This window comes from Cannabis sativa, chromosome 8 (assembly GCF_029168945.1).
Source record: "Cannabis sativa cultivar Pink pepper isolate KNU-18-1 chromosome 8, ASM2916894v1, whole genome shotgun sequence".
In the NCBI taxonomy this organism is placed as follows: Eukaryota; Viridiplantae; Streptophyta; class Magnoliopsida; order Rosales; family Cannabaceae; genus Cannabis; species Cannabis sativa.
This window is the reverse complement of record NC_083608.1, coordinates 31,182,223-31,326,401: the sequence shown is the minus strand read 5'-3', so window position 1 is coordinate 31,326,401 and position 144,179 is coordinate 31,182,223. Positions and strand designations below refer to the sequence as shown.

Sequence of the window (144,179 nt, the reverse complement as noted above, 5' to 3'; positions counted from 1 at the left end):
ACAACGATACCCAACTCACAATTTAGAACTTGCTGCGGTAGTGTTTGCTTTGAAGACTTGGCGGCATTATCTCTACAGAGAGAAATGCGAGATTTATACCGACCATAAGAGCCTCAAATACTTCTTTACCCAGAAAGATTTGAATATGAGATAGAGTCGTTCATTGGAGTCGGTTAAGGATTATGACTGTGAAATCCTTTACCATCCCGTGAAGGCCAATGTGGTGGCTGATGCCCTGAGCAGGAAGGCTCCTGGGCAGGTGACTAATATGGTTAAGATTTCACCTCAGTTAGCAGATGATATGGTCAGATCAGGCATTGAGTTTGTTGTAGCCAAACTTCATAATTTGACATTGCAATCTGATTTGTTGGAACAAATTAAAGTTGCTCAATTAATTGATCCAGAATTAGTGAAGATCCGAGAGAGGTTTTAGCTAGTCAAGCTAAAGATTTTACGGTGTCAGATAATAGAATGATGTTGTATAAGACCAGGGTTTGTGTTCCAAGTAGTGCAGAACTTAGAAGTGAGATTCTCAAGGAAGCTCATACCACTCCATATTCACTGCATCTTGGCACTACCAAGATGTATCAAGATCTTAAACCCTACTATTGGTTGTGCAAGATGAAGAAAGATGTGGTGAAATTTGTATCCCGGTGCTTAACTTGTCAACAGATCAATGCTGAGCATCAGAGACTGGCACGATTATTGCAACCACTGGCACTTCCTGAGTGGAAGTGGGAGGATGTAAATATGGACTTTGTGGTTGGGTTACCTAGAAACACGGGAATGTACGATTCAATTTGGGTTGTGGTAGACCGATTCACAAGGTCTGCACATTTTCTACCGGTAGAAACAATCTTTATAGTGGATTAGTATGCAGATTTATACGTGAAAGAGATAGTGAGGTTACATGGCGCTCCAAAGTCCATTATATCAGATAGAGATTTGAAGTTTACTTCGAAATTCTGGCAGAGTCTTCAACGGGCTATGGGTACCAAACTGAAATTCAGTACAACTTTCCATCCTTAGACTGATGGACAATCCGAAAGAACAATTTAGATACTGGAAGACATGTTGCGAGCCTGTGTGATGGATTTCGAAGGCTCCTGGAGCATGTACCTACCACTGATAGAATTTTCGTACAATAACAGCTACCAGAGTACTATAGGGATGGCTCCTTATGAGTTGTTGTATGGCAGGAAGTGCAGATCTCTTATTCATTGGGATAAAACGAGAGAAAAGAAATACCTAGGTCTGGAATTAGTGCAACAGACTAATGAAGCCATAGAGAAGATCAAGGCCAGAATGCTTGCCTCTCAGAGTAGGAAAATGAGTTATGCAGATCCCAAGCACAGAAATGTAGAATTTCGGGTAGGAGATCATGTGTTCCTACGGGTATCTCAGATGAAGGGGATTAGACGATTAAAAAAAAGGGCAAGTTATGCCCTAGGTTTACAGGGCTTTTCGAGATTCTTGAGGAGGAGGAGCACAAAGGGGACATTGAGGTCCAAGAGATAGAGGAGCAGGACGACATCCGCCCTAATAGCCCTTCCGAAGCTAAGGAAGAAGAGTGATCAGACCTCCAAATCTTGGAGGGTACAATGAGGCCGGGTAGCCAATATCCGCGGATGGTGACGTCTTGGTTGAGGGGGAAGACTATGTCACCAAGGAGTTTACTGAAGTGGTCCCCCACAGGAGGCAAAGTGCTTTAGGGGCCAGATGGGTGTGCCCTCCGTCCAAAATAAGCGAGGGGCGCATGAGGGGCCTAGATAAAGTTGGGTACCTGGGCGGACTTGAGTGTTACATCCCTTCTTCGAATCACCGGGCAACTAACCCAAAGAAAGGGTTCTGTGCTTTGTTGGGTGCCCACACTAAGCAAGGGGCGATGCTGCCTTTGCACCCGTACTTTAAGAGGGTTGTTGCTTATTTTTGCCTTTGTCTTACCCGGTTCACTCCCAAGGCATTAAGTACTTGTTTGCCCTGTCCGTCCTTTACGCCATTCAAGGATGGGGTGTGCCGTCCCCACACAAGGTCAACTGGCTTTTTGACTTGAAGTCTACCCCTAAGCAGAGCAGGTCGGGGTTCTTCTACTTCTCTCAGCCGGACTGCAAGTGGCTGACGGACACCGTGGACAAGGATGTTAGCAAGATCGGGGGTTTTGTTGACGAGTACTACTTCATGGAGGGCATGGATACCACCTATACTCGGTTTCAACAGATCCCAGTGTACTGCCATCCACCCTTCACATTGGCACTTAGGGACAGGGCTTAGAAGATTCTCCAACTGTCGGATGTTGCTCAAAATATCACTTTGTTGACCTTGGAGGACAACTTTGTGAAGTACAAGCTTTATCCGGCAGATTTTGTACCCCAGCATATGAAGGGGGGGAAGAAGTCCAGGGATGGCCGGGCTGAGGGAGCTGAGCAAGAGAAGGAGCTCATTCAACTTAAGCGTGAGGCTAAGTTGAAGGGTGATGCTGGAGCCAAGCAGTATGCTCAGGAATATTCTGAGCAGGAGAAGGAGGCTCAAGAATATTCAAAGCAGGAAAGGTCGGTCAAGAAGAAGAAAACCCTCCCGACCGATCAGAGGCTCATAGAATATACTATTCGGATCAGGGAGCTTAGTGTACCTGCTCGACCATCAACCCCTATAGAGGGAAAGGGGAAAGCCATTTTGGAGGAGCAGGAAGACTCTTCGGATGATGACGTCCCATTTGTGCTTGTTCGGGCAGATGCTCCTGCCAGCGTGTAGAGTACTTCATCTTACATTTATTTTTCTTGATTTTCATGCCTTCGTATATTTTATACCTTCTTCTGACTGTATTGTTTTTATTTCCTGCAGAATTATCTCAGAAGATGATTGAGGCCTTGAAGAATAGAGTAGGGGGAAGCTCGGGCTTATCCCCTCCGACCAAGAAGTCCAAAGGCAGTGAGACTCCGTCCAAAGAGAAAGCACCAACTGAAGAGGTCATTGATCTTTCTGAGGAACAAACTACTGTGGACCCTCCTGCCTTGAAAGTCACTAAGTCCAAAAGTTCATGAGGGAGTTCAGATGGACGTGAGCAAGCGAAGGCTGGATCCGAGTTGGTTAGAAGTGGATCTGAATAAATTAAGGCTCCCGCTCCACCTTTGGTACTGTGCACGGAGACCAAGAGAGGCAGAGACATGCTCAACCATTATGTGGGCCGGTCGATCCCAGAGGTGAACAAACAACTGACTGGTGCGGACAATGATTTATCCTTGGAGTTGGTCTGGGGAGGAGTCATGAAGGAGCTTTCGTGGGTAAGTCCTTTCTCATTTCCTTTCATTCTTCTTTAACTAGTTCAAATTTTAATGTCTTTTTCCATACAGACTGGTTTGAAGATGGCCTACGCCTATTCTTGAGCTAAGTCGGCTGTTGTCAAGAATCTTGCCACTTCTAACACACTGTAAAGGGATGCGGACTTGGACAAAAAGGAGGCTGAAGATGCGCGGACTCAACTTGAGAATGTGCAAGCAAAACTGGGAGAAGTCAACAAGAAACTTCTAGCTGCTGAGACTAAAGTTGTCGAGCTAACCAGGGACTTGCAGGAGATGTCGTCAACCGAGCAGCTCGAGGCAAACAATGCTTCTTTGTCTCGGGATATTGCTAGTCTTAGGACGAAAGAGAGGGTCTTTGAACTCTTCTTCGTAGGTTGGAGGATGAGAAGAAGGCTAAGGAGGAGGAACTTGAGGGTAAGGTTAAGAACCAGAAGTCCGAGGTGGTGAGGCTCGGGGAAAAGGTGAATGCCTTAGAGACAGCTGGTCTCGAGATTTTTTATGATTTTTGGAAGGCCAATCCCAATGCGAACTTTGAATATCTTGGCGCTTCCAAAGACATGTTTCTTGACTACTGCGCTACCCAGGCGGCCTACAGGAATCCCAAGGCGACCACTTCCACCTTTCTTACCGATCACAGTGTTGAGGCTCCTTCCGCCTAGAATGATGATCCTCCGATCCCCTCAGACCAAGTTGAGCCGTACAAAGAGCCTTGGACTCCTGCTGTTTAATTGCCTTATTTTTACTATTTTTTTTAATGTTTGTTCGGCCAGTAGGCCTTTTTTTGAGACAAAGTGACCGACCAAGCAGTCTTTAAACTTGGAATATATTTTTCATTTTTTGAACAGCCGGCTGACCGGACAACCTTTAATCCTGGGTTTGAATGCTTTTGTTATTCTTAATGAATTTCATCCCTTGTTCATAATCATTGTGCAATTGTGTTTTTTTTTTGTTTTTGTTTTTTACCAAATGCTTTGTATAGGTATAGGTGCCCCCATGTGACTGAGCAGACTTTTGACTCTTGGTCACTTGTTTTTCACAAGTATGCTTTTTTTTTTCTGTTCGGGGTTTTGAGTACGACCAGACCTTTTGTATGCACTGGATTGTAAATTTTTAACATGCTAATGAACTTGACTCAATTTGAATTTAAATAAACATCTTTATTCATTTATTGGTCAAAAATATGTCTGTTACCGTAGTAACTTACATTGAAGTTATTATGTTCATCTAATCCAATCTTTAGCTTAGCACAAACAAAACAAATTGCAGAAAATAAAAATTGTACTTTCATAAGTGGTCATCCGACCTGAGTACTTGATAATTTTATCCGAACCTTTGGGCGTGGTCTGCCTAGAAAGCCATTCACTTAAGAGTAAATGTTCTTATGTTTCGTACTTGATATGGTCATCCGACCTGGTACTTTAACTGGTAGTATTTTCTTAAGTGTTCCCCGTTCCAATACCTTGGTACTAGAATGAGTTGCATTTTTTCATCATACTTACCCAGTTTGTATGCTCCTGATTCTAGAACTTCGACCACTTGATATGGCCCTTCCCAATTTGGTCTGAGCACACCTGCCATACTGTCTTTGGTGTTTTGAAATACTCTTCTTAGGACAATATCTCCCACAAATAATTTCCGTGCTCTCTCTTATTTGTTAAAATACCGAGCTACCTTTTGCTGATGGGCTATCAATTTCAAGTTTGCTGCGGTTCGTTTTTCTTCAACTTCATCAAGCGATTCTGCGAGGAGTGCGTGATTGGCCTCCTGGTTATATGTTAGTCTTCTGTGGGACGACAGTTTGAGTTCTATGGGTAGCATAGCTTCATATCCATATGTCATGGCAAATGGAGTCAGTCTGGTCGCTGTTTTCTCGGTTTTGCGATATGACCATAAAACTTCAGGAAGTTCCTCCGGCCAGTTTCCTTTAGCATCCTCAAGTTTCTTCTTTAGGGTGTCGTTGAGTGTCTTGTTGACTGCTTCAACTTGACCATTTGCTTGGGGATGTGCCATTCCTGAGAAACTTTTTTATGATCCCATGGTTCGTACAGAAATCAGTGAAGGATTGACTGTCAAATTGTTTGCAATGTCCGAGACTATCTTGTATGGTAATCTGAACTGACAAATTATGTTCTTTACAATGAAGTCTTGCACTTTTTTGGACGTGATGGTTGCTAGTGGCTCGGCTTCGGCCCACTTGGTAAAATAATCGACTGTAACCACTACGTACTGCACTCTGCCTTTTCCCTTGGGTAACTGTCTGATCAGGTCAATTCCCTAAATGGTGAAGGGCCAAGGACTTTTTTGAGTTAGTTCGTTGGGCGGTGCACGAGGTATCTTTGAAAATCTCTGGCATTTGTCACATTTCTTAACGTAGGCATTGGAGTCTTCAATCATGGTTTGCCAGAAATAACCTTGCCTTCGAATTTTCTTGGATAAACTCTGCCCAGCTGCATGGTTTCCGTAGAATCCATCATGTACCTCTGAGAAAAGTTGTGGAGCTTCTTCTTGTGTAACACACCACGGTAGCGACATGGAGAATCCTCTTCTATACATAACTTCCTCTACAATGATATATCGTGCAACCTTTCTCCTCATTTTCCGAGTTTCGTTTCTATTATCTGGGAGTTCCCCAGTGTTGAGGTAGGCTGCTATTGGTGTCATCCAGTTTGGGGATGTATCAATCATTTCAACCTCTTCCGTGCCGGTGATACTAAGTTTTTCAAGAAATCGGATGGGTATTAGATTTGCTTTATCATTTATGTTGCTGCTCGCAAGTCGGGCTAGTCCATCAGCAGTTGTGTTTTCTTTCCTTGGAATTTTCTTTTGAGCATAGCTTTTGAAATGTGCAAGCAGATCATGTATTTTGCTTAGGCATGCTATCATCTTCTCCCCCCGAGCCTTGTACTCCCCAAATACATGATTTACCACTAACTGTGAGTCACTACAGATCTCAATATGTTCGGCTTGTAATTCCCGAGCAAGTTTTAGGCTGGTGATAAGGGCTTCATATTCAACTTCATTATTGGATGCCTTAAACCTGAATTTGACTACGCCGTGCTGGTGCTGCCCCCTCGGTGTGACAAGGGCGATTCCTGCGTCGGACAGTTGATCCATAGCCGACCCATCTACATGTAGCTTCCAGGTTGGCTTATCTTTACTATTGCTCGGCTAAGGTACTTGTACTGGCTCTGGGTTACTTTTTGAAATGCTCTATTCTTTACCTGTACATTCAACCATAAAATTTGATAAGGCCTGACCTTTAATTGCTGTTCGGGGCTGAAAGATAATTTCATACTGGCCCAACTCCACTGCCCATTTGAGCAACCGTCCAGAGGCGTCCGGTTTTTGCAATACTTGACGTAATGGTTGGTCAGTGTATACCCGAACAGGATGAGCCTAAAAGTAGGGCCTTAGCTTTCTTGTTGCTAGGATTAGGCAATAGGTGAGCTTTTCTATCAATGGGTACCGACCTTCAGCTTCAATGAGTCTTTTCCTGATATAGTAGACTAGATGTTGGACATTGTTCTCTTCCCTGATCAGTATAACACTTACAGCATGTTCCGTGACAGCCAAGTATATTCCTAACTCTTCTCTGTTCAGAGGTTTTGAGAGTACGGGAGGTTTCACGAGTTGCATTTTTAGCTCTTGAAAGGCTTTTTCGCATTCCTCCGACCACTCAAATTGGTTATTTCCTCGCAGGATGTTGAAGAACGAAACACTCTTCTCTGTTGACTTTGAAACAAATCTACTGAGTGCGGTAATCCAACCAGTCAAACTTTGAACTTTCTTGGTTTTTATTGGCGACTTCATATCCAGGAGGGCTTGAATTTTCTCTGGATTGGCTTCAATTCCTCAGGCATTGACGATAAGGCCTAGAAACTTACCCAAGCTGACTCTAAAGGAGCACTTTAGAGGATTGAGTTTCATGTTGTATTTCCTAAGGACTTTGAAGTATTTGTCCAGGTCATCTATATGACCCCAACCTTCCTGGATTTGACGAGCATGTCATCCACGTACACTTCCATGTTTCGTCCGATCTGGTCCTTGAACATTTTATTTACCAATCTTTGGTATGTAGCTCTGGCATTCTTGAGACCAAATGGCATGACTTTATAACAGTATAGACCCATATCTATTTGGAAACTTGTATGTTCTTGGTCTGGTGGATGCATCTTGATTTGATTGTACCCCGAATAGGCGTCCATGAAGCTTAAAATCTTGTGCCCTGCTGTTGCATCCACAAGTTGATCTATCCTCGGAAGTGGAGAGTAGTCTTTGGGGCACGCCTTATTGAGGTCAGTGAAGTCAATACATACTCACTATTTTTTGTTCGGCTTGGGCACTAGTACGGGATTAGCAACCCAGGCCAGGTAGAAAGCTTCAATTATGAAATTGTTGTTGCACAACTTTTCTACCTCTTCTTTTAGTGCTAGGGCTCGTTCCTTATCCAACAATCTTGTTTTTTGTTGAACAAGCCAGAAATTAGGATCAATATTCAGGGTGTGTGAAATTACAGAAGGATCGATTCCGACCATGTCCTCATGTGACCATGCAAAAATGTCTAGGTTTGCTCTTAGAAATTTTATCAATGCTGATTTTACTTTGAGTAGCAAACCTTTTCCAATTTTGAACTGCTCGGGGTATTGAGGTCACATGAGGTCAGTGAATTCAATACATACTCATTTTTCATGGGAGCGGGTTTCTTGTACGGAGCTACTGACTGAGTAGCCATGTAGATGGTCTCTAAATCATCAGTCAAGATAGAGAAAGTAGTAAATTTAGAAGGATTTTCTCTAGGGGCTTGTTCGGCTTTGCCAGCGAACTTTTCCTTTTTCCCATTGCCTTGCCTATTGTTGTTGTTAGACCTTTTACTTCCCGAGTTTGAATTGCTTGGGAACTGGGGTGTTGAACGGATGTTCCAGCAGAGGGAACTTGTGACTGACCTGGCTTAAGCTCGACTTCTGCTCGCTGAATGGCCTCTTCAAGCTTGATGAAACCATCTGCGCGATCGAGGAAGTCACTCATAGAATCTACTAGTCCATCTCTCTTGATGTCCTTCCAAAGCTCTCCAAGAACTTTGATGCCCCCAGTATTGCGGTTAATTTCCCTTCTTCGGTTAACCGTGCAACTTTCATCGTCTCTGTCATGAATCTGCTGATATAAGCTCGGGGAGGGTCCCCTGGCCTTCGCTTCACTTCGACCAGGTCCTCTAAATGCAATGGTATTTGGCAAGAAGAAGAAAATTGTGCATGGAATTCCGAGGAGAAAGCCTTCCAAGAGTTGAACGTTCCTGGCGTCAACTTGAAGTACCATTGTTGGGCGGCTTCTGAAAGAGTGGCAGGAAAAACTCTGCAACAAACATCTCCTCGTACTCCTTGTAGGTCCATTTGCATTTCAAAATATTTGAGATGTGATAAGGGATCTTCTTTCCCAGTATACATCTTCTAGGTCGGCATCTTGAACTTGTGGGGTAACTCTAGAACATTGATCTCTGGAGTAAAAGGGGATCCACGTGCTCGGTCTAACTCGAGATCGTTGTTCTTCTAACCCACCATACCTTGGAACATGTTTTTTAGTTCATCCAACTGTGCCTGCACGGATGGATGAACTTGTTCGACCTCTTGGTCGACCAGGGTCACATCTGGATCTTTTTGAGCTGTATTTTGAGCACGAGTCCTAGGCTGAGTGGCTGGTGAGACATACTGTTTGCCTAACCACTGTTCCCAGTCTATTAAATACAGATCCATTAGGTTGTCTCAATGACTGGTTGGTTTGGCCGAGCACTTGGCCAGAACCGTTAGTCTGGGCGGAGTTATTAGGTATAACCCCTCCTGACGAATTACTAGATGAGGTGTGACCACCTACCGCTTGGCCCACAGGCAGAACCTGTGACCGGGGATTTGGCGGCTGACCGTTCAGAGTTTGGGAAGCGTTCCCAGCTGGATCTTCGTCTGACTCACCCAGCGGGATGCTGGTCGCAGGTTGCTGATTAGTAACTTCGTAGGCTCTTCGTATCAGTACAGTGGCCTGTCTTGTTCGGTCGTCGATGGCTGCTTGTTGAGTCCTCAACGTTTCCACCTCTTTATCCCTCCATTCAGCGAACAGACGCCTTTGCTCTTCAAACGCAAGGTTCACTGCAGCACGTAGCTCTTCCTGATCATGATGCAAAGTATTAGTATAGCCTTGCATGAGTCCAAGAGCATCACGGAGGTTCTGGATCTTTGTGTTGTCTCCAACGGTTGTTCGAACATTTATTGCTGGCGGAACCCCAGTACTGGGAATACCCAGATTGGCTGCTGAACTGGTATTTCAAGTCTCTTCCACACCAGGTGCGATTCCATTCAAAGGAGACGTCACACCATGACCCACGGTTGGTGGTTGCATGACGGGTTGTTCAGGATTTGTGACTGGTGGGACCCTTGCATTTCCTGGATTCTACTGTGCGGGATCCATTGCCAGTGGATCTACCTGATCGACCATGCCTCTACGAGTTTGTACCACCATCGTGTTTATGATTAAATTTGAAGTAAAGAGAAAATTTATGATCCTTGCTCTCAATGAAAGCACCAAAATATTGACCTTGCTTTTAGCCAACGACAATGAGTCTTAATTGTAAGCGATAAGTGATATAATTTAGATATAATATGAAAAGATAAATAAAGAACACAGAGTTTTTAAAGAGGTTCGGCCCCGAGCAGTTTGGTAATAGCCTACTCCCGTCGATTTGTATTGACTTAAAAACAAAGAATACTGTGATTCTTCTCTTAAAGCTCTTACAATGATAACTCTGAGTATGCTCTCTTGGATAATTCTTTCGACCCCTTTTCTAATGAGAATGGATCACTTTTTATAGGGCTATGTGCTTGAGGGAAGGTTTCCCTTTTGTTCACAATGTCTATAATTGTTAAGATTACATATTACATATATAGAGTACACTGATTGAGGGATTTGGACAGCTTGCCATATCTCTATGATACGATCCCAGATTTATAGGGATCGCTCTTGTGCTTTACGATATAAATGCTGAAATTGCTAAGTGTTAATATGCTGTTCGAATTGTCCACTGCTCGGTCGGGAGGACCTCCTCCGTACAGGTATACACGATGCTTGGCTCGGAACATCTCCTTCAGGCAGATATGGGGAATCACTTCCATGTGTCACCAGCATGTGATGCCACATCAGAGTGCAAAAATTGGCATAACAGTCTTTTTGACCATTTAGTTATTTGTCTTCTTGTGAGATTAATTTAAGTTTAGATCTGATTTTAGATGAGTAATTAAAATAGAATAATATTTGTTTTATTTCATTTTATCTTAAAAGAAAGAAAAATTAAGAATTCACTCTCTCTCTCTCTCTCTCTCTCTCTTTCTCTCTCTCTCTCTCTCTCTCTCTCTCTCTCTCTCTCTCTCTCCAAATTCTCTCTCTTTCTCGAGCTCCTTAGAACCACCTAGGGTTTGAGATTTTCCAACCTCATTTCAGATATTTCTAGCAAGTCATTAGTGTATTCAAACTCAAGGTAATATTCTATCTCAACTCTTGTTGATTTCCTTAAGTTTCAAGTTAGGTTTTGTATGATTTTCTATGAGTTAGGTTTTATAGTTTTTCATGCTGTTTGAGATTATATTCTGAGGTTAAAATTATGTTATTTGAGCTGAATTGAAGTTAGTTTGTGGCTTAATTTGGTTGTTAGACAAAGTTTGAGTTTTAGAACTCAAACTTTAGTCTTTAATGGTGATTTTAGTTTCAGTGGTTATTACTTGATTTTATTGCTTGGACTACTTCTTTTTGGTATAATTAGCAGGTCTGGAAGTTTGTGTGATGTTTGGGGTTGAATTGAGTTGTTTGGGAAGTTTTTAGTGTTTCCTGCACTAAACCGATCGACCGGTTCAGGGGGACCTGTAGGAACTGGTCGACCGGTTGGTCCCCAAGAAACCCCACAGAACCAGAGTTCTAGTTGGGGAACCGGTCTACTGGTTGGGGCAATTTAGGAAACCCTAGTTTTTCCTATTTTTGCAATATTTAGGTTATTGCCATGTTATTCATCGATAGGGAAACTTTTAGTTTCAAGTTTAAGTCCTCAATAAGCAGGGCCGGTCCTAGACAATTTGGGGCCTCAGGCGAAAGAAAATTATGGGGCCCTTTAATCACAAAATAAAGTAGAATAAAAATGAGCAAAATAATTTACTTGTTCAAAAGTACTATGTAAACATGATTCGTCTTGCTTTTTGTGATGCAAATGTACTAATTAAACTTGTATAATCAAGTTTTCCAGCTATATCTTTTTCAATAGATAACATAGCCAAACCACTCAATCTTTCTTGGGACATCGTTGACCGTAGATAAGATTTGATCAGCTTCAATTTTGAAAAGCTTCTTTCTGCGTGAGCAACCGTGACAGGAGTATTGTTAGCATAATCCTATAAGCAATCCAAGCATTCGGGTAACTACCATTAACTTCTTTTATATAATTCAACACATCAATCGCCTTTTTTGTTCCTTTTGGCAAGTTATGTCGTAGCATTTGTAACTCTTGATATAGATCATCTTTATTAAGATCTGAAATCTCGCCATGGCTCATTAAATTGGTAAGATTATCACAAAATCTCTTCAAACTATCTCCATTTGTAGACTTCAATTTCTCCAAGTTAAGCAAAAGTCCAAAATTTTCTTCAAACCTCTCAAATTGTTCAAACCTAATTTTAGAAGAAAATATATTATTATCAATATATATACACTATACATATAATAAATCATTTCATATTTGTATTTATTTAGTCATACCTGGATTCAAATGAAGAAATAGCTTGATCAACTATGTAGAGAAAATAGTTGATTTTGAAAGAATCCACAGGTGATTGTACAACTGCATTGCTAGTACTCTCATCAAATTGTTTCTTTCTGTGACATGTTCGTTTTTCAATGAACACAGGTTCAATTTTCATTTCACTTGCTATCTTTGTAGCTGCAACCATAGTCTCTTCAAACCCAGTTTCTCTATATTTTTGTAGAAACGAAAGGAGAGTTTTTAACTGTCTAATAGCTACATCAATTTGCATATCTTCACTTTGAAGAACGATGCTAACCTTATTCACAGCAGACAGTAGATCATACCAAATGACCAAGTTTAGCAAAAATTCAAAATTTTGAATATTATATGTTGCTAAAGTCTCAGCATCATTTTTTGTTTTGGCATCTTCATTACTATTTGCCAAGTAGAGTAAAGCAGTTATTATTTGAGGAGCTTGAAACCTTACCGCTTTAACACTTTCAACACGACTCTCCCAACGCGTCTCTGACAATGGCTTAACAGTGAGACCTGACACAAGATCTGTAAAAACTTTCCATCTTTTTGTAGAAGCTGAAAACAATGAGTATATACGTTGTAGCACACCAAAGAAAGACACAGCCTTGGAGCAACAATTAGCCATATCAGAAAGTACAAGATTTAGAGAATGACAAGCACAAGGAGTGTAAAATGCTCTAGGATTTAGTTCAAGTAATCTGCTTTGTACACCTTTATTTTTTCCTTTCATGTTAGATCCATTATCATAACCTTGTCCTCTTATATTATCAACATCAAGATCAAGAGTATGTAATGCATGTAGAAGTTCATTAAGTAGCCCAAGTCCTGATGTGTCATTTACCTTAATGAATTCTATAAAATATTCATCAACAAATATTGGACTATCTGAAACATTCACACATCTTAATACAAGAGACATTTGCTCCTCATTACTGGCATCTGGGGTACAATCAAGTAGCACAGAGAAATATTTAGCTTCTTTAACTTTACCAATGATTGATTTTTTCACTTCACATGCCAACAACTGTATTATTTCATTCTGAATTTTATGACTCAAATAATGATAATGAGTTTCATGTGCCATAATACGACGCACATGTTCTTGCATAGTTGAATCAAATTCAGCAAACAATTCTATCATTTGTAAAAAAATCCCATTGCTATCATCATATAGCTTTTCACTACTTCCTCGAAATGCTAAATTATTTTTTCCAAGTCTTCTCACAATAGCAATTATTCTCTCTAATACACGTTTCCAATGCTCCCTTTCTTGGTTGATTTGTTCTTGTAAACCTTTATCAATTGTTTGATTCAGCTTTAACCGTTTCTCCAACTCTACCCAAGTAGCAATAGACATAATGTGATGCTTATTTTTCTCATGACTTCTAAGCCTTTCAGAAATATTATGCCAATCATTTATACCTTCATCAGCAAAATGACCCACATGATGTTTTGTTGAAAACAACTTACAACAAAAACAAAATACTTTGTTTTGAGAAACTGAATATACTAACCACTTTCTATCTTGTTTCTCCCTATTTGGCAAATCTCTAGTGTAATGTGTTGAAGAAAAACTTCTACCAAAAGCATCCTTAATATATGTGACATCATTGACTCTTTTTGGACCTCTTTCAACTAAAAAATCAATCATATTATGATCAATTTTATTCCAATTTCCCAGATTATCTATGTCAAGAGGAAAACTATTCTTATCATCTAAACATTTCTCATTCACATTCTCATTCTCATTCTCATTAACATTTTGACTTTCTTCTTCTTTGTCATTTACCACTTGATCTTTAACTTCATTCACATTATTTTCACAATCAAGTTCATCCTCAATTGCATTAGTAATAGATGTCTCTACTTTATTGTTACCAAAATACTTGTTGAGGGAACCAACCTGTTTTTTGAGTAAAACTTTCTTCTTTGATTTCTCTTTCCTCTTTAGAGCTCCAGATTTGTATTTTCTTTTAGTAGTCATTACCTGTAACATTTTAAAAAAATATATGACTTAATAAATAAAAAAATATTGTAACTGAATGAATAAATTTATGCACAATTAAAAGAATTATGATTATGCAAATCATATTAATCATATAAATTTAGAAAAGATAAAAAATAATTTTAAAAAATAATTTTTAAATCAAGATACCAAATACATTAAATGGTATCATTCAAACCATTCACTGTGAAAGAAAAGAGGATTCAACCCCAACCATTTATATAATATAAAATATATAAATAAATATAATTTTTTTTCTACTGTGGTGTGGTGTGATTGAATAAACAAAATAAATATTAATTTTCAGTCACATACATTATTATATTAATATATATAATATATATTACGTATATATTTGCCCCAAAAAAAATTCTAATACTAATTAACTAAGTCTAAATGCTTCTTAAACTAATAAGTTGTAAACTATATATATAAATAATATAATAATATTAATAATATATAATATACTAATAATCAATCATTCAATAAGTTATATACTATCTAAAAAAATACACACAAAAAAGTATAAATTTTAACATACCTTAATGTATTTGAATACAAACTTTTTTTCTGGATTAGATTTTCTAAGTTCTCTTTAATCTTTATTTCTTGATTGGGGAAAAAAAAAACAAGAGAAGAGGAAAAGTCATCTGGTTTCGTCGCAGGCTGTAGTTGTGATTGGTCTTTCTTTTTCTTTACTTCTTTTCTTTTAGTACAAGAGAAAGAGGAGACTATAACTATTTTGTTTTTTTACTTTTTTTTTTTTTGTCTTTCATATGGGCCAGCCCATCAGCCCATTTTTATTTTCTTAGTTGTACACAATTATATTCCCATAATTGTTACTTTGTTAGTAGACCAATCAAATATATACAAAATTGAGCCCAAACAACCAACACTTAAACTAGATATTGGGGCCCTGAGCTTTGGGGACCCTAGGCCTGGGCCTACTCTGCCTTAGCCCAGGGCGGGGCCTGTCAATAAGTGATTTAGCGTGTCCCTTATCTATTTTACAAATTATGTGATTTAGGGCCTGTAATTCGTCGAGCAACTGTTCCACTCAGGTTGGCTGGCACACCTGAATTCAGAAACAAGATAAGATTAGTATAATGATATGCATATGTGTTTACATGTTTAACATACATATTTATTACGCCTGTTAGATTATATCGATAGCGGTATCAATATACGTAGAGTTATATTAGATACTAATAGTTGTATGTTTGGCTTAGATATTAATCGACGCTATCACATTAGTATGGCTAGAGTATGACTAGCGTACTGAGTATAGGCTGATATTATGGTTGATAGTATTGTCGTACGAACTTTCTAGACTCGGTACCGTGTCGAACACGGGGATAGGGTTATGGTTGGGTGTATGGGCGCCTGACTATAATCTGGGTTATTGCTATGTTATTGATTATGCTTTTCTTACCGAGTCTGTCGACTCACAAATATTGTTTGCATGTGTAGGTAAGGGCAAAGCTAAGGTTGAGCAGCCGTGAGAGCGAGCAGATAAGGATTGTACATGTCGGGGCGGTTAGGCTTGTAGCGTACAGTCTTTCGGACAGCTGGGCATATTTTGTATAGTCGCTGGGCGACAAACTTTTGTATTATGCACTGTAAAACTTTTGTAAATATTTTGTAATGGGATCCTGTTTTTATATAAGTAACTTATCTTGGTATTTATAATTAGTTAAATAAAGTTTTAATTATTCACGATTTTCAATAAAGTCGTTGATTAGCAACGAGCTGCACAATTAAATTAAAAATTACGTTAACACGCCTAAACTAGTAGGGTGTTACACAACCCTAGCAAGAACCAGAGGAAACCAGTCCAATCTTACCAGTTTTTTAAGATTTTAGCAAGGAATTGAGGTAGCTCAAGCCAAAGTAAGCCCTAGAAACCTCTAATCCTTGAGTTTTTAAGCTTTTAGTTGGGTAACATCATGCAATTTCTTATTTGAGGTGCTGTTAGAGTTGGGTTAGGTTTTAGTTTGATTTTTGGTTCATGTTTAAGTTGAATTAGATTAGTTTTTGCTGGTTGTGTTGGTTTGAAGAGTGGTTGAGCAAGTTTGAGTTTAAAAACTCAAACTTGGCTCAATAATGGCACTTTGAGTTTTTGTGTGTTTTTCTTGCTGTTGTTGCTTGGAAACTATTCTTGGATGACATTGTAGGTATTCTAGAAAGTTTGGTAGAGTTTAGGTTTGATTTGAAACGGATATGAAGTTTTTAGGGTTTACTGCAGGGAATCGGTTAACCGGTTCTGCTAGAGCTATAGAACCGGTTAACCGTTTCTCCAGGTAGGACCCTAGAAACTAGTTATCTATTTGAGGAATCTGGTTTACCGGTTTGGGCAGTTTTTAGAGCCTTAGTTTTGATGTTTCCTCAATATTTAGGGTATTGTCATGCTATTTATCGATAGAAAAAATTTTAGTTTTGAGTTTAATTAGGTCACCGGAAAGGGTTTTAGCAAGTTATTTACCCATTTATGTGATTGTGACATAGAGCATCCATTCAACGCGTAATTTTTCATTCACGTCGATCGACACACTAAAATTTAGAAACGAGGTAAGACTAGCATAGGATATATTTATATATGAACATGTGTATGTGTTATGTATGCATGCTGATTATGTGATTTGTATGCTACCAACACTAGTACGGTAGCGGTACTAAGTGCATTAGTACAGTGTATGATGTTCAAAGGGTACAATACGGTGTTACCAATACTAGTACAGTTAAGTACATAGTGCATGTGGTATAACACTCAATAGTACTCAGGGTACGGTTTAAACCCTACTAATACTAGTACAATAGCGGTACGTAGTGCATGTGGTACAGTGGTTGTACCTTAGTTAAGAACGTTCTTAATCATCTAATAAGTCTTGTGGATAGGTGTATAGGAGCCTAAATACAAGTCGGTAATATATTACTTTTGTGTGTAGGTAAAGGGAAGGCTAAAACTGAACATTAGTGAATCCAGAGCTCGGGAATGATTGTACATGTCAAGATAGTGTGACCTGGAGAGTTCAGTCTCGGGACGACTTAGGCTTCATTTTGTAGGCGCTCTGCGATATGTCTGTAAAAGTTATTTTGAATATCGATGTAATTTTTTTTTTTAAAAAAAGGATCCCGATTTTGTGTATGAATATATATATATATATATATTTGTTAAAGTCTAAAGTTAAATTAAAATTTAAAATTATCACTATTTTCAAGAAAATTCGTTGATTATAACAAAGGTGTGCATTGTAATTAGAAACTATAACATTCCTAATCATTAGGGAGTTACACATATATTTTAGTTCTATTAACAGATTCTTATATTTTTGTAGAATCCAAGATTTTGATAACTTAAAAGATTTATTAGGCTCTATCAATGCATTTATAATTGGAGAACATGTTGAAAAACTACTTGGGTACACGACAAAACACTTGATGGACATAGACTTTTTGGTATATATTAAAAAAAAATTGAGAAATATTTTATATGTGAAATATTTGTTTATATAATAATAATAATATACTAGGGCCATGATAAGAAACTATTCATGCATATATGTACAATATTATTTTTATCTTGGTTTAACTTCGAATATGGCTCAAGCAACATCTCCACAACCAAATGAAATTGGGAATATAGAAAATAGATTAGCAAAAGACTATATCTACCCTCTCATAAAATCACGGACTCACGCATGGTAAGGCACAAAAAGTTTTTTTTCCAACCACAAACAAGCTTGCAAATGCTGCTACTAAGCATATTAACGATCTTTATGTAATTTAAAAAATATTGCCAAAAAGCTACTATTGAAGAAGATGATGAGAAGCTAAACGATCCAATCAATGGTGAACTTGACAAAAAATGAATAGATTTACTTATTACCTTTATATATGTATATATAAAAATATAATATTAAGATGATAATGGTAGACATTACTCTTTTGATTGTAGTATGACACAATTTTCGTATCAAAATTTAAATAATTTAAATTTTAATGACTACTATATTTTTTGTTTAGAAGACTTTTATAGTCTACCATTAAGTCTATCTTATTGAAAAATTAACCTTCAAATTAAAATAATACTAAAAAGTCCAAAATGATATGGAAGTTGCACGTCCAAAAACTAGTTATTGAAAAAAGGCCATGATATAATAATAATAATAATATCAAAATTTTTAAATCTTGAATGGTAATAAAATAATTATTAGAATTAAATCAATTGGTAAGAAAATTAACAAACTTGATCCCATATTCAATCAATCCTTACTAGGTCTTCCACCACAAACTTGTTCCACGTAGATATTGCCAGCTAAGATTGGTTGCTTGTGAAAAAACAAATGCTTGAATGTGCATGCAGATCTAGTCCTCCCTTTCCTTTTGCCTAAATATATGTACTTTTAAGCCTTGTGACCAGTTCCACTTATCAAACAGACTCTTTAATTTAACTCCTAAATATAGTAAATAACCCTTTTTCAAAATCCACAACTCCATAGTACTAAAAGCTTATAACTATTCTCAAATCCCATCTCTAATCCCATAATCCCACCAAAACACATAAAGGAGCTCAAGAGAAAGATCTCATTGATCTATTTCAACAAAAAGATAATAATCTTTTTTTTTTCTCTATCTCTCTCTATACATATATTTTCTACCCTAAAAACAATGGCAGTCTCAAGAGGAACCCTTATGTTTTGCTGCCTTGGAACGCTTTTGGTTATCTTGTTGTTCTTCATCTCGACCGCAGAGGCCGGTGATCAACACAAAATTCATGCTGTGAGGCACGGAGGGGGTGATGGCAAGGGTGGAGGATGTAAGGGAGGCTTTGAGCCTGAGAATGGTAATCAATGCCATGATGATGATGATCAAGATGATGATGACATGGATGACGATGTTGACGACACTTACAAGATTGTGAACAATGTTAAGGTTTCGTTGTCGTCCTCAGGTAAACTGAGCACAACCACAGTGAGCGTTGGCAGTGCAAGCACCTTAGAGGACGACGATGACTCCGCTGATTCGGATGACCAGGCTAGCAAACCTGGTCTCCTTGTATTGGGACATTAATTAAGATTAAGATTTAATATGTGGCTTCATGATCATATAGTATTGCGTGCGCCTTATTCTACGATTTGGGGTTATGTTAATTGATTTGTTATGGTTTGGATCGATGATCTACATCAATTTGTTTCATACATGATTTCATGTTGTCGTTTAATTAATTTTTATCTTCTTAATGTTGGATTCTTATTCTTAATCAGATAAGTAAGAGATCAGTGTTAGATATTTCTAGCTCTCATATGTCTTCTACCTAATTATTAGTAACCAACTTCCCAGATTCAGTGTTACAAATTATAATGAGATTTAATATGTATGTAAGCATGCATGCATTCATGGTTGATTAATATTAATAAGTTCCCAATATAAGAAGATTAATATATAAATTGGGTTCTCATATATATATATATAAATATATATATATTTTAGTTTTTATTTTAAGAAGGGGTTTTTATATCTTTAATATATTTGATGAGCTTTACGAGATAAATTGATTTTGAGTATAATAAAGAATAAGAATTATTAAGTGGTCGTTTTGTTTCTTGGAGTGAGGTGCTCACCTGAGGTCTACAGTCCATTGTTAATAATCTTAAAACACCTTGGGAATGTTTCCTAATAACTATGATTTTTTGTGGAGCAAGATAGAACTCAATTATTCAACGTGTGCATTGGCTGAAGAATCTAAAATGGGAGGGAAAGGGGTAGTTGAATGAATTATTCAACGTGAGTTTTGTTGGATCAATTATTATTATTATTTCATATTTAAGTAAATAATTTAAGGGAATTTTTTTAAAGATTTTTTTTTTCCCTTTACGATCCATATTCTTCATCAAGTATATATTGACTTTCAACTAGTTTATTATAATGGAGTGAACTCTATTTATTTATTTATTTTTTTTTTGAAATATAGTGAACTCTATTTATACTAATAGAATATTAAATAAATGAAATAAAGGAAAATACAATAGTATATTTAGGAGAATTATTATGTATACAATATTTTTTATTTATTTTTTCATTAAGAAGAAGAATTTCAACTAGTTTATTATAATGGAGTGAATTCCATTTATACTAATAGGAAATTAAATAAATGAAATAAAAGAAAATACAATAGTATATTTAGGAAATTGCCATGTATACGACATTTTTAATTTTTTTTTTTTTACTTTTATGCAATTTTTTATAAATATTTTTTTATTTTATAAAAGGTGTTTACATTTTAAGGTTATGATATTTTTATTTCGAGATTATGCTGTTTTTATTTTATAAAAATTGCTTCCATTTCGAAGTTATGTTGTTTTCATTTCGAGATTATGTTGTTTATATTTTTATAAATGAATAAAAAATTAATTACAAAAGTATAAAATATAAAAAGTCAAGTATAAAAATATACAAGTATTTGTACAATTTATTTTATAATTTCATAGTTACATTAAAGTTGTTATACTTTTAAGTTGAATTCCTAAATCAATTAATAATTAATTAATAACAGTTTATGAAAGTTATTATAATTAAAGAGAAAAGTATGAGGTTCTAATTCATTCATATTTAAAGAGTTAAAGTGAAAAAAAAAAAAACCGTTAAACAAATTAGCAGAGAATTTATATGATTATATTGTATTATGTTTTTAACCATATATCTAATTTTTATTTAAAGTCTTAAAATCAAATAAATTAATAAATAATTTATATTTTTTTGCAAAATTAATAAATAATTTATATAATTATATTATATATGTTTTCAGTTATATTGTTTTATGAATATGTAAAGTCGTTTTTTTCTTTAAATTGGTTGATTTAATTTCAAATTGAAAGCTTTAACAATTGAATGATAAGAAGCACCAATGTATTTTTTTTTAAAAAAAATATGATTATCACGTAAAAATATAAAAATATTAAGAGAATTTTTTACAAATAATACGCTTGAAATTAAACTAATCCCAAAATTCTTTTATTTTTTTAATTTTCCTACGTTTCAAAAGTAATATTAATTTGGTTACTTTTGATGTTGATAATAAATCAATAAGTAGCTTTTTCATAAAAAAAGTATCACTTCTATATTATATAATTTGATATACATTTTGGTTACTATTAAAACTTATATGTATACGCTTCAATAATCGATTAATTATTTATATAATATTAATTCATTTGAGTAACTTTCAAATTTATTTTTAAAAATGATAAATTGTCATTCAATAACCTATCATTTTAGTAAATTGTATTTTAAAAATATATATATCATAAATGTTTAAGTCACCAATATATTATAAATGTAATTTAATATATGCATTTTTATTAGTTAAATAAAGAATGAAGTTACAAATAACTTTTAAATCATTATAAATACAATATATTTTTGAGAAAATTACATCTACACACTAACTTATGATCTAATTTACAGAAATGTCGTTAGTCATTACACTTTAAAAAATATAAGATAATTTTAAAAATATATAACTATAAACGTAAATTAAAGTATTGAGTTTCACTTTCAAGTTATTATAACACACACGAGAGTAAATTTCTTCTCTCTCTTAATTCATCTCAGCTTAAAGATTTTTTGTTGGTCTTTAGTTCTTGTTGTATAAAGTGTATCCATTATTTTTATTTATTTTTTTCTTTTTCTTCTACAGTTTTAAAAAAAATAATTTTGACTACACCGGTATTTGAGATGAGTTACACCATTATATTCTACTTTTTAATGTGATCATTTTAAAATGTAAGAAGCATAGATTTTTTTTGCTATTTTTGAAATCAAAGAAACCATTTAATTACTAATAATACCAATTATATTTGTTACCTTAGTTCTTACAACAAAAATTAAAGTTACCAAAATATATCTTAAAAAATATTAAGATACATAACGTCACTTTAAAATAACTATAACTTAGATGACTATAAATTTAGTTAAAATATTATGTGAGTTTTTTTTTTTTTTTTTACTTTATTGTAACTTATTAGTTTCTTAAATAATTTTGAAAGAAAAATAATAATATCTGCAACTATAGAAAATCAAATTACAAATCGAATCTATTCTTATCAAATAAATCTCCATTAATAGAAAAAATACTTCATTCACAAATAGCACAAGATCAAATAAGAATCCAAATTAGAGACAAAATTATTGCTAAATGAAGTAACAACTCAAAATAAAAATCACAAACCAAAACCATTCTCACAAAAAAAATTACATCAATGAAAAAAAAAGCTTCATAATTTCACAACAATGTGGAAGATCGATCAAGAATTCAATATTGAAATTATTTATCAAACTATTGACAATATATACAAATTAGAGACAAAATCATAACTAGATACATGAATAGCTAGCTCAATCGAAACTTAAAAAAAATTGACCCAAAAATTAGTGTGTTCGTTAATGGAGGTCATATCCTCAAGCCACAATTAGTTGGGCATGTAATAAAAATAAATTTTGTAAACTTAAGAAGAAACTACACACCAATGAAATACAAAACAATTAGTTTACACATAATTCAAATATACATATAAAAAAAATTTATACACATGAAATGAAAAAATGTGACATTTCATAAATAAGTTACTAATTAGTTACCTTTCATATATCTCATATATATATATGATGTTATTATAATATTGTAAACTAAATGTATTTTAAAATACATTAATATACAAACTGATTAGTATACGAAACGAAAATAATAATTAATAAATTTTTTAAAATAATAAAATTTTGTTAATATAACTTTAATAATTTGCAAACATAACTTTTTATTGTTACTTGATATTAGTTTTCAAGATACTATAAACATACTGTTAAAGTAATTGATTAGTTGATAATAGCATGCTTTAAAATTTCAATACTTTTTGTTGCCTATGGTCAATTAACATTTTTTAAAGCTGATATGTTTACAATTATTAATGGTGTTTATAATTTTCTTTTTATTTTCAAATTAAATATTGAATATATTCATCATATTGGTTTACAAAATTGATATACAAAAGAAACATAGATCATACAAAATAATTGATACAGAAAACATACTATTAGTTATGCTAATAAATCTATTAGTTTATTTTTGCATATTAAAACAAATTTTATTTTTCTTTTGTATATTGGAACAACAATTTATTTTATTTCATATAGCCTATAATTATATATGTTAATAAACCTACTAGTTATCGTTTGTTGGGAGAACAACATTTTATTTTTTTCAATACAGAGTAAACTATAATCAAACATAATGATATACGCCTAGAAACCCATTAGTCTATTTTTCGTGTATATTGGAACAACAATTCATATTTTGTTTCAAACACAATGTCTTCTTATAAAATAACAAACTAATTAGTTTATTTTTTTCAGTTGAGACATCAAATCTAGTTGTATACAAAGTACATAACTGTAACATGTCTTATATAGTAAACCTGGATAACCTTATATGCACTTGTCAAATATTTGAATATGATAAAATTATTCCTTGCTCATAAGTTTATTTGGCATATATGCCTATACTCATATATGCTAAATTAACTTATTAATTAGTTTATTTTGACATATTAAAATATATTTTCATTCTTTGTTTACATATTAGCCTTTTCGTATAGCCTATCATCGTATATGCTAATAAATCTATTAGTTTATTTTAGCTTATTGAAATAAATTTTTATTTTTCTTTTTGTATATTGGAATAATAATTCAGTTCATTTCATATAGTCTACCATTATATATGTCAATAAATTTAGTAGATTCTATTTGTTAGAACAACATTTTATTTTTTTTTCAATACATAGTAAACTATAATCAAACATACGCCAATAAACTTGTTAGTCTATTTTTCATATATTGTAAAAACAATTTATTTTTTATTTCAAACACAATGTGTGCCTATACAATAACAAACTAATTAGTCTATGATTGATATCATGAGTAATCTAATGGTTTTTTATATTCTAGAAATAGCAAAAAAAAAAAAAAAATCACATTTTGAAATGTTCATTAATAATATATTTTTTAAGCTAAAGCGAGTAATGATGTGTTTATAACAAAATTATAGTTATGAAAAATATATTTTATGTAACATTAAGGTATCATATTGTAACTTTAAAATAATTAATTTATAACTTAAATGTCTATAAATTTAGTTAAAATGTTATGTGAATTTTTTTTTTTTACTTGTAATTTATTAGTTTTTTTTAAATAGTTTTTGAAATATGTAAAAAAAAAAATAACGTAGTTACTAATGATACCAATAAAGATTGATATGGAAAAACAAGGAATTTGCTACCACTGCTACTCTCTAGGAGTTCTTCCTACTCGTAGGAATTGCAAGATTGCTTGAGCGCAAGTCTTGATTGGAGTTTACAGTAAATTGCTAGACACTGTCTTCTTCTTTTTTCATCACTTTCTGTTGATTCATGGCGGACAACAGTTTGAGCCATTTATTCGAGGATGCTGTTCAGGTTTCTACCACTGCTCTAACATGCAGATTGGACCCTGGCGAAGTGGATAATTAGGAGCCCCAAGGAAAAGTTTTACTGGGGAAGCTTATTTGCAAAGGAAAGCTTAGCCGCAATGTTATTGCAAGCACTCCGAAGAGAGCTTGGGCATCCTTTAAGGGATGGAGTTGGCGTGAGGACAACGAGGGAATCATTCACTTCTCTTCTGCGACTAAAGAGGATGCTTGGAATGTGCTACAATGACGCCCTTGGTTAATCTGTGGTGTGCTTCTTGTTATAATGTCGTGGCCTTCATGGTTTGCCCCTTCCGAAATAAAGTTTGACAAATTGCCTGTATGGGTAAGGTTGAGTGGAATCCCCCCTTTCTATTGGAATAAAACGAACTTAGAGGAGCTCGCTATAAAAGTCTCCCCAAACTATAAACTACCACGGTATATTGACTTTGAGAGAGGCTCATTCGGTATGGGAACGGTCCGCTTCAGGGCTACCGTGGACGTTGATAATGTTGGGTTTTATGCCCTAAATAAAACTCATTTCATATAATCAGATTTACTTATTAATAAAGATCAGAAATAACATTTTATGTTGCATGGTTCACATGATTTATTTCATGATTATATGTGTATATAATGTATGAATTCTTTTTAAGTCCAGAACATATGAGTTTGTTAAAGATTATAGTGTTGTCAGCATAGTGGAATATAATCTTTATTATATGTTCAAAAGTAGATTCCTTGATTTGTCAGAACACTGGATTTAGACTGACATGGTATAATCAGCGATAGGTATTCTTACACCTTGGAAAAGTGTTATGTCCTTTCCAGGACATTGGCAAAGTTTACCAGTATCGGATGCATGGAGTATGCATTGGAATGGACCGATATTGAACTTTGATTAGATATGTTGAAATTTACCGTAATATCTATTCAATTCAATATCAACTTGTTAGGATATTTTTAGTATTTAATTTAGGTTAATTTTAGCACATTTTTCGATTTAATTTAAATTATGGTTGGAGCATTTTTACGCTTTTATCTTTTAGTTTTGCAGATTTAAAAATAGATGAAGAGTTAGAAAATATCAGAAGAAAAAGGATAAAATATCGAATGAAAATATCCAGGTGGAAAATATCAGAATCAAATTCGGATAAAGATAGAAACAAGTGGAAGTTGGGTGCAGAGATCAACACGGGCCGCGGCATGGTATTAGCATGCCACGGCCCGCCTACTTGAAAGAAGACCACGTAAGCAAACTAAAGGCCACACGGGCCGCGGCATGGACTTAGCATGCCGCGGCCCGCCTCTTTGTCAACAGAGAGAAATATCTGGAAAAGCTGGCGCGAGATTTTCCCAGATATTTCAAATCCGAATTGAATTTAAACAGTGCGGTTTTCCACCTTTTGAGGGACCTGAATACCTATATAAAGAGCAGTAGAGAGTGAATTTAAGCAAGCAATCTCAGAGAGAAAAAGTGAGAGTTCAGATACAGAATAAGGAGATCAGCTGCAATATTGAAGACATACTGCTCAGGATTTTTCAGCATTCATCTTTCCTTCTCTTCAGTATTTTTTCATCTCTTTTCTATCAGTTAATATGTGTATTTGTGCTTCATTGAACATGAGTAACTAAACACTTTAAGTAGGGTTAGATGGATATTGTTTAACATTGTTTTATGGTTTTAATATGATTTATTTTCCCCCTAATTTCTATGTATTTTATTCTATTTGTGCTTAATTACTTTTAATTGTCTGGCCACCAATTAACTGTTTATGATTTTGATGCGAGATCTGAGAAGTGAGTGTCAAATATGCTATAGTAGAATAGAACTGAATTTCGATATAGGACGAGAGTACCTATATGGTTTAGATAGCTTATAGGGTTTCTGTGTTTAATGCCTGTTGCATGTTAAATTTATCACGAGAGTAGAAAGTTTACATGTAATTGAGGTTTATATATCTGAGAAGACTATAAATTACCTTAGTAAACCTGCTATTGCATAGGAATTAATATTAGGAAAATAATCATATTAGACCATATTCAATAGAAACAATTGAAATCGACACCCTAGTTTATTAACTATTAATTTTCTCGAATCGTTGCTTCCAACTCTTTTTCTTATACTTCATTGTTTTTTTTCTTTTCCTATCTTTTATTTAATCAAATAGAAGTAAAAGTTTAATTTCAACGTACTTAACTACACTCCCTGTGGGATCGACCTCACTCCTAGTGAGTATACTACTTGAAACGATACGTACACTTGCGTGTGCAAAATATCGCAACATAACTGTTGATCCTAGATCACATGATCGAAATCCTGATATGGTTAGGCTCAATTTCAAGAGTGTTATTCGTGTTCTTTGATTTGTTAGTTAAGCCTAGTTTTGTATCAGGGTGATACGTACATTTTGGGAACACGGTAATGCAATTGAGTGGGAGCGCTAACATAAATATGGAATCTATAGCTTCTATTTGGCAAATAGAAGTAAATGATGATTTCCTTCGAGCTTAACCAAACGAAGATAAATGGTGGAGATCTCATTTCACTTAGGTGAAATATCATTTATACAGGGTTAAGTGTTTTAAGGATAAAATACATTGTAGGGTGTTACGGTAATTTAATCCTGTACAGTGTAAATCATCTATATAGAGGATCATTGATCACATTAGGGTTATAACAATGGATAACTAATGATGTGTCTATATCGTGGAACATATAGAGCGTTTCTATATGACTGAGAGTGCAATTCCAAGTTCTAAGTGTGGATTCAATGAGGAATTAATAAGTTAGGGAATTTACTTGGTAAATTCGGTTCGACTTATTGGAAGCTCGGTTATATAGACCCATGGTCCCCATACTAGTTGAGGCCATACTGCTTGTAAGACTCAGTTAATTGATTTTAATTAATCAATTATAATTCTAAAAGTTAGACTATGTCTACTTTATGAATTCTCACAGTTTAAGGATGAAATCGTAAATAAAAGGGTTTCTAGGTTTAATTATTAATTAAGAGACTTTGTATGTCTAATTAATAATTATTTTAAATGACAATATTATTTAATAATCTATTTTAGTTATTAAATAATTAGTTTTGGCATTTAAATGATTAGAATTGGAAAAATGGCATTTTTGGAGAAATTGAAATAAAATTGAGGAAACTGCAAAATCCAAGTGAGGCCCATATTCCCTCTATGGCCGAGCACTCCCTTTGTGTTTCCCAATTATTATTTTTATTTTTTAATTGTCATGTAATTGCTAATCAAAGCCTAGCTATAATAGGAAAGTGGTGAATCACACTAAATAAGGCAGTTAATCAATTACACAGTAAAAGAGGAAACTGTTTTATTTGGAAAGTTGTGCTCTCCCTTCTCCCTATATAAAGCAACCTTTGTGTCTCTTCTCTTGCATGCTATCAGCCACGAAATTAAGAGAGAAAAAGAGAGAAAAATTCGAAATCCTTGTGAGATGTGTAGTGCCCACACACATCAAGTGGTATCTCAATCATAGTATGGAAGACTATGGAAATTCTACATCAAAGAAGGAGAAAAGAAGATCCAGGTTCAGATCTTGGTGATGCTCTGCTACAGAAAGGAATCAAGGGCTAGAGATCTGAACGGAAGGAGTCATATTATTCCGCTGCACCCACTGTAAGGTTTTCTAACTTTATATGTGTTTATTTTCATTGCTTTAGAATTCATATTAGGTTGTTAATCCAACATACTTGTTAGTAAATCTAGATCCTGGTAAAATAATTTCCAATAGATAAACCCCTATTTTCTGGTTTTTTCCTGAAAAGAGAAGCCATCAAAGATCTTTGGCTCCAATACAAGTATGAAAAGCTTCCAAAGCTCTGCCTAAAATGCGGGATAATGTCACATGAACAGAAATACTGTTTTAAGCCACCAACAATCACCAAAGACCCCAAAGGAAACTTCTTTCCCTTGTTTGGGAGTTGGATGAAACATGAAGAGTCAGCCAGATGGCCGTTCTCCCCGGACCTACCGAAGTGGTTCCAAGATTGGATCATCCAAAAGAGGCTTTCGGTGGACCCAAAGTTCAAAGATCAATGGAAGATGGCTAATTCCCTGCGAATAGCTGATTCTTGGGAGGCTAGAGAAACACGGAGACAGCTTGCCGGCAAAAGGCGAATGGTAGAACAGGTGGTGGAGGAGATGCCTGAGACGGAGGAAGTGAGAGTTTGTCGTTCCCAATGGTCACGCTCCCCGGTGTCGGAGATGTTTGCCCGTTTGAGGATACTTCTAACCTAGTGGTTCCAAAACGTCCTGATGTAATGCCCCCTTTGGATGTATTAACAAACAAAAATGATAGTGACAATACCCAAAGCATGCTGGCGCTTACCAATGATGCTCAATCGGGAGGGACAATACCTACCACCGTACTGGGTAGTCCTTCACGCATGAAGACCTCTGAAGATGATTCTACCAAGTCGATCGTGCATAACCATTTTGAGATTGATGGGGACTATTCAAAGGAGTCAAATGAGTTGGGCCGGCCTCATTCCTTAAAAGGCCGAGGGTCTTATTCTCCGTTGCTGGGTAGCCAGGCCCAAGTGATACCTTGGCCATCTAATGATCTGTGGTCCATGCGTTCAAAGTCTTTCGGGCCTGGGAACTATTGACAAATTTATGAGGGAGCCATCTATCTTTAACCGTATACTGGGGATTGAAGATTGTAGATCCTTGGAATATGATTTTGGGCCAAAGAAAAGAAAGGTCTTGGATGGTATAGTTATTGAACCAAAAAATGATGCTTTTCCTGAATCAACTCTTAGTTCTGAGGATTCGGGCCAAACATCTCGAGCGGTTGTGGACATTAACAATACAAGCCTCCCCCAGCTTCAAGAGATGAATGCCAATTCTCTCCTGGTCTTTCGTGCGATACTACCCCATGGCAGAAGAGAGGGGGACCGGTTACTCGAGATCAAGGCAAGGCTTGTAGCAACTCTAATCCTCAAGAGCAGAAACCTGCACTCAAATGCAGGGGAAGGCCACCAAAGGATGTTCAAAGCCATGGCCCTAAGATCTTCTCTCTAAAACGACAAGCAAGGAACACAGTTAAAAAGAGACAAGAATCAATCCGATCGAATTGGGAGAAGAATGCATTTGATTTAAAGATTGATCTAAACAATCATTTCGTGGTAGTTGATTACATCCCAAAGCCAAGTTCTTCGTGCGTTATTGAGGAGGTGAAGGAATCGAATCCGGAGAATGTTACTTCTTCAAGTCAGGTTTTTCAGTTTGGGGCTGTGGAGTCTTGCCCAAAAAAGACTCCCAATTCCAAATGAAAGCCATAGCTTGGAACTGTCGCGGTCTCGAGAATGCAGCGACAGTTCGACAACTAAAGGATTTAATCAGGAAGTCGAATCCCGAAGTAATAGTTCTCTCGGAAGTAAGGTTATCAAAAGATAAGTTCTCTGGTTTGATGAAAAAAATTCATTTTCATGGTATTTGCTATGTTCCTCCAGTAGGATCTGCTGGGGGGCTTGCTTTGTGTTGGAAGCTAGGTGTGGATTGTAACATTCAACGGGCGGACAAGTTTCAAATTCAGGCTTGTATCTCTTCGGACCCTCCTGATAAGCCTTGGATTCTCATGGGAGTGTATGGACCACCGGTATATGCAAAAAAAGTAAGGCTTTTGGAAAGAGATTAGTGAGTTTGTCTGCAACTGCACTCTGCCTGTTCTGCTAATAGGGGATCTAAATGGAACACTATTAGACAGTGATTGTTTGAATTACTCAAGGGCGAGTAATATCAGTCGGTACTCTTTTGACTTTCGAAGAGCTGTGCAAAGATCGGGTCTAATTGATCTTGGCTTTAATGGGGTAAAATTAACTTGGTTCAAGAAGGGATCAAGCTCTTCATCAAGTCCCAGCCTCAAGAGAGCCAGACTAGACAGGGAGCTTGCGTCGGTAGATAAGAGATTGGCTTGGCCTAATGCAATTGTTAGTCATCTCACGGCTGCATCATCAGATCATAATCCAATTATTCTTGATACTTGTGGGGGACGGCACTGCTCAAAGCCTCAATTCAAATATGAACTATTGTGGGAAAGGGACCCCAGAGTTTTCTGGGTTGTGAAAAAGGCGTGGATGACTCAAAGCCATAGGGACCCAATGTTTAATATGTACCGGAAAATTAAAGCCACTAAAGAGCATTTGCACAAATGGAACAAAATTCATTTCCGTAAACTGGCCACTCAAATCTCTGAAGCCCGTGCGAGGCTCGAAGACATCGAAGGCAGTCAGTCAATGGATGAGGTTTCTCATGATGAGGCTAGATTGGCTCTGAATGAGGCATTGGCGAGAGAAGAGATTTTTTGGCGACAGAAATCAAGAGTTGCGTGGCTTAAGGAGGGGGACCGTGCTACGAAATTCTTTATGGCTAGTACTGTTACTAGAAGAAGGCGCAATTATATTCAATCTATTAAGGATGAAGAAGGTAATCACTATGAAGAAATGAAGGATATCACTAAGGCTTTAATTGACAAGTTCAGCAACATTTTTTCTAAAGTCAACTACCGGGGCAGTATAACGGACTTCAATTGGCATTACGATATGTTAAGCTTGCCTCAGTCAGAGGAACTTTATCTCACCCCAACCATAGAAGAGGTCCTTCGTGCCCTTATGTCTATGGGTAGGGACAAGGCCCCAGGGCCAGATGGAATTCCGGCTGCATTCTTTAGATCCCATTGGGATACCATTAGAGATGACTTAATGGGTATGATTCACCCTTTCTTCACCACGGCAAAGCTACCAGCGTTTATTAATGATACGAACATCGTTCTCATCCCCAAAAAAGAGAATCCAATGTTAGTGAATGACTACCGCCCGATAGCTCTATGCAACGTTGTGTATAAGTGTATCTCCAAGATCTTGGCGCTCAGACTTCGACCCATCCTGCCAAACTTAATTTCTCCTGCACAGACTGCGTTCATTAAAGGGAGATCCATTGCTAAAAATACGACAATGGCTAAGGAAATAGTTCACTTTATGGCAAAGAAAAGAGGGTCTAGAGGATTCATGCTGATTAAACTCGATATGGAAAAGGCATATGATAAGATGGATTGGGACTTCGTGTGCGAGGCGCTGCTTTTTCATGGATTCAAAGAACCTCTTATTGGGTGGATCAAAAGCTGCATGTGTATCAAGAAATTGAATCTAATTATAAATGGAGTCAAACAAGGTTCTGTCACCCCGTCGTGTGGCCTTAGACAAGGGGACCCCCTGTCCCCCGCTCTTTTTATTCTGGCGGCAGATCTTTTATCACGTTTAATTATGGATTTCAATGCTACGGGCTTGATCAAGGGAATAAAAGTATCAAGATCGGCCCCTCCTGTTACGCATCTTATGTTTGCAGACGACGTAATGCTTTTTGGCCAAGCCTCGGTCAAAGAGGCGGATGCTTTCCTCCAGTGCCTGCAAATTTATTGTGATTGGTCTGGACAAGCTGTGAATTTCCAGAAATCTACAATCTCTTTCTCGAAAGGTGTCCCCAACAATCGGGCCAACCTCATTGCTAGTAAACAAGGCATGAAAAGGATGCCTGCTGACACTGTGTATTTGGGTTTGCCGCTTCTGCGGTCCAAGAAAAGAACCCGTGATTTTCGATTTCTGGTCAAGAAGGTTCAAACTCGAGTTGAAGGATGGAAAGCGAGATTACTCTCGAAGGCTGGAAGAGCATGCTTGGTTCAGTCGATTGGTAATTCTCTTTCAATTTATGCGGCTGCAGCTGAGGTGATCCCCTCCACCATTGCTACTTCTATTGACCGATGCCTGAGAAACTTTGGTGGGGCGATCATGATTTGAAGAGAACTATACACACTATTGATTGGAGTTCTCTCTACAAGTCCAAATACCATGGGGGCTTAGGGTTTAGGCAAACAAAAGATATCAATAAGGCCTTCTTGCTAAACTGGGGATGGAAATTGATTATGGATCCATCGAGTCTTTGGTGCATGACTATGAAGGAGAAGTATTTAAAAGAAAGTAGCTTTTGGGATGTTCAATTCAAGACAACAGACTCTAGACTGTGGAAGGCGATTGTGAAGGCTAGACCTCTGCTCAGTGAGGGAATGTGTCGTCGGATAGGGGATGGGAGGTCTACCTCCATTTGGTTTGATTCCTGGGTTCCGATAGGAAACCATCAGCCTAGTCTGAAGTTGAATGTTACTCAGGGAGCGAATCTGGTAAGGTACTTCATTAATGATGATCAGACATGGCATGTAGCCAGGATCCGCCCTTGGTTTGATTCGACGGATGCAATTAACATCCTCAACATTGGGCTGCCGGCGACGAAGCAGGAAGACTCGTGGCAATGGCTAGGAGAGAAAAGAGGTTTATTCTCTATTAAATCGGCCTATCATCTCATCATAAAGCATAGGTGCGCTAATGTTCCAAATTGGCATTGGAAATTTATTTAGAATTGTCCCATCCATGCGCGATTGAAACTGCTATGGTGGCAAATAATGAACAACTCTCTCCCAACCCGTGAGAGGCTTGGTATGGTGTTCAACATACCCTGCACTTTGTGTCCCCTCTGTGATGAGGAAATGGAATCTTCTTTCCATGTGCTATGGCAATGCAATTTCGCTAAAGCTGTTTGGTTTGAAAGCTTATGGGAATCAGGACAAACTTGAGCCAGTGTGGAAATTGGAGTGAATGGCTGGATTGGTTCAAGGACAAAAAGTAATAGGCCTGGCGCTCTAAGCTTCGAAGATTTCATTACTGGGCTTTGTGCATTTTTGAGAGTATATGGAAAGTGCGGAATGATGTCTGTCATGGCGCGCACCAAGTTCAAAACTCTGAGGCAATTCGGGCAGTTCGTGTGCGATACAAAGATCATCACTCATGCAATCAGCTCCATAGTGTGAAGTCTGCAATTGACCTTACCCCACCTTTGGGATGGATGACGTGTTGTACTGATGTTTCCATCGATATAAACCTCTCGGTAGGGGCTGCTGTCTTCCGGGATGATAGAAATCGAATCTGTGGTGTGTTTGCTGCTTGTTTTACGGCTACTGAGTTGGCTCTGGCTGAGGCTCATACCCTGGCAATGGCAGGCCACTATGCTGTGCAAAACCAGTTTATGAGGGTTGGTTTTCTCTGTGATAATGCAGTGGTGGTGTCCAATTTCTTGGAAACTTACCCTCAAAATTTGCATCTCAACCTGGCGGGAACTGCTTCCAAGTTCAGATCTTCTACGCTCCATCTGCAAAGTTTTTAGCTGTCAAAGATCGGCAGAGAGCAGAACTTTATGGCTCATAATGCTGCAAAATGGGTGAGGATAAATGATGTGGTGGGAGAAATTGCCATTTCTTTAATGCCTAGCTCCTGAAGTGTTCGTGGATCAGAATGAATGGTTCCCGGATCCAAGCTAATACTCCTTTCACTTTCGGGCCCTGAAGTGTTCTATGGCGACTGCTACTTTATGTTTTTGCTTTGCTTATTTACTTTGTAGTTTCCTAAACAATTTGTGTTTTTTCTGTTAGAGATGGTCTCGTTAGTTTCTTATTTCAGATGTTGTATTATGCCGTTGACTCTGGCTTTGTTGCTCCTGTTGTTTTTTTTTTTCAATGAAATGGTGCTTTGCACCTCACTTTCACCAAAAGAAATAAAGATTGATATGGGAGAACGTGAGCTAATTTGTCAAGTTTAATTTCTTTTTTTATTTAGTTGATAAAAATGGTTTAGACATGAGGCATCTTTAATTTATTGTTTTAGTTATTTACACTGAGGTGTCACGTTAATTGTTTCAATTATTTTAAATAACATTATTATTGTAATTAATTTATAAATAATGTATATTATTGAAAAATTCCCAATTATTTTCCACTTTTTTTTTTTAAAAAAAAAAAAATCACTTTACATAGTATTAATTTTGTATCTACAATTGAGTGTCATTATATATGGTTTGTGTTTATAATATACATATTAGAGGAGGAGCTTGAGGTTATGTATAGGTTTGTGCTATGCAGAATCAATTGTGGACATCAAAGCGCAAAATTGGAACAATGTCGATTATGATTAATGATATTATACAGAGTCGATAAACTTATTAATGATGTTAATATAAATATATATTTAGAAATAATTGATATAACATATCGACTTTAATTTTTTTGAGTTTTAAAAAATATATATAATAATATTGGTAATTAATTTTTTCCTTTAAAATTACTTTAAATATCTTTATTTATTTTTTCCTTTAACTTATTGCATATTAGTTAACTCATAATGACCGAAATATAAGACAGTAACATAATGCTTTTCTTCTATAGTAGTTAACTCATTATTTGATTTATTTTATGGTGAGGGAAAACCTAGCTATTGACAATGATATGACAACTACAAGTGAGATGCGTTGATAATATCAGTTTTCAATGTAATACTGGCAACTACAAGTGAGATATAGTGATGACAACAACCTTGAATATAATGGCAGCAAAAAATAGACACGATGATAATGATTTTGAAATAATATGATGAGTTTTCTATAGATTTATTAATTATTTTTTTAGACCTCCATTTTATATGAAGATTCTTCAATTTTATTTATTTTTTAATTATGACCTTTGAAAATATCTCTTTTTTTACTTTTATTTTAAGATAAGAAATTGTATAATATTTTTTCTATAATTTTAATTTATTTTTCTAAGTAAAAAAAATATTAGAATAATTATTCTTATTATTAAAAGAAATTATATTAAAAATACTAAAATTTGAAACTTTATATATTATTATAATTTAATGATCATTAAATAAAATACAACTGCACGCGAAGCGCGGTTTGTTTTCTAGTAATAATAATAAGGGATAATTGCGGCAAAAGTCCCCAAAAACTTAGAGTTGATGCAGATTAATCCCCAACCTCAAAAATTGGCGGTAATAGTCCCCAAGGTCGTAATTTCTGTAAGTCCGTTGGTCCCTTTTCTAACAGATCCGTTAAACTCAAATAAAATGCCACATGTTGACAAATTATTGGTCCAAATTATATTTTTCATTTAAAATTTTAAAAAATAAAATAAATTATTTAAAAATTAAAATAATTTAAACAATTTAATATTTTTTATAGAAAATATTAAAAGAATAAATAGAAACTTTAATATTTTATTTTATTTTCTTTACTTTTATTTTTTCTCTCTTTATGTTCAACTCTTTCTTTCTCATTGATCTTCTTCTTCAACAGCAACAAGCATGGCCATGGAAGCCATACTCAACCGACCACCACGAGGAACTCCTACCCCAAAAACCCACCACCAGGAACTCCCACTCCAAAGCCAACACCATTCCCACCCCGACCCTTTTTCTTCTCTCCCCCTTCGTCTCTTCCTTCTAGTTACCTCCATAACCACCATGGTCAGAAATTGATCAATAACCAGGAGCTTCGATGAGAGGGCTTGAACGATGGAGCTTCGTGGATGTTTTGTCTCCTTTGCCCATTGATGCGTTTTGTGTTTTTATTGATTTGTTGTTTTTCTGGGTTTTATTTCAGGTTAGAGGAAGAAGAAAACCTAGAATCTAAGAACCCTAATCCTAACTGTGACTAAGAGAAGAAGAAGAGAATTTAAAACCCATTAGAACCCTAGCCTTGTTTTCAGAAACAGGAGGAAGAAGAAAATAGAAAAACCCATAGAATCCTAACCCTAGTTTTTGGTGCAGCTGTTAGAAGAGAAGAAGTATTTTTGGGAAATTTTGAATTTCTATGGCTGCCGTATATTAAAGAAAGGGTTAATTGATATCTTGCCTTTTATATTAGAGTTTGATGTTGTGTAGGGTTTGTATAGTCTTTTTGGGCCTCCTTCTCTCAATGATGGGTGATGAATATTTTCCTTATTTTTTCTTAGCTAACAGGTCCAACAATACCATAAACTCTATGGTATTGTGATTTTTGTTAGCTACCAGATCTGCTGGTTGGTATGTAGAATTTTTTTAATTTTTGTTAGCTTGTGTCGTGAATGAAGAAGATGAACTAAAGGGGTAGACGGTGCACTGGGTTTTGAGCTCGACGAGGGTCAGAGTTGGTGCTGGGTTTTGGGTTGGCTGGTTAGGGTGGTTTCTGGGCATTTACAAGAAGAAGAAGATAAAAGAAAAAAAGAAAAAAAAAATTGTTTAGTTTTTTTTTTTTAATTATTTTAAATTAAAAATATAATTGTTTCAAAAAAAAAATTAAAATATAATTTGGATCAATAAAAAATTGACACGTGGCATTTTATTTGAGTTTAACGGATCTGTTAGAAAAGGGACCAACGGACTTACAGAAAATGCGACCTTGGGGACTATTACTGCCAATTTTTGAGGTTGGGGACTTATCTGCATCAACTCTAAGTTTTTGGGGACTTTTGCCGCAATTATCCCTAATAATAATAAGAAGGTGTGGTATGGTATTATATATATCGTATTCTTTTATAAGAAAATAATTAATTTATGTTAGATATTTTTATAAAAAAATTCTTAAAATAATAGTAAAATATTAATTTGTAGATTTATATTTTAATAAAATATTAAAAATAAGAAAATTAAGAATAAAAAAAAAATACTTATAGATAAATTTTAAAGTATCATGTTTTTTTTCTCAAAAAAAATATCATGTTTTTTTTTTATTGATTTAACGTTTAATGAGGTGTCAACGAAGTGTCATCATAATCAATAACAGGAGAAGATGAATTCTCAAATGGGCAATTAATATCCTCCATGGGTTTGCTTTTGGAAAAAAAAAAAAAAATCTACAAAGTAACATCAATCATGTGTGATAATAAATTCATATTGATCACGTAATAAGTTGCTATCAAATTTAATGCCAACTTACAGCGTGATTTAACAAGTCTGATTGAGGAGTTTTAACTTTTTCTCTTCTTTGTTTTTGTGTTGATAGGAAGTGTTTGCGAATGTAATTACAGATATTTATTAAAAATTATTTTTTTAAATATCTAAATTCTATATTTAATTATACTATTAGTAATATAATAAAAAAATACTTCCAACTATCAATAGTATTTTTTAACAATTTTCTTATTACTTTGTATAGCATTAGCATGATTATTAATTAATTTCGAAGTCTATCAATAAGGAAATTTGAAATTCAATACTCCATGTGACTTGCTACTGTTTGGTAATACTTTTATTTTTAAATTTTTTAATCACAGAATAAAAGTAAAACTTTTATTTTTAAAAAAATTATTTTTGAAAAACAAAATGCATTATGTAATCATTTTTGTTTTTCAATTTTAAAAACAGAAAACAAAAGTGTGTTCTGTAAAATTCATTTTTATTTTTATTTTTGATTTTATTTAAGTCGGGTTTAGGTCCGGGGTCGGATTCGGGTTCAAGTCAAAAGCCGAGTCCAAGGCCAGGGCCGTTGGGAGGGGATTTGGGTCCAAAAAAATACTGTTTAAAAAAATATTGAAAGTGATTTTTTTGTTTTTAAAATTTTGATTTTTAATTATAAAATTGAAAAGTAAAAACAGTTTTATAGAACATGTTTTTGAAAAATATTTTCACTTTTCTACTTTTAAAAACAAAAAATAGACTAAAAAAGTGTTACCAAATGACAACTATATTTCTCTATATTATGTCTCATTAATTTTCATATAATGAATATTTACGGCAAAAATATTTAAACCGTACTATGTGTTACACTTAACTTGATATATTAACTTTTTTTTAGGAAAAAGCCCTCTAAATTTCAATTGTTTTTATAGTTTTACTATTTTGTTTGTGAGTAGATATTAAAAACAATCTGTTACTGCTGATGTATATATTAACAGACGACATATTTTTATTGATTCATATCATTTTAATTATTTAAATAAAAATACAATAAAATTAATTTACAAATAAAATAATAACATAGAAAATTTTTAAAACCTCCAAATTAAAAACTCTTTTTCTTCTCCTTTTGTTTTCTTTTTCTTTGCTTTTCTTTTTCCAACACCCCTAAAACACAACCTAAGAACCCCAAGACCTCAGACCCCTCTCAGCTAGCTAACAGACAGTTAGCCCTAACCCCGATGAATGGAAAGCCCCAATGTAATACCCTAACTCACAAGGACGTCGCGTGTGCTTTTACAAACTTATTACTAACTAATATTTTAATTTAGAGAAAGTGATGTTTGATAAAAAACTTTTGATTTAATTAAAAGTAAAACTTTCATACAAGATACTATCATGTACGGGGATGCCCTGTTTATAAAATTATTTTACAACAAGTTATAAAATCGGTAGTACCAAAGTAAAGTTACATTTCCAAACATAGAAAAGGGTTGATCCTACTTTTTGGAAGCCAAGACGCCATGGCTGATATGTACATCCCTGGGAGATCTCTAACTCATGGTCGAACACAGCTCCTAACCTCCTTACCTGCACCACGAAGCACCTGTGAGCCACAATGCAAGAAAAGCTACTAGATCGAAAGTATTGAAAACGTAAGTATTCACATCACAACATAATATACTGTTATACCCAAAATTTGGCTGGAAGACACATGTCAAGATAAAAGTAATGTGAAGCGGTGCAATATCTTTTTATGGAACAACTCATTAATTACGAAAGTATCAGAGTATATTTGTAACTCGCTGAATGTAAGGTCTGAGGCGAGGAATCAATGTACAAACTGGTACTTAGTGTATTAACGAGAAACCATGTCGCCAAAGGTGAATAGCGAGGCACTGGAGAAAAGTGACACCTACCTTAGCTTGCAATAAGCAAACTAAGTGTAAAAGTCGGATCAGCTCGAAGAACAAGTATGGGAGATGACCATCTCGCTATGAGGAGACTTCCTATAGTTTCATCCAACTAGCAGGAGCGAGGCTCATAACCCTGGCAAGTCAGAAGATTTCTTTATACTCGCGATTGACGTAAGACATACATTTTCGACCTCGGAAAGAAGAATGGTCCCAACTCGCTATTAGGATCAATATAATCAAGTTTCTGTCGAGACATCTCCAAATTCAATAATTAAAGACGTGTTTAATACACGATATTTTTGACCCAGTAAAAGCGGGAAAATCACAGCTATACGATTTTCAAAATCATACACCGCATTTACATTTCGTTATATGTAATCAAATCCCACAATTTTAGGGATAATGGTTGTAAACATATTCTGGTCAACTTTGTAATTAAATGCCCACTATGTACTTATTAATAGTGGCAAACAATATCAAAAAGTGACAAAAAAAATTCATATGAAAGAGGCCCTAAAAAAGATACTCAAAAATCTGAATAAGATTGACTCGTGGACTATGCAGAATTTTAACTGCAAAACTACGTAAAAACCTTGTAGTCTTATATTATTTTTCTATAGCTTCTATTTTTTCTGTGTAGAATTATTACCGTGAGGCGCTCAAAATTTGTTAACGAAAATCTACGTTAACAGTTTGGTACTTTCATTGAGAGCCTCTGTGAAAAAGCTCAAAAAAAACCCTCCCTTCTTTTAAAGAAAAATCTTTTCCTTCATGGCTGAAAATCCAGAGAATATTAACACCCCACATGAGGAAACTAACCATCGTTCTAGAAAAGACCCCATGGGCTCCAGAAGATCTACCAATCCGCAGTCCAGAAGGACCACCCGTTCGAGAAGGGCTCAACCTGAGGGTGGCCCCAGTGCTCAAACCACACGTCCCCGGAGAACTCAACCCGACGTTGGTCCTAGTACGCGGACAACCCACTTGAGGAGAACTCATCATGGGAGTGGTTAGAATCCTGAGGTAAGGGATGAAGAGCGCAACCGTGGAGGTGCCCAATCTATGGGAGAAAGAACTTATGAAACGGAAAGCCGTCGCCTGAGACACCGTCTGGAAGAGGCGCAACATCGAAACGCTGAGTTAGAACGTGAGGCAGCCTTGGCCAGGGCAGCGCAAGAGATGAACGCTCAAAATCAACCTAAACCTAGAGTGAGAAGACCACGAGGCAGACCTTATGGCTCACGAACTAGGAGATAGGAAAAGGTCCGGGAAGAACAACCCAGGGAAAATGAGACACCCCCTGAGAATCAGGATGAATAGACAGAAATGAGACAACCAGAAACTGATGAACGAGAAATCCCTCATGAAAATGAGGAGGATCTTTGGACTCAATCGGGAGAACGGAGATCACCTGCTAGAAATCACCAACGTTCTTCCCAAACCCATAGAGCGAGGACACGTACGTACCCTGATGGGGGAAATACGACAAACCGCTCTCGGGAGGAAAGAACAGAGCGTGAAGAAGCTAGTGTGACTTTGAGGCGATTCAGAACCCATAGTCGATCAACTCGAAGGGGAGAAAGTACTCAACGAGCTAATGATCGAGAAAGTATAGGGACCAGTATATCTGCGAGCCACTCAAAAACAAAGTCTATGAGTAGGACGCGGTCTATGAGTAAGATGAGATCTGCCAGCAATTACTCCCAACCAGATCTGCGAGAGCACTTGAATCGGAAAAAACCTGACCTTTGCCAATAGCTTGGTCCAAAGCAAGAGGATCCAATCCAATTGCGGATAAAAAAGCTGGAGGATAAGTTCAGGAGATATCAAGTGGGGGAATTAGGGAAATTATCTGGATACGACTTTGACGAGGAGCTTAAGCCATATCACCTAGATATTATGAATACCCCTTTTCCTTCGGGATTCAAAAACCCGCATGTCTCATCCTATGACGGAACCACAGATCCGGTCTTGCATTTGAATAACTTTAACACGATAATGCGAGCGAGTAATGTGACGAACAATTTACGCTGTATTTTGTTCCCCACCTCGCTTGTTGGAGCAGCGAGTAGCTGGTTTGACAAATTTACTCGTCATTCAATAATTTCCTTGGAGTAGCTATCTAGGGATTTCAAGAAGCAATTTCAAGCCGCTACGGATAGGCAACCCGCAATGACCTCGCTAACCAATATAAAGAATCAGCCTGGCGAAACACTTAAGGCGCACTTAAGTCATTTTAGCACTGTTGCCGCTAGGGTTAGAAATTTGGATGACAGCACGCAACTTACAACCCTTCAAGTGGGGATCTCCACTGATCCATTAACCACTGGGGGCGAATTGTGGGATGATTCACAAGGACGTCCGGTAAGAAGCATCACTGAGTTCAATGAGAGGGCTCAGGTGTTTGTCCAGAAGGAAGAAGCCAAAAGGAAATGAACTTGTTGAAAAAAAGCTCGGGAGGTAAACCCAGCAATGTCTCAACAGGAACTGCTTCCACGGGAATTGATAACTCGGGGGCTTCTGGTCCGAAAAGAAAGGACAAAATTAGAAACCGTCAAAGGATAGAAAGAAACAAAAGAAGCATGACAAATACGTGCCAGTGTATACTATTTATACCAAGCTTAATGAAACTCAAGAAAATATTTACCTCGCACATGAGCAGAAGGTAGCTGTGACAGTCAGTAGTCCCGTGATTCGTAAGGGAAAACACCGGGTAAGCTGTACAATCCCACACCGCCTGGGGAAGGTCAAGTGGGATGATTCTGAGACTGTGTAGGTATGGGACTACATAGTTGAAGAGGGCTTAAATGGATTTATTGGTACTACCTATATCAACAAGGTGCATCTTGTTTTTCGGTAGCCCATCACGAAAAAACTCCACAGTTAAGCGTGCTTGACCTGGGGCAATTTCAGGATGGGTGACCTCCTGGGAAGTTTTCCCAGGAAGCGTGCGAGTGAGGACAAAGCACGCTGGAAACACTCGTGTTGGTTTGTAGGGTCAGTCGTCAGTCCATGAAGCAGCCAGAGTGGTGTACCCGTGTATAACAGCCATTAGTCCGTGGGTGTAAGGGCCCAATGGAGGCTTGAAGCAGGGATGTTACAAATGGTATCAGAGCCTTGACCCAGCCGGAAGTGTGGTCGACGAGGACGTCAGACCCCGTAAGGGAGGGTGATTGTGACAGTCAGTAGTCCCGTGATCTGTAAGGGGAAATACCGGGTAAGCTGTACAATCCCACACCACTTGGGGAAGGTCAAGTGGGATGATTCTGAGACTGTGTAGGTATGGGACTATATAGTTGAAGATGGCTTAAATGGATTGATTGGTACTACCTATGTCAACAAGGTGCATCTTGTTTTTCGGTAGCCCATCTGGAAAGAACTCCACAGTTAAGCGTGCTTGGCCTGGAGCAATTTCAAGGATGGGTGACCTCCTGGGAAGTTTTCCCAGGATGCGTGTGAGTGAGGACAAAGCACGCTGAAAACACTCGTGTTGGTCTGTAGGGTCAGTCATCAATCCAGGAAGTAGCTAGAGTGGCGTACCCGTGTATAAGAGCCATTAGTTCGTGGGTGTAAGGACCTAATGGAGGCTTGAAGCGGGGACATTACAAATGGTATCAGAGCCTTGACCCAGCAGGAAGTGTGGTCGACAAGGACGTCGGACCCCTTAAAGGGGGGTGATTGTGACAGTCAGTAGTCCCGTGATTCGTAAGGGGAAACACCGGGTAAGCTGTACAATCCCACACCGCCTTGGGAAGGTCAAGTGGGATGATTTTGAGACTGTGTAGGTATGGGACTACATAGTTGAAGAGGGCTTAAATGGATTGATTGGTACTACCTATATCAACAAGGTGCATCTTGTTTTTCGGTAGCCCATCACGAAAAAACTCCACAGTTAAGCGTGCTTGACCTGGGGCAATTTCAGGATGGGTGACCTCCTGGGAAACTTCCCAGGAAGCGTGCGAGTGAGGACAAAGCTCACTGGAAACACTCGTGTTGGTTTGTAGGGTCAGTCGTCAGTCCATGAAGCAGCCAGAGTGGCGTACCCGTGTATAAGAGCCATTAGTCCGTGGGTGTAAGGGCCCAATGGAGGCTTGAAGCGGGGACGTTACAGTAGCCTTTAGCAAACTCGAGCCTATGAGAAATTCGAGGAACAAAAGAGATTTCAACAAATATTGTAAATTCCATAAAGATATTAGGCATACGACCGACGAATGTCGCCAATTGAAAGATGAGATAGAGAGTCTCATCGCTTGAGGCCATTTTAAGCAGTATGTGAAGAGGGCCAGGGATACAACCAGCCCAGTCAGCCTAATAACCCAAACAACTAGGGGTTACAATCTATTCCTGTGGAAAGAGAGGACATCCTGGTTATTTCGGAAGGGCCACATATCGTAGGGGAAACCAATAACGCCCAGAAAAGATATGTGAATGAGATAAATAACGAGCAGTTGGTCTTTGCCCCATAACCTTCCAAGAAGTGAAAACTGAGGAACCCCCCATTACATTCACAAAGGAAGACGAGAAGAACGTGAGATACCCTCACGTTGATTCGCTGGTCATAACCATTCAACTCGCCAATAAGAGGATCAAGAGAGTGTTAATAGACAATATGAGCTCGATAAATGTCATTTATAAGGAGACTCTAAAGAAAATGGGGCTCAAAAAGGCCAAATTAAGGTCTTGTATGGTGAATCTTTGCGGATTCACCGGAGATAGCATTGCTAGCCTTGGCATAATCAAGCTGGCATTAACTTTAGGTGAGGCACCTTTAACTACTACTATTATGCAAGACTTCTTGGTTGTTGACCTGCCCTCGGCTTACAACATATTGTTGGGTCGACCTGCCCTCGGCTTACAACATATTGTTAGGTCGTCCACCACTCACCGGACTCGGGGCAGTCAGTTTGATCAAGCACCTATCATTAAAATTCAAAACACCAGATGGCGTGGGAGTGGTGCATGGTGACCAGATGCTGGCTCGCGATTGCTATCACATAGAGTTGCAGCATAGAAAGGGTGGTCATCAGTTAATGACGATCTTGGTAGGAGAAAACGAGAAGAAAGAAGAAGATCTTGATCCCCGAGTTAGGGATGAAAGAAACCTGCTAAAACTAATTCAAAAATTGGAAGAGGTTATTATCGACCCACGAAATCCCACAAAATGTGTGCACATTGGGAAGAACCTGGACGAGCAGCTCAAATAGCAATTAATAAGCTTTTTGAAGGTGAACTAGAATCAATTTGCCTGGAGTCGTGGGGATATGATAGGTATTGACCCTAAGATTATCTTCCATCACTCAAATGTTGATCCAAACTATCCGGTGAAGAGACAAAAAAGGAGGCCCCAGGATTTTGAGAGGCAAGGGGCACTAAAACAGGAAGTTGACAAGCTGTTAGTCAGCAATTTTATATGCGAGGTGTTTTATCCCTCATGGATAGCCAATCCTGTTCTCGTCCCGAAACCTAACGGAACTTGGAGAACTTGTATTGACTTCTCCGTTCTGAATAAGGCGTGCCTTCCACTTCCTTGAATCGACCAGTTAGTGGATGCAACTTCTGGGCATGAGCTTATTCGTTTATGGATGCATATTCTGGATATAACTTGATAAAAATGTACATCCCAGATCAAGAACATACAAGTTTTGTAACCAACATGGGACTCTATTGTTATAAAGACATGCCATTCGGACTAAAGAACGTTCGGGTAACGTATCAGCGACTAGTAAACAAAATGTTTGCAAGCCAAATAGGGCAAAACATGGAGGTTTACGTCGATGATATGTTGGTAAAATTGATAAAGAATAAGGATCATACGTCAGACCTCGCATAATGCTTTAAAATAGTAAAAAAGTATAACATGAAGTTAAACCCAAAAAAATGTTCCTTTGGAGTCTCCTTGGGAAAGTTTTTGGGATTCATAGTTAACGCGAGGGGTATTGAGGCAAATCCTAAAAAAATCAAGGCATTAATAGACATGCCATCCCCGACAAAGCCTAAGGAAGTATAGGCCCTGACAGGAAGAACGACGACACTTAACAGATTCATTTCGAAGTCAACTGATAAGTGTGTGCCGTTCTTCAACATATTGCGAGGCAACAAAAAGTTTGAGTAGACAAAAGAGTGCGAAGAGGCCCTTCAGAGCATAAAAAGACATCTCGCAACGCCTTCAATTTTGGCGAAACCAATAACTGGAGAGATGTTATTTCTTTATTAAGCCATCTCGAAAGATGCAATTAGTGCAGCTATAGTGCAAGAAGAGGGCAAGCACAAGCAACATATTTATTATGTAAGTGAAAGGTTACTAGGGGCAGAATCCGGATATCCCCCTGTAGAAAAACTCGTGTTATGCCTAGTCCATGCATCTCGCAAACTACGACCATACTTCCAGGCTCACCCCATAAAAGTGTTAACTGATCAGCCCTTGAAACAAGTTTTATCAAAACCAGATGCTACTGGAAGATTGATAAAATGGTCGATTGAACTGGGGCAGTTTGACATAACATACCATCCTCGGACATCCATCAAGGGCCAAGCTTTCACTGACTTCTTGATAGAAGGTATAAATCCAGAAGAAGTTCCACCTGATCAGTGAGACACGAAAACCTGGAAGTTATATGTGGATGGCGCATCCAACGAACAGGGTTCGGGTGTAGGGGTAATATTAATATCGCTGGAAGGCTTTAAGTTTCACTATACTTTGAGGTTCCAATTTGACGCATCCAATAACGAGGGTGAATATGAAGCCTTGATCGCCGACTTAAAGATAGCAGATGCCTTGAAAGTCAAAAATCTCATTTGTCATAGTGATTCGCAGCTGATTGTGAACCAGGTCCTCGGGCAATACCAGGCCAAAGGCTTAAAAATGGCAAAGTATTTAGAGAAAGTTTGGAAGAACTTGGAAATATTCGATTACTTTAAAATCGAACAAATTCTGAGAGAACAAAACTCCAACACCGATGCCTTAGCAAAGCTAGCCTCGGAGAATGACCTGGATTAACTAAATCTGGTTCCAGTAGAGTTGCTGAGTGAGCCAAGTATATGTGAAACTGAGGACGTCGAGATGATAAATAGCTCTCCAACATGGATGATGCCTATTATCAATTATTTACTCGAAGGGCAACTTCCAAATGACAAAAACGGGGCGCAAAAACTATTGTATTCAGTGCCTCGCTACACAATGATTAAAGGCAAACTATATAGAATAGGGTATTCAATGCCTCTACTTCGGTGTGTTCACCCCGCAGAAGCAAACGAAATCATTAGAGAAATTCATGAAGGCTTCTGTGGGGATCATGCAGGTTGGGAAAGTATGTCTAAAAAGATCATTAGACAAGGATAATACTGGCCAACGATCAATAAGAACACACACGAGTTTCTCAAGAAATGTGATAAGTGTTAGAGGTTTTCACATATACCTCACATACCGCCAACAGAACTTAGAATGATGACCTTGCCCTACCCATTTGCTATATGGGGGATCGACCTAATTGGGGAATTACCCACTGGGCGAGGTGGATCTAAGTATGCGGTAGTAGCAGTCAACTTCTTCACTAAATGGACGGAGGCCGAGCCCCTTGTCTCCATAACCTGCAAGAAAGTCCTTGACTTTGTCGTCAAGAAAATTATCTGTAGGTTTGGAATTCCCATGAAGATAGTATCCGATAATGGAACCCAATTTGATGGCAACTTGCTCACTGAATTCTGCGAGAGGAAAAGAATGATTAAAAGCTTCTCTTCTGTATTCAGGCCTCAGGAAAATGGACAAGTAGAAGTCGTCAATAAAATCCTAAAGGATACTATCAAGAAGAAGTTAGATGCTGCCAAAGGCAGATGGGTTGAAGAGCTACCTCAGGTACTCTGGGCCCACAGAACTACCGAGAAGACAGCCACGGGACACACTCCTTTCTCGCTAGCATTAGGCTCGGAAGCAATGCTTCCTGTTGAAGGGAACATATTGACTCACAGAAGAGAGTTTTATAATCAAGAAGAAAACCAGGAACTTTGAAAATTATCCTTGGATCTACTTGAGGAAAAACAAGCTGAGTCGCAAATCACCAACGCCGCATACCAACACCGAGTCACAAGATACTTCAACAAAAAAGTCAAGAAAAGACTATTCAATGTTGGAGACTTGGTGTTAAGATGAGTCATTGCAAATAAGAGAGATGCATCAGCAGGAGTGTTCAACCCGAACTGGGAGGGTCCATATGTCATCGAAGTAGTAGTTGGAGTCGAAGTCTATAAATTGGCTCGACTTGATGGCTTGCTAATAAAGAACTACTGGAATGCAGAACATTTGCGACCCTACTATCAATAAATGAATGATGTAACTCACATTACTAATGTAAACTTTAAATTTCAGTTATGAATAGAGAATCATTTATATTAAGTAATTACAAAGTTTCATTCTTTAAAAATTACTTTAGGGGAATTTATGTATGACTAACCGGAATTCAGTTGGAAATACATTGTATAATGCAAACCCATCATTTCAATTTTTTTTTTTTTGAAATTCAAAGGTTCTCGACTAAACCTTTTTGATGAAAGCTGAGTAGAACCGTTATAACTCCCTGACCAAACCTTTTTGACGAGAGCAAGGTCGAATTGTTATAACACCTTGATCAAACCTTTTTGACGAAGAAGGGATCAAACAACTATGATTTTTGATTTATAACCTATCAGACGGGAGAGGAAAATCAAAAGTTATAACTCACGTATAAAACTGAATACTAACGGTTCTCGCAAGCTAGGAAAGGACTAAACGAGGCATCATGACGCCTTGGTAGAAGTACTTAAACCTAGAAAATGGATAGATAATATAACTATTCATACGAGCAAATTAAAAATATACAAAGTGATAAAATCCTTAAAGTATATTTAAGTTTGCTTAAGGCAGATTATAACTACAATTGCGAGGCAGAATTGAGAACCGCTCGAAAATCATAAAGTTTGGTAGATTACTAACTACTTAAATAGGAAGATTACGAGCTATGGAAAAAGCCAAAAGTACTGTACATTTGATCAAAATATAGTTGTTTACATTGTGAATAAAAATGCAAGCAAATACAATTGTATTAAGTTTGAATGAAAATCGTACAAGACATTTAAGATAAGAAAAACCTAAGACTTTCTACAAACTTGTCTTTATGAAAATGCCACAACGGGCAAACCATTAAGTCATTCTCCTAAACAAAGGATGAGAAGGGAAGCCAATGAACTCGAGAAAGACCGTCTCCATGTAGCTCGAAAAAGACCGTCTACACATAGCTCGGAGAAAGACCGACTACACATAGCTTGAGAAAGACCGACTACACGTAGAGAGCCTTGATCTCTGCACATAACTCATTCCCCTCATCATCAGAAGATCCCATTTCCTGAAGTCGAGATCTTTTCCCCAGCCTCAGGGAATTCCTCAACACCTGAGAGAGGATGACGCAAAGATTTCTTGGCACAGGTTAGGGTCTTGGGTGGGCTAGATTCTCTGATAGAAACCATGCCAATTTCCTTCCCGGATCAACCTGAAACCATGCCAATCTTTCTCAGGAATTCTTCATCAGCCTGAGGAGGACCTTTGAGATCGCTCACCAGATTTATACCCTCTGGGATCACTTGTGAGGATCGGCCATGGTAGGCTACGGGGTTCCCCTGGTTTGGATTGGTCGGGAGCTCCTCAGCCCTGGAACCCATCGTTTCCAGCTCCGGATGAGGCTTGAAGTCTGTAGGGACAAATGGAAAATGGTTGGTGCATCTGGGTATTATGAGTCTGGAAGGATGAACTTCTGAATTCAGAAGGGACATTTTGGCATGAAGGAAATTTTTCATTCTGAAAATGGATCTCACTAAAGAAGCCAGAACGTTTGTGAAATATGACAAGCTTGAGCCGCCCTTTTATACACGAAGTCCAGTGACAAGAAGCCAAAGATTGAGAAATCTAACAATTGGAAGTTGTGCAAAATATGAAGAGACGATTCATAATGACTCTCAAAACCATACAACCGCAAGAATTAAAGGATACATTTTTCCAAGAAAAGATCCTGACGAAAATGTCCTCTGTAATTATTAAAAAGCTCTTTTTACTAAAAAAGAAATTTTTAAGGGGCAATTGTTACACCCCAAATTCGGCTGGAGGACACGTGTCAAGATAAAAGGAATGTGAAGCGGTGCAATATCTTTTTATGGAATAACTCATTAATTACGTAAGTATCAGAGTATATTTGTAACTCGCCGACCGTAAGGTCTTAGGCGAGAAATCAATGTACAAACTGGCACTTAGTGTATTAACGAGAAACCATATGTCACCAAAGGTGAATAGCAAGGCACTGGAGAAAAGTGACACCTACCCTAGTTTGCAATAAGCAAACTAAGTGTAAAAGTCAGATCAGCTCGAAGAACAAGTATGCGAGATGACCATCTCGCTGTGAGGAGACTTCCTATAGTTTCATCCAACTAGAAGGCGCGAGGCTCATAACCCTGGAAAGTTAGAAGCTTTCTTTATACCCGCGATCGACGTAAGACATACATTGTCGACCTCAGAAAGAAGAATTCTCCCAGCTCGCTATTGGGATCACTACAATCAAGTTTCTGTTGAGACCTATCCATATTCAACAATTAAAGACGTGTTTAATACACAATATATTTGACCCAATAAAAGCGGGAAAATTACAGCTACACGATTTTCAAAATCATACACCGCATTTACATTTCGTTATATGTAATCAAATCCCATGATTTTAGGGATAATGGCTGTAAACATATTCTGGTCAACTTTGTAATTAACTGTCGGATTATATTTTACCAGGATCTAGATTTACTACAATGTATGTTATTTAACATCCTAAATATGAATTTCTAAAACAATGTAAATTAAACACATATAAAGTTTGAGAAACCTTACAGTGGTTGCAGCAGAATTAAATGACTCCTTCCACTCAGATCTCTAACACTTGTATCCTTTCTATAGCAGAGTATCACCAAGATCTGAGCCCGAAACTCCTTCCTTGTGTTTGGATTCTTCACAGTCTTACACACTATGATTGAGGACTTACTTGATATGTGTGGGCATGCACTCAATAACTAAGGCTTGAAATTGTTTGTGAAGAGATGCTATAGTGTTTCGAAAATTGAAGAGGAAGAAGAAGGAAGAGGTCTCATCAAACTTAGAGAAAAAACTAGGTTTTTAGCTTTGGAGGCTTTAGTTGGATAATGAGACCATAGCCTTCCTTTTATACTATCTTCAATAGGGTTAGGGTTGAATTATTAGGAATAAAAAATTGATCAAAATAGTGTGAAAAATCCACTTATGGCCGGCCACTTAATGGGCCCCACATTAGTTTGGTTTTTACCATTTTTCTCAACTATTTTATCTATTTTTCACAAATACCATATTTTTCACTTTCAACCCTATAAATGCAAAAACTATTTATTTAATAATTAAAATAACTATCAAATAAAATTATCATTTATAATATTTATTAATTAGACTCCCTAAAGTCTCTTAATTAACAAATAAACCCCAAAACACTATTTCTTCACAATCAAGCCATATCTTACTGAAAAATTCATAAACTAGACATAGTCTAATTTTAGAATTATAATTGATTAACTAAAATCAATTAACTGAGTCTTACAAGCAATTTGTCTCAACTAGTATGGGGACCATGGGCCTATATAATCGAGCTTCCAATAAGCAGATCTAGAATTTACCAAGTAAATTCACTAACTTATTAATTCCTCATTCCATGCACCATAGAACTTGGAAATGCACTCTAAGTTACATAGAACGCTCTATATGTTCCCTGATATAGATACACTATTAATAATCCATTGTTATAATCACAATAATCAATGATCCTCTATAGATGATCTACATTGCATTGGGACAAAATTACCGTTACACCCTTTCAATGTATTTTATCCTTAAAACACTTGGCCACCTATAAATGATATTTTAGTGAACTAATATAATCACTAAAATGAGCGCTCTATCATTTATTTTTATTTAGCCTAGCTCGAAGGAAATCATCGTTTCACTTCTATGTCCGGATGGAAGCTATAGATTCCATATCTATGATTAGCGCTCCCACTCAATTGTACTACCATGTTCCCAAAATGTACGTATCACCCAGACCAAAAAGTAGGCTTAACTAACAAATCAAAGAACATAAATAACACTCTTGAGATCCAACCTAATCATGTCAGGATTAAGATCATTTGATCTAGGATCAACTAGGTGATATTGAATTGAATAGATATTACGGAAAATTTATCATATCTAATCCAAGTTCAATATCGATCCGTTCCAATGTATACTCCATACATCCGATACCGGTAAACTTTGCCAATCCCCTGGAAAGGACATAACACTTATCCAAGGTGTAAGTATACCTATCGCTGATTATCATGCCAGTCTAAATCCAGTGAACTGACAAATCAGGGAATTGAACTTTTGAACATATAATCATGATTATATTTCACTGTGCTGACAACACTATAATCATGAACAAATACATATGTTGTGGACTTAATAGAATCTATACATTAAATATAAACATGAAATAAATCATGTGAACCATGCAACATAAAATGATTTTTGATCTTTATTAATTAGTAAATCTGATTATATTGAAATGAGTTTTATTTAGGGCATAAAACCCAACAAACTCCCACTTGCACTAATATAAAACAAAAAGTGCATTTCAAATAATCTCAACACCTTGATATCCAAATCAAGTGTAGTATGTAGTATTCTCTCCGTAATAGGATCTGACAGGTTGTATTCAATACAATCTTTCCTCCACCATTACATTTCCTTAATCACAAAATCTTTGATATTGTGAAATTCCTCTCTATATGTCTACTTCTCTAGGGATACTGGATTCTTTACTTTTTGTCAACTACTTCTGTATTAGTCAGGAAGTAACACTAATAGTTAATAAATGTTGGAACAATGCCGAAAAAAAGTATAGAACTTTCCTTAGACTGAATAAGTATCTTTCCTGCAACTTTAACATTCAGTCTCTCTGGTAGACTTAGAGACTTTAGATAGGTTTTTACACTTCTCAAAAATCACTACTCCACCACAGAGTAATCACCATCTCATCAGTAGACTTTCTAGCACTAAGGCAAGTCTAGAAATCTGATTTGGTGTAGTCTAAGAGTATTAAGTACACACTTATCGACTAACATATAGTTCTTCTTCTTGATCTTAAGATTCACTTGATTGTCTTCTAATGTTCCTTTCCTGGATTAATCTGATACCTACTCATTACTCCCACTCAACAGCAGGTGTCTGGTCTAATGCATACTAAAGCATCTATAAGACCTCTCACTGTTGATCCTAAGGAATTCTTTCATTGGCCTTTATCTTTTCTAGAATAGTTGAAACTTTTCCTTAGATATATGAAATCTATATCTAAAAGTTGAAAAGCTTCTATAGATTTAGCCACTAGAAAAAAAATGCTTCAGCATCTTACTAAAGTAAGTTGCTTGCACTAGAGTAAGTAAATTACCAGGTATACCACAAGCCATACGTTAAGATAAACTCAAACATTTAATACTAGGAACATGAAGTTTTGTTAAGTCCATTGAATAGACTTACTAACAAAATTTCCTTTCTTGTCCTTATAATAGAAAACTTTTGGTTGTTCCATAAGAATGGTTTTAACCATAATTCTCTTGGCTTTGCTTCTTAGTTTCTTATTCTAACAATCCATTACTTGTTTAAACTAACAATGGATTTTCATCACAAGTGTCTTCCAAGTCATAACAGGGTGAGTTCCTTGAAACCCTCCCACTACGACAAGGTACCGTGACTTTCTGTCTAAGAACATAAGTGGAATTATCCTCTTCGATTGTGTCAAGACAGCAGAGGCAGTGGGACCATCTTATACAGAATAAGATGATAGAACACTTTTGGAATCAAGAAGAAAAAAATATCTGCTCTATTTTGCTACTTTGTTTTCAGACTTAGTCATTTTCTTAGAAAAGTAGTATTTGTTATAACAAACACTTTCTTATCTAATGACTATGGGATGGTCCACCCCTAATCACTTAGAATAGCTATCAGACATGCAAACCTTGGTTAGCAGTTCTAACTTTTCTTAAGATTACGATTAGGTCATCCATGAATCTAGTAATGATTTACACTAAGTACACAACCATTCCATCATTTTGAAATTTTCCTATCAGTAGGGTATTTCCTTAGAAGGACTTAGGCAACGACTAGTAACTAATCATAGAACTTATATTATCATCAATATGCAAATCGAATTTCTAGGGAGGTAAGTTTGGATATAATTCAAAAAATCAACTTAATGATCTTTGAACTGCATATCTACCAAATATTTCTCCACCCCTATCAGTTCGCAAGATCTTTAACCACTTACCTTAATGGTTTTCCACCATTGCTAGAAATTCATGAAATTTTTTTAAGCATTTGAAATTTCTTTGCATAAGGTAAAATCTAGAGTGATCGTCTTAAGAATATAACGAAAAACACATATCCACCCGTGAATGTACATCCATCTTCGAATATAGATGATCTTACTTTCAGTGGATATAGGCATATTGACTATTTGCAGAGAATCATCTTGTCAAAACCACTATGAATAAGATACAAATGCCATAGATTTATAAAATATGTGGTTATGGTCTTTTGATGACTTAGGTCTAGTTACAAGATAAAGTTCTTAGAATAGTCCAAGTGGATCCTTGTCACAGAATACTAAACTCAAATCCGCACATAAACATACAGTTTGAATCTATTGACAGAAAATGGATATTAAAAAAAACTTGTGAAAGTCATACTGTAATGTGTAATGTGTTCTAGGAAATAGAAATATAAAATTTTTATTTGGAATCTAAAATTTAAAGTCAAAGACTTAAATTTATCCAAATATACATGAGTAAACATATATATAATAGGATATTCAAGATCAAAGATTTATATCATTTCGGGTTAGAATGTCGGGAATATAATAATATGCGCCATTCAATTTCTTAAGAGAAAACAGAATGACATCATAAGCAAATAATTTATAAACTATTCATCCAATCATATATATTATTTAAGCTAATTCGAAATGAATAAGCTAAGAGGAAAAATTAAAGGATAATTTCGAATTTAAAATAAGAATCCAACGATGTCCCGATAGGCGAGAGTCAAAGTTATTCTTATTTTTATAAACTTCTTCATTGTTTCATATTGTAAATACTTGTCTAAGGTGTCATCTATTGATGAACAACTAGATGTTGCATTTACAAATATTTATCTATTGAGATCTAACACTATTATGTTTGTCTAATGGATGACAATTCATTAGGATTTATCCCATTAAAAAACAATAAGCCAAGTTAGACCAACAATGAAGATTCGAAATTAAACTACAATTAATAATAGAAAATAACATGGTTCAATATAAATTCACACACAATTCAGAAATTATTAAGCATTTAGCAAATAGGAATGACTAGTGAAAATACTAAAACTTACAATCCTAAATAATTTCTAAGGTTTCCAACAAACTGATACCAGTGTCCCATTTAGGCGAGAGTCAAAGATATCATCCATTGAATAGAGTATTCAGCTCATCTAAAATGACAAACATTCTAGCAACCTTTTATTCGATCAAGATGAGAATCCAGCATTGTCCTGTTTAGGCGGGAGTCAAGGCCATTCTATCTTATGAGTTTCTACCATTGTTTCATACTGTTATAAGTCTTACGAATAGTCGCCACCATTAGGGTGATCCATATTAAGAATAGAACACTTACAAATAATACTTATTTTTAAGATTCTTCAGTGTTAAATTGCTAATGAACGTTCATCTATTAGGGACGATTACTCACTAAAACAAGAACTATGTAGAACCAACAATGGAGATCAAATATCCATGTAATAAAGCTCATTATTTAAAGTGTATTTTCACTTAATATTTATCTTAATCTATTTATTTTAAATATATTTTTAATTTAATTAAAATTACCAATTTAGGAAGTTCTAAATATAAATTTTAATTTAATATTTATAAAATTATACTTAGATAGATCTGAAAATAAATAAAATTATTTTCCATCTTAGTAATAATTCTCAATAAATATTTCAAAAATTATTCAATTTAAGTTGATCCAAAATTAATTAAAATTAATTTTCAACTCAAATTTAATTTTCAATAAATATATATAGCAAAATTCGAAAATCCAATGTATTTAAAATTAAATACATCTTTCAAAATTTCTTAAAATAAAATAAAATAAATCCTGAAAAATTATTCTAATTTATGTTGGTCCAAAATTAATTAATAAATTAATTTCAACAGAAATATAATTCTTCTATTTAATTAAATATTAAGAAAATTATCAAATATTTAAGTATCATGAATAATCAACTTAAATATTAATTTTCTATTTAATTAAATATAATTAGAAAATACTTCAAGCAAACAGAAAATAACTATCTAGATTTTCACTAACTAATTACTTTATTTTCTAATTAAAATATGATATATTTTAGTCTATTTATTTTAATTAATCATTAATGAAAAATTTATTTGATTTAAGTTGATCTAAAATTAATTAAAAAATTAATTTTCAACTTTAATCTATTTTTCAAAAAAAAAAAAAATTCAAAATTATCTGCATTTAAATAATGTAATTTCGAAATTTAAAAAAATGATTAATAAAATAAAATAAAATATATCATTCTACCAACCTTTTGCCCAGCTCGCTACTTTTTTCGGTGACATTTTTATAGCTCTGCCCCTTTCCAGTGACTTTCCGGCGATATCGTGTACCGTTTTGACAAACGGTTGGCATGAGTGTGATCTACTCGTCGAGGTGGTCATTTTGATATACACTACCCCTATTTTCGGCGATGTTTACGGTACACCAATTTTTTTAACTACCGATTGTTAATGTGCACCGCTTAGGTGAGGCTTCAGAATCCCAAATTTTGTATATAGTCATATTATATGTCGTTAGACTCGGTTTTGAATGTAGAATGCGATGATGATAATTATTTAACCATTTGATGGTATAGGTGAGAGTAATATCTAAGATTGGACTAAACAATTGGAGCTTGAGACTTGAGAGCTTAAGATCGCCTTTTGGACAAAGTTTAACGACTTGGGAGAGGTAGGGACTCAACTTGATTATTGGACTTGATTTTTATATGTGTTGTATATCATTAGACATATTCTAAACTTTTATGATTTGTAAATTGTTTGAAAAATTGAAAACTTAATCTGCGTACTTTTCTGGACTGTTTTGGGGCACTGAGTGCCAAATATATTTTTGTACAAATATTTATGCAGGTTATGATTTATGGGTTTATCCAAAATACAGCCGTTATGCTGTCAAATTTTCTAAAAAATGAAAAGGAATATGTTCTTTTGTTATGCTTATTAATTGCCTGCTTTGGTTATACTGATGAAAGCCATGTGGATCGTGTTCGGCATATATTGTTGTTTCATGACCTAGTCTCTGTGTCATCATAGGTAGATTAAGTGTACACTCACCTGTAGGTAAAAGACCTAGAATCTATACATTGAGTGAATTAAATTTAAGCCCCGGTATTATGGTGGATATCAGATGCGACTACCCGGTTTTGGATGTTGTTTTCTATGATTGGTATTGAGAGCTAGGGGTCTAGCGGACGGTGTGATATGCATTTGATGCTTGATTTTGTAATTTTTTGTGGTCTCTCTATTTTGTTTATACATTTTGATACAGGTGATGAGATATTTTATTTTTTCAAAGCTAACCATGCACGAATTTTATTAAACCCAGGGTCCTTTGATATTAGTTGTTTTCCTACTGGCTTTATAAGCTCACCCCCTATTTTCTCCCATTTCAGAAACTCAGTTTGATGCTAGATGATGAGGATGGTACCGTTGGGGAAGAAAGTCATTATTAGTTTAGTCTTCTTCTACTCTTTAATCTTCTAATGAAATTAATTTTGTATTTAAGCTGAAATGGATGGTCTGGATGACTTAAATTAGCTATGTACTAGTTAGAAATGAGGAATGATGGATGCTAGGTATTATTTTGATATTTTATTGACTTATTAAATCTATCTATTTGGTGATTACATAACTGTGGGGATATTATTGTTCTTTTATATTGATGAGTGGTCCTGATTTTGTTACTAATATTTTCTTATTAATATAGGGGTTAATCCATTACTTTTAAATTAGTATTTTGTTATATAAATAAAAAGATCATTATAAGCTTTATCTTCCTACAAGGGTCAAAGTGTGACCTTTGACCACCCAAGTTATGGATATTACATATCTGCCACGGCTTAGGGCTCGGGTCATGACAATGTAAACTAGGTTAAAATTATTATTGGATAATGAGACCATCCTATTACTTTTATACTATTTCACTTAGGGTTAGGATTAAATTATATGGAATAAAAAATGATAAAATAATAGCAAAAATAGGACTAAGTGGTCGGCCATATAGTTGGGCTCCACTAGTTATAATTTTGCCATTTTTTAAACCATTTATCTTTTATTTCATAAATAACATATTTTCCAATTTTAATCTATAAATACCAAAACTATTTATTTAATAATTATAATTAATTATCAATTTAAATTTTCATTTATCTTATTTATTGATTAGACTCCACAAAGTCTCTTAATTAACAAATAAACTCTAAAACCTCTTTTCTTCACAATTAAGTCATTGTTTAGTGAAAATTTATAACTAAGACATAGTCTAATTTTAGAATTATAATTGATTGATTAAAATCAATAAAACCGAGTCTTACAAGCAGTATTATCTCAACTAGTGTGGGGACCATGGGCCTATATAATCAAGCTTCCAATAAGCAGTTCTAGAATTTACTTAGTAAATTCTCTAACTTATTAATTCTTCCTTGTACCACTATAGATTTGGAATTGCACTCTTAATTATATAGAGTGCTCTATATATTTCATGATATAGATACGCTATGAATTATTCATTGTTATAATCCTAATAATCAATGATTCTCTATAGATTATCTATATTGAGTAGGGACAAATTTATCGATACACCCTTCAATATATTTTATCCTTAAAATACTTAGCTACCTATAAATGATATTTCAGTAAACTAATATAATTACTGAAATGAGTACTCAACCATTTATCTCTATTAAGCCAAGCTTGAAGGAAATTATCATTTCACTTCTATGTCCAGATAGAAGTTATAGATTTCGTATCTATGATTAGCGCTCCCACTCAATTGAATTACCATGTCCTTAATCTATATGTCATGAGAAGATCCATTGGTCGACTTTAACGAACAGATTGAAGAACATAAATAATACAACTGAACTAGAACCTAACCATCTCAGGATTGAGATCATTTGATCTAAGATCAACTAGGTGATATCGAATCAGATAGATATTACGGTAAATTTATTATATATTATCTAAGTTCAATATCGGTCCCTTCCAATGTATACTCCATACATCCAACCCAAGCTTACTTTAACCAATATCCTGGAAAGGACATAACACTTATCCGATGTGTAAGTAAACTACATTGTAGATTGTCCTATCAGTTAAACTTTGTGTACTGATAAATCATAGGAATACATTTAATCACACGACATTGATTACTTTTCACTGTGTTGACAACACAATAAACAAGAATGTTAATTTGATAAGGATTTAGATGAATTTATAAATCAAACAAATGATCACATGAAACAAATAACACATTAAATAAGTAATGAAATAAATCTGTTTCTTTATTGATAAATGAATATAAAAGATTACATTGAAATAGAGTTTTATTTAGGGCATAAAACCTAACAAACAATACATTGTAGATTTCTCTTCAATAGGATGTAAACCAGAAGTTGAGAAAAATAATTTCAATCCTTGAAGTAATAGATAAACCAATCTAAACTCCCACAACAAAATAATAATACATCATTTGCAAAAGATAGATAATTTAGACCAGTCCCCTTATATCTCTCATGAAATTTGAATTTTTTATTTTCTTCAACTTTTCTCATGATCTTCGAAAGGTATTCCATACCAAGTACAAACAAAAGTGGCGACATGTCTATTTCTTTTGCAAATGCCATTATGCATAATTTGTCTATAAGAATACATTTAATTAAGTAAAATAAATAAGTTCTGAAAAAATTATCATCTCAAAACCATATAAAGCGATTATGTTAACAAATAATTTTATAATTATCAGTTAATTACCCTAGCTTAACTACTATAAAATTATTTTGACTTTGATTTATGTAAAGACCGTTTAGTTTTAATTTAGAAATTAGTAGATAATTAGGGATTTATTATGAAAATTATTTATTAATATTAAATTAATTATTTATAATGATTTATTTGAATTCAGAATGTATTTTTATGTCACATATAGAAATTTTATAATTTTGCATATTTTGTGCCCGACAACATTGGAACGCGGTGAATGGCTTTTAGAATTACATCTTAGTATTTTTAGTTTAATGGGACAATATTTTAGACATTGGGAATGTCGGAAATAGTCGGGATTTTAGAGTTTCCCAAATTACCCCTAAGTGCCTTTTTATGTTGTTTTTGTGGGAAATGGGTAAAATGGTCATTTTGGCCACTAGTCTTTTTGTCTTTAGTGAATTAATTTATTGTTAATGATCTGATTTTTATTAGTTGATTTAGCTGAAATTGTTTTTAGAAAAGCTAAGTTTTATTTCATTTTTCCAAAATAAGAAAAAAATTGAAAGAAAAAAGCTATCTCTCTCTCTCTCTCTCTCTCTCTCTCTCTCTCTCTCTCTCTCTCTCTCTCTCTCTCTCTCTCTCTCTCTCTCTCTCTCTCTCTCTCTCTCTCTCTCTCTCTCTCTCTCTCTCTCTCTCTCTCTCTCTCTCTCTCTCTCTCTCTCTCTCGTGAACCCTAGAAACCAGCTAGGGATTCAATTGTTCTTCAGCATTTCAAACATAGTAAGCAGATTTCTGTGAATCCAAGCTCTAGGTAAAGTCTCAAGCAACTCCCTTTTAGTTTCTTGATTTTAAAGAAAGTGAATTATGCATGTTTTTTATGTTTTGCTTGCTGTTCTTGTTGTCGTTGTTGGGTTATGTTTTCAGTAGTTTAATTAGGTTTATATAGAGTGATTTGAGCAGGTTTTGATTGGTAGTTTGTTGGATGAGCAAGCTTTGAGTTTTTAAACTCAAGATTGGCTCATCAATGGTGATTTTGAATTCTGTGTATGGGTGGTTGTTTTATCACTTGAAAAATGTTTATTGGGGTGTATTATGCAGGTCTGGAAAGTTTGATTGGATTTGGAAACATTTTGGTTAGGGTTTGAAGCTTTGTTGGTTTTCTGGGTAAAACCGGTTAGTTACCCAAATTTTGCAGCAGGGGGGAAAAGTGGTTTTTCAGCTTGTCGTTTCGTGTCAGTTTCAGGTTTCTAGTTAGTTTATTCCCTGCTAGTTTGGGATATTACCATATTAAGTTGCAGTAGATAGGGTTTTGGTTTTAAACCTAAGTCCCGGTTGTGATTTAGCGAGTCACTTATGCGTGTTATTATCGATGTGATTTAGGAGCCTATAAATCGTCGTGCAGTCGTTCCACTCAGGTTGACCGGCACACCTGAATTCAGAATTAAGGTAAGGTTAGTATAATATCATGCATATGTTATTACATGTTTAGCGTACATGTGTTATTGCCTGTTAGATTACATTGATAGCAGTAATAGTATACATAGAGTTATACTGATTACTGATAAATGTATGTTGGCTAAAATACTAATCGATATTGTCACATCAATATGGCTAGAGTATGACTAGCATATTGAGTATAGGCTGACTTTATGGTCGATAGTATTGTCTTATGAACGTTCTAGACTCAATACCGTGTGGGACATGGGGATTAGGGTTATGATCGGGTGTATGGGCGCCAGGTTATAACCTGGGTTAGTTGTATGTTTATGTTATGCTTTTCTTACTGGGTCTGTCGAATCACAGTGCTATTTCCATGTGTAGGTAAGTGTTGGAAATATTTTACCAGGATCTAGATTTACTACCAAGTATGTTTCATTAACATCCTAATATAAATTCTAAAACAATGAAATAAACACATAAGAGTTTAAGAAAACCTTACATTGGGTGCAGCGGAATATAATGACTCTTTCCATTCAGATCTCTAGCACTTGATTCCTTTCTGTAGCAGAGCATTATCAAGATCTGAATCTGGATCTCTTTCTCTCCTTCTTTGATGCTGAGTTTCCACAGTCTTACATACTATGATTGATGTACTACTTGATGTGTGTGGGCACTACTCTATCACTCAAGGGAATTTCGAAATTAGAAGAGAAGAAAAGAGATAGAGGGGCGGCTAGGCTTTTCTGAAAGAAACAAATGTACAAAGTCATGAGTTTCCTGAAGCCAACACTTTCTATTTATAGAATGCCCTCTAGGTTTAGGTTAGAATTGTATGGCATTAAAATAATGAAAAAATAAAATGGTAAAAGCCTATTCATAGTGGGCGGCCAGATAAGGAAATTGGGCCTCACTTTGCAACTTTCCCATTTTGTTATTTTTCATTCCTATTTTTTCAAAAATGCCAATTTTCTAATTTAACCTTTTAAATGCTAATTCTAATTATTTAATAACTTAAAAAAAATTATTAAATAATATTGCTATTTAATATATTTATTAATTTAGACATATAAAATATCTTAATTAATAAATAAACCTAGAATCTCTTTTCTTTACAATTTCACCCTTGCTTAGTGAAAATTCATAAAGTAGACATAGTCTAACTTTAGAATTATAATTGATTAATCAAAATCAATTAATTGAGTCTTACAAGCAGTATGATCTCAACTAGTATGGGGACCATGGGTCTATATAACCGAGCTTCCAATAAGTCGAACCGAATTTACCAAGTAAATTCCCTAACTTATTAATTCCTTATTGAATCCACACTTAGAACTTGGAATTGCACTCTCAGTTATATAGAACGCTCTATATGTTCCATGATATAGACACATCATTAGTTATCCATTGTTATAATCCTAATTTGATCAATGATCCTCTATATAGATGATTTACACTGTAAAGGGATTAAATTACCGTAACACCCTACAATGTATTTTATCCTTAAAACACTTAACCCTGTATAAATGATATTTCAGCTAAGTGAAATGAGTACTCCACCATTTATTTTCGTTTGGTTAAGCTTGAAGGAAATCATCCTTTACTTTTATTCGCCAGATAGAAACTATAGATTCCATATTTATATTAGCGCTCCCACTCAATTGCACTACCGTGTTCCCAAAATGTACGTATCACCCTGACCCAAAAGTAAGCTTAACTAACAAATCAAAGAACACGAATAACACTTGAGATTGAACCTAATCATATCAGGATTAAGATCATTTGATCTAGGATCAACAGGTGATATTGAATTGAATAGATATTACGGTAAATTCTAATATATCTAATCAAAAGTTCAATATCGGTCCCTTCCGATGTATACTCCATACATCCGATACTGGTAAACTTTGCCAATGTCCTGGAAAGGACATAACACTTTTCCAAGGTGTAAGAATACCTATCGCTGATTATACCATGTCAGTCTAAATCCAGTGTTCTGACAAATCAGGGAATAAACTTTCAAACATATAATTAAGATTATATTCCACTGTGCTGACAACACTATAATCATTAACAAATTCATATGTTCTGGACTTAAATGGAATTCATACATTATATAAATATATATAATCATGAAATAAATCATGTGAACCATGCAACATAAAATGGTATTTTTTTTATCTTTATTAATAAGTAAATCTGATTATATTGAAATGAGTTTTATTTAGGGCACAAAACCCAACAGTAAGGGCAAGGCTAAAGCTGAGGAATCGTGAGGACGAGCAGATGAAGATTGTACATGTCGGGACGGTTAGGCCTGGAGCGTACGATCCTCGGGACATCAGGGCTTTTGTTGTTTAGTCGCTAGGCGACAAATATTTTGTAAATGAATAGCAAACTTTTGTAAAGTATTTTGTAAACGGGATCCCGAAATGTTATATATGTAATACTTTAAGTTTTAATTAAATAAGCAAATTTTAATTATTCACGATTTTCAATAACCTCGTTGATTAGCAACGAGCTGTACAGTATGTTTAAAATCACGTTAACACGCCTATGCTAGTTAGGGTGTTACAATTTAATAGGATAAAAAGATAATAATTTCAAGAAATAGCAAAAAAAAACTTAAGATAAGAATATTACTGAGCCATAGTGCATATAACATAGATATAGTGTGTACGTATTAAATAAAAGAGCATTAATAGTAGGAACACACAAGAAGAGAATTAGCAGAGAGTACTCCCCCCGTTCCCATCCCCGTTAAGGATGTTAATCCCCGTTCTCGCGTATTCCTCATCGGGAATGGGATGGAATATCCCCTAATGGGGGCGTGGACAGGGCGGGGAATCTCTTAATAAAAAAATAAAGTTTATAATTAATAAAAAATTAAATATATAAAAATATTAACTTACATAAAAATTAAAATATTACACATTAATTATTATTCAATAAACTAATTATTATCCAAACATAACTTTAAATTCATAAAAAGAATATTAATATACTAAAATAATGGAAACATAAATTATAAATTATAAAATATTACTATAAATATAAAATAAAATACTAAACGAGTTCCCATCGGGGTGGAGAATATGATCCCCGTTCCCACCCTCTTTAACATTCAGGGACAAAAAGTAATTTATGTCCCTGCCCCCGTTCCTCATTTAGATGGGGAATCCCCTTCCTATCAGAGGCGGGTCCCTGAGGGACCCCATCCCCATGAGAAAAATGTCCATCCCTAATTAGTGGTGCCTAGCATGCCATCTAGAGGCTGTATTGTAAATGGTTATAGTGTTTCATAATAGTTATTACATTAATTAAATTATATGAGATCCAAATACTTTATTATACTAATATAATACCTCTCTAAGGGAAATTGTAATGTATCAACAAAACATCAAATATGTTATACTCATTTCCAACCAAGCTACATAATTGGCACTAAAATATTGATTTGCTACCGTTTTACTTCATATATGCAGGTGCACTGTAATCATAGCAAACCTTTTAGTTTTTTGTTTTTTGTTTTTTGTTTTTTTTTTTAAATTTTAATATTAATATGTATAGAATTTTTGTACTATAATATAATATATAGAATATTTTATTTTATTAAAAAGAAATATAAATATAAAACGTACAAAATTTGATGTAATTTTAGTGTTATATTTGGAATGAAAAATAAATATAACATCATATTTAGTGTTAGTGCAGCACTAAATTTACCATTATAGTTGAAGATGCTCTAAGTGATACTAAAAACTAATGTAATGCCTTATACATCTAAAGGGAAATTATAGTAAATGGCCCCAAATCATAGGACTATGTTAGTTTATGTCCTCATTTTAAGAAAATATATCAAATGACCCTAAATCATAACACTATGTTAGTAAATGTCCTCATTTCAAAATCATTAATTTTTTTTTTATTTTTTTTTTAGAATTAGAAGCAAATTATTTAAACATTATGGTATATCTATATTAGTTTTGTTAAAATCTTTTCTATTTAAAAGTTATGTCAGTTTTTTTAATTTTTTATGAGTTGTTTTGGGTTGTTGGTATATAGACTTTGTTGTACGGTATATTTCTATTTTGTTGTATAGTATATTATTATTTTTAGATGATTATTATTTTTTATTATGATATGTATAATATTGGTATATAATTTTATTAGCATAATAAAAATATTTTAATGTATGTATATAATTTTATTCCATGCTACATATATTTAATTATTATTTTTATATTTTTTGATTGTATGATTATTTATTTTAAATAATATTTAATTAGTTTTTATTTTATTATATACAATGGTCATGGTATATATACATTTTAATTGTGGTATATAATTTGGTTAGTATAGTATACATACATATATATATATATATATATTAGTAATCTATATTTTTTTTATTATTATTATTTGTATATATATTTTGGTGAATGGTATATGTATTTTTTGTTATACAGTATGCAATTTTTTTTAAATAATATTTAAGTTCTGTTTTCTCTTATACTTTTATTGACATGATATATAATTTTATTAGCATCCTATATATTTTTATTTTTATTTGTTGTTATTATTATATATATTTCTATTGTAAGGTATATATTTTATGTTATATGGTATATAAGTTTTATTGTATAGTATATCATTTTATTTTAGATGATACATGCATGTTTAGTTTTTATTTTAGTATACATAAAGGTGATATATAATTTTGTTAATATGATATATATAATTTTTCTTAATAATATTATATTATTTTATTTTATTTTTTATTGTAGGTATATATGTTTTCTTGTATGGTATATAGTTTTTGTTGTTTGTCATATCATTTATTTAAAAAGATATTTAGTTTCTATTTTATTATATATAATTTTTTTGGTATGTATTCATATTTTAATGGTGGTATATATAATTTTGTTAGCATGATATATATATTTTGAGTATTAATTTAGTATTGTTATAATTTCTTTGTGGTATATAATTTTATTACTAAGGTATATTAATTTTCAGTACTACGATATATCTAATACTGCTGTATATATTTGCATGATCTAATATATTTATTTATTTTTGTTACAATATAATAATATGCAATACTAAAAAAATTACATAATTCAATTTTATTATTATATATTTTTTTTAAAAAAAATATGTGATAAATGCATTTTTATAATTTTTATTAGCTAATTTATTAAATTTGGCTATTTTCTTAATTTTTCTAAAAAGTTGACATTTACTAACTTAGTTTTCAAATTTAGAGTCATTTTGCATCTCAACCCTTTTTCTAAATATAATTGTTTGTAAGTACTTGTATATACTATATATGCACGATATACATGCTCCTAAAGACTAATCTTGTTCTTATATACGGCTCTTGGAAGTTTGAAGGTTCCATTAATTGAGGAGTAACTAATATTAGGAATTGTAGAAATAGAGTAGTCATAGAAGAAATATGAAGAAAGATTAGTGGTGTTGGAGCCTTGTACGTGTTTTATTTATGATTTTCTCCTTATAGTGCGGCCCACCCTGCAGCTGGCTTTCTCTTCAAAGTTCAAACAACTAAAATTTCCATGTTATTTACATGCTACTATTGTACGGACCTAATAAATTTTCATTATACCACGCTCCAACCACTACGCACCAAGTGCATGGATGAAAATTAGGCAGGTTACACCAAGTATCCCCATCCTTAATTATACCTACTGGCGGGGTTAGAATTAAATTCTTGAGGGACCAACTATTAAAGTTTTATAGTTCAAACAAAATATTTTTTATAATAATATTACACATAAATATTATTTATAAGGGCTCGTTTGAATATAAACATTTATTAATTACTACTTATATTTAATAATTACATTATTATGTTTAAAAATACATTGTACATTTTGTAAATATAAGAGTATATAGTAATTATATATAAATTCTTACAATTTTATTTAGTAAAATAATTAGCATTTATATATAAAATTAATATTATTTAATAATTAACCTTTAAAATAAAAGAATTTAGTAACTACACATATAATTACAATAATTTTTTTTAAAATATATATTATTAATTAGTCAATATCTTCTTCAATTATTTAAAAAAGAAAAGAATCATACGTGTAAGAATTATAAATTGTTTTGTATGGAAACTATAAAATAAGATTTATAATTTCTATTAAAAAAGAGTTAATACCATTTTAGATTCTGTGTTTTGCAAAAATTACCGACTGGACTATCTGTTTTGTAAAATGATAAATTAGACTTTGTCTTTTTCAAAATGGTACAAAATAGTACACTGAGCCTAATTTTTAATAATTATATATATAACCAACTTGAAAAAAATTTAACACAAATAGATGCAGAAAAGGTATCAAATTTTGTCATAATCACTGTAAATCAGGCTATTATATTTACTTTTATATAGATAAAAAATCAGTTCAGGGTACTATTTTGTACCATTTTAGAGAATACAGAATCCAATTTATCATTTAACAAAATAAAGAGTACAATCAATAATTTTTTTAAAACACCAAATCTAAAATAATATTTACCACTAAAAAAAATATGTTACTTAATGACCCATTTTTAATTTAGAAAATTACAACAAAGTGCCATATAATATAATCTATATCTTATAATAGTAACCTTATAATTAAAGTAAGAAAATTAATATAGTTTTCTTAATTAGCTTTACCTAATATATTATTAATACTATAATTTCATAAAAAGTTGAAAGAGGGCCATGGCCACCCAAGGCCATAGAGTACCTCCGTACCTGCCTATTAATTAACAATTTACGCACGCCTGCCTCCATCTTCGTACATATATCATTTAAAAGCATCGCCAATAATATAGTATTGTGAAGAATACTTATGAGGTAAAAACTTAGGTGGAAGAATAAAATAATGATATACCATTAGAGATAAAAGAGTGCTATTTTAGAAATTTACATTGATGCCACACCATGACATTGATCCTATGTTTTTTTTTTAAATAAAAAATTAAAAGTGCAATATACATAATAGTTTAATAAAAAAAAAGATTTATATATATATATTATAACATGTGAGATCATAATTATAGCATTCTTAAAAGGTGTTATACCATTAAAGTATTTTTAGAAATAAAGGTATCGAAAATAATGTAGAAAAAAAAAATATTATATTTTCAGATGATATGGAGTTATATAACACCTTTAAAAAAAGCTACCATAGATGCTCTTATGGACGAGGCGAGAAATTTCCGTTGAAGTCGGTAATCCCCATAGAGAACCTATTAATTTATTTAAAAACAAATAAAAATAAATTATATAAAATAAAAAAAATAATATATATATATATACTTCAAAACATATAATATTTTCTAACATAAAATAAATATATTTAAGAAGTTACTAGAAAATTATAAAAACACATAAGCATATATGTATAATAACTAAATAATATTACAATATATATTTATATATAAATAATTAAAAAAACTATTAAACCAGGCTCATCGGTTGGGGTTGCTATCCCCATCCCCGCCACGGTTTAGCACTCGAGGATTAAAAATTGTCTTTATTGTTGTTCCCGTCCTGCTCTTTATTTAGGCGGGGAATCACCACCCATTAATAGAACCCGTAACAACCTACGGATAAAATTTTCATCCCTAACCAAGCAGTCATCAATTCAAACTAATCATGATATGTTTCAAAAAAGAAAATTAATAAAAACTTAATATAATGATGGTTATATATGCTTAAAGAATATATATTATATAGGGATAATTATATAAGGTATAATTTTTTATATAAAAAAATATATATTTTTACGTTTAAAGAATTTTTTTTTTACATTTTTACGGTTTTCTATAATAACAACACAAAAATAACAAGAAAACTACATAAAAGTAACATGAAAATAACATTTAAATAATATCAAAACAACAAAAAATTACATACAGATAACAAAAAAATCAACAATAAATTAACAAGAGTACAACATAAAAAGACCGTATTTTCTGTAAATAAAATCAAATAAATCGTAAAAATGTTTAAAATTTTGTGAAATCGTATTTTTGTTATTTTTGTTGTTTTTGTGTATCTATGAAATAATCCCTATTATATATATATGGAATACTTCTCAATATGGATATACTCATTAATAGGTACTAAATAAATTTAATTATAAATATTATTTTTAAAAATATTAAATTATTAGATTTTGATAGGATGGCAAATAAGAATAAAAGAAAATTTTTAATTTCTATATTTAATTTAGCTACTTAATTAAAAAAAATATCAAAAAGTACAACTCTTTACACTATATAAAAAAATTTATTAATATTTTTTTTAGTGGATGGAACATTCTTAGTCCATATAATGTAAAAATAAGAGATTTTTCTAATTAAATACAATAATTAAGCATAAAAATTTAAATTTTTCTAATATTACTCATTCATGAATAATACAGGCCCATTAAAAATACATCTATATATATAGAAGTACCATGGCAATATTTGCTAAACCATATAATATAATAAAGCATTCAATTTGTATATAAACATTGATATATATAAATATATATATATATATTTATATATTCAATAGTATACTGTCGCTAATTATTAGCAATATATTTTCGAAGTGCGAAAAAATGTGGGTGCTTTTGATGTTTCTTATAGGTTTTATTATTGTTTTGATAAGTCATTGGGTTTATAGATGGCAGAACCCTAAGTGCAATGGAAATGGGAAGTTGCCACCTGGTTCCATGGGTTTCCCTCTTATTGGTGAGACCCTCCAGTATTTCACTCCACATTCTTTGTATGATGTATCTCCTTTCATCAAAAAGAGAATAACAAGGTACGTACATACATACAAATACAAATATACATACTGGCCCATATAATACAAATAACAACGTAGGTACAATCTTAATTTGTTCAAATATATAATACTGTACTTCGTTATCTGTACATATATGGTCATACGTATATATTATATTTATATGCAGATATGGGTTGTTGTTTCGGACTAATATAGTGGGGCAAAATATAGTTGTATCTACGGACCCGGAATTTAATTACAAGATATTTCAAAAGGAAGGAAAGTATTTCCTATTTTGGTATCCAGAGAGTTTCACTGAAATATTCGGTGGGCAAGATATCTTGACTTATCATGGTGTGGTTCATAAGTATCTGAAGAACTTGGTTCTACACCTTATTAGCCCTGAAAACATAAAGTCCACATTACTCTCCGAAATGGACCAAATCACTCGCCAACATCTCACCTCTTGGGCTCGCTCTGCAACTGCTGTAGATATCAAACATGTTTCTTCAGATGTATACATATATATTACAAATAATTAATAATATATGCTTCTTTATTTCCATATATATATATATTATTTTGATGAGGGAGTCATATTTTCATGCATGCAGATGGTGTTCAGATATTTTGCAATGAAGCTGATTGGCTATGATGACTTGGAGGGCCCAAGAAAACTACGAGAGAATTTTACAGCCATAATAGATGGCATGATTTCATTTCCCCTCAACATTCCAGGAACTGCTTATCATGCATGTTTGCAGGTATATATCAAATATTTTAATTTTTAAATTATATATAAAAAATAAATTGTGTATAAAATAACAGTTAAAATAATAATTATATATATTAGGGTCGGATGAATGCATTAAAAATAATAAAAGAGAAATTTGATGAAAGAAAAGCATCGAGCAAGAAATATGGTGATTATTTGGATCATTTACTAGATGAAGTGAAGAAAGAAGATACAATTTTGAATGAAACAGTCGCTGTAAATTTGGTGTTTGGGCTTCTCTTTGCCACTTTTGAGACTACTTCTACTGCCCTTACATTGGCAATCAAGTTCATTTCTGATCATCCTCAAGTTCAAGCTGAATTAACGGTTTGCATTATTATTATTATTATTATTATTATTATTATTATATATAATTGTTTTCATGACACAATAAAATATAAGCCAAATAATGGGTGAATTGATTATATCATGAGAGAGAGAATTAAAGAAAGGCTGAGGTTGTTATACTATTTAATAACATAGCCAAATATTTTTTTATTACAGAAAGAGCACGAGGATATTATTAAAAGCCGTCAGAGAAAGGACTCTCAGATTACATGGCAGGAATATAAATCCATGAATTTTACACATATGGTGAGTAATTAATTAAGAGTATATTTTTCTTTTTAAAGAATTAAGAGTATTTTAATTATTATTTCAAAGTTAATGTACGTGTGTGTCTTTTATTATTTATGTCGTTTTAAATATTTATTTTTGTACAAGAGTTTAGGTATTTTTTAAAATTATTTATTAATTGTATTTTATTTTATATACTATACAATATATCCGTTAGCTCTTCACGCAGCTAACTTAATTTTTTTAGTATTATAATAATAGTTAATTAAAAATATAATTCTAATATATAGTAAAGTTATAAATATATTATCTTATTTTATATTATTATTAATAATTTTATTTATTAAAAACTAAATACACAATTTTATTAATTATTATTTAGAATTATTTATTGAGAGGTTTAAAATTTATTATATGTAGTATTTTAAATTGTTTTGTTAAAAGAAATTATTTTTATGAAATAAATAAATATGGTGCAGAAAAAAATTACGATGTTTATCATAATGCATTATTTTCATATTTCGATCATTCAAAATTATTGGTATTATTGTATCTCACTTGTTGTCTCATTGTATCTCACCTATTTTTATCACCGTATCTCACACATTGTCATCACTGTATCTCATCACTTGTCATTACCGTAGTTTACTTGTAGTCGTCACTATTTAATTTTCCAAATCTATACATTAATCTTAGATTTCATCTCGAATTTTAAATATTTTTTAAAAGATTTTTAAGATATTAGAAAAAAATTCATTAATTTGTTCTATTATTATTAATTAATATGTTTTAAAAAAGTAATTAAATATATATATATATAAAATGTGATACTTGAGTTATGAAAAATGTTAAAAGGCAACCCTCCTTACAAAAAATCTTACTTTTAGTCACAACAAAACTTGTGACTAAAAGTGAAAAAGTTGTGACTAATTATAAATGATCATTCCTATGTTGTGACTAAAAAGTCCGTGACTAAATGTATTAATATAGTTACAAAAATTACAATTTATTGTGACTAATTAATGTATTTTTAGTCACAATACTTGTTGTGGCTAAAACTAAATTAGTGACAACTTGTATCTAAATAATATGTTTTAGTCACTAGTAACATTTTGTTGTGACTAAAATACACATTTAGTCACAAAAAAATTATGTTGCGACTAAAAAGTTGTCAATAAATGTAGCAGATTTTTGTAATGTTGGTATCATACCATTATTGGTGTAATTAAGAAGCAGGTCTCATATAGCTTAAAAAAATAAAATTTAGGGAATATCGCTAACCTATCGTAGGGTGCCACCTATAAAAGGTATTGGGCACCACTGGTGCCCAATAGCAATGCTCTTTAATTATAATTATGTGATACTTGACATTAAAGTTATCATTTAAAACAACGGAAGTAAAGTAGGGTTTTGTTAGATGTTAATTAATATTTTTAATAAAAAATTTAAACGTGGTGAAAAGCAATTGAAATATTATTCTAAGTATCATGTACAACCGATTCTTTTATTATTATTATTATTATTATTATTATTATTATTATTATATCTTAATTTTAAAAAAAAAAAATAAAAAAAATAAAAAACGTACACATTATTATTATTATTATTATTATTATTATTATTATTATTATTATTATTATTATTTTCATATTTTTTTTAAAAAAGCCAAAAATGTTATATATATTGATTGATATTTTATATACATATATAAACGAAATGTACAATTAATTATATTTGATTTTAGTTTTAATTTTTTTTTTTTGGATTTTTTTTTATTTTCTAACTTTTTTAAAATATTAATATTTTTATAGAAAAATTATTAAAATAATAGTAAAATATTAATTTGTAGATTTATGCTTTTTTATATAGGAAAATTATTAAAATAATAGTAAAATATCAATTTGTAGATTTATGCTTTCATAAAATATTAAAATTGAGAGAATTAAGGAGAGAAGAGAAAAATAGTTTTAGAGTGATTTTAGAATGTGATCATGTCACCGTCTCATACTTCTCTTTAATATATATATATATATATTAATTGATAATTTGTGGAATTATTATTAATGAATAAAATATTGTGAAAATTTAAAAATGAAAACATGAATTTAAATTTTAAAATATTTAAATTACTATAATTATTAAAAAAAATAAAATGAATTAGTGTTTAAATTAGATTTATATTAGATGTATATTAGATAGTTTCAATTGATATTTATCATAAATATTAAATTATATATCTTAAATATTTGTAATTAATATCTATTAAATCTAATTAACTCAAATAATATTTGTTTTTTATATAACAATTTACAATAACAAACACATCAAACAAAAAAATTTATTTAATTGATTGATCGAGTAAAAAATTAAATTTTCAAAAACTAAAAAATTATTTGTGGGTTATTAGAAACGTGTATACACCACAAAATTTATGTCATATAATTAAAAATGTTATAATATATTTATGGCAAAAATTATATCTAGTTATGTAAATTGCAAGACAAAAAAAGTATTTAAAGTCGTGTATTTCTCTCTTGTACTATATTCGAAGAGGATTGTTATTGGGTATCAGTGGTGTCCAGCACTTTCCATAGGTGTCACCTTATGCTTAGTTAACGATATTTTTTAAAATTTATTTTCTTAAGTTATATGGGACTTGCTATTTAATTATACCAATAGCGGTATGACACTAAGGAGGGTGCTAGTCACCAGTAGTGTCCTTTAGCAATTCTCATATTCAAAGTAGTTATCATCAATATTGTATCTCACTGTAGTTACCACTACATTAAAAGTCATTAATTATCATTACTAAATCTCACTTATGGTCGCCACTACATTCAAATTCTTTGTTAACACTGTGTTTGTAATCCCACTATAATATTCAAAATTAATGTCATCACCATATCGAAGATTGACCAAACATTATCAAAACAAATAATAGAAAAAATTACCACTACATTAAAAGTCATTATCGGATCTCACTTAAATCGTCATTACATTCAAATTCTTTGTCAACACCGTATTTCACTAATCTCATTATATTCAAAATTAATATCATCACCATATCATAAAGATCAAAACATTATCAAAACAATTAGAAAAAAAAAATTGAAAGAAAAGAATCGTCGAAATCAATATTTTTACTATTTATATAAATATTAAGATAAATAGATTATTGCACTTTCACCTTGCACTTAAAAAGAATATGTAAAACTCATATTTATTTATTTAAATAAATATCATTTAAAAAAATACTGCACATTATGTATCTACTGCCATCATTAATTAAATTAAAATAAATGATAAAAATATTATTAAGAATCTTTAATATACAAAGGCGTATTAGATAAGAAATAAGATTATTGTCAAAATATTAATATATGTGAGAAATAAATTATAGTATAAATTCACATATAATTATATAGATAGATGTAAAAATAAGAGAAAAGTTATATTTACACTCCTAATCTTAATAAAGACAACCTTTTTTTTTGGAAACAATTAATTACATATTTACCATTATGTGAATAGACTAAAATATACAATAAATCTAGATAGAAAACTCTAAAGATTTTTTCTTTCACAAAAAAAAAAAAAAAAAAAAAAGAAAGAAAGAAAAACACCATAAAATAAAATAAAAAAAATATCTCTAAATATATTCATTTTATATTTTTAATTAAGTATTGTTGAGAACACGATCTTCTTAAAAATATATATATTTATCAAAAAATATCAATGTGAATTCTCTTCTTTGCTATAGTAATTTTATTTTATGTATAAAATCAATTGTAGGTTAATTTCTATTTTTGAAAAATTTAAGCATTTTAATTTTAAAATATAAATATATTTTAGTGATTAATATCGTGTAAAGAAATGGATTTTATTTTAAATTAAAACTATAAATTAGTATTTTTTAACAAATAAAAATAAAATCTGAATGACTCTTTAAAAAATAAAAAATAGATAAAGTGATTGAAGGGAAAGAATAATTTATTATTCATATATGTGATTATGAGGTGGTGTTGATAATATGTCTTTTAAATGTTGTTAACTAAGGTGCCGTTTGGTAACACTTTTTTAATCAGTTTTTTGTTTTTAAAATTGAAAAAGTGAAAATATTTTTCAAAAACATGTTCTATAAAACTGTTTTTACTTTTCAATTTTTTAATTGAGAATCAAAATTTTAAAAACAAAAAAAAAATCACTTTCAATATTTTTTTAAACAGTTTTTTTTTTCTTAATCAATATCTTGGACTTCAATCCCAAATCCCCCCACGGTCCTGGCGCTAAACCCGACCTCTAACTTGAACCCAAATCCAACTCCGGACCTAGACCCGACGTAAATAAAATCAAAAAATTAAAATGAAAATAAATTTTACAGAACACACTTTTATTTTCTGTTTTTAAAATTGAAAAATAAAAGTGGTTACAAAACGCATTTTTATTTTTCAAAAGCAAAATTTTTAAAAACAAAAATTTTACTTTCATTTTATGATTAAAAAATTAGAAAACAAAAGTGTTACCAAACGTCACCTAAATATTTAAGAATCTGTCTTTTAAAAAAGTTATTTAAGAATCATCAACAATATTTATAATCATTTATTTTTATAGCATATTAATTGTGGAAAAGTTACAACTAATATGCATAACTAAATTAACTAAAAAATTAATCAACAAACAATTAATCATGGCAAAATTAATAAATCACAAACAATAATCAAAAATTAAAACAAGGATGAACAAAGTATTCAAAGCCAGAAACAATTGAAGCAATAAAATAATAAAATCAACACCAAGATATATATTAGTTCTTTAGATCGATGTGATCTATGGCTCTACTCTAATTCTAGAACACCACCAAATCTTCTTTATTAATTGAGTAAGAATAGAGTACAATACAGTCGAGATCGATTCTCTGTCAGCTTCTCTCAAAGTGTTTATCTCAATCTTTTTCATCTACAGAAAAATTCTTCATACAACACCCAAATCCAATCTCTCTTTTTCCTGTACCGCTCTCTCTTCGAAATCACCTCTTCGAAACTTGTTTGAACTTGTTATCGCAAAATGATAAGTGTTGGTGGTATTTATAGGTTCAGGATATAGATCCTAAAGTTGTTGATTGTAAGTGATAAGTTGTTAAGTTAGTTACGACTTAACAAATTTAAAAATTTCTCATAATAATATTTCCACATCAGCTTAAGATAAAGCGCTTCTAGTTGAGACATACGCTTCCTGGAAGACAAACCAAAGAGCACATTGAAGGGACTCCCCGGATAGGAATAACAATAGCCGGAGTTGACTATCCACAATTTCCTTCCATGAGGAAACAACTAGCTATCCTGAACTTCTTTCCGGAGGAAGACTAGTTTTTCTGAAGACTCCTTTTGGGTGGAACCAATAGACATTCGAGAATGCCCTTTCGGATGATAGTTGTCATTCCACAAGACTTTTTCTGAATAGACAAGTTAGATTTCTGGGAACGCCCTTCTGGATGACATTTTACTTCCCACAACCAAAATAGGTTTTGGAGATATTTCATTTAGAGAAAGTATACCACATATATAGAATAAATATATACATAAATAATTTCTAACTTCTAAGCAAACTAAAGTTTTTTGAAAAAAAACTAATGAAACTAACTTAATTAAGAGATATTATATATATATATATACATTTTTTTATATACACAATAAAATTCAAGTGAGATATCATGGTGAATAGTTGTGTCCCTAATTCAGCGGAATTGTCACTTATTTTAATTTAAAGTTAAACTAACAAAGTTAAAAAAATATAATTAAAAATATTTACAATATTTTAAGTATTTTAAAAATTAAAATTTTCGTATATAAAATATCTACATTACAATATTTTAAGTGTTTTAAATTTAAATTTAAATTTTATTATATAAAATATCTATACTATTTTTATTTTTAAATATATATAATAATATTATAAAATTAATAAAGAATATTATGTTAAATAATAATAGAATTAGTTAAAAATAACATAGAAAATAAAAAAAAATACCGTTAAACCAAAAATTTCGTTACATAGCCACATTTTATCTAGAATAAATCATATTATTTATTATTTTTGTATAACATTTCAGGTCATCAATGAAATTGTTAGGCTTGCAAATATTGTACCAGGAATCTATAGAAAAGTAATCCAAGATGTTGAGATCAATGGTAAGTTAATTCAAATGGATAGATGTAGTTAACTAATTCATCAGCTCCTTTAATATTAAGTATCTAATTCTTTAAAAATTTGAAGAAGCATGCCTAAGTGATTCTCTTACTCTACATATTTTTACTCATTTCTTTTCTTTTCTTTCTATTTAATAACTTTTACTATTTTCTTTTGTTCTTTATTTAGTTATTTGATGACTAAGCAATTTCTATTACTTCAAAATCACATTACAAACTAACAGCACCAAGATTTTGGCTACATAAACTCTCTAGCCTGCTATACATGTAGGCCATAGCTATTTTTAATATCCTGTTTGGTACAAGATAGTAATTTTGGTTCCTGAGATACAACACCCAAGCAATAGCTATGCCATATATCTATTTCTATATTTATTTTATTACTTAAAACATATTAGGGTTGTTCTCCAATAGCTACTTTTTTAATATAAACTAATTAAATCTTAACTCTCTCTTTAACCCCTAAACAATTAGGTGTTTTCAAAAACATCATTGAATTTTAGAATTAGAATTGAGGAAGAAATCTTACCACTCAAATGCATCTCTTTTCGAAGCTTGAATAACTCTAAACTAGGAAGAAATTGTCTTCTTGACCTCTGATCTCTCTCTTTTCCCCCATCCCAGAAAGGGATTTCATAGCTACCAGAGCCAGCTAATTGCCTCCCTCCAATGGGACTTAATTAACCCTCTCCACATCAGAGTATGGTGCAGTCATCGTTGGAAGATTATCTTCCCCTTCTGAAAGATTTTGATCAATCCTCCCCGAAATTAAACATTCTACAACCACCAGAGATGGAAGATTTTTCCCTTTTAAGTAACATCGATCCACCATTGTTACTGCAACCATCGGAGATGGAGGAGACTGATTAGTCTTCGCTAGCCTTCAATCTTCATCATTCTTAACAATTTCTAAATCTAAAAATTCCATAGACGTAATCCCTAATATTCCCACCATAGACCTAGTTTTTAAAACCAAATCAATATTTGAGGAAGGACCTCCTTTTTTCTTCACATGTTTCCCTTGAGACCCTAACTTTTGACCTCGTGTTTTCCTTGCCATAGCCGCCATATCTTCACAGCTGAGAGGAAATTACGAGCCTAATTGAGCCTTAACACGTTGTTACATTTTATTTTATTGTGAATATTATGTTAATTATTTTGTGAAAAAAAATTGTCAAAGAAAATAAAGTTTTTATGATATGTTTTAAAGAATAAAGTAGATAAATTATTGTTTGTGAGTGCACAAAATGTAGTTAATATATTATGTGCATATAGAAATATGTAACAAAGGTATAGAAATATATGTCAATAGATATTAGTTGTTAATCAACAACTTTTAAACATCTTGACAACATGTTTAAAAAAATCATGATCAACAACAAAAAAGATCTATTAGTAAAAAAAAAAAAATCACACTAATTATTTATTTCATTATTATTTTTAGTTGTTTGATCTATAAAATTTCATGGATCATGTGATTCATGTGACACATATTTATTTACTATACACAATGAATACACGTATAATTAACTACATTATATATTTAGTATATAATATACATTCATTTTATATAAAATATGGCTATGTAATGAAATTCTTAGTTTAACTGTATTTTTTATAAATATTTTTAACCATATTTTTAATTTTGCTAGTTTAACTATGAATTAAAATAAGAGACGATTTTGCTCAATCAGGCACACAACGATTTACCATGATATCTTAATTTGGTTTTATTGTTTATATAAAATAAATATACATAATCACATCCAAATGGAATACCAAGCCGCAATAGCTAAAAATATTCTCAAAGATCAAAATCTCAAACCCTATTTTAAGAATTAAAAAAAAAAACATTATCTAATTTAAAAAATTAAACATATATTGCACTTAACATTACTTGCACATAATATATATTTATATAAACATAACTTTAATTATTTATCAACATAGAAAATTAATAACAATATATTCATTTGGTAATATTTGAATTCAGGATATACAATTCCAGCTGGTTGGCTTGTCATGGTTGTTCCATCGGTTCTTCATGTGAATCCTGATATATATGATGATCCTCTCACTTTTAATCCATGGCGATGGAAGGTATAATTAGTTTATTAGAGAGAGCATATGATACCATAGACTTTTTAATTCTATCGATATCATTATTATAATATCTTATTTATATTATAATAAGCTCCACTTTTATCGACGGCGTCTATCGTATCTTATCAAGTTTTCAAAAAAAAAAATCATTACTACAATATATATATTTTTAATCATAAAGTTTTTGGATAGTGTATTTATTGGATCATAAAATATAGTGAGTCACGCAATTAAAAATTATATATATACATTTCCTTTTTACCATTGGAAGACATACTAGGGGACGTGAATTCTAAAAAATAATATTATATTATGGGTCATGAAATGTACCTCTTTAATATTATATATATCTTGTGAGTATGTTATCACTCAAATCGAATCAGATGAATTCAGAACAAGATCCAACAAGAATGAATAATCAACGAACTAATATGAAAGTAAAAGATAAATAAAACAAAACTGGATAAATGAACCACAAACTAGGTGAATGAGAACAGTCATAATACTAAAGATCTTTATTGAATAACCAGTGTTCAAACACCAAGAGATTACAAGCAAAGCTAAAAGATTTTAAGTAAAAATTCCTCACATGAGAGTTATAGGACCAAATACATCTATATTCTATACAACCCTCCTCTCTCTCAGTTTCTCTTAGCTCTGGATTTTTTTTATCTCTAAAGTTCTCAACAAACTTAGACTAAGAGTTAGTGAGTTGTTAAAGAAAAAATTAACTAACATAACTGACTCCTGTCTAAGGGGTCCTCAATCATAACTGGACAATACTAGGGGTTGAGTTAAGCAACAATTCTATCTTAAACCACTTACTAATATTGAAAGATAACATGTTCTGAATGAGCCAGGCAGGCTCAACAACATTTTTCAATGTTGAGTAAACTTAGACAATGTCTAAGTTTTGGTAAGCTAACACTTTAGGTGAGTATATTAGCTGGATTTTCTTCAATTTGGATCTTCTTGGCTTGAACATCACCTCTGGATACAATTTCTCTGATAAAATGAAACTTAATGTCTATGTGCTTGGATCTCTCATGCAGCATTAAAGCACTTTGATTGTCACAGTAGACATAGATTTCATTTGAGTTCAGACCAAATTCCTTTGTCAATCCTTTCAACCAAACTACTTCTTTGAAAGACTCTGTAGCAGCCATGTGTTCTGCTTCAGTTGTTGAAAGAGCTACCACTTTCTACAAATTTGATTTCCAGCTAATAGCTCCACCTAGGACAGTGAAAACCAGCCCTTCAAAGATCTTTTGGTATCCAAATTAGCTACATAATTGCTATCCACATACCCAACAACCTCTCCATTAGACCTTGCATCTCCATTAAAGACTAGGCCTAGGTTAATAGTACATTTGATGTGCCTAAGAATCCATCTAACTACTGTCCAATGGTAGTCACCAGGATCTGCCATGTATCTGCTAACAACACTTAGAGCATGGGCCAAATCTAGCCTTATACAAACCGTGGCATACGTTAGACTTCCCACTAGACTTGTGTAAGGTACTTTTTCCATGAGGTTCCTTTCTTTTTTATTATTGGGACATTGGTTTTGGGAAAACTTGAAGTGAGCAGCCAGAGGTGTAGTCACAGCTTTTGAACTGAGCAAGTTGAACTTTTCTAATGCCTTCTTCAGATAGCGGGCTTGAGATAACCTGATAAAACCATTAGTATTTTTGTCAATGTCAATTCCTAGGATCCTGTTTGTCTTACCAAGATCTTTCATATCAAACCCCATGCTCAGTTTCTGTTTCAACTCAAAAATATCATTTTTGTCATTTCATACTATTAAATTATCATCAACATATTGAAGGAGATAAATTTTTTTATTAAAGTAAACATAGGGGTCATATTTACTTTTGCTGAAACCTATTTTAGTAATAAAATCATCAAATTTGATGTTCTATTGACCTCTTTAGGAGGCACACTTGATCTAGATTCCCATAGCTAAATCCCTCATGTTGCTCCATATACATATATATCTTCTTCTAATAGACCATGTAAGAATGCTATTTTCACATCCATTTGATCCACCTTTAGCTTGTCTCTTGTTGCTCTAGCCAATATTACTCTGATTGAAGTTTGTTTCACCACAGGTGCAAGGATTTCATTAAAGTCTATAATTCTTTCTGTGTGAAACCTTTGGCTACAAGTCTAGCCGTATATCTTTCCATTTTAACACCTGAAATCCCATCTTTGTGCGTAAATATCCATTTGCACCCCACTGGCCTTATACCCTTTGGCTTTCTCACCACTATCCAGGTTTTGTTTTTCACCAATGAGTCCATCTCATCATCCATTTCCCCTTTCCATTTGTAGCCATCAAGTCTATTGAGAGTTTCCTGCACTGTAAGAGGTTCAACACTGATTTCTTCTTCAGCTACAGCTAGAGCATATCCAATGAAGTCTGCATAGCCTATCCTTTTAGGAGCCTTGATTTCTCTTCTCTCCATGTCCCTTGCTAATTGGTAGTCATTTAATTCACTTTGTTGAGTGTGCTCATCTTGACCAGTATCACCAGTTTATTCCTGAACATGGACTGGTTTTTCAACTTCAAATCGAGTTGTGGTTTGCTCTTGGCTGGTGACTGTAGTTGCCTTATGTTTCATAGGCATCTCATCTTCTCTAAAAACCACATCCCTACTAATGATGCACTTCTTGAAACCTTTTTCTAAACACCATAGCTTGTATCCCTTCACTCCATTAAGATATCCAATGAATATGCACTTGACAGCTCTAGGCTCAAGCTTATCTTGCCTGTTATGTGCATATGTTGTGCAATTAAACACTTTTAAGTGTTCATAGCTGGGTTTCTTTCCTATCAAAACTTGTTGAGGAGTTTTGATATTGAAAGCTACCGATGGACACCTATTTATCAAATATTAGGCTACAGAAACAACTTCTCCCCAAAATTTTCTTTCAAGATTGGCTCCCGTTAACATGCATCTAACTCTTTCCAATAGAGTTCTATTCATTCTCTCAGCCACTCCATTTTTTTGAGGAGTTTTTCTAACGGCGTTATGCCCAAAAATACCTATATTATTGTAGAATTTAACAAATTTCCTTGAGCAAAATTCTAGCCCATTGTCAGTTCTTAGTTTATTTACTTTCACTCCAATTTGATTCTCTGTAAGAATTTTCCAAGTAATGAAACTATCAAGAGCTTGATTCTTAGATTTCAAGAGTATTACCCATACCTTACTTGAGTAATCATCTATAATACTCATGAAATAATCTACTTCACCTAAAGATGGAACTCTAGATGCTCAAGGGAGTTGTAGTGGTGTGAGCATCAGTACCAAATTTCACTCTACAATATTTTCCATAAATGCATTCTCAAAAAAACTCAACCTTTCCACTCAGTTTGCCACTGAGAACTCCCTACTTCAACAGTTCTACAATACTCTTTTCACTGATGTGGCCAAGCCTTTTATGCCATAACTGAGTTTGATCTGCATCCTTACTAGTGGCCACTGCTATAGTTCCAACTATAACCTTCCTTGTTAGAAAATAAAGGCCATTTCTGAATTCACCCTTTATTACAGGTGTAGATCCATTTAGAACCTTCATGGAACAACCTTCAATCTGTATTTTGTAACCATTTGTTGCTAGGATACCCACAGATAGTAAATTCCTTCTCAATTCAGGAACATACCTGACATTTGCTATTGTCCTATTGACATCATCATGCATATTGATGCGTATAGATCTAATCCCTTGAACCTTGCAGGCTTTGTTGTTCCCCAAGAGAACTGATCCACCTAAAATATCTTCAAAACTACTAAACAAATCTTTGTTAGGACACATATAAAAAGAACACCCTGAGTTTAATATCCACTCATTACCAGATTTCTCAGTTGACACAACAAGAACATCAGATGAATCATAACCATTTGACACTAACTCCGCTTCTCCCTTTTCATTATTAATATCTTTTTTTTTGTCTTAAGAATGTAGCATTCATTTTTATAGTGTGCCTCTTTCTTGCAGTAGTTACAGAATTTACCTAGTTTGAACTTTGATTTTGACTTGTGATGGCTATTTCCTTTGTGACTGTGGGACTTCTTGTGATTCTTGAAAATTTTCTTATCACCTTTTCCATGAGCCATAAATCATTCTTCATTGATTTCTCCCTTTTCTTCATATTTCATCTGAATCTCCTTCGAGTTTAGAGCAGCCTTTACCTCTGCCATGTTAGAGTATCTTTGCCATAAAAAATAATATCTACAAAGTACTCATATGATTTAGGAAGAGAACTAAGGAGAAGTATACCTTGGTCTTCATATTCGATCTTCACTCCAATGTTTGACATCTCAAGAATAATCCTTTTCATCTAGATATTTTCTTAAATCATTTGTGTCATCCATTCTGAGTGTATATAGATTCTTCTTCTTCAGAAAAAACTTGTTGGCCAAGGATTTCTTAAGATAGATCGAAGCCAATTTGTTCCATAATCCAGTTGTTGTTTCTTCATGAGAAATTTCTCTCATCACTTCATCTCCCAAACTCAGTAGAATTGCACTATTGTGCCTTACTTTCTATGTCCTTCTTCAACCTTACTTCTTTTGATTTCACCAAGTTCCTCTGTGTTTAATGCCTTTGAAATTCCCTGGTGTACATGAAGGGCTCTCATTTTGATCCTCTACAGACTGAAGTCATTTTCACCAGTGAATTTATCCACCTTAAATCAAGCCGAGGAAATTGTTGGATTCTTGATCTTTCAATAACTTCTTTCTTCTTCTCAGCCTCGAGTCAAATAGTTCTTAATCATAGAATCTAACCCGAGCTCAGATACCACTTGTTGTGATTATGTTATCACTCGAATCGAACCAAATGAAATCAGAACAAGATCCAACATGAATGAATAATCAACGAACTAATATGAAAGTAAAAGATAAATGAAACAGAACTCGATAAATGAAGCACAAACCAGATGAAAGAGAACATTCATAATGATGAGGATCTTTATTGAATAATCAATGTTCAAACACCAAGAGATTACAAGAAAAGCTAAGAGATTTCAATATTCCTCACATGAGAGTTATAGGATCAGATACACCTATACTATGCATAACCCTCATTCTCGCTCTTAGCTTCTCTTAGCTTTGAAATGTTTTTTATCTCTAAAGTTCTCAATAGACTTAGACTAGGAGCTGAATATATATACAATTTAATAGTTAGTGAGTTGTTAAAGAAAATAATCAACTAACATAACTGACTCTTGTTTAAGGGTTCTCAGTCATAAGTAGACAATACTAAGAATTGAGTTACACAACAATATATATATATAAGTCTCATATCATTTTAAACAACAAATTCTCAATTAAAAAAATAACAAATTCTCTTTCTCCATTCAAACGTTCAACCTATAAAATAAAAACTAATTATTTGATTATAAAATAAATAATTAATTTTAATTATTTAATTATAAAAATAAATAATTAATACTAATTATTAACTTTTTTGATGCTTGAGGACTTAGGGATGATTACTTTTTAGAAATATTTTGAATGATATTATAAATAAAAATTCTAAATAATTAATATTATATTAGTATTACAAATTATATTTAAACCTTGTTATCCACATAACATTAATATTAAAAATTTCCATACAAAAAACTTGGTATGACTACAATTAAAACTGGAGTCATAACTTTTATTTATATAAAAACTAACTTATTGGTATAATAAAGAAATGTACAACAAAGTTAGATACGGTAAACTTTATTTATGAAAATGAAAATTTAAATCTCATTTAACTTTTCTTTTTGGTGGTGTTCCATTCAAACTTAAATGTACCTCTAGGGAAAGGAATTGCATTTAGGAACCAAGACTTTCATGGGATTCGGAGGAGGTGTTAGATTGTGCGTGGGAGCTGACTTCGCAAAAGTACAATTGGCCATATTTATTCATCATTTGGTTTTAAATCTAAGGTATATTTTTTTATTATTATTTATACTTCATCGATCAATAATTTGAAGTTTATTTTGTATTATGTACTATTATGACATAATATTTACACATTTTGACGTGTTTTTATAAAAATGGTAGGTGGTCAGTAGTCAAAGGAGGAGATATTGTTCGCAAACCTACATTGACATTTCCAAATGGCTTACATATTAAAATCTCAGAAAAAAATTGTGCAGTTGAATAAAAAAAACGATATAGCATAATATATTAAGTATATGCATGCATGCATATGTGTTGTGCATATAGTGTTTGTAGAATATGTATAAAGTATTATGTACTATTTTCTTTGGGAAAAAATATTAATCATGTACTATCTTTTAAACGAATAAATAATAAATAAATGAATCCTTGTCAATCTATATTAGGCAATTACTTATTCATATAATATTACTTAATTAGAGCACTTCTAGCAACTTCCCAACTCTATTTTTTAAAATACACTAGTAAAACTCTATTTTTTTTTTTTATTTTACAACACATTTTACAGCTCTTGAGTTATATCCCTCTTGTAGCAACATTGAAAAAATATATGGACATTTATTTCTATAGCATTTTCACATATTGGACATCTATCTTCAAAAGTGATTCGAAATCGAACAAGTCGGTCTCTAGTCTGTAATCTCCCCCAAGTAGTCATTCAAACAATAAATTGGTGTTTTGGCTCACTTAATCTATTCCATATAATGGCATTCCACTTCTTTTTTTCTTAAAGCCACAATTTTATATACAAATTACCCACTCCATATTTCATTTGGGCTACTTCTCTTTCACTTATTTTCTCTTTTACGATGTCTTTAACCAATACTAGCTTCTTCCAAAACCAGCTCCCTCTGGGTGGAGCCTCATAGCTCCACCAATCCTTATCTTTTATATACACCAAGTGAATCCACCTAACCCATAAGTTGTCTTTCTTTAAAGCCATATCCCACACATACCTACCCACTGCAGTAATGTTCCATCTCTCTATGCACCTAAAACCCAAACCTCCTTCATTTTTGGTCTTACAAATCTCCCCCAAGCTATCTGACTTGGTCTAGTAGCCTCTACTAACCCCAGCCAAAGAATGGTCTTGCATATGCTATTTATTTTTTGTAAAATAGACTTATGAAGAATAATTATTTGAGCCCAATAGGAATGCATGGATATCAATACAGAATTTATTAAAGTACACATGTCAACATAGGAGATTATAACGCCCTAACCCATAAGGGCGCCACGTGTGTGCCTTTATAATTTAGTTTATAATAATAGACTAACAATTTAAGGATGAGAATGTGCTTTAATTAAAACTTTTAAAAAAAATCAATTTAAGTATAACTTAAACTCTTTTTCAAAATATTATTGGATTTGGGGTCCCCTTAGTTACAAAAGAACCACTAAACCAGTTTGTTACAAAATATTACTACATATTCAAAAGATTACAAAAGGTAGATCCTGTCCACTGAGAACCAAAAGACGGTGACGCTGATATGTACATTGTTGAGAGACCTCTGACTCATCGTTGGTCCATTTTTCTTTTACCTTTAGTTGCACCACAACACACCCGTGAGTCACAAAACTCAGCAAGAAAAGCACGTAAAACACAAACATCACATATAGCAAAACATTTTTAAGGACACAGAGCATACATTGCAACATATAGTTTAAGAAGTTATTCAAAGCGTAATCAAATGCTAATAACCAACTATTTATCTTATTAAGATAAGCCAAAACTCAATACTTTATAAAGCATCCTTAACCCTCGTTACCAACGAGTTTCTAATGTCACTATCGTTGCTTAATTAAGCAACCGATAAGTAAGAAACCAATCAATGGTTTCAAAAGAGAGTAATAACTCTTTCTTAATAACAGTAATTACCGTATCTTATTTTTGACATGCTAAGTAGTACAATTGACTTTTTTTACCTAAAGTCCTAAGTTAGGTGTGCATGCTAACCTGAGTAGAATTATACTCGACAATCTTAGGCCCTATGTCACAACAACGCCAATCGATAAAAAAATCTTAATCGATCTCGAACCAAAACCTAAACTCAAAACCGGATGAACCACTATCAATAAAACACAAAATCTAGTTGCTAAAAATACCCCAAAACGGTCCACCATTTCCTAAAAGTAGACTGTCATTTTCCAAGATTTTTTTTCTATAAAAACGGTCCACCATTTTTACAGTACACTGTAAAAAATGGTAAGCCATTTTTCATACAGAATAGCCCAAACTTGAGTTTTTCACACAAAATCCCACCAAAACTTCTCCAAACCTATTGAAACTTTCCAGAATAGTTTAACGACATAATATTAACATTGATCATCATTCAAAACACAGAAAAGCATCAAAATTGCAAACTCACCATTGTTGAGTGAGTTTTTTTCTTGAACTCAACTCACCCAACTCAAAGCATAATAGCCCTAGAATCATAAAATTAAAGCTTAAACAACCTTAATTTACATCCAAAAACAAACTCTAGCAACTAAAAACATTCACAGAACCTAATTATCAAAAGATCCCATCCAAAACAAAACCTTAGAAACCTAAAACCTTCAAGAACACCAAGAAAACTTACCTCAAGGTTGTACAACTCCTAGAATTGATTAACTTGACCAAGATTGAGATGAAAAGAGCTTGGGTTTTGCTGGTGTCTTCTTAAGCCTAAAAGAGGGAGAGAGAAAGAGTTGAGTGATTTCTTAGGTTTTTGATTTAACTCTTAATTATCTAAACTAATAAAAACTAACTAATAAATCAAATATACAACTTAGGGTTTACTAGATTATCAAATAAAACAAAATAATAAATCTTAGTAAAATGACTATTTTATCCTCAATTAAACACTTAAGCTAGTTGATATTCTAGGGGTATTTTGGTCAATGCTATCTACCCCAAATGATTTGACAACTCAAGAATACAAAAATAATCCAGTACAAACCCAATAAAACTCATTCTATTATCGTCCTTACATCCTTGGCCAATTCATCGAGTTTTCATGGTCGCTGAATCCAAAAATATTTTAAAAATAGTATATATAATACTCACATATTCCAATAAAATCTTCGTAATTAATAAATTACACTCAATTATTCACTTACTCAGAAGTCACTAATTATCTCATAATTGACTCGAGTAAGACTATAATCTTACTCTAATATTTATATAATTACATATTTAATAAAATATGTCCAATTAAATATAATTATATTTTTTTGGGATATCACAACTATCCTCTCCTTATAGAAAATTTGTCCTCAAAATTTACCTGAACAACTCTGGGTACTATTCCCACATCTGCGACTCTAACTCTCAAGTTGCTTCTTCAAACTTACTATTTCTCCATAGTACCTTAACTAGCAGAATGGTCTTGTTCGGCAATACTTTTTCTTTTCTATGTAAAATCTGACCAGGTTGTTCCTCGTATGATAAGTCTGTCTGAAGCTCAATGTCCTCATAACTCAGAATATGGGTCGAATCAAACACATATTTCCTAAGCATTGAAATGTGGAACATGTTGTGAACTCCAAATGAAGTAGGGGGTAAAGCTAGTCGATAGTCTACTTGACCTACCCTCTTCAAGATCTTGAAGGGACCAATAAATCTAGGACTTACTTTTTCTTTCTTTCTAAATCCCTGAATCCCCTTCATTGGTGACACCCAAAGGAAAACAAAGTTCCCAACCTGGAACTCAATATATCTATGCTTTGGATCAGCGTAGCTTTTCTGTCCACTTTGTGAGGCAAGCATACGAGCTTAAATCTTTTTAATAACCTCAACTGTAACGACCTAACATTTAGGCACGCTACCCAAGATGATTAAGAAACCCTAATCCCCTAAACGGGATTACTAATAAAATAAGCGTGGAAATTAAACTTTAAACGAAAACAAAATGAAAAATAAACTTGTAATAATTTTAACCTTACAAACAAAATTTACATGTTTCGGGATCCCAAAAATTATTTTACAAAATATTACAAGTCTTTTCCCTTAGCCGACCAAAGCGGCAAAACAGAATTACAAAAGTTTCAACACTGGTAGACCCCAACCCGCTTAGTCTAGTGTGGCCCGAACATGTACATTCATCGTCCAGCTCCGTCACTCATGGCTGATTAGAAACAGATTTACCCTTTCCTGCACAGTAGAGCACCCGTGAGCCAAGCCCAGCAAGACAGTAAAATATATCGATAATCATAATTAACATCACATAAATATTAATGCCATTTCATTTTTTTATCTGTATGACACAGACCCGCGTGTTACGCTCACACGCCTATTTATGTCTATGTGGCATAAACCTACGTGTTACGCTCACACGTCTATTTATATTAAGGCCTTAGAACGGTTCATCTTTGTTCTAGTTACCGAGTCCAACCCGATTATGCCTTGAACACATAACCCTTTACTTCAATATACATTTATATACGTCATGGCATAATAATTACATATTAACAACTCACTTGGGTAATAACCCTAAGCCAATAAACCGCTCACTTTAGTGTAATAACTCTAATCTCGATTTCTAGTTTCTCATATATATCACATTCCATATAACCGCCATTGAGCATATCTCTACGTGCTAACTATTGTCTTACCTGATATCCTGCAAATATGGAGATTCCAAATCCCCCGCTGCTCCTGACCAAGTGCCGGTAATCCTAGTCACAAACCCGGGATACACAAGTATAGGGTTAACCCCTAAATTCATTTCCACAAATTATAAAATTGGCATTTAAATTCCAGATATTCACATAGATCTCAGAAAGAGCTTTCCAACGATATAAATTGGAGTCCTGAGTCAAAAGTTATGACAAAAAAAAAAACACAACATGCTGCCATAAAATGGTCGCGGCTACTGGGTTTAAAACCCCAGGAAACCCAGTTTCCAGCCACGAAAATGCATCCAAAAATACAAATTTTCATGCTATATTAACCCACAATCATACCAAACTTTTACCTAGCATAAACCAAGTAATTAGAGAGGAATTACACCTAATTTACTCTCCAACAATACCAAAAACCAGCAACATAAAAATTAGCATTTTACAATGAATTTTAGCTCCTTAAACTCATCCATTTCAACCCAAACATGCTTCAATCCAACATAACCTCTTATACAATTAAACAACCACAAAAGGAAGTTAAACCACAAATTATTAAGCTTAAAATTTCAGTCCATATGCATAGAAATTCAGATTCAAACAACATGAAATCAAAGCTCCAAACCTAGAGCAAAATTCATCATAAGTTCTTAATCAAGAACTTGAACCTTCAAGCAACTTTCAAGCAAGCATCAAACTTATTTTTCCAGCAACAACACATCAAATAAAAACTTAAATTTAAACATAAAAATTACCCTAAAAGCTCATTTAGAACCCAACTATCATAATCCATCACAAAACCAAGCAATTCACACCCAAATTTCTTAAGATTAATATTGATTCTCCCCACATGCAAACCAAGAACATCATACACTATTTTCATGGATTTGAACAATAAATTTCAGCAAGAAAAATTAACAAATAAAAGGGATTAAGGTCTACCTCAAGCTCCAAACCAAGCTAAGCACAAAACCCACCAAGAATCCAAGCTTTCAAGATGAATTTTGCAACACTTAGCAAAATAAAAATATGAAGTAAAGAGGGAGAGGGGGTTCAGCTAGGGTAGAGGAAAAAGCCCAGAATTTTTCCTTTTTAAAATGCAAAAATAACTCTTTTCAATCTCAATCACAAAAGCCACAAACCCCGAGCTTGAATTCAAGCAAGCACAACCCAAAATCAAGAGTTAGAAGGAGTTTTTTGAGAAGAAAGGGGTTCAGCCAAAGGGCTGGGAAAAATACAGAAAATTAAATCTTAATTTTGCTTAAAATCCATTTTATGAACCTTTCTCCAAAATGACAAAATTACTCAATTGCCCTTAAGGCCATAAAACACCCACATAAGCACTTCAAGGGTAAAATAGCCACTTGCACACACAAATAAACTCAATTAATTTTTAGATTATTCCTACATAAATAAAATACCAATAATTAATCCTAAAATTGTATTTCGGCCCCAAACCTGGTTCGACCCGAAATACCCGATTGTGACTATACCGCGCTAACTTGTCAGAACACACCTGAAAAAGGATAGCACAAGCATACTATATAATAATATAGTCCATAAGCACGTAAATAAATTAATTTCACTATTTTACCCTTCTCTGGTCAAAATTACTAAAATGCCCCTGACTCACTTACGGGGTCTTAACATGTCACATCTCATATTAATTCACATATAATAAATTATATAATAATATCATTCCACATTAATGCTCAATTAACTAGTTAGGATTTTGCTAATCCATTTCCTTAATTCTAGGGTATTACATCACTAGTTCTTTGGACTACTTCGGGTCCAAGATATCTGTTGGAAATTATTTTACCAGGATCTTAGATCTACTCACAAGTATGTTGATTAACACCCTAAATATGAACTTTCTAAAACGATGAAATAAACACATATAAAGTTTAGGAAACCTTACATTGGGTGCAGCAGAATTAAATGACTCCTTCCGTTCAGATCTCTAACCCTTGTATCCTTTCTGTCGCAGAGTATTATCAAGATCTGAACCTGGATCTCTTTTTCTGAATCTTTGATGCTGAAACTCCTTTTGCTGAAAGTCTTTCTTCACGATCTTCCTCACTATGATTGAGGTATTACTTGCTGTGTGTGGGCACTACTCTAATCACTAAGGGTTTCGAAATATTAAGGAGGAAGAGAGAGAGAGAGAGTGGCGGCCAAAGGTAGAGAGAGAGGCTCAGGTTTTTCTGAATGAAAAGTGTAATTTTCCTGAAGTCTTCACTACATATTTATAGCATTCCACTAGGGTTAGGTTTGAATTATTTGGCATTAAAATAATGAAAATATCAGAGGATAATACCTAAAAAAGTGGCCGGCCATGGCTTATTGGATTTGGGCCTCACTTTTTGCAATTTTGCAGTTTTATCACTTTTGTATATGATTTTCTCAAAAACGCCAATTTTCTAATTCAACCATTTAAATGCCAATTCTAACTATTTAATAACTATAAATAATTATTAAATAATATTGTCATTTATCATATTTATTAACTGAACCATCCAAAGTATCATAATTAACAAATATGCCCCTAATAACTCTTTCTTTACAATTTCACCCTTACTTAGTAAAAAATTCACAAATAGACATACTCTAACTTGAGAATTATAATTGATTAATCAAAACCAATTACATGAGTCTTACAAGCAATATTATCTCAACTAGTGGGGGGACCATGGGTCTATATAACTGAGCTTCCAATAAGTAGATCAAGAATTTATTACTAAAATTCACTAACTTATTAATTCTTCGTTGAATCCACGCATAGAACTTAAAATTGCACTCTCAGTATATAGAATGCTCTATATGTTCCACCATATAGGCACATCATTAGTTATCCATTGTTATAATCCTAATTTGATCAATGATCCTCTATATGAATGATCTACACTGTAAAGGGATTAGATTACCGTTACACCCTACTATGTATTTTATCCTTAAAACACTTGACACCGTATAAATGATATTTCAGCTTATGTGAAATGAGTACTCCACCATTTATGTTCATTTGGTCAAGCTCGAAGGAGATCATCCTTTGCTTACTATTCGCCAGATAGAAGCTATAGATTCCATGTTTATGTTAGCGCTCCCACTCAATTGCACTACCGTGTTCCCAAAATGTACGTATCACCCTGACCTAAAAGTAGGCTTAACTAACAAATCAAAGAACACGAATAGCCTTTCAAGATTGAGCCTAATCATAACAGGATTAAGAACATTTGATCTAGGATCAACTAGGCGATATTGACTTGAATAGATTTTACGGTAAGTTTAATAAATCTAAGTCAAAGTTCAATATCGGTCCCTTCTGATGCATACTGCATGCATCCAACCTGAGCTTTACTTTAACTAATGTTCTGGAAAGAACATAGCATTTCTCCAAATGCAAGTAAACTCTTGTTGTAGATTATCATATCAGTAAAACCCTGTGTCTGATAAATCTAGGAAATTTTATTCACATAGTCATGTTTACTTTCCAAAGTGTTGACAACATAATAAACAGGATCAAGTATGTGAAAAGGGTTTAAGATGAATTTATAAATCAAATAGACAAGCAATTGATAAAGTGAACCAAAACATACACAAATGAATGAAAAATACTTCTGTTTCTTTATTGATGTTGAATAAAATAGATTACATTGAAATGGAGTTTTATTTAGGGCATAAAACCCAACAATATCTTTATTCACTGACTTCATCCCAGTGAATAGGTGAACGACACTTCCTTCCATATAACATTTCATAAAGTGCCATACTGAGAGTACTCTGGTAACTATTGTTATATGAGAACTCAATCAAAGGTAGGTACTTGTTCCAGAAACCTTTGAAGTCATATACACATGCCCGTAGCATATCCTCAAGTATCTGAATAGTCCTCTTGGACTGACCATCAGTCTAAGGATGAAAAGTTGTACAGAATCTTAATTTAGTACCCATTGCTCGCTGCAAACTTTCTTAAAAGACGTAAACTTTGGATCTCGGTCTGAGACGATTGACTTTGGAGCACCATGAAGCTGAATTATCTCCTTGACATATGAATCAGCGTACTAATCTACTGTATACGTAGTTTTCACTAGTAAAAAGTGTGTTGACTTTGTATATCGATCCATTATTACCCAGATAGAATCATAGAATCCCATTGTTCTTGGTAATCCAACCACAAAATCCATAGTTATATCCTCCCATTTCCACTCAAGAATCTTTACAGGTTAAAGTAATCTCGCTGGTCTTTGTCGCTCTGCCTTAACTTGTTGACAAGTTAGAGATTTTGACACGTATTCCACTATATCACCCTTCATACCGGGCCAACAGTACAATGCTTTCACATCTTGATACATTTTAATTGTTCCCGAGTGTAATGAGTATGTGTGGTATGAGACTCATAGCATCGTCTGCTGGAACACAAACCCTATCTTTATACCACAATAACCCATTTGATGAAATTGAGAAATCCTTTACTGATCCAGCCTCAAACTTTTCTTTGTACTCTTGTAACACTAGATCACTTAGTAAAGCAGTCTTGATTCTCTCTAGTAAATTAGATTGTAACGTAATGTTGGCTATTTCCCAATCATAAACTCAATTCTTGCTCTATTCATATCCTTAGCCAATTTCGATGAAATCTTCTTCAGTTCATAAACTTGTCCCGGACTTTTTCAACTTAGAGTATGTTGGGTTTTATGCCCTAAATAAAACTCCATTTCAATGTAATCCATTTTATTCAACATCAATAAAGAAACAGAAGTATTTTTCATTCATTTGTGTAGGTTTTGGTTCATCTTATCAATTGCTTGTCTATTTGATTTATAAATTCATCTGAAACCCTTTTCACATACTTGATCCTGTTTATTGTGTTGTCAACACTTTGGAAAGTAAACATGACTATGTGAATGAAGTTTCCTAGATTTATCACACAGGGTTTTACTGATATGATAATCTACAACAGAGTTTACTTGCATGGAGTATGCATCGGAAGGGACCGATATTGAACTTTGAATTAGATTTATTAAACTTACCGTAATATCTATTCAAGTCAATATCGCCTAGTTGATCCTAGATCAAATGATCTTAATCCTGTTATGATTAGGCTCAATCTCAAGAGGTTATTCGTGTTCTTTGATTTGTTAGTTAAGCCTACTTTTAGGTCAGGGTGATACGTACATTTTGGGAACACGGTAGTGCAATTGAGTGGGAGCGCTAACATAAACATGGAATCTATAGCTTCTATCTGGCGAATAGTAAGTAAAGGATGATCTCCTTCGAGCTTGACCAAACGAAAATAAATAGTGGAGTACTCATTTCACATAAGCTGAAATATCATTTATACGGGGTTAAGTGTTTTAAGGATAAAATACATTGTAGGGTGTAACGGTAGTCTAATCCCTTTACAGTGTAGATCATTCATATAGAGGATCATTGATCAAATTAGGATTATAACAATGGATAACTAATGATGTGTCTATATGGTGGAACATATAGAGCATTCTATATACTGAGAGTGCAATTCTAAGTTCTATGCGTGGATTCAACGAAGAATTAATAAGTCAGTGAATTTAGGTTATATATTTTTGATCTGCTTATTGGAAGCTCGGTTATATAGACCCATGGTCCCCCCACTAGTTGAGATAATATTGCTTGTAAGACTCATATAATTGGTTTTGATTAATCAATTATAATTCTCAAATTAGACTATGTCTATTTGTGAATTTTTCACTAAGTAAGGAAGAAATTGTAAAGAAAGAGTTTTAGGGGCATATTTGTTAATTATGATACTTTGTATGGTTCAATTAATAAATATGATAAATGACAATATTATTTAATAATTATTTATAGTTATTAAATAGTTAGAATTAGCATTTACATGGTTGAATTTAAAAATTGGCATTTTTGAGAAAATGAGATGCAGAAATGATAAAACTGCAAAATTGCAAAAAGTGAGGCCCAAATCCATACAGCCATGGCCGACCACTTTAATAGGCTTTATCATCTGATATTTTCATTATTTTAATGCCAAATAATTCAAACCTAACCCTAGTGGAATGCTATAAATAGATAGTGAAGGCTTCAGGAAAATTACACTTTTCATTCAGAGAAAAACCTGAGCCTTCTCTTTCTAAACCCTAGCCGCCACTTCTTACTCTCTCTTCTTCCTTGAGATTTCGAACCACTTAGTGATTAGAGTAGTGCCCACACACAGCAAGTGATACCTCAATCATAGTGAGGAAGATCGTGAAGAAAGACATTCAACAAGAAGGAGTTTCAGCACTAAAGAAGGAGAGAAAGAGATCCAGGTTCAGATCTTGATAATACTCTGCGACAGATTGGATACAAGGGTTAGAGATCTAAACGGAAGGAGTCATATTATTCTGATGCACCCAATGTAAGGTTTCTCATACTTTATACGTGTTTATTTCATAATCGTATTAGAAGTTCATATTTAGGGTGTTAATCAACATACTTGTGAGTAGATCTAAGATCCTGGTAAAATAATTTCCAACAGAGCATCCGCTACCACATTTGCTTTTCTAGGATGGTAGAGGATCTCGCAGTCATAGTCTTTAACCAATTCCAATCATCGTCACTACCTCATATTCAAATCCTTCTGAGTGAAAAAGTATTTGAGGCTTTTGTGATCCGTATAGATTTCGCACTTCTCACCATACAAGTAATGGCGCCAAACTGTTGGAATTATTTTACCAGGATCTAGATTTACTAACAAGTATGTTTGATTAACATCCTAATATGAATTCTAAAACAATGAAAATAAACACATATAAAGTTAGAAAACCTTACAGTGGGTGCAGCAGAATATTATGACTCCTTCCTTTCAGATCTCTAGCCCTTGATTCCTTTCTGTAGCAGAGCATAATCAAGATCTGAATCTGGATCTTCTTTTCTACTTCTTTGATGCAGATTTTCCATAGTCTTACATACTATGATTGAGGTACCACTTGATGTGTGTGGGCACTACTCATTCACTCATGGGAATTTCGAAAACAGAGAAGAAAGAAAGAGAGAGTGGCAGTTTCATAGTGTTTGAGAAAATAATCAGTAAAGTCTATCTCAAACCTGAAGCCTTTACCTTCTATTTATAGAATACCACATAGGGTTAAAGTTGAATTATTTGGCATTTAAAATTGAAAAATAAAATGTGAAATAGAAGCAAAGGTGGCCGGCCATGTATTGAGGAAACAAGCCTTCCACTTTTCCAACTTTCCTATTTCATCATTTCTAGTTTCCCATTTTCTCAAAGATTGCCAATTCTCTCTTTCAACTACATAAATGTCAAATCTAATTATTTAATAACTATAATTAATTATTAAATAATATATTGTCATTTATTTTATTTATTAATAAAAACTAATCAAAGTTTCCCAATTAATAAATATACCCTTTAAACTCTCTATTTACTGTTTTACCCTTGCTTAGTGAAAATTCACAAAGTAGACATAGTCTAACTTTTAGAATTATAATTGATTAATTAAAATCAATTAACTGAGTCTTACAAGCAGTATGGTCTCAACTAGTATGGGGACCATGGGTCTATATAACCGAGCTTCCAATAAGTCGAACCGAATTTACCAAGTAAATTCCCTAACTTATTAATTCCTCATTGAATCCACACTTAGTTATTGGAATTGCACTCTCAGTCATATAGAACGCTCTATATGTTCCATGATATAGACACGTCATTAGTTATCCATTGTTATAACCCTAATGTGATCAATGATCCTCTATATAGATGATCTACATTGAAAAGGCACTACTGTTACCGCTACACCTTCAATGTATTTTATCCTTAAAACACTTAACCCTGTATAAATGATATTCAGGTAAGTGAAATGAGATCTCCACTATTTATTTTCGTTTGGTTAAGCTCGAAGGAAATCATCCTTTACTTTCTATTCCCCAGAGAGAAGCTATAGATTCCATATTTATGTTAGCGCTCCCACTCAATTGCACTACCGTTTTCCCAAAATGTACGTATCACCCTGACCCAAAAGTAGGCTTAACTAACAAATCAAAGAACACGGATAACACTCTTGAGATTTAACCTAACCATATCAGGATTAAGATCATTTGATCTAGGATCAACAGGTGATATTGAATTGAATAGATATTACGGTAAGTTTTAATATATCTAATCAAAGTTCAATATCGGTCCCTTCCGATGTATACTCCATACATCCGATACTGGTAAACTTTGCCAATATCCTGTAAAGAACATAACACTTTTCCAAGGTGTAAGAATACCTATCGCTGATTATACCATGTCAGTCTTAATCCAGTGTTCTGACAAATCAGGGAATAAACTTTTGAACATATAATTAAGATTATATTCCACTGTGCTGACAACACTATAATCTTTAACAAACTCATATGTTCTGGACTTAAAAAGAATTCATACATTATATACATATAATCATGAAATAAATCATGTGAACCATGCAACATAAAATGTTGTTTCTGATCTTTATTAATAAGTAAATCTGATTATATTGAAATGAGTTTTATTTAGGGCATAAAACCCAACACAAACTTCAAGGTGAAAACCACCGCTGCCAATTCAATATCGTGTGTCGGATACTGCTGCTCATATTCCTTCAATTGCCTAGATGTATAGGTAATAACCTTATCAAATTGCATTAAAATGCAATTTAACCCTTGTTTGAAGGCATCACAATAAACTACAAATTTCTCATCGCTGATCGGCAAGGTCAGTACTGATGTGGTCATCAATCTCTATTTTAACTCGTGGAAGCTACTTTCACACTTGTTAGTCTAAACAAACTTACAGTTCTTTCAGGTTAATTCCATTAAGGGTGTAGAAATCTTGGCAAACCCTTCCACAAATCTTCTGTAGTATCCTGCTAATCCGAAGAAACTTTTGACTTCGATAGCAGACTTGGGTCGAGGCTAATCTCGAACTGCCTCAATCTTCACTGGGTCCACCAGAATGCTATCCTTATTTACAACATGGCCTAAGAAGCTTACTTGGGGCAGCCAAAACTTACATTTCTCAAATTTAGCATAGATTTCATGCTCCCAAAGATGTTGTAACACCATCTGCAGATGTTTTTCATGTGCCTCTTTTAAATCAAAAAAGACCAAAATGTCATCAATAAAGACAATCACAAAGTGATCTAGAAATTCTTTGACAACTAGGTTCATCAGGTCCATGAATGTTGCTGGGGCATTACTTAATCCAAAGGACATCACTAGGAATTCATAATGCCCATACCAGGTATGAAAAACTGTCTTGGGAACATTCTCCTCTCAAATCCTCAACTGGTGATAACCAGATCGAAGATCGATCTTAGAGAGAACGGTCTTTCCCTGTAGTTGATCAAACAGATCGTCTATCATTGGCAAAGGATACTTATTCTTCACTGTTAATTTATTCAACTCCCGGTAGCCAATAGACATCCATAGTGTTCTATCCTTCTTCTTTATGAACAAAACCGGTGCACCCTAAGGCGAGGTACTCAGTCTAGTGAATCGCAAATCTAACATACCTTGTAACTGAACCTTTAGTTCTATTAATTCTGTAGGTGTCATCCAATACAGGCTCTTAGATATAGACTTTATCACAAGTATCAATTCGATCTCAAAGTCAATCTCTCACTTTGGTGGTAACCTAGGTAGCTCCTCTAGAAAGACATCCAGAAACTCTTGTACCACCTGAACACTTTTAGGTCCTATTGGTACTTCCCTCGTTTTATTGATATCTTAATATCAAAATAAGATCATTTCAAATTTTATTAATAAAATAAGTAAATATCTGATCTTATAACTAAAATTAATAAAACAAACAAAAATAATCAAATTTCAAAACTAACCATAAATGCAAGTTTGTGAAAAAATCAAATTTTTAAATTCAAAGGCTAATAATATCTAAAACTAATTTAAATGAATCGAAAAAATTTAATAAAAATTAATTTTATCCTGATAATTATATTTTTATTTAAAAATTTAGATTCTACACAAAATTCTACCAAAATTTGAATTTTGTTTCATTGAAAATGATTTTTGAAACTCAAAATATCACAAAACAAAAATTGGCACAAGGATGGGTTTTGGGCGAGGAATAAGGCTATTGGCAGCCTTCTTGGCTGAGGTAGCTCGGTGTGACACGGGCTTTAGACAGCCCTTGTCCGAGAAATCTCAAACAAGCCTTGTCTGAAGCTCGATCATGATCGAGTGTCTCTCTAGGCTCCACGCACGCATGGTGTTGCATTAGTTTTAGATATTTTCATTCAAATTTCAAAAAATCATAACTAATTCAATAAAAATCCAAATTAAGTTCTGTAAAAGCCTAAATTTATTAATTTTTCATCTACTTTTAGAAAAAATACTTTCAGGACAAAACTAAAATTATTTTTCATTAAAAATTCATAATTCACATATATTCATCAAATAAGCACATAAACTAACATGAACATATCCAAATCATCACAATCATTATTTTAAATCTATATTTTATGAAAGTAAATCATTACCATGGATCTAAGACCAGTTGTTTGGAATTATTTTACTAGAATCTAGATTTACTAACAAGTATGTTATTTAATATTCTAAATATGAATCTTCTAAAACAATGAAATTTAAACACATATATAAAGTTCAAGAAACTTTACATTGATTGCAGCGGAATAGTATGTCTCCTTCCACTCAGATCTCTAACCCTTATTCCTTTCTATCACAGAGTATTACCAAGATCTGAGCTTGATCAGGTTTTGAATTCTTCATAGTCTTACACACTATGATTGAGTACTAGATTTGCTATGGGTGGGCATGCACTCTTTTACTATAAGGCTCGAAATTATGAAGAAGAAAGAACGGAGATTCGAATTCTATAGAAAGAGATTCTCAAGTTTTTCTAGTTGTTTGACAAAGAATGAAAACTAATAAACTTAACGCACTCCCAACTGGTGCTTTATAATAGCTAAAATGTAAAATTTTCAAAGAATGATGCTAAATATTAGCTCCATCAGATGAGATAAACTCATCTTTATTTTAGCTCACAAGATTTTGAGCTAAATCTTTCTCCACATTTAACTATATGAATAGTGGTTCTTCAAATTTTTTTTAATATTATTTTGACTTTTCTAATCACATCATACACACATTACTCATATATATAATATTTTATTTATATATATATAATATTTTATTTATAAATATATTATTTAAATGAAATAGAGAAAAAAAAAAATAAAGAAGCTATTGTAGGATGTAATAGAAAAGTTTGAGGTAAAATAAAAAAAGTGAAGTTTTGATGATGTATTTTAAAGGATAGAGTAGAGAAGTAGTTGTGAATGCTCTTAGGTTGGATGAGAATGAGAACCTCTTATTCCTTAGGACTATTTTTAAAAATATGAGAAAAATTATTAAGGTTATGATAAATATGGCATAAAAAGTAAATGTCACTAAATATGGCATAATCTGACCAATCAAACTAAAAATGTAGTTTTTTTTAGAAAAAAAACATATAAAACATTAAAAAGAAATCTGAATTTAAAATTTATAAAAAATAAAAACTTAATTAAATTACCATAAAAAATATTAAAATTCCCTTTATATTTATTTTTTTAAAAAAATAAAATAAATAAAACTATAGTGATCGCCGAAGTTGTCACTCGTGCCGGAAAAGCCACCGGAGTTTACTGTCGGCACCGAAAAAGTCGTCGGAGTAGCCGCCGGTGCCGAAAAAGTCGTCGGAGTCGCTGCCGGCGCGGAAAACGTCGTCAGAATCAGCATTGTCACTGGAAAAGTCACCAAGAAACTGGTTTCTTGATGAAGAAACTGGTTTCTTGGTGATTTTTTCGGTAATTTTACCAGTGACAATGCCAAGTCCGACGACTATTCTGGAGTTTGATGTCGGTGCCGAAAAAGTCGCCAGAGTAGTTGCGTGTGTCGAAAAAATTGCTGGAGTAAAAAAAGTCGTCAGAATTGGCATCGTCGCCAGTAAAATCACTAAAAAAATCACCAAGAAAGTGGTTTTTTCATCAAGAAACTGGTTTCTTCACCAAGAAAGTGGTTTTTTCATCAAGGAACTAATTTTGTTACACAACAATAATAAAGATTATGAAAACAAAACAAAAATGATATACAGTGAAAATAATTGAAACCATTTTCATCAATCAACCAAATAGAGAAAAAAAATACAAAAAAATTACCAAGAAATTGGTTTCTTGATGAAGAAAAAAAACCAGTTTCTTGGTGATTTTTCTGGTAAGCGACAATGCCAATTCTGACAAATTTCCAAGAGTTTACTGTCGATACTAAAAAAGTCACCGGAGTAGCTGCCGGTGTATTAGTCGTCACAATTGCTACCAATGCCAGAAAAGTCGTCAGAATTGTCATTGTCGTCAGAAAAATTACCAAAAAAATCACCAAAAAACTGGTTTCTTGATGAAGAAACCAGAAACCGGTTTCTTGGTAATTTTTTCGGCGACTATGCCAATTCTGATGACTTTTCCGAAGTTTTTTGTCGGTGCCAGAAAAGTCACCGAAGTAGCTGCTAGCGTCATAATAGTTGTCAGAATTGGCATTGTCAACGGAAAAATCACCAAGAAACCGATTTCTTAGTATTTTTTCAGCGATTTTTTCGGCGACAATACCAATTCCGACGAATTTTCTGGCGCCATCAGCAACTCCGATGACTTTTCCGGCACCGACCGCTACTCCGGCAACTTTTCCGGCACCAGCAGCAAACTCCAGTGACTTTTCCAGCATCAATGACAAATAAAACTTCCTAAACAAATAAAAATATTAAATATGGGATTTGAAAACCTAATTACATATATATGTCATATCAAATACCATAAAAAACTTTAAAACAAAAAAATACCACATAAATTGGTCAAACTTAAATGTGTCATATTTATCATAAGAACTTTTAAAATCACATAGTAAGTGTAATTTCCTCTATTCCTTAAGAAAATGATATAAAATTATATGACATTAAGAAAATGATAAAAATTGGCCAAAATTTACCTGAGGTGGTTGGTCATAAGATGGGCCCCACTAAATTAGAATTTTACTATTTTTATTCAACAATTTATCATTTTCTTTCACAAATACCATATTTTCCAATTTCAATCCTTTAAATGTCAAAACTATTTATTTAATAATTAAAATTAATTATCAAATAAAATTGTCATTTAATTAATTTATTAATTAGACTTAATGAAGTCTCTTAATTAACAATTAAACCCTAAAACTTCTTTTCTTCACAATTAAGCCCTTGCTTAGTGAAAATTCATAAATAAGACGTAGTCTAATTTTAGAATTATAATTGCTTAATTAAAACCAATTAAGTATTGTCTCAACTAGTGTGGGCCTATATAACCAAGCTTCCAATAAGCAGATCTACAATTTACCAAGTAAATCCTAACTTATTAATTCCTCCTTGCACCATTATAGATTTGGAATTGCACTCTTAATTATATAGAGCGCTCTATATGTTCCACGATATAGATACACTATGAAATTATCTAGCATTTTAATTCCAATAATCAAAGATCCTCTAAAGATGATTTACATCAAGTAGGGATAAATTTACCGTTCCACCCCTCAATATATTTTATCCTAAAAACACTTTGCTTCTTATAAATGATATTTTAGTAAACTAATATAATTACTGAAATAAGAGCTCTTCCATTAAGCCAAGCTCGAAGGAAATCATCATTTCACTTCTATGTCCAGATAGAAGCTATAGATTTTGTATTTATGATTAGCGCTCCTACTCATTTGAACTATCATATTCCCAAGATGTATGTGTTCAGTCGTACGAGCTTCAACGAACAACTCTAAGAACATAAATAACACTCTTGAGATCAAACCTAACCATATCAAGAAAGAACATAACACTTATCCAAGGTGTAAGTAAACTTTATCACTGGCCATCACATCATAATAAATCCAGTCCACTGATGAATCATGGGACATAAACTGTTGAAGCATATAATCACAATTACCTTCCACTGTGTTGACATCACTGTAATTGTGAATAACTATATGTCTTGGATTTAATAGAAATTGTATATTAAACCATAAACATGAAAACTACATGTAAACATAAATGACTTCTAATCTTCTATTAATAACAAATAAAATTATATTGAATTGGTTATTATTTAGGGCATAAAATCCCAACATTGTATTCATTGAGTTAAAATTCCGCTTTATACTCGACCATTTATCTTTGTTTTTATTCTATTTCTTGCATGCACATTTGGAGAAATTTCCTCAAAAGGATGTCACACAAACATCTAATGGTACCATAGAAGCATTTTTAGCAGAACTTGATTTTGATAATTTATGAGAAGGTTGTTAGGGGGACATGATAATTCAAGACATACTCAAGAGAAAACAAAGGATAAGAAAAGCAACATGGAATCTAAAAAAGCAGACATTCAAAGGTTTTGATTTTTTGGTGTGATTTTTTTAAGTGTGAAGCTCACCCATTGGTCACGGTTTGAGATTGATAACCAAGTTTATGTGTCCTACTCTTCACTATTTGTGATGATCAGATTAGTAAATAAGTTTATGTGTCCTACTCTTCACTATTTGTGATGATCAGATTAGTAAATAAGTTTATGTGTCCTATTTATTTTAAGCCAAACATGATGATGAGATTGATAACCAAGTTTACGTGTCTTATGCTTACCTATTTGTGAGTCACAGTTTGAGTATCGATTGTTGTTGTTTAACAAGTTGTGCACTCACAAAAATTTTCAGCCAATTTTTTTAAAATCACACAGATTTTATGCCAATGAATTTGGCTAGATCAATTTTTTATGGTAAGCTATTTATTTAATGTGACTAATAACAATAAAACTATGTCGGCTCGTTTGGAACGTCGTATTAGGTCGTATTGTATTGTATTGTATTATATTGAATTGTATTTTATGTAATATTTTTATGTAAAACTATATGTGGCATTAACTTTTATGGACACCTAAATATATAATATTTTAGTATAATTTAAAGTTTGACATAGTATTATATAAAAATATAATGTATAATCCAATTCAATATAATACAGTACAATACAATACGACCTAATACGGTATTCCAAACGAGCCCTGTGTGTATATTAAATGTGTATTAGTTCTTATTTTATTTTTATGTCTCTACTAATTCCTTCATTTTGTGCATGTAAAAGTTTAGGTTGGAATAATTGATAATAAACCAATCACTGAAGAGAAAGTTTTGGCTCTTTTGAGTGGGTTAGTGGATGTGATTCTTATAATGATTGAATGGGTAAGATTTTATTGAATAAGTTTAGTTGCTTGTGTGTTAAACTATCATGAAGAGGAAATAAGGAGAATGGATGAAATGTTAAGCTTGGACACCCAAAATGGTGGAGAAGAATAGCTTATTTATTAATCAGTCAATTCTGATCCCTTTCTTGCATAACTTTCAACTTTCCCAATTTCAAAATTCAAATTCAATCAAGGTATAAACTATTTTTTTGTAAGTTTGTCCATAACAAACTTTTAAATAGCTATCGGTGAAAGTGGTTTGTGTATCAGAGCTGAAAGTTGTTTGTGTTTGTATGTGTATATACAAAGAGAGAGTGAGTTGAGAGATTGGGAGGAATGTGAAGGTTGTCTGTTCGGACAAAACAGAAAAATATTACCATGAAGAAACATAACATCTATAATCTATAAATAAATGTCTATGAACCATATGCCCCATTTCAAATTAATCTTATATTGTGTTTATATATGAAGTTCAGCAATTATAGCAACTAAAAAAGTTACAGATCATCAATAAAACAATCACAATAATATTTTCGAAAAATATATTTGGTAAAACTGTTTCATTTTTTTTTTTAAATAAGAAAATTTCAAAACTAAAAATAAATTACTTTTAAAATTATTTAAACAGATTTTCAATTTCTGTTTTTGTATTTTTTTACACCAATATTTACTTTACTTTCTCTCCCTCACTCAAATAAATAAAAGTTGCCAAAGATATTTATTTATTTTAATTAAAAAAAAAAGTAAAAAAACATTATAGAAAAAAATAGTTATCAAACTCATTTTCTATTTTTTTAAAAACAAAAATATAACTTTTACACGCCTTAAATTTTTGTTAGATATGATAAATTAGTGGTGATGAAAAAACTCAATAAATAAATACAAAAACAGAAAAAGTGCATTATTATTATTTTAAATTAAAAAGTGTTTTAGACTTAAATTAAAATAAAATTTATTAGAAAATCAATAATATTTAACAAAAATATTTATTAATTACAATATATTTTAAGATGAGTATTATTATTGGGCATTAGAGGAAGCGCTTCACGATTGGTTAGTGATATTTCCTAAAAACTATTTTCTTAAATTATATGAGATCCGATACATAATTATACCAATACCGATATACACCGAGGAGGGTACTGGGCACAAATAGTATCTTTTAACGATTCTCTTTTAAGACCGTACAAAGCGCGGGCAAGTTCACTGGTAGAATAAATTCTTGATATCAGATCGAAAATGCTAATGGGGCAAGAATTAAAGTAGGAGGCCAATAAAAAAGAAGCAGCGACACGAAATCTAAAACGGTTTAATTCTCGTCATTTCATAGGAGAGACCAAGATCTTCAATTCCATTTAAAAAACTTTTCTTTTATTTTTATATTATTTTATATTAATTTTAATACGTATTTTAATTTTATTTATTTTTTTATAATTTTTATTTTAATTTTGTTTTGATGATATTTAAAATATAAGTTACTTTTATTTGATAATATATTTTCTAAAGAATATGAAAAACGGTAATTTTTTTTTTTTTGAAAAAATTAGTATAAATTATAAGTATATTTTTTTAAAATAAAAATTATTAAAATGTGATGTATAAATTATTTATTTATTTATTTTTTTTTTCTGAATGTATAAGTTTTTGCAAATGAAACCAAAAAAAAAAAAAAGGAGTAACCATTGCGAGTGTTAGGACCAAAATGAAAGCAGTGATATTGTAATTGTAGTAGGGAGACTTAGAATTTTGCCATGGCTTCAAGCTCGGACGATGACAATGACTTCATCCTTCTCACGATCACCAATCCCAGTCAATTTGAGGAAAATATAGTTTCCAATCAAGACCTTCTCCTCTCAACCGCAGAAATCTCAAGCTGGGATTTGCCTTCAATTCTCACTTTTTCCACGCTTAGAGTACAGGCGCATCGAACTAGGCGAGTTTCTTTCATTTCTCTTCATATCTTTACTTGACTGATCGATACCATTTGTTTATCACAAAAATTTACTGAATACTAACACCTTTATGCTCTTCTTCGTTTTCAATTTTTTTTTTTTTTTATTTATTATTTGTAGGCTTATTGAGCAGTCTTCGTATTTCCATGGGATGCTCAGCTGGAGCTTTAGGTAAAAAATAGAGAGTTATTTTTACACTGTTTTTAAGCAAGTAAACAATGTTTTTGCTGTCTGTTTGGTTGCTGAGAAAATTGAAGGTCAATAAAAGTTTTTTTTTTTTTTTGGTAGTGAATCACAGCTGGATCATATTTCGATTGAGTGGGAATTGGAAACATTTGTGAATATTCTGAAGTGCATACATGGCTGCTCAGTTGATGTTACTTTTGACAATGTCATCAACTTTTATGAGGTAAACACTTGTGTGCTTCTTCTATGAGTTTAGCAATGTAGCAAGGGAAAAGGAAAAAGGGAAAGTTGAAGATATGACAATATTTTGGGTACATGACAACAAATTCGAAATGAGTCTCTTGCATCGTAAACAATGAGAATTTCAGAAGTCAATACTCCAATTTTAACATTGATGTTAAGTAATAGACAGTGTAGCTTTTACCACGGACCATCTTTGCTACAAACTTCAATATTAAAAAGACCACAAAAAACCTCATATCTTACCGAACTCGTAAACAAAAACAATAATAACTTGCAAATTATAATTTATTATTTATGGTAAAAAAACCTGCAATAGGTTGTATCCTCTTAATTGTTGAAATAACATGTATACAAACTACAATGAAAATTGAAATGAAGGAGACTAACTTAATAGTACGTGTCTCAAATATTATTCTAATAAAATTTCAGGGGGCACTTTATTTCGGAGTCAAAGTTCTTCTTGAAAAGTGTAAGACTTGGTTTTTGGAGGTGACTTCATCTACCATGCCATCACAAATGCAGTTGGATGATCTAATATCCATTTGGAACTTTGGCTTTAAGCATGGTCAGCGTCTTATCTTTGCTTTTTTGATTACTATTTTCATTTCAATACAATTAAAAATATTTGTGTTTGTAAATGTTCAGAGTTTGGTATTAACTTTTAACTAATTAAAATGCATTGCAGCCAATGATTATCTTCCAGAATTGTGTGCAAGCTATCTTGCAAAAAATTTTGTACGTGCCAAACATTTCTTTGTTATCATTTCTATATGAATCTCTTGTGTGCCCTTCCTATCATTCGTTGTAGTGGCTCTTGGCACTACATCGTATGCTATGATACCAGCAAGAGAAAGCACTGGAACATATCCATATCTGTAAAACTTTCTTGTAAAAATTAGTTTGAATAGAAAATTGGATGAGCTAGTATTGCTAGGATTGTTTTGAGCAATTACGAGGAGCTATTTTATGCATAATGGAGCTTTGTTTGTTATTGCAAAAACCTTAACTTTTAGTTGGAATTATTGAAAATGATTTACTATAGTTCAGCAGAATCTCTTTGAACAAGATTTCTCAATTTAGTTCATCGTACTTTAAATTTGCATTTTGATTATATATTCTATGTTATTATACAAAGATATACAATAAACAATCAGGATAGAAAATGAGGAAATATACCTGCATTGGACAATTAAATACTACATGCGAGTAATTTGAGAGATTCAGATTCACTTATGAATTTAGTAGTGCAGTAAAATTTTGTTCTTGAAATCTTCTTGTTGCTAGAAGGTGTATGATGGAATATACGTCATATGATAGTAGATTGTTGCTCTAAAAGCATTAGCTCTTTACATGCTTACTTGCTTAGGCTGGTAATTTTCTGTGGCTTAGTTGGTGTCTTAATATGTTTCCAATAATAATTTAGTTGCAACACGCTGGTGATCTGTGATATATGAAGTTACATTAGAGGCTTATCAATCTACTGGTTTATACTTTAACCTGGGTTTTGCTATTTGAAGGTGACAGATAATATTCTTTGCAGATGTGGGCTATTTCTTGTAAATCTTTTGTAGATGTTCCATACAGATTACTTCAAGATTGTGTGAAGCACCCCCATTTGACAATACACAAGTAGGTTTCATATTTTATTTTAGGTAACGGTAGCTTAATCAAATCTCAAAGCATATGCTGACCACAATATGTTTGTGACCTTACAGTGAAATGTATCTCTCTGATGCACTTTTCATGTGGATTGATGCTAACACAAAAGACTTGAATATAACGAAAAGCAATTATATTGACATTCTGAAAGAGGTAAATCAATATGAATTTTTAGATGTTTAGAATTTGTGCCTTTCCGAGTGAAGTTACTATTTCGCCCTCAGTTTTTTCATGTTGGCAATTGTGGATTAAAAACAGACTAGGACACCAAGTGTGATATACGAAGCAGTTCTATAAATTTTATTATATACTGAGAGGTATTTTTATTTAACCATTCATTATTGGTGTTGAGCAGATCCGTCTGAGCCTTTTACCATTGTGGTTTGCTGCAGGTATGATAAACTTCTGAATGATATTAACAGCACCACATGATGCTGATTTTCATCGTTAAAGCCATTAGTGATATAATTTCGACTGGCTTACCTTTTCAGGGAAACGAAGAAATTGTCATTATGCTAAGCTTGTAGATAAAAGCATTACTTCAGTTTTCACACTCCTCGAAATTTCATCTGCTGGCTCATTAAGCTTTTTAGAAGGTGGTGACTTGAAAGATTTTAGGATTCGAGTGACGGAATATTCTAAGGTATTCCTGTTGCAGTCTCATATTTTTCTTGTTGAGGATTTTAAATTGTAAGCAGAACGGCAACATTACAATTGTGACTTCAAGTGCTTCCTTGGGAAGTTATTTTCTTTTTTCATTTCAATGATGTAGAAGGTTATAGATGTTTCAAATATAATATAATCCTTAGTTTTGCAGTTCCTAAAGGCTTAGTGGAAAACATGCTAGTTCACCACACCAGTGGTTTCAGTTCCAGTCCATGTTTTTGCTCCCATTATTGTTTATTTATTTTAATTAGTTTCGTTTCTCCACACTTTGCAGAAGGTGAACCTTTCAAGTTGTCCACAGATAACATCAGCAATACTTTTCATGTCTCTACTTCCTACTTTAAACTGTACAAAGTCCATGTTAAGGAATACCATTAAGCCATTATTGGCTAAGCTTGAAAGCCTTGAGAGAGATCCCTTCTTAATTTCACAGGGATTGTTGCCGATGTTATCTTTTGAAGCAGTAGAGGAAGTGGATATTTCCAAGTGTGACAGGCTGCATCTTCGAGCTGCCATTGAGTGTTTCTCCATGTCATTTCCATCATTAAAAATCCTGAAGGCAACTTATTTGTTGAATTTCAGTACAACAACATTACGACAATTGGTCCTAAAATGCCCTGCGATCTGTGAAGTTGACCTAGCTATTGATGTCAGTCCAATTATATTGGAAGTTCCAAAAAATTCGTTAACTAGTGGCTTAAGACCTGTGGATGTGTCACCTCTTTATAAGTCTAAAGTTAGCCTGTCAAATATCATAAAGCTTACACTTGAGGGACGAACAGAGCTTCATGGCGAGACTATATTCTTTTCCCTTTGTTTCATTAACTATCTTGCTATCAAAATACATATTTCACTTAGCTAGGGAGACAAAATTACGGAAGATTATTTCTTGATCTGCTTTTTTTTTTTTTTATGTTTCTGGATCACGGAATTCATTGTCAATTGTTCACTGTTTGCCAGATTCTGATCTCCTGTATATTGCCAAATTCTGCACCAACTTACAGCACCTGAACCTTAAAGGGTGCACCGCTTTAACAGATGTTGGCATGTCAGATCTTATATGCAGATGTCTTAGATTGAAATCAATTATTTTGTGTCATACTTCTTTTGGATTGAATTCTGTGCTAGCTTTATGTTCTGACTTTCATGGTTATGATAATACTACTACTCAAATTTCAGAGTCTTTAGCATTTAATATTCAGACACTGCATATTGGTAACTGCAAGGGTAAGTGACATTTTCTTTGTTCATTGTGCTGTTTGAAGAAACCTCTTTTCCAAAACTGCTGATTTGTTTCAAAATTTTGAATTGCAATTACTTTTGGGATACTGTGGGTTGAGAGAGATACTCTATACATTTGAGTTTTTGTTTCTTTTTTATTTTTTTATTTTTTTTTGTTTTATTATTTTTTCTTTTGGAACAATTTTATTTTGAGCAATTTTATGGTTAGCTCTTGAAGTCATTGCAACATATAAAACCTTTGTTTTCCTCAGGTGTTGACGAAACATCTCTTCTAAAACTTCTGTCTGAAACACAAATGCTGAAGAGTCTTTGTCTGAGGGACACCCACATTACCGACCGTGCTCTTTGTAGTCTCCGTGGTTCTTCCTTAGAGATGCTTGATGTTTCTAATACTATGGTTAGTCTCTGTACTTAAAATATCTGTCATCTTGATTCAATGTAGTGATTGAAAGTATGACCCTGCATACTATCATTTAGATGTTACCTGATTATAAACTTTCCAGATATCGGTCATTTCAGTCTGATAATAGAAAGAAATATAGAATCAGGAAGTCAAATGCTTAATTGCCACAGAAATTAAAGCTTAGCCAAATGACACCTGAAAAGTGACCGGCGGTCAATCAAATTAAAGCTACTCGTGATAGAAAGACTAGTTGATTATTATATCAATAATGTCTCGTATGATTGTCATTCTTGCTCCCTATGCATCTATAAGACAACATGTCTACCCACCACTATGTATGAAGGATAATGAATTTGTCCATCCTAACTGGTCATTTTGGCCCCCAATTTTGCACCTCAGTGCATATTGTGAATAAAAATTTATTTCACTAGATTAATTGTACGTCTAGTAAGCTCCGTACCTTTCGATTGACTCAAATCTTGGTAAAATATAACTAGTGTTTGCCTATTATTAATTATTATGGCATCTGACAGACAAATTTCGATTTCTTTCCTTCATCTCATTTCAACTACGTTTTTTTTTTTCTCTGACCTGAATCATTTCAACTATGTTAAATACATAAATCATTACTCGGAAATCTCTAAATGAAGGATATTGTTCTGAGTTTTTAGGTCTCTGGAGAAGCTTTAGCACATATTATCTATCGAAATACTGGTTTGAAGTGTTTAAGAGTAAAGGGTTGTAGGAATTTGTTTCGATGCAAATGTGATGCCACCACGATGGGAGAATTTTCTTACTTAAATTCTTGTGGGGAAGTGGAAATTGCTTTGGGAAAAACTTGCAGATTGCACGAAATTTCCCTTGGATGGGGATTTTCTCACTTTTCTATGGAAGCCCTGAAACCTGCAATAACAACACTGAGGAAGTTGACGGCGGGCTTGGGCTCATCATTAGGTGAAGCTGCACTTGTGCAACTACCTTCTGCTTGTCCTATCCTAGAGTCTGTAGCTCTTTATTTTCAGGTATTACTCTCCAAAAGTCTTGGAGATACTTGCTATTGACATTGTTTTTTGTTATGTGTAGCTCATATTTATTAGATGTTATTTTTTTTTTTTTTGAAATGGCATATAGTTATTAGATTTGGTAGTAATAAAATATAGGCCAGGCATTTGGTTCCCTGATTTTTCAAACTATTTTGGGTAAATGAACTTTGCTACAGATGTGCTCCCCTTGTAGATGTTGCTTATAACTTTATCCAATTCTCTTATATTGCTATTTAATTGTTTAGGTTAGTTATTTCTGAAACTCTTTCCTGGATTTTCTCTTGAATTGGAACTAAAAGATATCTTATATGAAGATCGCTTTGAACCATTGAGTCACCACCTTAATTAACTCTATGTTTGGTAGAGGAGAAAAGGGAGAGGAAAGAAAAGTTTGAAAGGAAAAGTGGAGAGAAGTAAAAAAAAATGTTTGTGTGGTTGGAAAGAAAAATAGGGAGAAGAGAAAAGTGGATAGAAAAATTTGAGGTGGGCACAAAAATTTTCTCCTCCAAATTGGACAGAAAAGTTTTACAAAATAACATTAATGTAAAATTACTCATTTATTTTCGCAAAAAAAAAAGTAATAATTTTCTTTCCTTTCTACTAACCAAACAACTAAGAAGGAAATAGATTTTCTATTCTTTCCTTCTAATTTTCTTTCTCTCCTATATTTTCGATCCCCTCCTATTTTCTTTCCGTCATACCGAACATAGTGTAAGATTGTGAGTGTCATGTCTTTTGAGCCTATATATTTCTACCATTATTGTTCACACTTAAGTTACTCCATTAGCATCATTCTTTTCCCTGTTTTAAAGTTGTATGAATATATATTTATATATATAATATATTTTGCACAGGCATCAGCCCTCTTAGTGTAATATGTAGATTGATATCTGCTCTTTACAGGTAATATCAGACAGTATCATTGTAAACATCATGGAATCCTTGAGGAACTTGCAAGTCTTGGCTTTATGCTATTGTTTTGGCGATATATCCATTGCAGCTTTCAAGTTCTTTATGCCAAATCTGAGAAAGTTACAACTTGAACGGGTAAACCCATGGATGACCAATGAAGATTTGGTTATTCTGACTCAGAGCTTTCCAAATCTTGCTGAGCTTTCATTGTTAGGGTGTCCACTTCTTGATTCAGGTTAGTAGTTTATTTAGCAGTGCACAATTTCATTTCCCGCAGTAATCAATCATTACATTTTAGTTTCCTTCCAAATATATTTCTACAGCTATCAATATCATCTATAATGGTTCAACAAACAATAAAATTTTGATGTGCCTCATAATAAGCAATTTCTTCGCTCCTTTTTTTTTTTTTTGAAAAAGGACAAGGTCATATGTCATAGACAGACCATTATCCATAAGTTTATTAAAACCTGAGTAAGTAGAGGAAAACCAAGATTACACAGCTTGGGATTCCCAAGAGAGTCTGGACACATACATAAAACAATTTTGCGCTGCTTCATTGTCTTGTGGGTGTATTTCTAAAGAAATTTTGAAACACCAAATCTTTAGAGTAATACAAAATTTACTTACTATCATCACCCCCTCCCCATGTTTTTTCAGATTCACAGCAAATCATCTCACATGGATGGCCCGGTTTACTTTCAATCCATCTAGAGGTTTTGCATCTTCAAATCTTTTATTTTCTGTTTTGTCTTATTTATGTTTAATTTAGGTACATGAAAACAATAGGTGCCGTTTGGTAACACTTTTGTTTTTTATTTTTTTAATCACAAAATGAAAGTAAAATTTTTTAAAAACAAAAATGCGTTCTATAACCACTTTTGTTTTTCAATTTTAAAAACAGAAAACAAAAGTGTGTTCTGTAAAGTTCATTTTTATTTTTATTTTTTGATTTTATTTAAGTCGGGTCTAGGTCCGGGGTCGGATTCGGGTTCAAGTCAAAAGTCGGGTTTAGCGCCAGGGCCGTAGGGAGGGGATTTGGGTCCGGGTCTGGTCGTAATCTAAAAGATTGATTAAGAAAAAAAACTATTAAGTGATTTTTATTGTTTTTAAAATGTTGATTTCTAATTATAAAATTGAAAAGTAAAAACAGTTTTATAGAACATGTTTTTGAAAAATATTTTCACTTTTCTACTTTTAAAAACAAAAAGCTGATTAAAAAAGTGTTACCAAACGCCACCTAAATAAATTGAAAATGATTGTCCAATATATTTTTATCGTGACTTGAAAATTTTCAAGAAACATGACAGTTACATTTACTGAAAGTGTAAATGTATTCATAAAAACTAAAAAGGATATCTCATTTATAGAACTCATTGCTACGTTATTGTCAATATTTTTCATTTCTTACTTGGTAGGCTATTGTGAAAATTGATATGTACAAGTGAGCACTCATGAAGCAAGTACTGCAGTGATAAATATTTGAGATCGTCTTTGTGGGAATTGCAAATTAAAACTAAATGCACAAATTAATTACCAAATATTTGCAACAAAAACTAAATTAAATTGTTTTGAATTTTTTAAACTAACACTACTTGAGATTAATTAAAATACTTGAAAATAAACTGCAAATATAATGTAAAAGTGGGCTGAAAGCAATTTGATTGAAATAGGCTTGATTTATTAAATCCCTCTATGCCTAGAAAAACCTGTACTCGCCGCAGCAAGATTTCATTTAAATTCCCAGAGTTTACTAGAATTTAGCACAATTAATATAGAACTTTTCTAAATCCTATGATGCTAACTTTTTCACTTAATTAAGCATATTTCTATGTAAATCAAGTTCAAGAATTCAAATCCAAGCACCAATTCCTAGTTGTTACACTAGGCAAATAACACATTACTATGCTATTCTAAAAATTGATTATTAATTTGTGTCATTCAAATCTATCCACTATTCAAACTTTCCAACACAAATATAGTTTAGCATCTTTCCATCGATGGCCAAACAACAACAAAATCTCATCAATAAGCATATTTGAATGAAGTATGGGTAAATTGCTAAACTTAAGTACTAGAATGTAGAATTAAGACAGAGTTGTAATAATTCAAGCCTCAAAGTATTTAGTTCATAGCTAAGTTAAGAACAAAAATTACCAACTTAGATCTGTCCATGAGACTTGAAATACTAAAAATAGAGAGAAAATAAGAAAGAAAATAACAAACAAAGAAGAAAATTAGCCCAAAATAGATGATGCAAAGTCTCCGCTTGCCCTTCTTCTTTTTGCTTCTATTTCCCTCTTTGTACTCTCTTTTTATCTTCTGTACTTACTGCTCTATTTTTCTCTAAAATGGCTGATAATGGAAAGTAAAGCTCCCTCTTCTTTTCTTCAACTAGGGTACAATACCCCTCTTGCACATTCAACAAATACCCTCTCTAAATGAGGCCCATATGACTCTATGGAGCCTTCTAGAAACTCTCCTAAAAAATCAGCCATATTCTACTTGCCTCTTAGCCATCTCATCAATTTTTCTACCACATTATTTAATGAAGTGTTGCATCCTCTCCATAAAGTTGGTTACACACTTTTCATTCTGCTGAGAATTCTCAGTAATATTTCTGCAAAACTTTAGCAAAAATCTAAGTTTTCTCTTTTAAATTCTTACCTTGAACATAGCTCAACCAAAATTCATTAACTTCCTATCATCAGCTCTAAATTACCTAAGAGAACACAAAACACTAAATAGCACAAAAAGAAAAGAAAATAACTAAAAATGACTAGAGTAAACAAGCAACTTGTAGTTGAGGTCAGTTGTCTTATTCTTCATCATCTTTTTCCCTATCTTGTATATACTGTGAGGAATTTTATGACAATTTTTAATGTTTCCGAGGGGTATTGAAATCAATGGCAGAGTCTGGGGTTATTTCTTTTATATACATATATATATTTATGTAATATATTTAAATTAAAAATAGTTGTTTATGAAATCAATGGCAGAGCCATGTTTATTTTGTTGTATGTGTTTAGTGATTTATTTTACAAAAAATTATTTATTCTAATTGTAATATGCTTTTAACTTTTTCTCAAAAAATACGCATATGTGCTAACTTTGTTTATGCTTTTATCTTTCCAAGCATTTATATCTTATTATGACTCAAACTAGATTTCTACCCCCAATTGGAATCAAAGTAAATTCTTGGTTTTTGACATTGTTTGAAGTGTGGCCTGCTTGTCAGTTATGCAAGTTTATATTTTGATAAGCACTGCAGGAAATTAGAACAAGTGATTCTGTCTCCTGTACTTGGTCTGATATCCTTCCCTCTTCCTGTTTTCCCCTTCCTCGTATTAATAAGTCATAACTAGTTGATATGAAGTCTTCAGGTGTGGTAGTGCAAACTGTTGATACAATGGTCACATATTCATTTCTCATTCAGGAATGTGGATCGATTACAGAAAACGGAGTTTCTTCTCTTCTTGAGTGTGTAGCTCTTGAAGATCTGTTGTTGCGACATAATGTGAGACTTTCCTTCCTAATTTTTTTTCTTTTTTTTTTCTTGGGTATTTATAGTAAATACTTAAATCCCAGTATCTGGTAGTTACAACATGGTCAAAAAAAATTTAAGACATGTTTTCTATGAGCAAGTTGCTGTCTCAAGTACATGGTTCAGTTCGCACCCAATTATATTCTCAATCAAATTAATTTACTTGCGGAAAATTACAGCTTGATTGTGCAACATGTACTTATATTCTCAAGTACATGTTTTATTCATCTCTTTTATGGACTTGTTGATAACAATTACAGCATGATTGTGCAACATTTTATTTTCACCATCAGCATATTTTGATTGTAGAATTAACATTTGTGAAGATGGAGGTAGCTTTATCATTTCTTGAATGAAATTATAGATTCTCATTTTTAATGGGCTGAATTTTCCTGTTTTATACAGGGTCATGGGATACAAAGCAGCTTCATTCTGGATGCTGCTTCAAAAGTAATAATATAATAGATATCATTACCCTTTTTTTTTTGGTTTCAATTAAATGAATAATGTTTATGAAGTAACACAAACTAATCTTATAGCATTTTGTTATGATTACAGATGCCGTTACTTAGACAAGTGTCACTGGATTTGTGTGATGCGAGCGAAGGTTACTTAGATATTCCACCGGTAAGCTGTGAAATAGGATTCTTGAAATCAAATCATGTTTTAATGTTCTTACTAAATCACATAATGAGAAGGTGATGTGTTAGAACAACTTGAGAACAAAGCATAAGCAAGTCTCTCTTTATTCCTAATGCCAAATGCCAAATTCCAAATGAAATATATTTAGAAGTTGCTCACCTAAGGAGATGGCAAAAACTGAATAGACCCGAAATGTCTGAGGCTGTCATCGTGGGGTTTGGCCACCTGTGATAAATGAGAGCATCTCCAATTTGGTGCTCTCTATTTTTTATCTAAATTTTAGCTAAAATAGTTAAAAAAAAGTTAGAATAGAGATTCATTTTTATTATTCTTGCTCCAGCCGGTTTCCTACTTTAGTTCATTTGATTATTTTAATAATAATTTATAATTTAAATTTATTAAATATAAATTAATTTGTTGAAATAATAAAAAAGGTAATAGTGATTCTATTAAAATAATATTTAAAAAAATTAGCAAAAAAATAGAGTGCTCCTTACATTGAGCTTCCTATTCATTTTCTTTTTTTATTCCTTTTTTACGGTTGGAGTTCATTTTTTTTAAGACTCACCTCTTATTTTAGTTAAGTATTGTATTTAGAGAGCATGAATGGAGATGTTCTGAACAGCTATGAAAATCAAAAGCAAATGTTTTTCCTAATTTTTTTTGTATTTTTCTACTGGTTCAGGATGACAAAAAGAGTTATTTGCGCTTTGTGATGATAGCACGATGCAAATCGATGGAATGTGGTTTAGCTTTTCATTGTCTGGAGCCTCGAAGAAAGCGAGTTCACAAAGAGACGTTACTTTTGGTGCGGACCAGCGAAAATGTGATGAGAAGAGTGGTGAAGGAAAGGATAGGCTGTAGAGATTTTGAATGAAGTGGTAGATGGAGGAGCCTCAATAGGTGAAGGAAAGGCTAGGCTGTAGAGTTAAACACATTGATATATTGTTGAATGCTATTGTTAACTTGTTGTACATGGCCTTGCTGATGGCAATTATATTTCACAAAAGATCAGTCAAGTAGAAAGGATAAATTTTTGTTCATAAATGAATTACAACTTACAAGAAGTTGAATTGAAGCACAGAAGCTTTTAATGAATGGATTGGTTCTGTATACTAAGTTTGTTGTGCAAGTTATGTGACCGACCTGAGTTACTCTAACTCGCAGGTATGGTCATTTATTATTTGCTTTGAGCTCATTTTTGCATGGTCGTTGTGACAATTAACCTTGACTTGCTTTCTTCATGGTTTATATCAAACAACGTTACAGTGCACAGGTATTGAAGAAATATTATAATACTAAAAGAAAATATCAGTACCAATAATTAATAAAACAATTTTTTTTAAAAAAAAAAAATTATGTATTAAAAACAATTTTATATGTATCAGGACAGTAACAATATTTAATAAAACAATTTTATGTATTAAAGAAAGATATCTATTGAAAAACAATTTTATAGGTATACTAGTTAGGGAATAAATGGCACGTAATACTCGTCAATATATGTAATACTCGTCAATATATGTAAGTTACAATTATATTTCTTACTTTCATCAATAATATTTAAACAATCATTAAAAAAATTATATTTAAACAACGACATGGTATAAGTTTGCTTGTTGAAGGTAAAATCATCAGTTATCCTATCCAAATATAAACTCATTTAATTTTTCCTGCTATTATCTAATAATAAGTAAACTTAGAAGGAAAACAAAATAATAACTAACAAATATTTATAAAAAAAAAAAAAGTTTAACTACACAAAAAAGATTAATACCATATGTATGCTCATATAGTTTTTACACTATCATATATTTACTAATAAACAAATAAAAAGAAAAACTTAAAAAAAAATAAGCAAGTAAAATTCATTTATAGGAGAAAAAAATAGTAAAAATGTACAAAAGACTTAAAAAATGGTATTTTAATAAAGAGTAAAAGAATTGAGAGATTTTTTAGCAAAAATGAAAAGAAAATCAAAGATTAAAAAAAAAGACAAGAAAAGGACAAGTATTAAATAATTGGTAAATATATAAATAAAACACATTACTCTAAATATGGTAAACAAAAAAAAAAATTAAATTACTAAGATAATCTTGTTAAGTTTGTAAAAATATAAAAAAGAGTAAGAACTGTAGACAAATAAATTTTAAAGTATCAATACTTATTTTGTTTTAAAAATAAAATTATATTTTTTCTTAAGTTTTTATAATAATTTACAAATAATATATATGCAGGAAAATAACATACATATATACATATTCATTTCTTCTATTTTTCCACATTTAAATAGAAAAAATATAAAAAATAAACATAAAATATTTACAAAAAAAAGATATTATTATACTTGTTATCCCATTTTTCGTACTATGATGTGGCAGTGTGTACTAGTGGCACGTGTCAGTTATTCTTTACACTTGGCTGGAGAAATATTTCGAACAGACTTCAAGCAACACATCTGCACGCACAAAGTCTGCTTGACCGAGCAGAACAAAGGACAGATGATTCGAGCAAAGAGTGAAGTTACCCCTCTGAACTGTGTATCAAGACTTAACTACTTCAAAGATGATATATACCGTGAAGCTCAAGCACAAAAGCAATCCCTACAATCATGGAATCATATAAAAGGGATACAACAAGCTGTCCCAATCCCTCATTTCATATAATTTAAATATGTAATGTATGTTCTTACTAATTATAGATATTGTAAGCAAAAGGGAAACCTCCCCTCATGCATTTAGCCCTATAAATAATGATCTAGCTTCACTGAAAAATAGATCGAAAGAATTGCTTTAGAGAGAGATCTAAGAGAAAACCCTCAGAGATTTCATTGTGAAAGCTTTGAGAGAAGAAACATTGTATTCTTTGTTCTCAAGTCAATACAATCTAAGAGGAGTAGACTATTACCGAACTAAAGGGGTCGAACCTCTTTAAAATCTTGTGTTCTTTATTGTTTATCCATTTTTGCTCTGTCTTAATTATATTTCTTATCGCTTATTAATTGACTCATTGTCATCGGCTAAAAGCGAAGTCAACATTTTGGTGCTTTCATTGAGAAGCAAGAATCCAAGTTTGCTCTTTGTCTTAAGATTCAGCAGACACACAGAATGGTGGTGCAAACTCGCAGAGGTGTGATACCAGAGTGACCCATTGCTGACAGATCTTGCCTCACAAACTCCTGAGAATACAAGGGTCCCACCAAGAACCAATCCTAAGCAGCCACCTACTGTGAGCCAAGGTGCGACATCCCCTCTGGCTGGGATCACACCAAGTGTGCAAGAGAGTGGGAATACCAGTTCAGCAGCCAATCAAAGCACTCCCAACACTAGAATCCCATCCACAACCAATGCTCAGATGATGGTAGTGGTTGACACTGAGATTCAGAACCTCTGTAATGCCCTTGGACTCATGCAAGGTCACACTAGAACCTTGCATCATGATCAAGAGGAGCTTCGTGCTGCAATGAACCTTGCATTCGAAGAGCATAGACATCAATTCATTGCGTGGAGGGATAGGGAGATGGAAACATTGAAGGCTCAGCAGGCAGCCATTGATGACCGAACAAGACCGGCCACCGTACTAATATGGAAAGCCTATCAAGTTGCTCATTAGTAACCAGTTCCTACGTCTAGTATCCCACTCGGCGGCACAGAAGAGATTCCTACTGGGCATACTGCCCAAACTCATAATGGTCAGCCGTCCAATCCATGGTCATAGGTTCCACCTGTGGGCCAAGTGGTAGCGGCCAGACCCTATATAACCATTCTTTAGGTGGAGTTATACCTAATAACTCCATCCAAACTGATAGTTCTGGTCAACAAACTGGCCAAACTGGTCAATCAGTGAGGCCTCCTGGTGCTTTAGTATTCAATAGATTGGGTACGACCCATGATCTCAGGAACGATTTGAATAAGAGAAGAGGTCTGGATGAACAATACGTTCAACCGGCCACTCAGCCAGGTATCCGCATCCAAGATCCAGCTCTAAGAGAACCTGACGTGACACAGGTCAATCAAGAGGCTGAACCGGTTCATCCATCTGTGCAAGCACAATTGGATGAATTAAAAAATATGTTCCAAGGCATGGCTGACCAAAAACTCACTGATCTCGAGCTGAACCGAGCACACGGGTCACCCTTTACACTTGAGATCAACGTCCTAGAACTACCCCTTAAGTTCAAAATGCCGACCTGGAAGATGTAACAGGGAAGGAGGATCCCTTGTCACATCTTAAATATTTTGAAATGCAAATAGATTTGCAAGGGGTAAGAGGTGATGCACGGTGTAGGGTATTCCCTGCCACACTTTTAGAAGCCACACAACAATGGTATTTTAAGTTACCACCAAGAAAGTTCAATTCATGGAAAGCTTTCTCCTCAGTGTTCCATGCGCAGTTCTCTTCTTCTCGCCAACTCCCATTACATTTAAAAGACCTGCTCGAGGTGAAACAAAGACCAGGAGAGCCTCTTAGAGCCTACATAAGCAGGTTCATGATAGAAGCTACGAAAGTAGCAAGGTTAACTGAAGAGGGGAGGCTGGCCGCCATACTGGGGGCATTGAAGTACTTGGAGAAATGTGGAAAGACATTAAGAAAAGTGGCCCTGTAGGATCTATGACAGAGTTTTTAGACTGAGCAGATGGGTTTATCAAGCTCGAAGAGGCCATTAAGCCAGCAGATGTCTAACATAGGCCGCGCCAACCACAGGTCCCCTCGGCAGGAGCACCTGCTCAAAGCCCACAATATCCCAGCAGCTTAACTCCGAGCGGCAAAAGATCCAATAACAACGGTAGGCAAGGTAACGGGAAGAAGGGAAAGTTCACAAGCAAAGCCAAACAAACCCCTAGAGAAAATGCCTCCAAATTCACTGCCTTCTCTATCCTAACTCACGACTTAGAGACAATCTACATGGAAACCCAGTCTATGGTCCCATACAAAAAACCTGCTCCCATGAAGAAAGACGTAAGTAAGAGAGACACGTCTAAGTTTTGCCGTTTTCATGGAGATTATGACCACGACATGAATGAGTGCAACAACTTGAAGCAGGAAATTGAATTCTTAATCGAAATAAATAACCTGAACTTGTAGAAATACGTCAAGGCCGATCAAAATCAACAGGCCGCCCAAACAGACAATAATCAAGACCTACTAATGCCTCCACCAGTGGACGGCCATTTACAAGTCATTGGGGGCCCACACATTGCTGGAGACATGGGAAAAGCTTGGGAGAGGTATGCCCGAACTTTACAACACAAACAAAAGGAAGTAGTTTTAGTCGTAGAAGAAAGAAAGCCAAAAATGCCACGGGTAGGAAAACCTACTATAACCTTAACTGAAGAAGATGCTATCCACGTTCTCTTCCCGCACAACGATCCCTTGGTCGTAGAAGTACAAATAGCAAACAAAACAGTGGCCCGGACCATGATAGACAATGGAGCTTCCACAAATATTTTGTTCAAGACACCATATGAAAAGATGGGACTCCAACTCAAAGATCTGATCCCCTGTACCCAACTGGTGTATGGTTTCTTCAGCCAAAGTGTTGCACCTTTGGGGTAAATTCACCGACCTCTCACTGTGGGACAAGCTCCGAAGAGCATAACTGTGATGGTACAATTTTTGGTAATTGGTGTTCCATGAGCTTTTAATGTCATGTTAGGTCGACCAGTCTTATATGACCTGAAAGTTGTCACATCAATTTTCCATTCGTGCATCAAGTTCCCAACAAAGAATGGAGTAGGGTGTATGGTTTCTAAAGAACGCTGGGGCTACCTACCAGAGATTGGTAAACAAAATGTTCAAAGATCAGATCTGATGAAATATGGAAGTATAAGTGGATGACATACTCGTCAAATCCAGGAAGGTTGGGGGGCATATAGATGACCTGGACGAATGCTTCAAAGTCCTCAGAAAATACAACATGAAACTCAATCCCTTAAAGTGCTCCTTTGGAGTCTGTTCGGGTAAGTTTCTTGGTTTTATTGTTAATGCCCGAGGTATCGAGGCCAATCCAAAGAAAATTCAAGCCCTCTTGGATATGAAATCGCCAACAAAAACTAAAGAAGTCCAAAGCTTAACTGGTCGGATAACCACACTCGGTAGATTTGTTTCAAAATCAACAGACAAGTGTGTTCCTTTCTTCAACATCCTTCGAGGAAATAAGAAATTTGAATGGACAGAGGAGTGCGAGAATGCCTTTTAAGAACTAAAAAGACAACTTGCAAAGCCTCCTGTACTCTCAAAACCTCTAGATGGAGAAGAATTGGGAATATACCTAGCTGTTACAGAACATACTGTGAGTGTCGTGCTGATCAGGAAAGAAAACAACGTCCAACATCCGGTCTATTACATCAGTAAAAGACTCATTGAAGCTGAAGGACGATACCCGTTGATAGAAAATCTTACTTACTGCCTGATCTTAGCAACAAGGAAGTTATGTTGGAATTTATTTTACCAGGATCTTAGATCTACTCACAAGTATGTTTATTAACACCCTAAATATGAACTTTCTAAAACGATGAAATAAACACATATAAAGTTTAGGAAACCTTACATTGGGTGCAGCGGAACATAATGACTCCTTCTGTTCAGATATCTAGCCCTTGATTCCTTTCTGTAGCAGAGCATTATCAATATCTGAACCTGGATCTCTTTCTCTGAATCTTTGATGCTGAAACTCCTTCTTGCTGAAAGTCTTTCTTCACGATCTTCCTCACTATGATTGAGGTATCACTTGCTGTGTGTGGGCACTACTCATACACTAAGAATTTCGAAATATTGAAGAAGAAAAGAAGAGGGAAGTGGCGACTAAAGATAGGGAGAGAGAAGGCTCAGGTTTTTCTGATTCAGAAGTGTCAGAAGAAAAGTGTGTTTTTCCTGAAGCCTTCACTATCTATTTATAGCATTCCACTAGGGTTAGGTTTGAATTATTTGGCATTAAAATAATGAAAATATCAGTTTAAATTGCCTACAAAAGTGGCCGGCCATGCTTAGTGGATTTGGGCCTCACTTTTTGCAATTTTGCAGTTTTACCTTTTTTGCATCTGATTTTCTCAAAAACGCCAATTTTCTAATTCAACCATTTAAATGCCAATTCTAACTATTTAATAACTATAAATAATTATTAAATAATATTGTCATTTATCATATTTATTAATTGAACCATACAAAGTATCATAATTAACAAATATGCCCCTAAAACTCTTTCTTTACAATTTTGCCCTTACTTAGTGAAAAAATTCACAAATAGACATAGTCTAATTTGAGAATTATAATTGATTAATCAAAACCAATCACATGAGTCTTACAAGCAATATTATCTCAACTAGTGCGGGGACCATGGGTCTATATAACCGAGCTTCCAATAAGTAGATCAAGAATTTAGCACTAAAATTCACTAACTTATTAATTCTTCGTTGAATCCACGCATAGAACTTAGAATTGCACTCTCAGTATATAGAATGCTCTATATGTTCCACCATATAGATGCATCATTAGTTATCCATTGTTATAATCCTAATGTGATTAATGTTCCTCTATATGAATGATCTACACTGTAAAGGGATTAGATTACCGTTACACCCTACTATGTATTTTATCCTTAAAACACTTGACCTCGTATAAATGATATTTCAGCTTATGTGAAATGAGTACTCCACCATTTATGTTCGTTTGGTCAAGCTCGAAGGAGATCATCCTTTGCTTACTATTCGCCAGATAGAAGCTATAGATTCCATGTTTATGCTATCCCACTCAATTGCACTACCGTGTTCCCAAAATGTACGTATCACCCTGACCTAAAAGTAGGCTTAACTAACAAATCAAAGAACACGAATAGCCTTTCAAGATTGAGCCTAATCATAACAGGATTAAGAACATTTGATCTAGGATCAACTAGGCGATATTGACTTGAATAGATATTACGGTAAGTTTAATAAATCTAAGTCAAAGTTCAATATCGGTCCCTTCCGATGCATACTCCATGCATCCAACCTGAGCTTTACTTTAACCAATGCTCTGGAAAGAACATAGCACTTCTCCAAATGCAAGTAAACTCTGTTGTAGATTATCATATCAGTAAAACCTTATGTCTGATAAATCTAGAAAACTTCATTCACATAGTCATGTTTACTTTCCAATGTGTTGACAGCACAATGAACAGGATCAAGTATGTGAAAAGGGTTTCAGATGAATTTATACATTATATACATATAATCATGAAATAAATCATGTGAACCATGCAACATTAAATGTTATTTCTGATCTATATTAATAAGTAAATCTGATTATATTGAAATGAGTTTTATTTAGGGCATAAAACCCAACAAGTTAAGGCCCCACTTTCAAGCTCATCTTGTTCGGGTATACACTGACCAACCACTACACCAAATATTACAAAAACCCGACGATTCTGGACGGTTACTCAAATGGGTAGTGGAATTGAGTCAATACAAAATAATCTTTCAACCCCAAACAGCAGTCAAAGGATAGGCCTTAGCGAACTTTGTAGTTGAGTGCACATGAAAAGAAAAAAGCATTCCAAAAGGCAACCCGGAGCCAGTATAAGAGCCTCAGCCGAGCAACAATGAAGACAAACTTACCTGGAAATTACACGTGGACGGGTCATCTACAGATTAACTGTCTGGTATAGGGATTTCCCTTGTCACACTTGGGGGCAACACCTATACGGAGCAGTCAAGTTTGGATTCAAAGCTTCTAATAATGAAGCAGAGTACGAAGCCCTCATTGCCAGTCTAAAACTTGCTCGGGAGTTGCATGTTGAACACATCGAGATCTGTAGTGACTCACAGTTGGTAGTGAATCATGTGTCTGGAGAGTATGAGGCCCGGGGGGAAAATTGATAACCTATTTGAGCAAAATACATGATCTGCTTGCACAATTTAAGAGCTATGCTCTCAGGAAAATTCTAAGAGAAGAAAACACAATTGCCGACGCATTTGCCCGATTTGCGAGCAACAACATAGCTGATAAGTCTAATTTAGTCTCAATTAAATTCCTTGAAGTGCCTAGCATCACCTATGCGGGAGAAATTGAAATGATTGACGCAGCTCCAAACTGGATGACACCAATAGTAGCCTACCTCAACACTGGAGAACTTCAAAATGACAAGAATGAAGCTCGAAAGATAAGGAGAAAGGCTGGACGGTATATCAGCATAAAAGAAGTCATCTATAGAAGGGGATTCTCCATGCCACTACTTATATGTGTTACACAAGGAGAAGCTGCACGGCTTTTATCTAAGGTAAATGATGGATTTTGTGGGAACCACGCAGCCGGACAAAGCCTATCAAAGAAAATACTAAGGCAAGGATATTTTTGGCCGACCATGGTTGAAGATTCAAAAGCTTATGTTAATAAATGTGATAAGTGCCAGAGATTTTCAAAGATACCTCGTGCACCGCCCAATGAGCTAACTTAGATGCAAAGTCCTTGGCCTTTGCTATTTGGGGAATTGATTTGATCGAACAATTGCCTAAAGGTAAAGGGGAAGTACAGTATGCGGTGGTTGCAGTGGATTGCGGTGGTTGCAGTGGATTATTTCACTAAATGGACAGAAGTCAAACCATTAGCAACAATCACATCTAAAAAAGTGCTAGACTTCGTGGTGAAAAACATAATATGTCAGTTTGGACTCCCCTACAAGATAGTCTCGGACAACGGCACATAGTTTGACAGCCAATTATTCACTGATTTCTGTGTGAACCATGGAATCATAAAAAGTTTATCTACAGTGGCACACCCTCAGGCAAATGGTCAAGTCGAAGCAGTCAATAAAACACTTAAAAGATACCTTGAAAAAACAACTTGAAGATTCTAAGGGGAACTGGCCGGAAGAACTTTCAAAAGTACTATGGTCATACCGCACAACTGAGAAAACAGTAACTGGACAAACTCCATTCGCTATGGCCTATGGTTATGAAGCTATGCTGCCCGTAGAATTAGAACCTCCGTCCCACAGAAGATTGACCTATGATGAAGAGGATAACCATGCTCTCTTAGTAGAATCACTTGACGAAATCGAAGAAAAATGAGCTGCAGCAAACCTAAAGTTTGTGGCCCATCAACAAAAGGTATCTCGGTACTTTAACAAGAAAGTGAAGGCACAAAAATTTTTCGGTGGGAGATATGGTCCTCAGAAGAGTATTTCTAAACACAAAAAACAGCACGACTGGTGTGCTCGGACCAAACTGGAAAGGGCCATATCAGGTGGTTGAAGTTATAGAATCGAGAGTGTACAAACTGGGGCAGTATGACGAAAATATCAAACTCGTTGTAGCACCAAGGTATTGTAATGGGGAACAATTAAGAAAGTACTACCAATAAAAGTACCAGGTCGGATGACCACCCTAAGTACAAAATTAAAGAACATTTACTCTCAAGTAAATAGCCTTCTAAGCGAACCCCACCCAAAGGTTCGAATACAATGACTAAGTACTCATGTCGGATGACCACCTCTGAAAGTATAATTTTTTTTAAATGCAATTTGTTTTATTTAAATTTAGCTAAAGACAGATTAGATCAATATAATAGCTTTTATGTAAGTTACTACGGTAACAAAAATATTCCGACCAATGAATGAATAAAGATGTCTATTTAAATTCAAATTGTGTCAATTCTATTAGCAAGTTATAAATTTACCATTAAATGCGTACAAAGGTCTGCTCGAATCCAAAGAACCGAATACACAAAATGTTGGGAATATTTTACCAGGATCTACACTTCAATGTATTTTATCCTTAAAACACTTAGCAACCTATAAATGATACTTCAGTAAACTAATATAATTACTGAAATGAGGCCTCAATCATTTATCTCTATTTAGTCAAGCTCGAAGGAAATCATCGTTGTTGCTATATTTTTAAACACTACGCAAGTATACGCAATCAAGTAGTAAATCTCACACAGGTGAGGTCGATCCCACAGGGAATTGGATTAAGTACCACTAAATTATACTTATGATTCTATTCGGTAAATCAAAAGCAATTATGATCTAAAAACAGTAAAATATGAAAGAAATTCAGAAAACTTAATAACACAATTTAAAGTTGAGCAAGATGAGACAGTAGGGAGGAGAATCCTGTTGTTGTTTACCCAAATCGTTAATGATTAATTACTATCCTATTCTTGCAGTGAATGACAGATTATGAAATAACCTAGCTCCTTTCAGATCTTCTAGATTCTAAATCACATGTTATCTAATTAATTCCTTAACTAAACTAACATGAAATCAGCATTAAGTAATAATCTACTCGTCACATAAGTCATGTGAATACTTTCGTTTCACATAGAACATCGATTATCTTAATTTTAGCATTCTCAATTCTCACTTTTCAGATTTTGAATTGAGATCATAGAGCATGCACAAGGTGATCAATCTTAAACATGAAATTAAACACAAATTAAGATAATTTCACAAACAAGAATGGAGGAATGGTAATTAAACATTAACTAGGCAAAACATTAAACAACAATCATCATCCTCCCTAAATGGGAAATTTAGTTCAGAAACAAATCCATAACCATTCCTAAAGCAATATTCAACATAAATAAATTAAAGAGGAATAGAGAAAGAAACTGTTGGTGGATTGACTCTGGATCTTCACTTTGATTTCTTCTGCTCTTCCTGCCGCTTTCTGATGTGTTTTAGGGTGCCAAATCGCTTCTTTTTTTTGACTTTAAATCGCAGTTTTCTATTTATAATTGAAATTTAGGGTTCGATGGACGAAAATGCCCCTGGTCCGTACGGGATCTCGCCGCGGCCAAGCTTCCTCTCGCCGCGGCGAGAAATTGCCAAATTTAGGCTCTCTCTGTATCTCGTAACTCGCCGCGGCGAGCCTCTTCATCGCCGCGCGATCGATGCTTCTGAATTCTCGAGATCTAGCCGCGGCCAAGTTGTGTTTAGCCGCGGCCAGATATGCACAAAAACTCAAAAATTGAGTTTTCTTCGGCTCAGCACGTCTTTTAATGAATTTCTGCACCCGAGACCTCTTTTATTCCAAAGAACCTGAAAACATAGAAAACAAGCGTAATTCCGTCCCAACACAGCTAGAAATGCACATAAATTGGATCCAAAACATAGGCTAAAAATAGCCTAACAATCGTTTCACTTCTAAATACCTATAGAAGCTATAGCTTCCATATATATGATCAGCGCTCCCACTCAATTGAACTATCATGTCCTTAATCTGTATGTCCGAGAAGATCCAATTGGTCGACTTTAACGAACAAATTGAAGAACATAAATAATACAACTAAGATTGAACCTAGCCATATCAGGATTAAGATCCATAGACCTAAGATCAACTATTGATATTGACTTAGAAAGATATAACGGTAAGCTTATGATATCTTATCTAAGATCAATATCGGTCCCTTCCAATGTATACTCCATATATCTGATACTGATAAACTTTGCGAATGCCCTGGAAAGGACATAACGCTTACCTTATCACTGATTATTATACCAGTCTAAATCCAGAAACTGTAAAATTGAATGAAATTAGACAAAACTCCTTAAATCTAACAATCTTAATAGTTCAGGTGAAATTTTTAGCGGTCAAAAAAGTTCAGGGGGTATGATTTGGTATATGTCAAAATTCGGGAAAAAAAATACTAATTAGCCGGAAAAAAAAATATTAGAAAACCCCTCAAATCAACTATATTGGCATTAATTAGCCAGGGTTTTGCTTCAAAATCTCCAGACCACAACTTCTGAGTTTTCTCCCTCCATCGACCACCCTCTCTCTCTCTCCGTTACTCAATCTCTCTATCGCTCTTCTCGACTTTCTTCTCTCGCTAACTCATCAACTGTTTACTAACTGATCGGCGAGAAGGAATTCCGTTGGGTTTTCGAATTACTTCACTGACAGGTACGGATTCATTCCTTGTACCCTTCTTTTATTTCTACATAGATTTCTTGTTTCCCTTTTCATAATTTTTTGATTTCTCTCCGTTTCTTTCTTTTTTTTTTTTAAGTGTAATTTTATTTATATCCTCTGCTTAGTTTTAAAGCAATTAAATCAACCTGTGTTTTTGTTCTTTTAAACCCTGTGATGAGACTACCAGTACCCATCCGAAAAAATAGTTCAGAAGAAGAGCATTAGTTAGTTCTTGCCAAATATGTTAATATTTTATGCCGTAATCATATTTAACTAACTATGTAAAGGGGGATTTTATACCTTTTGTTACTCTGAAATGAATTTCAGATTGTTGTAACTTTGTAGGATGCAACTTTTCAGTATGTTTTTGTTTTATTTTAGATATAATAGGTAAAGATGTATTCTTGAAAACCTGATCATGAAAGAAAGAGCCCCAATTGAGTTCTCTACTTCTAACCTATATTTTTATGCAGCCCTCCATACAGAGAGATGATGGAAACTTTGTCTAGTTGTTTGAGTTTTTCAAGTGATTCTTTATGTTTTGTATAGAGTTCTACATTGGTATTCTAGGTCTTTTTACAGGGATGTGATTTAGCTATTGTTCGATTCTCTTTTCTTTTTTTTTTTTTTTCTTATTCTTAATAGTTTTGTTTGTCATAATTAGTTTATGATGTTTGGTTCTAAGGTTTAGAAATTGTGCGTATGTGTAGACCTTATTTCTAACTCTTAAAACATTAATAATATGAATATGTGGTAATAATCATGAGATTCTGTTCTAATCTTCATGGTTCCGATATTTTGTTCTCAGTATTTTTTTCCGTTTGAATGTTAGGGGCCACGCCAAAGAAACTTCCAGACTTTTTTGATTTTAATTCAATAGGATTACACCTAAAAAAGAATTATGTTTCCTTCATCTGAATCAAAGTAAGCAATGATTCATTGAATAGTTACCAATTTATAACCTGTTTAGAGAAGTTTTGAATCAAAATGGAAAATACACCATTGAATAGCTTAGCTCCCAACTAATAAACCTATTTAGAGAAGCTGTGAACACTTATGGTTTATTCATTTGCATCTCTTCAACATTGTTTTTTTTTTTTTGGAATAACTTTCTCTGTTATTAATTCATTTGATTAAATATCTAACAACTTTTCATTGAAACCTTTTCTTGGTCTTTTTGTTCCTCTTGTTAGAATAAAATCAATTAATCAATTTCATGGTTCACTCAATCAAAACAAATTTCATGTTATTGTTCACCGTTCACAGAGCCACCCTTTTTTTTTTTTTTTTTTTTTTTCCGTTAACAATTTACACAGTTACTAGTTAATATCCATGTTCTAAAAGAGGCGTACGCTCTCGGAACGAAGTGCTCAAAAATAGCCTTAGACGCTTAGCTTCAGTCATTGTTCATGAGGCTTACGCCTTGAGGCTTAAGCCTCTAAGACGCTTAAGGCTCACGTCTAAGCTATGGGGGTATTTTGGGCCATTTTTTAAGAGTTTTGTAGGCCTTTTTTTGTTTTTTTTTTAAATTTCTTAGGCTATTTTAAGTTTAATTTTGAGAAATTTGAAATTAACAATGTTGAAAGCATAAAAGTAAATGGATAAAGCCCTGAAAATACTCATCTTTTTTCTTTATCTCTTTTGCGGTAGTCTCCAGCAGCACATCATCTCTCCCCCCCTCTTCTCTTCACACTCTAACAAATACAACAAGCTTTCCTCCTGTTCAGTCACTCATGCAGCAACACAACTAGGTCTCATCCTCTCTCTCCTCTTTAATCACACCCAACTAGTCCATCTCCTTTAGGCAGTCCTTCCATCTCTCTCAAGGATTTTTATTTTGAACCTTTAATGATATTACCTATGATTTTAAGACTTATAACTAGTAACATCATGAATTTTTTGACTTTGATATGGTATTATCTGTTGATATATAAATTTTATGTTTTATATGATGTTATGAATTGTTTATTCTTATTGTTGAGGCTTACTCCTCGATGCCCCTTGAGGCTTACACCTCACGGTACTATGGGAAATTGCCCCGCATCGCGATTTAGCCTTTCAAAACAGTAGTGTTAATATGTGAAAATTATGCAGTAATTATTATTATTTTTTTTTTTTTTTTTTTTTTTTGCAAAAGAAAAAGAATCTGTCATATTCTTTTGTTATGATTGTGCTTGCTGATGATGTTTGGGGTTTTGTTAATTTATTTTGCACTTCTGCTTCTGATTTTGCAGATAATGCCTAAAGTCAAAACAAACCGTGTTAATTACCCAGAAGGGTGGGAATTGATTGAACCTACTCTTCGTGAACTACAAGCGAAGATGAGAGAAGGTTGATAGATTTTTTATTTTGTTTTTCCTTACATTCTTATTAGTATGTACTTAATTTCTCTGTTTTTATTAACTTTGATGAATTAAACTTCAGTACTGAGAAGAAAATGATGAAGCTCACATTTTGTGTATTTTGTACTGGGCAGCTGAGAATGATCCTCATGATGGCAAGAGAAAGTGCGAGGCTTTGTGGCCTATATTCAAAATTGCTCATCAGAAGAGCAGGTACATTTTTGACCTTTACCATCGGCGAAAGGAGATATCTAAAGAATTGTTTGAGTTCTGCCTTGACCAAGGATATGCTGACCGAAATCTCATTGCCAAATGGAAGAAGGTTCGTCTACTGTATACTTTATTGAAGATGAAATTGTTTGCTCTTGCTAAGATCGTAACTTATAATTAAAAAATTAGTGTTATTTAACTTAATTTAGACTTTAGAGTACTATATATATATGTATATTGATTATTAAAAACAGTGTAGGGAGAGCGATGCAAGGAAAAAGATCAAGATAAGTAAGTTGAATACTTGGTTAGACTAAGAATATAGGCATGGACGTATGTGTATATACACATATAGACACAACTGTTGAATGATTGGTTGGATTGGTTGGATAATTATTAATTATTAGAGCAAAAAGATGATAATTTTGCTGCCTATCTTTGCTTTTGTGTTTAATTGTAGATGACATCCTTGTCTTTGCACGAGAGTGTCTAGAGGACCAGAAGTACAATACTGTAACTTCTGAATTCTTATTATGAGTTACATGTGGTGTGTTAAAATATATCAGAGTAGTGTAGAGAAAGAGACATTGGGATGAGTTTCTTTTTTCTTTTTCTTTTGTGTTTGTGTGAAGATTTAATAATAACACTAAACGAATTTCATGGGATGTAAATCAAAACTTGTTGGACTTTCCCTTATTTTTGATATCACTACTTGATCATCTTTCTCTTTGTAATGTCAAAACTGTCCACATTTCCTTTACCTTTTTTAAAATGCAGGCAGGTTTTTCAAGCCCTTTGCTCTTCTTTGGATTATTTAGCTTGCATATTAACTTCAATGGTTTTTGTTGAACTGCAGCCTGGTTATGAACGCCTCTGCTGCTTAAGGTGCATGCAGCCTCGAGATCATAACTTTGCAACTACGTGTGTTTGTCGAGTGCCGAAACACCTGAGAGAGGAGAAGGTTATAGAGTGTGTTCATTGTGGTTGTAAGGGCTGCGCTAGTGGAGACTGATCTTATTGGCTTCTGCTGCTTCTGATTGTAACAATATATGCTAGGATATTATGGTTGCTTGGGCTATGTTTAAACTCTTCATTGATCTTTTGCAACTTAGACCTTTTTTTTATACTTTTTTTGGGCACAATCCATTCTAGTAATTAACCATATGTAATCTATCAGTAATTTGAATATCTTGCAAAGGAATGAAATTGTCTATAGGTTAGTACTACAAAATAAGGGGTTCAATTCATTTAAAAATACTAGTTTTGCTACTAATCAAAATGAATGAAATAGTGACATGTATATAGTCACAACTACAAACCTACAATAATTTTTAAGTGATGTGGGAATTTTTTTTTTAGAAAAAATCACTAAAGTTAAATCATCCAAATATTAAAAACTAAATAGTTTTTTAGGACGACACATCATCTCTTTTATATATGTACTAGCCTACTAGGGAATAGATCCGCGATTCGCGCGGTTTTGAATAATTTTTTTAAAATTATACATTAAAAAAAGTTAATTTATTAAATACGAATAAAATTTTAAGTTTAATAATTTATGAATTTAATATAAAATTATTATAATATATATTTATATAAAAAAAATTATATGTAATTAGCAAAAATATTAATTATAATACAACAAAAATATGGATGTGTCTGGCATGAAGTTATTGATGATAATTAAAAGTTATCAAAAATATTAATTCTTTTTAAATAAGTTTAAAATTAATAATGGCATGATTTTTATATAATTTAAAAATATCATTTATTTATTTAATTATAACAAACTTAATTAATTTGTTAATAATAACATATATTTTTCTTCAATAATAATTAAATATTATATATTTAATTTTTTTTTTATAATTGGTGTTTTGGTATTTATACAAATAATAATTTTAATATTAAGAAATTAAACATTGTAAATTATTCAACATTTTTATTGAATGAGAGGTAAATATTTCAAAAATATTATTTATTAGTTCAAGATTATTATTCATAATTTGTTATCTTTTCTTTGCTATTATTATTTATAATATCGATATGAAACTTTTTTTTTATTATAATTAATAGATATGTTTGTCTCTTTTACTTTGTAGTTTCACATTTTTTTAAACTATACGCATAAATTAATTAAGATACATACTAAATGCAATTATAAAATAAAAAAAAGTACTAACATTATAAGTAAATGTGAAAAAAATAATCAAATGTATGGATTTTTTATGGTAGATATTAATTTATATAAATTTAATCAAATTCAAAAAATATATATACATAACACCAAGGCAAAAGTGAAATATTCAATAATCTATACAAAATAAAAAATATATATTAATTTTTAGACAAATTGAAATGAATTTATAAATATTTTACTTATAACCAATGAGTATACTCTCATATAGTTTAAAAATAATGTGACTTTTATGAAAAGAAAATTACTTAGAAGACATATTATTCAATATATAATATTATAAAAGAAAACACAAACTAAATTTAATGAAATAAATAAATAGTACAAAAATAATTATTGGATGTCATCTTGATCATTTGATTTGTGTTATTATTTATATAAATATATAGATAGATATAAATATATATAAAGATACAGATTAAAAAAAATGAATTATATAATATATAAATTCAAATATAGAGATAATTTTGTATCAACTTTTATTCGTCTTTCTAAAAATTAGGATGTAAAATTTCTTTTTTTTCTAAAATTTTAATTATGTAATTATAATTTTTTTATTATTACTATTTCTTAAATTTTGTTTGGTATTATCTTTTATATAGGAAAATAATAAATAGGATAAAAAATTAATATATATTGGAGAATTGATAAAATTAAATTAGTTAGTTAAAAAAATTAGAGAAGAAAGGGAAATCAATAAACACAATAAAAATAATAATAATAATAATAATAATAATAATAATAATAATAATAATAATAAATACAATGATTGAAATAAAAACAAAGTAAAAGAAAATTGATATTAAATAATAAAAAAACATCCCTTTCAATTCAAAAATCACATAAAAAAATTTGAAAAACAATCAATTTAACTTATATATGTATATAAATAATATTTATAAACAATAACTTCACAAGTTTAAAAATACTGTAATTTTTTAAGTTTCATATTATTCATTTAACTACCAAAACAAATATGAAGATAGAAATAGATATTTTACCTTAGCAACTTTAAAAAATTTGAGGCGGCCTTAAAGAATCAACAATTCTCTATTTAAGTTTAATATATATAATATACATCAGAACAAAAAGAAGAACTGTTATTATTAATAGTAATACAAATAAAGAATCAAAGAATATAAAAATAGTATCCATTAGAACAAAAGCCACTCAATATATAGGTGCTAATATAAGAAAATAAAAAGGAATGCTTACATGAAAATGGCTTTCAAAGACATACATCATCATCCTCATTATTTCTTCATTTGAGTTTAGTATACATCTGAAAAGTGAGAACAAAAAAATGTTAATAATAATAGTAATACAAATAAAGAATAAGAGATAGGAAAATAGGAACATATATAGAATATAATACACTCAAAATATTTTGCAAATATAGGAAAGATAAAAAGAAAATGTTTATACATGAAAACATCAGCTTTTTGCCTCAATTTATATATAAGGTTTCATAAAGTTTAATCACTCTTACTATTACGTTATTGAATGTTATATTCATATATTATAAATTTTTAAAATTTAAAATTCATTGCTAATTATTTTTCTGTATTAACTTTCATTCATTGGAAAATTATTTAGTTATTTGTAACTCATATGGTATTTATGATATGTATATATGCATTTTACTTACAACTAAATGATATTTAATAATTTAGAAAGTTATTTGAAATCCCTTAACATAACATTATATACCATTTAAAGAAAAAAAAAGTTACATTGTATTGCAACGTTTGCATATGTTATTAAATTGTGAGCCCAAAGGTTTTGTAATTTGTAATAAATGAAAGCTAAATAAATTAATAGTGTGTGTTATCATCAAAATCCCTCTAATAACTTAGTGTGAGGCATTGATCAACTCAAAAACTTAATAAAATTAGAAAAATTAAAGATAAAAGATTAGGAAATAAAATTACATGCATAGGTTGCCACATAGACAATTTTGTGTATTCTTTTAAACATAATAAAATTAGAAAAAATTAGAGATGAAAGATTAGGAAATAAAATCACTGCACGTAAACAATTTTATTTTATGTATTTATATATATAGATACATAGATTATTGTTCTAGTAATTAAAAATTTGGTACAATACACAATTTTTTTTTTATGTGTATATAGCAAATAAATGTATAGTTATTATTTTATTATATTTTCATTCACATAGTAGGATAGGATGGTGTGTAATTTATATCTATATATTTTTTTTATTTTTTTAGTATGCATTATAAATAACTTATATTAATAATTTTTGCATGGTCTCTACATATATGTTTTACTATATATTATTATTAATATATATTTATTATGCATGATAATGGTCTCTACAAATTCATAATTGTTAATAAAATTGGAAAAAGAGAAAAATAGATAATAGGAGATAATAAGAAGTTAAACATGCCACATCACCTCTCATAAACCTTCCTTTATATATATATATTGATAATAATAAAAATTATATAATAGTGTAAGTTATAGAAGGTGATATAATAATAGAGAGTACATAATAGTGTAAGTTATAGAAATGAAAAGACACATTAATTATTTGATAATATATAAAAAATTATAAATAAATGAGAAAAGTTGAGAAATTGAGAAATCAAAGAAGAGGGTGAAAAACTCATACACATTGCCACCTCAACTCCTTAATGCTTTCCTTTATATATATACTAGTGAACAAAGCCGCACTTCGTGCGGCATGTATAATAATTTCAAAATTTTTATTCATAGTAAAAATATTTTTTTTGTTAGGACAACAAAATACAACTTTTTTTTATTACACATAAAAATAATAGAATTACAACTTAATACTAAAAATATTTTGAATATTAAAAGTACATATAAATAGCAAAAAAAAATCACTAATTTTTCATATATATATATATATATATATATATATTATTTCCTTATTAAAGGAGCACCACAATTAAGTTAAACATTGTTTCTAATAGAGAATTTAGTCCTTATTTCCTCAATGTATTATTTTTTTTTACATGAATCTCTATTTGTATTTTTATAGCAGACCTTCAAATAAAATGAAAATCTATTTAAAAAATATATAAGAGAGAATTGTTTATATATATATATATAATAAATAAAAAATAGTGATCAAGAATACTTACTTTTAATATAAGATTGATTTGTGTTGTTCTTTATTTATCTACATACTACTTTGCATGATTAAAAGTTCAAAAATATTTATTAGAAAAAAAAAATTGTAGGAATTTAATGGACAGAGAAATATAAATAGTAGTCAATAAATTTCTCATTGATTTCAGTAGAAGTGCAATATGTAAGGGTGATATTAATTTAGTTAATTGTATAAATGAAGAAGTAGTAAGATCTGAGTATATATTTAATCGGGTTGTCATATACTTTTTTTTAATACTATTAAATGAAAAGAATTATAAAAAAACTGCAAATTAGGCAAATTAGAAAATTAAAAAGATAAAGTCACCACACTTATTTTTCTTTCAGATTTCTATGTAGATATAAAAATATATAGATAAATAGATCAATTAGAATACAACTTAAAATTAAATATTAATAATTCAAAATTAAGTTTATCAATAACCAAAAAAATTTCTTAAATTAATAATTTTTTAGAAAGTTAAATAATTAAAATTAATTAAAAAAATATATACTACATATATCATTTTCAATATATTGATTATATGGTGTAAATATTAAAAATTAATATAAATGTATTGTGATGTTTTTTTTATAAAGTTAAATGATTAAAATTAATAAAAAAATGCTAAAATATTATCTTCAATACATTAATTATATAGTGTAAATTATTAAAAAAAAAAAAATCAAAAGGAATCACTAAAATTAATATAAATGTATGTAATTTATTACAAAATAGTTAACATAATAATAATTTAAAGCTCATGATTGAAGGAGAGAAATATAATAACATTTTAATTTATAAAAATAAATTAAAAAAAATCATATTAACTCTTATATAATCTTTTTTTTAGGTTTTCTTAGATATATATATATATATGTCTATTATAATATATATAAATTTTATGGAGAAAATAGAAATTTATCATTTTAATATAATAACATTTTAGAAATATAATAACATTTTAATTTATAAAAATAAATTAAAAAAAATCATATTAACTCTTATATAATCTTTTTTTAGGTTTTCTTAGATATATATATATGTCGATTATAATATATATAAATTTTATGGAGAAAAATAGAAATTTATCATTTTAATATACTTTGTAATTAAAAACTAAATAAAAATCAAATTAATATAGAATTTTAAAATAGGAAAAATTATTAATAACTTTGTTGCAAAAAAATCTATTAGGGAAGAACTTGATACTTATATATATATATATATATATATATCAAAGTAATATAATTTTTCAAAGAAAGAGAAAAAATTGTCCAATAATTTTATTACAAAATATCTATTGAAGAATAATATATGAATGAATAGTCTTTTTTAAGTAATCTGAAAATATAAAACATCAAAAAATAAGAAAAAACATAATAAAAACTTAAAAAATGAACATACATTACTAAGTAGTGAAAATAATCAACATCAAGAATTAAAAAGAAATAAAATTAATATAACAAAAACTTCAAAACTATGAGTGGACTTTGTTACCAAAAAATCTGTTAGAGAAAAACTTAATACTTAATTTGTAATTAAAAACTTTAACAAAAAAAATTGTAATTAAAAACCAAATAAAAATAAAAAGTAATATAATCTTTCATAGCAAGAGAAAAAATTACCTAATAATTTTGCTGCAAAGTATTCATTGGAGAAGAATTTTTCAATGATTGATCTTCTTCGAAATCTGAAAATATAGAACATCAAGAATTAAAAAAAAAAAACATAACAAAAACTTCAAAAAATAAATATATATTGCTAAGTAATAAAAATAGATCAACATCAAAAATTAGAAGGAAAAAAAATTAACATAACAAAAATTCTATAAAGTTTAACTTGATCTTAGAGACTATATATAGGTTCTTTGTAGTAGAAGAATACAATAATTTTTTTTTTCAATTAAAGAATACAAATAGTTATAATATGATAATAGAATATTAATATACACATAAATAATAAGAGTTACATGAGAATACAAATGGACTTTTATTTAATTAAAGAATACAAATAGTTTTATCATAATAATATGACATTAATATAAATATAAATGATAAGAGCCATACATAAATAATATAAATAATTTTTTTTAGTTTAAAGAATACAAATAGTATTAATATAATCTAAATAAAAAAAATTGAGAAAATAGAAAAGGTAAAAGAAAACTATGTGTGATGACACATGGCCAGTTTTTTTTTTCTAATTATTTTGTATATTATTATGTATGTTTATAATAATAAAATAGGTGGTAATTATTTTAGAATACTATAGGTCTTTGGTTTGATTTCTTTTAATTAGTAGGTATTAATTTAGTATTAGTTATTAATTACATATTAATTTTTTTTAAAAGAAATTAGAAAATTAAAAAATAAGTATTTGAAAAAAGAAGAAGGTTAAGCATGTCACATAAACTCCTTAAAACTTTCATTTATATATATATTGATTGATTGATATTGATATATATTGATTATAAATAAAAGTTAATTATTAATAATTAAAAATGTGATGAAAAAAATGAAAGGTTTATTAATAAAAAAATTATTAAATAAATGTGAAAATTTCATAAAATAAAGGATGAGAAATATTTAAAAATAAAGGTTTATTATTATTATTATTAAAAGCGTTATATTTTTATTAACATTATATAAAAAATAACAAATAAAAAAAATAGGTAGCAAAAATTGAGAAATTAAAAAACGGGTAAGAAAATTCATACAACTTACCATCTCTCCATAGATTGTTTTGATTTGATTGTTATTATATAATATAAAGTGAAAAAAAATTAGTTATATTTTAGTTACAAATTTTATATGTATAAACCACTAAAATTATCCTAACACATATATTAACGTCAAATAAAAGGTAAGAGTCTAAAGAATTAAAAGTCAAATTCAATAAACTATAAAACCTTTAAGTTATTACAATGGTTACAAAAAAAAAATAATAATAATTAACTTATGGAAGAGTAAGAGTTTATTAATTAATTATCAAAATGATTTTCACAATAATTATATCAAAAGAAGAACTTAAAGCTCATTAAAGAAGAAAAATATAATAAAAACTAATTAAATAATATGAAATATTGAGAGAGCTAAGATTAGGAAAAAAAATCATATAGATTGCCACCTCAACTCCTTAATGCTTTCCTTTATATATATATATTGATATTGATTGATTGATATTGATTTGCTAAATGGGAGTTTTCTTTTTCGTATTTTCATATTTAATAAATGCTATTTTGGTAATTCAATTAGTATAAGCCCATTAACATTCTCATTTTTATTAAAGTTATAGATAAGCCAGTTATTGTGAAGCTTTAATGACACTATAATAGTTTTAAGGTAAAATTTCTGTCAAAGTTTCCAAAAGTTTATTTTAATGTAGATAAGTTTTAAATTTAAAAAATAGCGGCAATGGCCCCAATATTGAGATTCTTGTAAGTCCGTTGATTTTCATTTTAATAAATCTGTTAGTTGTTCCAAAAATGTAACGCATTGATATTAAATTGCGGTAGTCTTTAAAAAGTTAACATTAATGTAGATAAGTTTTCAACTTAAAAATTATAGTAAGTACCTAACTGAACTGCTATGTTTGTTGCTCTCAAAAATACTGTATTAATAATTTATTGGTCCAAATCATAATTTTAATTTAAAATAATTTAAAAAAATAAAAAAAATAAATGATTAAATAACTTTCAAAACTAATTAATTAATTTTTTTTTTTATCTTTTCTATTATTTTTCTTTTTTCTTCTTGTTCACTCCCTGCCCAACCTGTCCAATCCTAATCTGCTCTACTAAAACTCTCCAATTTCTATTAGCAAGAGGGGTCACTACAAAAATTGTCTAAGTAAACTTTGAACTAGAAAAAGTTGAGGTCAAAGAATCAGTCACCAAAATTCACCACCCACCACTACTCATATCTCTCACTCTCTACCACATACTGTGTTTCTAGTGTACTTTGTCATCACTCACACACTTTTTAGGAAAACATCCCAGGAGGTCACCCCTAAAATTACCTTTGGTCAAACACGCTTAATTGTGTAGTTTTTTCATGATGGGCTACTAGAAAACAAGATACACCTTGTTGATACAAGTAGTACCAATCAATTCATTTAAGCTCTTTTCAACTGTATAGTCTCATACCTACGGAGCCTCAGAATCATCATACTCAACCTTCCTCAAGAGATGTGGGATTGCACAACTTACCCAATATTTTCCTTTATGGATCACGGTACTACTGACTGTCACACTCTCAGTTTCCTAAAAACATAAAGAAAAAAAAAACAAAAAGCTTCATCTCTCTCCAAGATCTCAATCCCAATCCCTTTGACATCTCCTCTTTTTTCTTTTTCTTAATTGGTTTTTTTGGGATAGTTCGATGGGTCGAGAAAGAAAGTGGAGATGAAGGGATAGTACTGGTTGACAGTAAGCCTCCTCCACCAAGAAGAGTGCGTGGCAAATCGTAAAAGTTTGTAAAATTTTTTTCTTACAATAAGATTTTTTACTCTTTAATAAAGGAAAAAAAAAAAAGGTTATTAAAGTTTTTAATCATTTTTTTATGACGTGGACCAATAAAATTTTGACACTTGGTAATTTTAAGAACTACAAACCAATCAGTTAAATTATCTGCATCAAAGTAAACTTTGTAGGGACTTATGTCGTAATATAATATCAACACGTGACATTTTCGGAACAACTAAAGAATCTATCAAAATAAGAACCAACAGACTAACAAGAATCTCAAGTTTGGAGAAAATTATCACTATTTTCCAAGGCTAAAAATTTATCTACATCAAAATAATTTTTTTAGAAATTTTTACCGCAATTTTCCATCATTTAAATGTTATTACCATAGTTTTGGAAATTACTTGAGTATATTCTTATTTTTGGGCTGTAAGTGATGTACTTTTTTTTTGTTAAGTGTCAAATTATTAGCCATTTAAGTCCTTCCCACATTACCTTGAGAGAAAAAAAAAACATTAATTTCCAATATCATATTAAATTTTGGAAAAATTGTATTGACGCACTTTTTATCTGTTTTGACATTTTGAAGAATTTTTTAGTCCAACTTTTTTATAATTATGTACATTATAGTTAATTAAGATATCTTGTAAAATTTTGATAAATTTAAAAAAATTTAATACACCGAAAATAAGGTTTAAACAGCTTGTTGCATGTGTGACTTTTTTATTTTATACGCTTGTAAAATAAATTGTTTGAATACTGCTTTCTATATTATAAATTATTTTGAATTTCTCAAAATTTTGAAAAATATTTCAAATAATTATAACATACACAACTATAAACTAATTTTTTTTTCTCATGCCAAAATAGCAAAAGAGACACATCAGTATATCTTTTTTGGAAGGTGCATTGTAAAAGCACTTAATTTTGTGAGAAAATTACAATTACAATATGCCAAAATAAATTTATAAGTTTATTTAACATAAAAGAGTATAGACGTATCTGATTATAGGATATTTGGTCTGATCATCATCTTTTTATTTTAAAATTAATTATTTTATCAAAAGTAACCAATTGGTATCTTATCGAAATCATAATTAATTGGTCCAAAAAATATGTCTTATTTATAATGATTTAAAAGTTAATTGTAACTTGATTCTTTATTTAACTATTCAAAATGCATATATTAATTTATATTTAA

At 32.5% G+C, this 144,179-nt stretch overlaps 6 protein-coding genes and 1 long non-coding RNA gene across 16 annotated transcripts; 4 read left to right on the top strand and 3 right to left on the bottom strand.

Moving 5' to 3' along the window:
* Window positions 1-8,975: 8,975 nt before the first annotated feature.
* Window positions 8,976-14,086, bottom strand: LOC115720250 (uncharacterized). Its single transcript, XM_061103326.1, has 3 exons — window positions 12,081-14,086; window positions 11,690-11,992; window positions 8,976-9,600 (listed from the first exon to the last, which is right to left on the bottom strand). Exons 1-3 carry the CDS (start codon window positions 14,084-14,086, stop codon window positions 8,976-8,978), a joined length of 2,934 nt encoding a protein of 977 aa, XP_060959309.1.
* Window positions 14,087-43,957: 29,871 nt separating this feature from the next.
* On the top strand, window positions 43,958-44,837 carry LOC133030547 (uncharacterized). Its single transcript, XM_061103325.1, has 3 exons — window positions 43,958-44,204; window positions 44,248-44,438; window positions 44,541-44,837. The coding sequence occupies exons 1-3, from the start codon at window positions 43,958-43,960 to the stop codon at window positions 44,835-44,837; spliced, it is 735 nt and encodes a 244-aa protein (XP_060959308.1).
* Window positions 44,838-69,406: 24,569 nt separating this feature from the next.
* LOC115701584 (cytochrome P450 87A3) lies at window positions 69,407-85,715 on the top strand. 2 transcript variants are annotated; one of them, XM_030629407.2, is made up of 9 exons: window positions 69,409-69,747; window positions 69,899-70,226; window positions 70,326-70,475; window positions 70,565-70,813; window positions 70,991-71,080; window positions 77,172-77,250; window positions 79,262-79,368; window positions 85,194-85,321; window positions 85,440-85,715. In XM_030629407.2, the coding sequence occupies exons 1-9, from the start codon at window positions 69,542-69,544 to the stop codon at window positions 85,540-85,542; spliced, it is 1,440 nt and encodes a 479-aa protein (XP_030485267.2). In that variant the 5' UTR covers window positions 69,409-69,541; the 3' UTR covers window positions 85,543-85,715. The 2 variants fall into 2 exon arrangements, 1 of the variants encoding a protein (XP_030485267.2); XR_009684102.1 differs by lacking the exon at window positions 79,262-79,368 and having other exon boundaries at window positions 69,407-69,747; window positions 85,440-85,533.
* A 3,516-nt stretch (window positions 85,716-89,231) lies between these two features.
* On the bottom strand, window positions 89,232-90,022 carry LOC133030065 (uncharacterized). The gene is made up of 2 exons (XR_009683966.1): window positions 89,934-90,022; window positions 89,232-89,472 (listed from the first exon to the last, which is right to left on the bottom strand). It is a non-coding gene; the product is annotated as an uncharacterized LOC133030065 (long non-coding RNA).
* Window positions 90,023-98,873: 8,851 nt separating this feature from the next.
* Window positions 98,874-102,695, bottom strand: LOC133030546 (uncharacterized). The gene is made up of 2 exons (XM_061103324.1): window positions 102,470-102,695; window positions 98,874-99,046 (listed from the first exon to the last, which is right to left on the bottom strand). Exons 1-2 carry the CDS (start codon window positions 102,693-102,695, stop codon window positions 98,874-98,876), a joined length of 399 nt encoding a protein of 132 aa, XP_060959307.1.
* Window positions 102,696-106,868: 4,173 nt separating this feature from the next.
* Window positions 106,869-118,840, top strand: LOC115699380 (BTB/POZ domain-containing protein FBL11). 8 transcript variants are annotated; one of them, XM_030626752.2, is made up of 19 exons: window positions 106,869-107,162; window positions 107,302-107,352; window positions 107,470-107,590; window positions 108,040-108,175; window positions 108,296-108,345; window positions 109,151-109,239; window positions 109,326-109,422; window positions 109,625-109,661; window positions 109,761-109,912; window positions 110,210-110,726; window positions 110,896-111,162; window positions 111,429-111,574; window positions 112,252-112,602; window positions 113,527-113,770; window positions 114,196-114,251; window positions 116,972-117,052; window positions 117,485-117,529; window positions 117,638-117,706; window positions 118,407-118,840. In XM_030626752.2, exons 1-19 carry the CDS (start codon window positions 106,981-106,983, stop codon window positions 118,596-118,598), a joined length of 2,883 nt encoding a protein of 960 aa, XP_030482612.2. In that variant the 5' UTR covers window positions 106,869-106,980; the 3' UTR covers window positions 118,599-118,840. The 8 variants fall into 8 exon arrangements, 7 of the variants coding, with proteins under 7 accessions (XP_030482612.2, XP_030482613.2, XP_030482614.2 ...); XR_009684101.1 differs by lacking the exons at window positions 114,196-114,251; window positions 118,407-118,840 and having other exon boundaries at window positions 106,870-107,162; XM_030626753.2 differs by lacking the exons at window positions 117,485-117,529; window positions 117,638-117,706; window positions 118,407-118,840 and having other exon boundaries at window positions 106,870-107,162; window positions 116,919-117,051.
* Window positions 118,841-130,411: 11,571 nt separating this feature from the next.
* LOC115701272 (protein BUD31 homolog 2) lies at window positions 130,412-134,400 on the top strand. Of its 2 annotated transcripts, none has more exons than XM_030629022.2 (4): window positions 130,412-130,608; window positions 132,852-132,948; window positions 133,094-133,281; window positions 134,026-134,400. In XM_030629022.2, exons 2-4 carry the CDS (start codon window positions 132,855-132,857, stop codon window positions 134,179-134,181), a joined length of 438 nt encoding a protein of 145 aa, XP_030484882.1. In that variant the 5' UTR covers window positions 130,412-130,608; window positions 132,852-132,854; the 3' UTR covers window positions 134,182-134,400. The 2 variants fall into 2 exon arrangements, with proteins under 2 accessions (XP_030484882.1, XP_030484883.1); XM_030629023.2 differs by lacking the exon at window positions 130,412-130,608 and adding an exon at window positions 132,033-132,368.
* The last annotated feature ends 9,779 nt before the right edge of the window (window positions 134,401-144,179 follow it).

Coding starts and splice junctions, on each gene's coding strand:
- LOC115720250 (XM_061103326.1), bottom strand. CDS start 14,086: ATGACTACTAAAAGAAAATACAAATCTGGAGCTCTAAAGAGGAAAGAG. Junction 11,993..12,080: donor ATTTCTTCATTTGAATCCAG/GTATGACTAAAT, acceptor TTCTAAAATTAG/GTTTGAACAATTTGAGAGGT. Junction 9,601..11,689: donor CTAACAATACTCCTGTCACG/GTTGCTCACGCA, acceptor TTGAAATACCAG/TTCAGCAGCCAATCTGGGTA.
- LOC133030547 (XM_061103325.1), top strand. CDS start 43,958: ATGGGGCTCAAAAAGGCCAAATTAAGGTCTTGTATGGTGAATCTTTGC. Junction 44,205..44,247: donor CACTCACCGGACTCGGGGCA/GTCAGTTTGATC, acceptor TCAAAACACCAG/ATGGCGTGGGAGTGGTGCAT. Junction 44,439..44,540: donor TAATTCAAAAATTGGAAGAG/GTTATTATCGAC, acceptor AAGGTGAACTAG/AATCAATTTGCCTGGAGTCG.
- LOC115701584 (XM_030629407.2), top strand. CDS start 69,542: ATGTGGGTGCTTTTGATGTTTCTTATAGGTTTTATTATTGTTTTGATA. Junction 69,748..69,898: donor ATCAAAAAGAGAATAACAAG/GTACGTACATAC, acceptor ATTTATATGCAG/ATATGGGTTGTTGTTTCGGA. Junction 70,814..70,990: donor AAGTTCAAGCTGAATTAACG/GTTTGCATTATT, acceptor TTTTTATTACAG/AAAGAGCACGAGGATATTAT.
- LOC133030546 (XM_061103324.1), bottom strand. CDS start 102,695: ATGCTGGAAAAGTCACTGGAGTTTGCTGCTGGTGCCGGAAAAGTTGCC. Junction 99,047..102,469: donor TGACGCTAGCAGCTACTTCG/GTGACTTTTCTG, acceptor TTGATTTAAAAG/AGGCACATGAAAAACATCTG.
- LOC115699380 (XM_030626752.2), top strand. CDS start 106,981: ATGGCTTCAAGCTCGGACGATGACAATGACTTCATCCTTCTCACGATC. Junction 107,353..107,469: donor ATGCTCAGCTGGAGCTTTAG/GTAAAAAATAGA, acceptor TTTTTTTGGTAG/TGAATCACAGCTGGATCATA. Junction 112,603..113,526: donor CTGTAGCTCTTTATTTTCAG/GTATTACTCTCC, acceptor TGCTCTTTACAG/GTAATATCAGACAGTATCAT.
- LOC115701272 (XM_030629022.2), top strand. CDS start 132,855: ATGCCTAAAGTCAAAACAAACCGTGTTAATTACCCAGAAGGGTGGGAA. Junction 132,949..133,093: donor ACAAGCGAAGATGAGAGAAG/GTTGATAGATTT, acceptor TGTACTGGGCAG/CTGAGAATGATCCTCATGAT. Junction 133,282..134,025: donor TCATTGCCAAATGGAAGAAG/GTTCGTCTACTG, acceptor GTTGAACTGCAG/CCTGGTTATGAACGCCTCTG.